We start from the raw sequence: 144,179 nt of genomic DNA on the forward strand, positions 1-144,179 counted from the left end.
ACACTGCGAGCAAAAACCCCACCCTTGTCGTGGGCACACAAAGCTCACCAGTGTCCTCCTTGCCTCAGGGGTCGTGTGTCTCCTGTGGTGTGTCTTGTGTGTCTCTGGTGTGTGTCTCCTGTGGTGTGTCTTGTGTGTCTCTGGTGTGTGTCTCCTGTGGTGTGTCTTGTGTGTCTCTGGTGTGTGTCTGATTAAAAAGTCAACTGACCTTGTATATATCTCCAAGTGCTGAACACGAGCTGTCCATCACATAGTTCCACCTTTCAGTTTCCAAGGCAACTCACAGACTTTCTGTCTCCCTGCTGCTGATTTAGCACACAAGCTGTTCGCTCCCCCCTCTCTCTTTTAAAGGAACAGTCCACTTTACAATAATCTTTCGGATCTCGTCACAATCTAAACATAGCTACAAGATCTGTGATATATTCGCATATTTTTAAGAAAGCTTTATTGATTGAATCTCAGCTGATGGCGGAAATTTCAAAACCTTGCAACATTTCATGGACGTACATGCATGTGTAAGTCACGTGAACCTTTTCCCCGCTCCCATTTTACCGCAGATCTGCCTTGTTTCCGAGGCTCCGCCCCCAGCTCTGATGACATGAATTACAGTCCTGCCTTCCTTCAGTTCTGTGTTGAAGCGGGTCGGCGGCGGCGGCGGATCGTCTGTAGGATCCGGATTGGGAGACGACCATCACCCCCAGAGTCGGGAATCCGGGGGAGGGTTCACCGTCCGGGCGTGAAAACAAGTTCTCATCGGTGAGTCCCGAGTGTGGACGTCTGATGTAAGGTAATGCACCAGGTTAACTTCCCCGATCTGGTGGCCTCCCTGCGCTTGCTGGACAGAACCTGCCGGGGTCGGTCACAACGTACCGACTGAGATGATCCACCGCTCGGCCCCTCTTGCCCTGGTCCTAGGACCGTGATAGGGTGGTGATATCGAGGCTGTACTCATTCATTGAGGTTTATCCCGGGAGCTTTACCTTCATCACCCGGCCCCACATCGGGTCCAAACTTCACCTGGATCGATAGCCAGTGTCTACAATTGTTGTACATCATTCCAGGGCGCGGGAAGCGGCCCTTCCACCTGTTGTGTTCTTCCAGACATAGAAGTTAAACCGAGTAATCGCCCCTTCGGGACACTGCTCCATCTGTCTGAGTAGATCCATCTTTCGCCCATTCAGACAAGGCAGTGAGATCCAGATCTCTCACGGCCTCTCGTTTTGGGTGGCCATCGTTGTGTTTATCTTTGTTGAATCCATGCCACTGTTCCGACTTGCTGAAGCGCAGCCAATAATTCCGGTTTTATAACCCCAATAAATGCAAGAAATAAGCCTTTTCCTGTGATCTGGGTCTCTCAAACTTGTACAGCACATTACAACAGCACATTGAGGTGATAACATATTGTTACAAATCCTTATGGTTACTGATAGAGTGCAGTGTATATCGAGTTAGACTGGGAGATCAAGAGTCCAACTTATCACGTGGGGAACATTCAATGTGCTTACAACAGCAGCCTGGAAGGTTTCCTGGAGCATGGTGCTCTGTGTTTTCAATGTTATTTTAAATCTCCGACCCGGCTGAGAAGAGAGAATAGCGAGGGTTATGAGGATCTTTGATGCTGCCTGCTTTACTGATGCAATGGGAAGTGCAGTCACAGTCCAGGGAGGGGAGTCTGGTTTCTGTCATGTCCTCAGCTGTGCCCACAGTTTTCTGCAGTTCCTTGCAGTCAAGGGTAGAGCGGTAGCCTTATGAAGGCGTTATGTATCCGGATGGGATACTTTCTGTGGCGCTTTGATAAGGTTTGGGGTGGGGCAATGTGCCTAAGCCAAAGTTATTGTTGTTTGATCTAGGCTTGTCATTTTAGAATCTTTTTATAACGTTTTGTTCAGTGCCCGTGTATTGCTGAATGACCACCAGTGACTGTCCTTGATCCCTCACCCACATGGTTCCATCTCCTCATTCACTCACATCTTGTGCAACCTCTCTCCAGCCCGTGTGTACCCACCTCAATGATGTACAGTACATCAGTAAAGATTCCTTGTAACATTTGACATCATTGTGAGTTTTCCAGGAATCGTTTTTTTGTTTTTGTTAGTTAGAACTACCAGAGGTTTAGTTGAATGCAGCACCTGGTGAGGTAAGAGTTACAAGCTACGAGCCCAGGGTATGGCGGGAAAGATTCCAGCATGTATAGAGCAGTAGTTGGTGATGGAATGTATACCTGCTTATATACATTTTTTTATAACAGTGCACTTGATTGTATCCGCGGAAATTTGGTAAAATGAGGGGGAACTTCGATGAGACATAAAGTATGCCGCGGAGTTTGACAGTTGACAGTTTGATAGTTCCTGTTGTGTGAGGGTCTGAAACCAAGCACCGCCAGCTGAAGACAGCCGAGATGTTTTTCTCTCTCCCTCTCTGGGTCTAGTGTGTCATGGGAATGACCGTCCTCAATATTCAGCAGAAGGAGAGTCTTTCAGTTAATATTGCAATCCTGCAGTGTAGTGATACACAAATGAGTGAGATGTTACAGGTGAGATGCAGGAGTGATGAGCCGAGATCACAGTCAGATCTGCGTTGGGCACAGTGTATACGGGATGCCAATTAAATTAAATATCCGCGGATACAATCCAGTGCATTGTTATTTAAAAAAAAAACTGTACTGTATATAAGCAGGTCTCCCCTGTTGTCAAGATCACAACAGATTCCTCATAGAAAAACTTGCAGGGGCAGATATCTGTCTGGTAAACCTTCCTCTGGTTTCCCACCTACCCACTCTTATCTGACAGAAAGGAAACAACACTGCAGACGGTGATCCACAACAGGTCCCACCAACCAACTATATAATGGAACAATCAACTCCTTACACCACCTTCCCCCACGACCACCCCCCGCCCCGGCTGTAATCTCCAATGTGGGTGGTTCCATACTTCTGACCACCAACCGAAATGCCGTCTAGGATGGACAGATAGTATCAATCCCGCCAGTGAAGGAATAAACAAAGCGAATCCTCAGTTCCCTCGGTCGGGAATCGGTAAAGCCCCGAGTGTGGGCGGATCGGCTTCCTGTTACTGCATGCAGTAGCCCGGGGACAGTTCCGAGATGCGGGAAGCTCGCACCTCCCGAGCCTTTGCTGATGATTCGGAGCTGGGTTGAAAGTGCGGCGATTCCAATAGCACAATCAGCTGCCCCGGTTCCCCGCGGGACCTGCACAGGAAGTCGATGCGTTCAATTAGATGAAGGGAATTATTAATTCACTTAAAAGCGATTCGCTACAGTTCTAATGTCGATCAACGTTATCAATTCCATTCGTGTTCATAAAAGTGTCTGACTGCCTTTGTGATGTTTATATTTCAGTATATAGAGCTTCTTACCGTGTACCGCGGCTCCAGGTTCTGTTACCACCCTGTCCCAGTAAGGCTGTGTTACGGGTTCTGTAAGTAATGAACACACGCTGGTTAATGCTCAGTCAGCTCCTGGTGGTAATTATTAACTAAACCCACAGCGTTACCAGCGGGTCACTCCGTGACCTGTTCCTTAGCACAGGGTACGTTCTCTCTCCAAACAAACATCACCATGGAGATGAAATGTGATCTCAGTGATTTTGAGAGTGGAATGTTTGTCGGTGCCAGAGGGTGCAGTTTGAATATCGCAGGAACTGCTGAACTCCTGGGATTGTCAAGTTTAACAGTCTCAGTTTATGGAGAATTATGCTGTGATTAAAATCAGGTAGCGGCAATTCTGAGAGATAAAAATCGTCTTGGTAATGAGAGAGATCGGTGGGTAAAGGCGGACTGATTCAATCTGCCAGGAAGACGACAGTAACTCAAATAATCACGAACTACTGCACTGTGCAGAGAGGTATCACTGGACGCGAAACATGTCGAACATTGGACTGAATGGGCAACGGCAGTAGAAGACCACGGACATACAATCAGTGGCCGTATTAATAGGTACCGGAGGAGCATAACACAGTGCACATCGACATTTGTTATCAACAATGAGATTTAACTCAAAGTTTAATTTTCAATATCACTGACACATACTTGTTGTCTTTGCTAAAATAGCACACTCACTCCTGCAAAAAAAAAAAATCAGAGGGATCCGCAAAACCACACAATGTTAAAATCAGTATTGAAATGGTAGAAATGTCGTAAGGGGACATGGAATGGACCCAAATGCAGGACGCAGGCACTGAAGTACTAGGGGCAGGACAGGGACAACTAAAGGATAGAACAAGGTGGAGTGACCATGGCGGGAGGAACGTGGCATTCAAAGGTGCTCCAGGGGTTCAGAGATAGTTCAGACAAAGCAGGGTCTTGGAGTTCATGGCAAGGCAGGGTCTTGGAGTTCATGGCAAGGCAGGGTCCTCCGCCAGGTAACGGCAATCTGGCCTGACTTACCTGACGGAGGCGAGGGGTAGGAAAGGGGCAGAGACCTTCGGACGGGCCGCATGACTCCTTGGCACTTCCGCCTCCCAGGCGTGAACACAGAGGCCTGGGCAAGACGCGGTAAAACTGGGCAGGTGCGGGGTACCACCCGTCGGGAGCGAGGGGTAGGAAACAGGCAGAGTCCTCCGCCAGGTAACGGCAATCCGGCCTGACCCCGACGAGGGGTGGGAGGGGTAGGAAAAGGGGCAGAGCCCTCCGCCAGGTAACGGCAATCCGGCCTGACCCCGACGAGGGGTGGGAGGGGTAGGAAAAGGGGCAGAGCCCTCCGCCAGGTAACGGCAATCCGGCCTGACCCCGACGAGGGGTGGGAGGGGTAGGAAAAGGGGCAGAGCCCTCCGTCAGGTAACGGCAATCCGGCCTGACCCCGACGAGGGGTGGGAGGGGTAGGAAAAGGGGCAGAGCCCTCCGCCAGGTAACGGCAATCTGGCCTGACCTACCCGACGGAAGCAAGGGATAGGAAGGGGACTAAGTCCAGGATGACTCCGAGACTGACTCACAGAACTAGTTGATTAGCGGTGGGTACTCCAAGCCGGGGCGAACAGGAACGAAGATCGGCCGAACAGCACCAGCAGGACAAACATGGCGCACGGGTCTGCACAGGGAGAACAGGGCGACCAGCGCAACACAGGACGAGGAGGTCAATACGGAATGGACAGTCGGACAGCGCGACAGCGCCAGCTGGGCAAACTGGACGGAACCGCGGGACCAGCGCCTACCAGGGAAACAGGACAAAATAGGTTCAGAGCAGGACGACCCCCATCTAAACTCTCCCTCTCGCTCTCTCTCTCTGTCTTGTTTTACGCCGGTTGGCACCCAACTTAATGGTGCATTGCCGCCTCCTTCTGTTCCAGAGTATGCGATGGGTTCCCATTCTAAATCCCTTCACCCAATCGCACACATACACATACCCTAACCTACACTTTATCCTCCCCATCCTAGTACCCTATTTCTGTTTATCCATCATATCCTATAAAAAAAACCCTGTACCCCTTAAGCTAAAATTACCCTGACCTATGTTCTCTCACCCATGCCCAGCAACACTTTAATGTGAATTCCTGCACCCCCAATTCCCTTAGATTAATTCTCATCATCTCTCTCTGTATCCCACCCCAACTAAACTCAGTCTCACAGCCCCTTATATCCACCGACCAGCCGATGGGCATCAGGTGCGCCTCCTTGAGTCCAAACAAGCCACAATGATCCACAGGTGTGACTTATTGACTCAAAGGGTGAAAGGAAGGACGGCTACAAGACCCGGAGTCCGGAGTCCGCGGTCCAGATCAAGACCCGGAATGGGGGGCCCGGACCATAAGAAGAAACACTAGAAAACCTGCCGTCACAAATGGACGTATTAACTCATCATAACGTCGCCCACCCAGTACAGTCTCTGTGTTTACTCTGTGCTGAGCTCCTGATTCTGTTAGCAGCGAATCCGAGCACCGGAATTCCGTGGGACCAAACAGTAAGTGAACACAATCAGAGTAATGTTCAGTTGACAACACACACATAAGCCTGCACTCACACTCATCAGCCCGTAACTCCAGACCCTGCTCCACAGCGCAGGAACTAAACGACACAAAAACTCCTTCGAGCCAATGGTTCTGATGTGCTGTTCGATCCAGTCTTAGTATTGTACCTCAGTAGACGGTGACAATGATTACATACAGTATCTCACGACAAATCGATCTGCTCCAGGGAGCAACCGCGACCTGCATCCTGGTTCAGACCGTGTGATGTCATCGCATGAAATAATTTTTTACTTTGGGACCAATTTACTGTCAGACTATAAACTTCAGTGACAGCTGAGGGCAGAAATCGCTGTGGGCTTATAGGAAAGACACAGTAGCAGGATGGGACATGTGAACTCTGGTGAAAAGTTATGATTTTGGAATAATCTTTTCTTTTGAACACAGGACATTCCCTTTCGCCAGATTTAACTCCACACTGCAATCTTAAATATTTGTCCACAATTGGGCCATTACAATGAAGGACAACAACTATGTGGAGATTACAAACTGGACATAACCACGTCCAAAAGAGTACAACATATTTCACCATCAGATTCGTGTTGACTTATTGGAAATAAATAACCTTATCAATCAGATGACTTTCCTGACTAACGGGTCTATTCACGTTACTCCCGTCGGTGTGTTACTCCGCTATCACCTTTACTTTACAAATACCTGAGCTGTTTAAAGAAGAGGAAGTACTGGCTCTATTAAGGGTTATACAAGTAGATAAGTCTCCGGGAACTGACAGGATATTCGTTAGGACCTTAAGGGAAGTTAGTGTAGAAATAGCAGGGGCTCTGACAGAAATATTTCAAATATCATTAGAATAGGTGGTGGTGCCGGAGGATTGGCGTATATCTCATGTGGTTCCATTGTTGAAAAAAGGTTCTAAGAGTAAACCTAGAAATTATAGGCCTGTAATTGTAACGTCAGTGGTGGGTAAATTAATGGAAAGTAATCTTAGATATGGTATATATAATTATGTGGATAGACAGGGTCTGATTAGGAGCAGTCAACATGGACTTGTGCCTGGAAGCTCATGTTTGACAGAACATTGAATTTTTTGAAGAGGTTAAAGGGAATGTTGACGAGGGTAAAGCAGTGGATGTTGTCTATATGGACTTCAGTGAGGCCTTTGACAAGGTTCCACACGGAAGGTTAGTTAGGAAGGTTCAATCGTCAGGTATTAATATTGAATAGTAAAATGGATTCAACAGTGGCTAGATGGGAAATGCCAGAGTGTAGTGGTGGATAACTGTCAGGGTGGAGGCCGGTGACTAGTGGTGTGCCTCAGGGATCTGTACTTGGTCCAATATTGCTTGTCATATGCATCAATGATCTGGATGATGGGGTGGTAAATTGGATTAGTAAGCATGCAGATGATACGAAGGTAGGTGGTGTTGTGGATAATGAAGTAATGAAGTAGATTTTCAAAGCTTACAGAGAGATTTAGGCCAGTTAGAAGAGTGGGCTGAACGATGGCAGATGGAGTTTAATGCTGATAAGTGTGAGGTGCTACTTTTTGGTAGGACTAATCAAAATAGAACATACATGGTAAATGGTAGGGCATTGAAGAATGCAGTAGAACAGTGTGATCTAGGAATAATGGCGCATAGTTCTCTGACGGTGGAATCTCGTGGATATGGTGGTGAACAAAGCTTTTGGTTTGCTGGCCTTTATAAATCAGAGCATTGAGTATAGGAATTGGGATGTAATGTTTAAATTGTACAAGATATTGTTGAGGCCAAATTTGGAAGACCGTGTACTTTTCTGGTCACCGAATTTTAGGGAAGTTGTCAACAAAATAGAGAGGGTACAGATGAGATTTATTAGAATGTTCCCTGGGTTTCAGCTCCTAAGTTACAGAGAAAAGTTGAACAAGTTAGATTTTTATTCTTTGGAGCTTAGAAGCTTGAGTGGGGACTTAATTGAGGTATTTAAAATTACGAGGGGGATAGATAGGGTTGACGTGGATAGGCTTTTTCCATTGAGAGTATGGGAAATTCAAGGTAAAGGACATGAGTTTAGAGTTAGGGGGTAAAAGCTTAATGGTAGCAGGAGGGGGAACTTCTTTACTCGGAGAGTTGTAGCTGTGTGGAACAAGGTTCCAGTAGAAGTGGTAGAGACAGGTACAACGTTATCATTTAAAGTAAAATTGGATAGGTATATGGGCAGGAAAGGAATGGAGGGTTGTGGGCTGAGTGCGGGCCCGTGGGACTAGGTGAGAGCAAGCATTCGACACGGAGTAGAAGGGCTGAGATGGCCTGTTTCCGTGCTGTAATTGTTATATGGTGATATGTGGGATGACAGACATTCAAATGGAGTAGGATTTGTACAGTGAATGGCAAGGCACGAACAAATGCATAGTTCACTGAAAAGCAAGATGGTGAAAAAAGCGTTTAGCATGCTAGCCTTCATCAGTTATGGTGTAGAGTTTAAGGGCGGGGCATTATTTGCAGTTACATAAGTTTTTGTTGAGACCACTTTTGAAATATTATCTTCAATTTTGGTTACCCTGTTATAGGAAAGACGCCGCCAAGTTGGAGAGGGTGCAGACGGGATTTACGAGGATGTTTTTTGGACTAGAGGGCGTGAGTTACAGAGAGGCTGGCCATGCTGGACCTTTATTCCTTGGAGAATGAGAGGTGACCTCAGAAGTTTAAAATCATAAGGGGTATTGATAAGGTGGATTATCATTATTGGAAAGTTGGAGAGTCCAACATGAGAGGTCACAGATAGAAGAGAAGAGGGGAAAAATTGAAAACAGACCTTGGTGATAACTTCTGCACACAGAGGACAGTGAGTACCCGAAAATTGAAAAGAGACCAATGGGTTAACTTCAGTACACAGAGGATTGTGAATACCTGGAAGAAGCTACCAGTGGAAGTGGTTGAAGTGGGTTCAACTGCAACATTTAACAGGCATTTGGTCAGGTACATGGAAGGGAGAGGCTTGAAGAGTTGTGGGCCAAACTAGACAACTGGGACTAGCAGGGAGGATGCTGTGGTTGGTATGGACCAGTTGGGCCGAAGGGCCTGTTTAGATCGCATTACTCTAGGATTCCATAATTCTAAAGTGACACAAGTTGCATCCCAGTGCAAATAGTTTTACTTGTACACATCGTTCTGCTATCAGTCACTGGCGTCTTTTCAGGGCTCCTGGCATCCAAGGTTTTACTCATACACATTGTGGATCATGCTAACTATCTGCCCTGTTCTGCTATCAGTTATCTGTGCTTTCTCTGGGCTCCTGGAGTCCAAGGTTCACTGCTCTTCATGAAGCGTAATTTCCTGCCATCGGTGATGCTGGTGCCATTTTCCTTCAATAGATGTGGGCTTGCGATGGCTTCGCTGTCTTGTCACAATTGCTTACTACTGAATATCTGAGTGGAATTAGCCTTGCCTTTGGAACTAGTTATGCCTTAGTTGCAGCCTTTCATAAAGTGGCTTGACCAATGGATGGCAGGGTGGGTGGGCCACTGCTAATTTAACTTTGAAAACAATTCTCTGGTTAAAATAGAAGCAAAAAGCCAAGGTCCTTGAGTATACTTCACTTTGTTTCTCATATTGTAGGCATACATAGACCAGGTTGAAATGCCATGAAAATCAGATGTTTTCAGTAGCTATGCTAACACGTTACCTTCCCTGCACTGCCATACATTCAGTTACTAATCAATGGTCAATAATACATCATCTTCCATAGTATCAGTAACCTGTGAACTCAACCTGAATGGTGAGCGAGCTGGGACCTTCCTCTTTAGAGCAAAGTTGGGGGTGGGGAGGTGGGGAGAGGTGATTTGATAGAGGCGTATAAGCTGGTAAGAGGCTTAGGAAGAATGGAGAGCCAACAACATTTTCCCAGGGTAGAAATGACTAGTATGAGGGGGCATAATGTTAAGGTGATTAGAGAAAAGTATAGGGGTTTGTCAGAAGTAGTATTTTTTTAAAAAAAGAAAATGGTGGCTGTATGGAATGCACAGCCTGGGTAGAGATAAGGGTAGATGCATCAGTGAGATTTAAGAGGCCTTTAGATAGACACATGGATGAAAGAAAAATGGACAGCTATTTGAGAGAGTAGGAATCAATTGATCTTGGAGCAGGTTAAAAGTTCGGTGCTACATCATGGGCCAAAATGTCTGCATTGTGCTATATTGCTCTTTGTCTCAGTTCAGTTTAAGCCCCGAGAGGAGTGATGAGACCTGTGAAGCGAGGTGGAATAAACCCTTTGAAATCATATACCTTTAAGGCCCAGAAAGAAACTATGCGATTTTCAGTTTAATGACAGAGTTGGTATCCTATAGGTAAATTTGTCTTTCTGCTGGGATGGACTGCTTCAGGTCAATTAAAATTTCAGCAGGGCGACGGGCCCTGCCTATTCCTTACCTCACCACCATTTTGAGGTCAATATTACAAAGCATTAGTGAACCTCATTATAGCTTAACTTCTCATTCTTCTCAAGCATCATGTAAATGTAAAGTTTTCTCTGAATTAATCCATATCTTTCTCTACTTCAGGTGAAAGATGGGAGGACATCGGCGATTCTATGAGAAAGTAGTGCCGGGTGTTCTGATTACTCTGGGATTGTTCTTCATGTTCTGGGATAATGACAAACGTCGAGAGACTGATGATGTTGCAGAAACTGTTCATCGCAAAGATCTGCCCAAGGTTGTTACAGCTGATGCAACTAAATCAGTGCTCAAGCCAAAGTGCCACGCGAACAGGACATTGTTGCACCTGCCCTCATTTCATCAAGAGAAAGAGCACATAAAAAACTTCTTGATGTATAAACACTGTCGAGAATTTAACATGATTCAAAATGTGCCAGACAAATGCGGTGGTCGAGAAGGATCTCAGAATGTCTTCCTGCTCCTGGTGATCAAATCTCACCCTTTCCACCAGGATCGGCGGGAAATGGTAAGGAAGACCTGGGGCAGAGAACGCGAATTCAATGGGATCCTAATTAAGAGAGTCTTTATCTCTGGTGTCTCTCCTGACCAAAAAGAAAGTAGGAAATTGAATCAGCTGTTAGCCATGGAAAACAGAGAACACAGAGATGTCCTACAATGGGATTTCTTGGATACCTTTTTCAACCTCACCCTCAAACAATACAAGTTGCTGCAGTGGGTCAGTGAATTTTGCCCCAGTGCTAAATTCATCTTCAATGGAGATGATGATGTCTTTGCCAACACCGATAACATGGTTGATTACTTGCTAGGCATGAAGGTTCACCAACACCTGTTTGTGGGCCGTCTCATTTATGGGTTTGGGCCCAAACGCCAGAAGTCGAGCAAGTATTATGTGCCAGAAATAGTGACCACCATCAGGTCGTACCCACCATACATTGGTGGAGCGGGCATACTTATGTCTGTGTATACAGCTCATATCATTTACCACATAGCCCAAGACCTTGAACTATACCCCATTGATGATGTATTTTTGGGGATGTGCCTGGCCAAGGCTGGACTAGCCCCACACTCCCATAGCGGATTCAGGACAGCTGGAATCAGTGTTCCTTCAACCCAAGATGACTCTTTCAATCCTTGCTATTACCGTGAGTTGCTGCTAGTGCACCGTTTTCGGCCTTTCGAACTGCTATTGATGTGGGATGCAGTGCATGATGCCAATCTGAAGTGTGCTCGTGCTCCCCAGAAGTCTGCACCCACGAAAAGGACCACATGAGTCATGAGAGAATGTAGCAACTGTTGGCATGCAATGCAGTTTGTAAACATGTGTTAATCAGTTGTTTATGCAATGTAAGAAGCTCAATTCCTAAATTATATTGGAGGATACATTAATTCATAGAGTTGGTGCCTTTCTACCTTCCACAAATGTTTGCAAAGCTGTCAGGTGTCATCACTCAGCCTAATTCTTACTGCACCCATAATGACATTACAATATTGTCAGGAGCATCACAATTTAAGTCAATTGTAAAGTTATTCCAAGTGAGCAGTCCGTGTTGCATTGCGTGCAGATAGGTACAGCATGTTCACTTGGGGCATTTGTATAATAAGCCACCAATAAAATCTTTAGTAACAGTTATATCTGTGTATTTTCTTCTTGCCGTTGCTTACATGTCCCTTGCAAAATGTGGAAGAGACAAATGCATTTATGCGACTGGAACTGTGAGAACAACAAAGAATCTAGATCTAAAATTGTCTCAGGGTTGGAGGAATAGATAAACTTATGGTCATCACTTCTGTACTCAAATGTCAGCCTGCATTGTGTCTGTGTAACTACATATCAAATAGAAGCACACACGCAGGAGATGGCTTTAACTGGTGTATTCACATTGCAGAGAGGGAAAGAGATCAATGAACATGTGGGGACAACAGATCAATATGCATACATAGACGGCAGTCCATATGTAGTGCGAAGGGGAGTGGCATTAGATTTGGCAGGTGTCTTGTCTAAGACAATGTACTCGGTTGCCAGTGTCATGTTGCTGGTATTGACACGGTCATCACTGAGAGGTAAGTCCGGTAGCTTTGACTAGTGGCCAACCTGGACATCGGAGATCTGGAGAGGAGGGGACTTCAATAAGGCTCATTGTCCGAGGGGCAGCTCACGGCAGTGCAATAGAGCAATCGGTGACCAATCAACTAGTGGCCAATCGGCATTTGGGATTGATTAGTAAGAGCAAATTAAAGGAAGGTTGGACAAACCCAGTGGCCGTCTTCTGAGTAGAAACACAGAAACCCTACAGCACAATATGGGCCCCTCGGCCCACAGAGCTGTGCCGAACATGTCCCTACCTTAGAACTACCTAGGCTTTACCCATAGCCCTCTTTTTCTAAGCTCCATGTAACCATCCAGGAGTCTCTTAACAGACCATATCGTGTCCGCCTCCACCACCGCCGCCGGCAGCCCATTCCACGCACTGACATCACACTGCGTAAAAAAAAAAAAACTAGCCCTGACATCTCCTCTGTACTTACTTCCAAGCACCTTAAACTATGCCCTCTCATGCTAGCCATTTCAGCCCTGGGGAAAGCCTCTGACTGTCCACAAGATCAATGCCTCTCATTATCTTGTACACCTCTATCAGGCGACCTCTCATCCTCCATCGCTCCACGGAGAAGAAGGCCGAGGTCACTCAACCTATTTTCATAAGGCATGCTCCCCAATTCAGACAACATCCTTGTAAATGTCCTCTGCACCCTTTCTATGGTTTCCATGTCCTTCCTGTAGTGAGGCAACTATAACTGAGCACAGTACTCCAAGTGGGATCCGATCAGGGTCCTATATAGCTGCAACATTACCTCTCAGCTCTTAAACAATCCCACAATTGGTGAAGGCCCATGCACTATATGCCATCTTAACCACAGAGTCAACCTGTGTAGCAGCTTTGTGTGTTCTGGGGACTCGGACGCCAAGATCCCTCGGATCCTCCGCACTGCCAGAAGTTTTGCCTTTAATGCCATATTCTGCCATTATAGTGTAGGGACTGCGGTCTGCAGTCAGGTACTCAGGATCACTCAGCATAATGTTGCACGAACATTATTAGCAAAACACTCCGACACAAGACGGGTTTCATTTTGTTACAGACAGAAATGCCAGTTTGGTACTACAAGTAAACTGCATTTCCACATTGGTGGAGAAGTGTGCTGACACCCCTCGCTATCTGTAAAAACTGTGACGAGATGCTAAGGTGTATTCAATATGGACTGTGCCTTTAAAAAGAGAGAGAGTTGGTGTACAGCGATTCAGAGAGAGAGAGAGAGCACAGAGCAGCTCGTGAGTCGCCATGGTTACGGAAGGGCGGAGCTATAAATGGGCAGCTGGCGTTCAGCATGTTTGAGATATATTCAAGGTCAGCTGGCTTTTCAGACAGACACACAGACACGGACAGAAATGCAGAAGAAATAGACACTGGATGAACTTTCAGTGCCCACGAAAGGGTGGGTTTTGATCGCAGTGTGGGAAAGGGGTGACCGGTGGAATGTTATCGGTGTGTTTAACCTTTGATAGCTTTACTGCGTGAAGGCGGTACTCTTTTGTGTGATCACAAAACTTTAACAGGACTTCGGAAGGCAACGGAGAGATCGACGACATCAGCTTACTTGGAAAACAAATCACCTCTCTCTCTCTCTCTCTCTCTCTCTCTCTCTCTCTCTCTCTCTCTCTCTCTCTCTCTCTCTCTCTCTCTCTCTCTCTCTCTCTCTCTCTCTCTCTCTCTCTCTCTCTCCTCAATTCTACTCAACTTAATATCACGAACTGAACTGACGTCATTCCTATACCATCGTAAGACTGTATCATTTACCACCTAAGCTGAAGAAGTTTGGGGTTTTATATTTACACACTTACATATGCATAAACTCTGCTAACCTGTTTGATTTATCTGGTTTTATATTACGAGATTACGTGGATACTGATAAGTAGTGTTTTGTTTGTATCAATACCAGACTCCAGGTGTGTTCCATTTATGCTGATTCTTTTAACCCGTTACGGGGTACGTAACAAAACCGTTCCAACCTCTACATCACACCGCATTTCTGTAAACCCCTTCGACCCCTACAGCACACGGCATCTCTGCAAAACCTCCATCATCCACCCCTGTGCATTCAGACGACAGCAGACCCGAGAAAGATACCGTCGTGTCAGATTGAATGGCTCATAAAACGCTGTTGGCCAGAAGAAACTACAGACTGATCAAGGACAGGGGAAGCAGACAAACCCGTTCTCTCTGTTTTCCCCCATTTTGTGGACTATGAATTGATTCTTGCACTGGACAATTTAATCAGAGGAACTGAATGTGGACACAGGAAGCTTCAGGTAATGATCTGCTAAACCTGAGAACATTCTCAAACAAGTCGCCATTTGTCATGTGAAGGGCGTGGACTCTGAACTGATTCTTGACTCTGGGACAATCTAATCAGAGCAATAAACCTGAGACCATGCTCAGAGGAGCAGCTACTTGTTATGTAAAATGCCAGACATATCAAAGAAGCAATCTGTAGTCTCGTTAGACTCTGTCTGGGTTGCCTCATTTAACTGGTTTGGACCGGTCAGGGTGTAAAGATACGAATACTCAAGGCTAGGCTGGGCAGAGTCACGTACAATATGTTGGTTGTAGCTCTGTACAATGATCAGTAACCAGGTGACTCAGGTAGGTCAGGTGACCTTGAGCCAATGGTTCAGAGCTCCAATGGTTCAATTGATGAGGAACAATATAAGATTCCGGAGCTTCAGATATGCAGGGGTGATAACTCTCCAGCGGCCAGACGCCAACCATTGCCGAAAAGTAGGACCACACGGACACGTGGAGATTGGGAACATGAGGATCGGAAGATGTTGAGAGGCATTGATCGTGTGGATATTCAGAGGCTTTTTCCCAGGGCTGAAATGGTTTCCACAAGACGACACAGGCTGAAGGTTCTGGGGAGCCGGTACAGAGGAGATGTCAGAGGTAAGTTTGTTTTTAAACTCAGAGTGGTGAGGGCTTGGAACAGACTGCCGGCAACAGTGGTGGAGGCGGATACGATTGGGTTTTCGTAAGAGACCTTTGGATAGGTACATGGAGTTTAGAAAAATAGAGGGCTATGGGGAAGCCTAGTCATTTCTAAGGCAGGGACATGTTCGGCACAACTTTGTGGGCCGAAGGCCCTGTATTGTGCTGTAGATTTTCTGTGTTTTCTATGTTTCTATGGAATGTCTTGCCAGCGTAGACTCTTTTCCTGGGTAATACCTTTTCCCTTCATTGACTGTTCATGGAGTGTTAGTGTTTCCTGTAAGGTGCGCACAGGAGATAGCGTGTAAATCTACGTGGTTTTAGTATAAATAATAAAATATACTTGTTGGTAAATACAGATTATCTGTATCTCATTGTTCATTGTTACAATGGATGAATCTTGTCACAGTGGCGTCCATCATTAACATTGCCCACTAACAGGACGTGCCCTCTACACAGTGTTACCATCGGGAAGGAGATACAGAAGCCTGAAAGCTCAGGCTCAGCGATTCAGGAACAGTGTTTCCCCGCTGCCACCTGTATCTCAGTTTTGTTTTCTCTATATTTATTTATCCTGTATTTCATTGTACTGCTACCGTAAAGTTAACAATTTCACGACGTATGTCTGTGATATTAAATCTGGCTCTGATTCTTTAAATGCACCTTTGAAACCTTTGATTCTGATTCAGATGCAGGGGGGATGTGTTAGATCGAACTTCCATTAGTTGAAAGCCTGTCAGAACCTCGTGTACTGTGCTGTAATATTCTATGTTCTGTGCTCGGTCGAGTGTACCGTATCTTGCTATAGTTAAGTAAGTCGATTAATTATTTAAAGCTATCACGCCTTGCTTTTCCAGACGACTCTCAATGAGTCGGATAATAAAGTGCAGCAGAATTTTTTTAAAAGACCATAAATATCAGTACTGACCGCTAGATGATCTCGATATCTTTGATCGGAAGGGACTCGCCAAGTATTATGTAATGATGAATTGATCTCGGTGTTCAGACTACGCTGGTCATGGGGTATGAAAAGAAGTATCTGGACAAACAGGAACATTAGCGACAGTCAGTATGGGCCAGTGAGTAGTAGGTCATGTCTAACCAATCTCACAGAGCTTTACGAGGTAGTTACCAGGAATGGTGTGGAAGGCAAGGCAGTGGATGCCGTCTACAGGGACTTCAGCAAGGAATTTCTCAAGGTTCCGTAAGGGAGGATGTTCGAGAAGGTTCAGTCGGTTGGCTTTCACGATGAGGTAGTAAATTGGATTCGTCATTGGGTACGTTGCGGAAGCTAGAGTGTGGTAATGGATGGTTGTCTCTCTGACTGGGGACCTGTGATAAGTGGAGTGTCCCAGGGATCGTTGCTGTGCCCGTTGTTATTCGTAATTTATATCAACTATCTGGATAATAATGTCGTTAACTTTGGCGACGTATAATTTGCCGATGAGAACAACATTACGGGTGTAGTCGACAGCGAGGAAGAGTACCGGAGCATGAAGCGGAATCTGGATCAGCTGGAACAATGTGCTGAAAATATCTGATCGGATTTAACGCAGACAAGTGTTAGATAGATAGATAGATAGATAGAGAGATAGATACTTTATTCATCCCCATGGGGAAATTCAACATTTTTTCCAATGTCCCATACACTTGTTGTAGCAAAAACTCATTACATACAATACTTAACTCAGTAATAATATGATATGCATCTAAATCACTAACTCAAAAAGCATTAATAATAGCTTTTAAAAAGTTCTTAAGTCCTGGCAGTTGAATTGTAAAGCCTAATGGCATTGGGGAGTATTGACCTCTTCATCCTGTCTGAGGAGCATTGCATCGATAGTAACCTGTCGCTGAAACTGCTTCTCTGTCTCTGGATGGTGCTATGTAGAGGATGTTCAGGGTTTTCCATAATTGACCGTAGCCTACTCAGCGCCCTTCGCTCAGCTACCGATGTTAAACTCTCCAGTACTTTGCCCACGACAGAGCCCGCCTTCCTTATCAGCTTATTAAGACGTGAGGCGTCCTTCTTCTTAATGCTTCCTCCCCAACACGCCACCACAAAGAAGAGGGCGCTCTCAACAACTGACCTATAGTTGCCCTTTGGGCGGACCAGCCAGGGTTTGTCTGACACAATGAGAAATAGGGCACTGAGGAGTACGATAGAACAAGCGAATCTGGGAATGCAGGTCCATAATCCAATGAAAGTTGCGGCACAGTAAGACAGGGTCGTAAAAACAGCTTTTCGCACTTTGGCCTTCATAGAGGAAAGTACTGAGTACTGGAGTTGGGATGTTACGTTGATGCTATTTCCGACTTTATTCAGGCCTAATTTGGAAAACTAAATGTGTACGATTTTGCTCAACTACCGGCTATTGCCGAGACTGGGCGTTTTGAATAAGAAGGAAAGATGACATATGTCAGCCCTTTATTCCCGAGCGTGTAGGGGTCTGAGGGGAGATTTGATAGAGGTATACAACAATATAAGGGGGATGGCGAGTGTAAATGCAAGCAGGCTTTCTCCACTGCTGTTGGGCAAATACAACTAGAGATCTGGGCGAATGGTGAAATGTGAAATATTTAAGGGAGACATGAGGGAAAACATCTTCACTCAGAGAGTCGTCAGAGTGTAGACAGCGTTGCCAAGGCAAATAGCAATTGAGAACGTTTAAGAGATGATTGGATAATTACTTTGGAAAATGCTTTGGAAGGATAGATTACAGAGCTCCTCTAGGGAGGCTATTTGGGTGGAATTGAGGAATGGGAAAGGTGTAGTAACACTGATAGGAGTGTATTATAGGCCACCTAATGGGGAGCGTGAGTTGGAAGAGCAAATGTGTAAGGAGATAGCAGATATTTGTAGTAAACACAAGGTGGTGATTGTGGGAGATTTTAATTTTCCACACAAAGATTGGGAAGCTCATTCTGTAAAAGGGCTGGATGGTTTAGAGTTTGTGAAATGTGTGCAGGATAGTTTTTTGCAACAATACATAGAAGTACCGACTAGAGATGGGGCAGTGTTGGATCTCCTGTTAGGGAATGCGATAGGTCAGCTGACAGATGTATGTGTTGGGGAGCACTTCGGGTCCAGTGATCACAATAGCATTAGCTTCAATATAATTATGGAGAAGGACAGGACTGGACCTAGAGTTGAGATTTTTGATTGGAGAAAGGCTAGCTTTGAGGAGATGCCCAGGGATTTAGAGAGAGTGGATTGGGTCAAGTTGTTTTATGGGAAGGATGTAATAGAGAAATGGAGGTCATTTAAGGGTGAAATTATGAGGGTACAGAATCTTTATGTTCCTGTTCGGTTGAAGGGAAAGGTTAAAGGTTTGAAAGCGCCATGGTTTTCAAGGGATATTAAAAACTTGGTTCGAAAAAAGAGGGATGACTACAATAGATATAGGCAGCATGGAGTAAAGGAATTGCTCGAGGAATATAAAGAATGTAAAAGGAAACTTAAGAAAGAGATTAGAAAAGCTAAAAGAAGTTACGAGTTTGGTTTGGCAAATAAGGTGGAAGTAAATCCGAAAGGCTTCTACAGTTATATTAAAAGCAAGAGGATAGCGACGGATAAAATTGGTCCCTTAGAGAATCAGGGTGGTCAGCTATTTGTGGAGCCGAGGGAGATGGGAGAGATTTTGAACGATTTCTTCTCTTCGGTATTCACTAAGTAGAAGGATATTGAATGGTGTAAGGTGTGGGAAACAAGTAAGGAAGTTATGGAACCTATGACAATTAAAGAGGTGGAAGTACTGGCGCTTTTAAGAAATTTAAAAGTGGATAAATCTCCGGGTCCTGACCGGATATTCCCCAGGACATTGAGGGCAGTTTCTGTAGAGATAGCAGGAGCTCTGACGGAGATCTTTCAGATGTCATTAGAAACGGGGATTGTGCCGGAGGATTGGCGTATTGCTCATGTGGTTCCATTGTTTAAAAAGGGTTCTAGAAGTAAGCCTGGCAATTATAGACCTGTCAGTTTGACATCAGTGGTGGGTAAATTAATGGAAAGTATTCTTAGAGATAGTATTTATAATTATCTGGATAGACAGGATCTGATTAGGAGTAGCCAGCATGGATTTGTGCGTGGAAGGTCATGTTTGACAAACCTTATTGAATTTTTTGAAGTAGTTACGAGGAATGTTGACGAGGGTAAGGCAGTGGATTTAGTCTATATGGACTTCAGCAAGGCCTTTGACAAAGTTCCACATGGAAGGTTAGTTAAGAAGGTTCAGTCGTTAGGTATTAATGCTGGAGTAATAAAATGGATTCAACAGTGGCTAGATGGGAGATGCCAGAGAGTAGTGGTGGATAATTGTTTATCGGGATGGAGGCCGGTGACTAGCGGGGTGCCTCAGGGATCTGTTTTGGGCCCAATGTTGTTTGTAATATACATAAATGATCTGGATGATGGGGTGGTAAATTGGATTAGTAAGTATGCTGGTGATACTAAGGTAGGAGGTGTTGTGGATAATGAGGTAGGTTTTCAAAGCTTGCAGGGAGATTTATGCCGGTTAGAAGAATGGGCTGAACGTTGGCAGATGGAGTTTAATGGTGAGAAGTGTGAGGTTCTACATTTTGGCAGGAATAATCCAAATAGAACATACAGGGTAAATGGTAGGGCATTGAAGAATGCAGTGGAACAGAGAGATCTAGGAATAACAGTGCATAGTTCCCTGAAGGTGGAGTTTCATGCAGATAGGGTGGTGAAGAAGGCTTTTGGAACGCTGGCCTTTATAAATCAGAGCATTGAGTACAGAAGTTGGGATGTAATGTTAAAATTGTACAAGGCATTGGTAAGGCCAAATTTGGAATATTGTGTACAGTTCTGGTCACCGAATTATAGGAAAGATATCAATAAATTAGAGAGAGTGCAGAGACGATTTACTAGGATGTTGCCTGGGTTTCAGCACTTAAGTTACGGAGAAAGGTTGAACAAGTTAGGTCTCTATTCATTGGAGCGTAGAAGGTTGAGGAGGGATTTGATCGAGGTATTTAAAATGTTGAGAGGGATAGATAAAGTTGACGTGAATAGGCTGTTTCCATTGAGAGTAGGGGAGATTCAAACGAGAGGACATGATTTGAGAGTTAGGGGGCAAAAGTTTAAGGGAAACACGAGGGGGTATTTCTTTAGAGAGTGATAGCTGTGTGGAATGAGCTTCCTGTAGAAGTAGTAGAGGCCAGTTCAGTTGTGTCATTTAAGGTAAAATTGGATAGGTATATGGACAGGAAAGGAGTGGAGGGTTATGGGCTGAGTACGGGTAGGTGGGACTAGGTGAGATTAAGAGTTCGGCACGGACTAGGAGGGCCGGAATGGCCTGTTTCCGTGCTGTGATTGTTATATGGTTATTATATATGGATGAAGCGATCGAAGGTAATACTGACCGTGAACCAAACTGAACAGTCCCGCTTCACAGCCGCAAATGCAAGTGTCAGAGCGCATACAGGAGTGATGAGCAGGGATCTGGAATAAATGTAGATATTGTTGGTCTGTTCCACTGAAGCAAAAATGATAACCACCATCAGATCCGCTGTCGCCATTCCAACCAGGTAACGGGTGATGCATTTAGACAGTCCGCATTTTCCCCGAGAGAGGATCACAATCGCCGTGAAGTTAACTGGAAGAAATTTGAAAGCATAAAAGAAATATGGTCAGCAGCATCTCCGTGAATGCCCCCATTCTTTCGATGCTATGGAGGGTATGGTCTTTTTGGAAATGGAAAGCGGGAGTCCAGTGTGTGCGGTCTCCGTCGCTGCGCTCCAGCTGGACAGTTTAGAGCAAAGAATCTGAGTTCCACGACTCACGGACCGGTGATGGGAAGATCGGAAGCAACACCATTTCCATTATTAGGGGCGAAACGAAGGGATTGTTTGCAGCGGTGACAAAGTGGAATCAAAAGGTACAAAACAATTTATCATTTACTGACTTGTGTCAGAACAAATCTACATATCGAAAATAGACTGGACATTGATTTAAATAAGCTGTCACGTTGTTATAAGTCCGGACTGTCAGCACTGATAGAGACTCGGACCTAGAAAAGCAGGGACAAGCATCACTTCAGAAAGCCCAGCGTGGTGAAACTATGAAGCAACGACAATATCGGCACATACGTAATTGACAAAAGAATAATCACTTCGAGCAAAATACAAAAATGAAAAATCTGTGATTAGTAACAGTGCGGATACCGCAGCAGACTAACTACGGCAACATAAATAAAGTGACCAGCTCCGGCATCTTACCGGGGGCACCAACCACTTCAAGTGTGGGATAGAAAATGGCCGCGATGTAATAAATCGCCGCATATTCCATATTCCGTCAGAAGCAGCTTTCAGTTTTGCGGAGCGATTCAGCTGCTCAGATGGACTGGTGGTCAGTTTAGCAGACTTTTATTGAGGAGAGAGCAATTCCACTGAGGCAATTAGCGTGGCAATCACGTCAAGGACATTAGTGACATCCAACTACACAAACATTTAAAGTTAAAATATTTTTACTCACTCAATCCCCTTGTCATGAATTTGACTCCTCAAGGGATTTTGCAATGTAATTACTTTAAAACAAAATATGATGTGTTTTTTTTTCCCCATGTTATTTTACATGATACCAGGCTTCAGCTATTGAAATGAAGATATATTTTGTCATTGATGCTTTTAAATCAGGCATTCAGCTTGAAGTCGATTTCTTTGGAACATTTGACGGAGCACAGTCGCTTCTGAAATTGAGGAAAGGAATTTGTTCTGGCGGGTGAAACGGAGAACACTTCTTTATTAAAGGGGAACATTCATCATCTTTAAAAGATCCACAGCGATATTCCAGAGACCTGTCGTCAAAAACGAAGAGTGTCCTCGGGAGATTAGCGAGGGCTGTGGACAGTTTGAAGAACAATGTTTTCCAGCGCACACATGGGCCGTTTGGCAGGAACTTGACCTCTGCCAGTGAATGACTTGTCCGCCCCATACCCGTGACTTGCGATGCAGTCTGTTTAACTTTAAAGATATTCTCTGACCTGCCACAATTCTACCACTATTTCTCCATCCATTCTCTGTTTGAACAAATATAGTAAGCAAGATCTATGATCAATCAGCAGGTTCTCAGGCTGTTGTATCATTTGCCGCGAAGTTGTATTTTTTTCCTCTTGATTTACTGTCAGGTATATTGCCTTTCGAGCGTCACTATGAGCATGTGCAGAACAGCGGATGTGTTCAAGCTCACCTGTCAATCACACTTCCTTCTGCTCCTGCAGTGCACCGCTCCGTGCTGATTGTGATACTCGTACCGATAAGCGGCCCTCGGCTTATTGGAGAAAGTCTCACCACACTGTTTCCATTGTGGAACTCGTACTAATGTGCGGCCCTCTTTTGACTCAACAGAGTATCACCTCTGACTTCAAATGTATCCGTCCAAAGTGAATCACTTCGTACCTTTCAAGGTTGAGCACCATCTGTAACTTCTCAGCACTGCTCTGCGTCCTGTCACTGTCCTGTTGTAAACTCTGATTATCTTCTATACTATCCATAATTCCTCCAACTTCCACATCATTGCAAATACAATGAACCACTTATTTATTCCACTTCCACTTCCACTTATTTATTCACATCATTTTAAAGCACAAATATCCTGGGGTCTCAGAACAGATCTCTGCAGGACACCACTGGCACCAGCATCCGGGGAGAAATTTCTCCATCCACAACTATCCTCTGCCTCCTGGGGCGTCAGTCCTGAATCCACAAGCCAACATTCCCAGGATGCCAAACCTTCTGAAAGGTCCTGCCATGGTTAACCGTAAGTATAACCGTCACATCCTCACAGAATTGAACCAGGGTCGTGAGACATGATCTGCCCCTCACAAAGCCATACTGACTCTCCAAAAGTAGGTAATGTGTCTCCAAATTCTCGTAAATCCTGTTTCTAAGAAAGTTCTCTGATAATTTGCCCATCACTGAAGTAGGACTCACCGCTTCCCGCAGTCACTCAGGCTTTCTCCCGACCACACAAGAAGACGTATTTAAACTTCTGTTTTTTTTTCAAAAGTTCCAGTATATCCTCTCCCTTAACTTCGGTATGTTGTCGCACATCGGCCTGTTTAACGCTTTCCTCACAAATGTCCCTCTCACTGATGAATACTGAACTAAAGTCTTCATTCAGGACCTTCCTTTCTTCCACTGACCTCAGGGGCTTGGTTCATCTTCTATCCCCGACAGGTCCTACACTCATTCCAGTCATATTTTTTTCTTCACATACATCTCGAATGGCTTGGGGTTTTCCTGAAAGCCACTGCAGACCTTCTGCAGACGTTTCTAGCGAACCTAATTCCATTCTTCAGTTTGTCCCCGGCTACTTTGTAAATCTACAATCACGTCTGACCCTTGCTTTCTAATCCTGAGGTCAGCTTCCTGAAACTTCTTTCTTCCTCTTGAGCAGATGTTTCACATCTCTTGTCAACCATGGTTCCTTCACCCTACAGTCCTTCCCCTGTCTGAATGGGACAAAACTCTCCAGAACCCCGTGTAAGTGCAGCCTAAAATATATTCACATTTCCGATGTGCATTTTCCAGGACATATCCGTTCCTGATTTATGCTTTGATGTTCCAGCCTAATATCTCCATAATTTCACTTACATAGTTAATTACCTCGGGAAATGACACAGAGCTGTGGGACGAGAGCGGGTAGAGTGATTAACTTGAACCCTGACAAGGGGCAGTGGGCAGAGAGTGTGGCAATGGGATGGGTATGGGGAATGACACGAGGTTGTGGGGACACAGCGGGGCATTGAGATTACTTGGTGACTGACGCGGGCTTGTGTCATTAATGTATGTAACCGTTTTACGAAAGGAGGGTGCTGAACCCTTTATGATTTCCCTACCGACACAACCGATCGACAGACGGCACAATAGACACTGCTCTACACACCGTCCTTATACATCTGGAGAAGAAGAATGCTTATGTGGGAATGCTATTCTTGGACGACAGTTCGGCATTCAACACCATAATTCCCCCCAGGCCCGACAGGAAGCTTTGAGATCTCGTCCTTGACCCTGCCTCTCACATCGCCAGCAGGTTGTCAGAGTGGGTTCCCTCACCTCCACCCCTCTGACTTTCATCACAGAGGAGCCCCTCAGGACCATGTACTGAGTCCCCTCCCTTACTCCAGGCAATACCCATGACTGTATCGCCACCCACGGCTCTAATCTGTTAATTAAATCTGCCAACGATACTATGTTCATTGGACTAATCTCAAAAACTAACGAAGTGGCCTACAGGGAAGGAGTTATCTCTGTGACACAGTGCCGTCAAGTAAACAACCTCTCCCTCAGTGTCGCAAAAACAAAAGGGGCTGGTTGTTGATTACAGGAGGAATGGAGACGGGCTAACCCTGTTGACATCAATGGATCTGGGGATGAGAGGGTGAACAGCTTTAAGTTCCTATCATCCACATCACCGAGGACCTTACGTGGCCTGTACATACTGGCTGTGTGGTGAAAAAGGCACAAAAGCTCACTTAGAGATTATAAGCTGTTATAGGCCCCTTTTCTTAGAAAGGATGGGCTAACACTTGAGTGAGATTAACAGAGGTTTATGAAAATGATTCCAGGATTGAATACCATGTCATATAAAGGGATTTTGATAGGTAATACAATTTAAACTTATCGAATGTCCCTGATGGGCTGGATGTGGAGGGGCTGTGCCCTATGGGTGGGAGAGTCTAGGACCAGAGGAGACATTTTCTGAATAGCATGTCGTCCATTTGCAACGTTGATGAGTTTAGCCAGAGAGTGGTGAATCTGTGGAATCCGTTGCCACAGGCAGCTGTAGAGGCCACGACTTTGTGCTAATTTAAGACAAAGGTTGATAGATTCTTGACTTGTCAGGACATGAAGCGATACAGGGAGAAAGCTGGAGATTGGGTCTGAGAGGAAAGTTCGATCCGCCATGATGAAATGGCGGAGTAAACTCGATAACCTAACTCTGCTCCCATGTCTTTTGGTCTTATGTTTAATATCCATCTCTCAGTTACATTGTATCTGGCTGATCTGGTTCATACATTGCAACCTCTATTACAACGTTCATAATTTTGCTCTGCACTGATCCGGTCTAAAGTTCATGTCTTTTTCTTTAAAATATAGTTCTACTATTTATTTAATTAATTCTTCTACCTTTAATGATGAAGGAGTGAGCGACTCTCTATACAGGGTTAGTCAACCTCTAACAAGAGTTATTATATTTTACTTGTTTCTCAGCTCAAGCTGGTATAACTTGAGGTACAGCCATCGCGAAGCACACTCATGTCTCAGTTGGCTTGGAACTTGTGTGCTCAAGTTGCTGGGATGTCTTCTATGGACGGACATGAGTGGTTCACTTGATCTTCCATAGTGACCATTTCTTCATGTTTCCGGATTGTGCTCTCATTTGAGTTTAGTGGTGTGTATTTTGTATTAGTTTTACACATGCCGGCATGCAGTGCTCAATTCTGGTTTAGTTAAGAAAAACATATCCTCAGGAGGTTTTTTAATTAACACCCCTTCCCATCTCCCAGTTTCAAGGATGAAGTACCTCCTTGTTATTCTTCCTCCCCTGACCACTCCACTTCTTACTCTTACATATCATCTACTTTTTCAAAAATGCCGATAACTCAAGAGTATCGTGGAGAGAAGTGAGTATAAATGCCATTACTAATGAGAAGCTGGAACGCCTGCTTCTGTATGTAGATAAGACTCCTGGACCTGATGATGTACACCCCAGTGTTCAGAAAGAGGTAGTTGAAGAGTTTGTGAAGGTATTAGAGTCATGGAACATTACAACGCAGGGAATGCCATTCGGCCATTCTAGTCTGTGCCAAGCCATTAATCTGCCATGTTCCAGCATCATCTAACGGGACCATAGTCATCCATTCCTTCCCATCCGTATACCCATTGAAACTTCACTGAAATGTTGAAAATCGACCCTGCCACTTGCTTTGGCAGCATATTTCACATTCCCACCGCCTCTGAGTGAAGACCTTCCCCCACATGTTTCTCTTAAAGCATGAGTAATGATCTTTCAAGAGTGTCTCGATTTTGGAATGTTTCTGGCGAACTAGGAAGTTGCAAATGTCACCCCACTCTTTAAGAAGGAAGGGAGGCAGAAGAAAGGAAATTATAGAACAGTTAGTCTGTCCTCAGTGGTTGGATTCCATTAAGGATGATTTTTCGGGGTACTTGGCGCATGCTAAAGTGGGCCAAATTCAGCATGGTTTTCTTCAGGGTGTATATTGCCTGACAAATCTCTTGGAATTCTTTGACAAAATAACAAGCGGAATAGACAAAGGAGAGACGATGGATGTTTTTCTCTTGGATTTTCAGATGGTTTTAACGACTTGCTGCACATGAGGCTGCCAAACAAGATCACAACTCATGGTATTACAGGAAAGATACTGACACAGATCGAAGATTGGTTTACCGGCATGAGGCAAAGATTTAGAACAATGCGAACCTATTCTGTTTGCTACCAGTAACCAATGGCGTTCCTCTGGAGTCGGTAATGAGATTGCGTCTGTTCATGTTAAAATGAACGATTTGGATGATAGAGTTGGTGGCTTGGTGACAGACTTTGTAGTTGCTACGAAGGTCGATGCCGGATAGGCAACTTAGGGCAAAGTGGGTGTCTGCAGAAGGACTCAGACCGGTTTGAAGAACAGACAATGAAGTGTCAGATGGAATACAGTGTAGGGACTGCGGCCTGCAGTCAGGTACTCAGGTTCACTCAGCGTAATGATGCACGAACAATATTAGCAACCCACTCCGACACGATACGGGTTTCATTTTGTTACAGATAAACATGCCAGTTTGTTACTGCAAGTAAACTACATTTCCACATTGGTGGATAAGTGTGCTGACACCCCTAGCTATCTGTAAAAACTGTGATGGGATCCTAATGTATATTTAATATGGACTATGAATTTAAAATGAAAGAAAGTGGGTGTACACCGATTCAGAGAGAGAGCACGGAACAGCTCGTGAGTCTCCATGGTTACGGAAGGGCGGAGCTATATAATGTACAGCTGATGTTCTGCATGCTTGGGATATATACAAGGTCAGCCAGATTTTCAGACAGACACACAGACACACGGAAGACACGGACAGAAATACAGAAGAAATAAACACTGGTTGAGCTTTCAGTGCCCACGAAAAGGTGGGTTTTGCTCGCAGTGTGGTAAGGGGGTGACCGGCGGAAAGTTATCGGAGTGTTTAACCGTTGCCTGGGTTGACAGCTTTACCGCGTGAAAACGGAACTCTCTTTTGTGTGGTCACATTCGGTGACTTTAACGGAGACTTCGAAGAACAACGTGGGAAGAATCGACGGCATCGGCACCTGGAAGACAAAGCACCTCTCTCTCTCCCTCTCTATACACATATACTCTGCTAACCTGTTTGATTTACATGATTTTATATTCAGTATATTTCGTAGATACTAATAAAATAGAGTTTGTAGCAAAAGACTCAGACTCCAGGTGTGTTCCGTTTCTGATGGTCCTTTTAACCAGTTGCGGGGTACAGAACAAAATTAGGGCCTGCGTCCAGGATATGAACAAATTGTTGGGAGCTATTCTGAAAATTTGGGGGCTTGTTGATTGCCTGATTATCAATCTTATTGATCACTCTGCTTTGATTGGCTTGTGTGTGGAAAGCAGCTGAAATGGATGTTGAGCAATTTCTGGAAATTCAGACCCTGAGGCTTTGAAGAAAGCTACAGAGGATGAATTGTGGAAAGCTGTTAATGAATTGAAACTAAGGTAAAGAAGGGTATGACAAATGGAGAACTCCGAAGGTTAATAGCCGAGCACTATATTTCTACGACAGAATTTAGTGCGGAGGAGTTAAAGGTGTTTCCTTTAGGTAAAGAGGATATCCAGTTGCGACTGAAACAAATGAAGTTAGAGAGACTTAAATTAGATAGAGTTCGAGAGAGACAGAAATGGAAGCGACAGGATCAAACGCCAGGTAGGGGTAATGAGCTGGTGGTGCCGTTTAATGTCAGCCAATAAATTAAGTTAGTACCACCATTTGATGAAACTGACGTCGACAGGTAATTCCTACACTTTGAAAAGGTGGCCCGGAGTCGGAAATGGCCGAGGGATCAGTGGGCTGTCATGGTACAAAGTGTGTTGAAGGGGAAGGCTCAGCAGACCTATTCTACCCTGACTCTTGAACAGTCAGACGATTATGCCACAGTGAAAGATGCTGTGCTTAAGGTTTACGAGTTGCTTCCGGAGGCGCTTAGACAAAATTTCAGAGAATTGAGGAAGTCTTGGAATCAGGCCTATGTGCAGTTTGCCCATTAAATACGGGTGTACTTTGATCGTTGAACTACCTCAAAAAGGGCGAAAGAGAATATTGACAATTTAATAGAGTTGATATTGATCGCAGAATTTAAACCGGTGGAATGCTGTCAGAGTGTTTAACCCTTGCCTGGGTTGATAGCTTTACCACGCGCAGACGGTATCCATTTGTGTGGTCACAATCGGTAACTTTAACAGGACTTCGGAGGACAACGGAAAGATCGACGGCATCGGCTTACTTGGGAAACAAATCACCTCTCTCTCTCTGCTCTATTCTACTCAACTTAATATCACGAACTGAACTGACGTCATTGCTATATCATCGTAAGAATATTATTTTCCACCTAAGATTGAAGAAGTTTGGGGTTTTATATTTACACTCGTATATATGCATAAACTCTGCTAACCTGTTTGATTTATCTGGCTTTATATTACTATATTATATTGATTCTAATAAATAGAGTTTTGTTTGTAGCAATACCAGACTCCAGGTGTGTTCCATTTATGCTGGTTCTTTTAACCTATTACGGGGTACGTAAGAAAACCGTTCCAACCCCTACATCACACCGCATTTCTGTAAACCCCTTGGACCCATACAGCACTCGGCATCTCCGCAAAACCTCCATCATTCACCCTGGAGCATACAGACGACAGCAGACCCGAGAAAGATACCGTCGTGTCAAATTGCATGGCTCATAAAACACTGTTGGCCAGAAGAACCTACAGTCTGATCAAGGACAGGGGAAGCAGAAAAACGAGTTCTCTCTGTTTCCCGCTATTTTGTGGACTATGAACAGATTCTGGCACTGGAATAATTGAATCAGAGGAACTGAATGTGGACACAGGAAGCTTCAGGTCATGATCTGCTAAATCTGAGACCATTCTCAAACAAGTCGCCATTTGTCATGTGAAGGGCGTGGACTCTGAACTGATTCTTGACCCAGGGACAATCTAATCAGAGCAATAAACCTGAGACCATGCTCAGAGGAGTAGTTACTTGTTATGTAAAATGCCAGACATATCAAAGAAGCAATCTGTAGTCTCGTTAGACTCTGTCTGGATTGCCTCATTTAACTGGTTCGGACCAGTCAGGGTATAAAGATACGAATACACAAGGCTGGGGTGGGCAGAGCCACGTAAAATGTTTTGGTTGTAGCTCCGTACAATGATCAGTAACCAGGTGACCCAGGTCTGTCAGGTGACCTTGAGCCAATGGTTTGGGGATCCAATGGTTAAATTGATGAGGAAGAATATAAAATTCTGGAGCTTCAAACATGCCGGGGTGATAACTCTCCAGCGGCCAGAGACCAACCATTGCCGCAAAGTAGGACGACACGGACACGTGGAGATCGGGAACATGAGGATCGGAAGATGATGAGAGGCATTGATCGTGTGGATAGTCAAAGGCTTTTTCCCAGGGCTGAAATGGTTGCCACAAGAGGACACAGGTTGGAAGGTGCTGGGGAGTCGGTACAGAGGAGATGTCAGTGGTAGGATTTTCACTCAGAGAGTGGTGAGTGCGTGAAATAGGCTGCCGGTAACAGTGGTGGAGGCGGATACGATTGGGTCTTTTTAAGAGACTTTTGGATCGGTACATGGAGCTTAGAAAAATAGAGGGATATAGGTAAGCCTAGTCATTTCTAAGGTAGGGACAGGTTCGGCACAACTTTGTGGGCCGAAGGCCCTGTATTGTACTGTAGATTTTCTATGTTTTCTATGTTTCTATGGAATGCCTTGCCAGCGTAGACTCTTTTCCCGGATAATAACTTTTCTCTTCATTGACTGTTCATGGAGTGTCAGGGTTTCCAGTAGGGTGCACACAGGAAGATAGTGTGTAAATCTACGTGCTTTTAGTAGAAATAATAAAAAGATACTTGTTGGTAAATACAGATTCTCTGTATCTCATTGATCATTGTTACAAGGGATGATCCTTGTCACAGTGGCGTCCATCATTAACATTGCCCACTAACAGGACGTGCCCTCTACACAGTGTTACCATCGGGAAGGAGATACAGAAGCCTGAAAGCTCAGGCTCAGCGATTCAGGATCAGTGTTTCCCCGCTGCCACCTGTATCTCAGTTTTGTTTTCTCTATATTTATTTATCCTGTATTTCATTGTACTGCTACCGTAAAGTTAACAATTTCACGACGTACGTCTGTGATATTAACTCTGTTTCTCATTCTTTAAATGTACCTTTGAAAACTTTGATTCTGATTCAGGTGCAAGGGGGGTTATGTGTAAGATCGAACTTGAATTAGTTGAAAGCCTATCAGAACCTCGTGTACTGTGCTGTAATATTCTATGTTCTGTGTTCGACCGAGCGTACCGTGTCTTGCTATAATTAAGTAAGTCTATTAATCATTTAAAGCTACAACGCCTTTCTTTTCCAGACTACTCTCAATGCGTCTGATAATACTGCAGGAGAATTTAAAAAACAATAGGCCACAAATATCAGTGCCGACCGCTGGATGATCTCGATATCTTTGCTCGGAAGGGACTCGCCAAGTATTATAAGTAATGAATTGCCCTCGGTGTTCAGACTACGCCGGTCATGGGGTATGAAGGGAAATATCTGGACAAACAGGAACATTAGCGATAGTCAGTATGGGCCAGTGCGTAGTAGGTCATGTCAAACCTATCTCACAGAGCTTTACGAGGTAGTTACCAGGAATGGTGTAGAAGGCAAGTCAGTGGATGCCGTCTACAGGGACTTCAGCAAGGAATTTCTCAAGGTTCCGTAGGGGAGGATGCTCGAGAAGGTTCAGTCGCTTGGCTTTCATGATGAACTATTAAACCATTGGCTACGTTGGGGAAACTAGAGTGTGGTAATAAATGGTTGTCTCTCTGATTGGGGACCTGTGACGAGTGGAGTGCTGCACGGATCGTTGCTTTCATCATTGTTTGTTGTTTGTCATCTGTATTAACAATCTGGATAATGATGACGTTAACTGGATCAGCAAACTGCCGATGACAGCAGCAATAACTGTGTAGTTGTCAGCGAGGAAGAGTCCCAGAGCATGGTACCAGAAACGGGATCAGGACCAGCCGGAACAATGGGCTGAAAAAAAGCGGATCTGGTTTAACGCAGACAAGTGTTAGATGTTGCACTCCAGGAGGACCAGCCAGGGTTGGTCTGACACAATGAGAACAGGGCACCGAGAAGTACGATAGAACAAACGAATCTGAGAATGCAGGTCCGTAATTCAATGAAAGTTGCCGCTCAGTTAGATAGGGTCGTCAAAACAGCTTTTCGCACATTGGCCTTCCTAGATCAAAGTACTGAGTACAGGAGTTGGGATGTTACGTTGCTGTGGTTTCAGGCTTTATTGCGGCCCAATTTAAAATATTGTGTGCGGTTGGGCTCAACTATCTGCAGGAAAGATGCAAATAAGACTGAAAGAATGCAGATAAAGAATTACACAGCTATTGCCGGGACTGAATGTTTTTAATTAAAAAGAAAGATTACCTGTGTTAGCACTATTCCCGAGGAGGTAGAAGACTGAGTGAAGATTTGATAGAGGTATACAACAATATGAGGCGGATGGAGAGTGTAAATGCAAGCAGGCTTTCTCCACTGATGTCGGGCGAGAATACAACTGGAGATCATGGGCGAAGGGTGAAATGTGAAATGTTTAAGGGAATAATGAGAGGAAACTTCTTCACCCAGAGGGTGATCAGAGTGTAGACAGTGCTGCCAACACAAATGGTAATTGAGATTCCGATTTCAACTTTTAAGAGATGATTGGAGAAGTACACGGATGAGAGGGATACGGATGTCCACGGACCAGGTCCGGGTCGATGGGATTAGGCAGTGTAAATAATTCCTCCCTGACCTGACGGGCTGAAGGCCCTGTTTCTGTGCAGTGGCAGTTTCCTATGGCAGTCTGACTGTATGTCTGGGTTAGAACCTCAGTGTCTCACAGCACCGACCAATCTAGAAAGTCGTTGATACTGTTCGATCCCTCTGTCCTTGCACACACTGAAGCATGGAGACTGAGTGAAATGGATGGTTACAGCATGAGGAGATGGAAGCACAAATGTGAGATGATGAGGGGAGTATCACACCACAGGAATATGCCCTCACTCCTTCAGTTAGGCGGTAAAGACAATAGTTCCGGTCTGGAGGTGGGTGTGACAGTGGTCAAATCTGTTGCTTCATCGGTGGTACAGGGGATCATTAGCCCTGATACTACACAACAAAGGGTTCATTTAATCCGAATCCTGTCCTCGGTCAGAAATTGGAGGTGGGAAACCTCGGAAGTCGTTGGATGCTTGGAGTTGTGGAGACGCCATATTTTTATTGTGTTGAATATTAACTCCTGGACGATATATTACTTTCTGCGTCTCCATGTCTTGGAGTCGAAAGTCTTTACTAAATGTTGTATGATTGCACTTACAGATGTTTGTTAACTATTGAACAAATAAGGACATGTCATTTTCTGCGATATTTTGAAAATATGAATCCATTGCGGATTTAACATATAGCACGAGTTATGGACATAATTGAGTTCAATTGAAAGAGAAATAGAAAGATTACGGCCATGAATAACTTCATGGTAGTCATGTGTTTCTGTAGTTTGTGTGGGATGGATGATTGAAATAATCCTCTTTTTCACTATTCATGAGGCAGAACATTTGTGTCTCCTTGCGAGAAGTGTTTTCCAGGAACTAATGCGATATTCGGAGTCTGCATATCTTGCCGAAATTCTATGAAGTTTTAATGTATGTGAGACTCAGGTCTCCACATCTCACTCTCCTATGTTCTTTAGAATACGTGCTGAGGCCTTTTACTTTGGAAATTGTTTATTCTGTATTCTCCAATTGCCTGCGATGGTTTTGCAGGAAGACAAGTCTGAGTCCGGATGTTTGGTTTGCTTTCGCCGCGTATTTAGTTTGTGTAATTATGTATGATTCATTTATTATGGATTTCTGATGGAGACGCGGACTCCACACCGGCCGTGTGGATTCAGGGTTAAAGGGATCGCAATTTGACCGTTTCTACACCCGACACGATAAATTCACGATTCAGAGGAAATTTGCATTAGGATAAAATGATGTCTACTTGAATTGGCAATTTGGAATTGGCATTTTGGAAGGCTGGTCTTTTAATGAGCAGCAAAAGCTGCTGCTGAACACTTCGAAATGCTAGTTTTAAGTTGTAGGTCTCATTGGAAAAGATTGTTTTGAGGTCATTGTAGCATCTGCCCTGTAATATGTAAATGGAAGGTCAGTTTAGATAACGTGGCGGTGTAATCATTAGCTCAACGGTTTGCTTACATCATCAACCCTAATTCCATTAATTATCCAGCTGCTGCTGGGTGGTCAGATTAAATCGGTTATTTCCCTCTATAACTGCGAAGTCCAAATATAGTTGTAAAGTGTACCGAAATTTCGGCCCACTACTGACATAATACTCACCCGTTTGTAATTCGAAGGAGTCTCCCTATTATCTTTCGTCAACAAAGGAATAACACTTGCCAACCCACCGCCCCAACCCCCCAGTCTTCTTGTTCTACTTCCATGGCCAGCGAAGACACAAATATCCCGTCCAAAAGTACAGCAATATCTTCGCTCGCCTTCCACAATAACCTAGACTATATCCCTTCCGGCATAGGGGAATCATCTATCATAATGTTTTCCAAGTTTCCGGCGCATCCTCTTTCTTAGCGTCGGCATGTTCTAGCCTTTTGACTCTGTGTTCATATTCATCAATGTATTCAGTAAGGACCCTTCACCACTTCCTTGACTCCAAACACAATTTTCCTCTGATCTGCCCACACTCGATCTAGTCATCCTCCTGTTCTTCCCTTACTTCAGTGCAACTCGCTAAGGCATTCACAACTCCCCTTATACCTTTTCTAAGTCCATTGTTAAATTCTTTGTTGTCTGCATAGTGACTTGCCATAACCCTACCCGATCCTTTCTTCCTAAACCTAAACTATCTTTTTTCTTCTTCTTGATTCGTACATAATTCTGCTCAGCTTGGGTTACCTTACGCTGTCATCCTTTCCCTGTGTCAATGAGACAAGCCCTTACTGAACCCCATGTCGGTGCTCCCTGAACAATCTCCACAGATCTGCTGCGCATTACCCAGAGTGCATCATTTCCCAATGTACGTTCCCAAGTTCCTGCCAGGTAACACCATACATTGCAGACCTCAAATTCCAGGCTCCCTTCTCCTATCCCTGTGCAAGGTAAATGTTGGGGAGTTCTTCCTGTTGTTTTGAAATGCTGACCCGCAGAGAGATCTGTCACCGGACCGGTTTGTTTTTCTAATAGTTGATCCGGTATCGACTGTTTGCGAGTCCGCCTTTCTTCTTATAGTGGCATGAATCCATCCTGGACACAACTGAGAAATTATGCCATACCTGAACCTGTTACCCGACCCTGTCCATTTTGAAATATCTTAAACCAGGAAAGTCCTGAAGCCATCCCTGCCCTTGTGACAATCGAGTGTCTGTGATGACTTGAACCAATTTAACACTAACTCCAGCAGCATTGAACGTTTGCATTGCTACCTTTCAGAACTGTATGAAGTAATCAATATTCCGCCAATTCTGCAATTTCCGGAATATGATTGTTTGAATTAATGGCATATTTGGCAAAATATTTAATTGTAAAACGCCTTTAATTGAAAACTCCGCTGACTTACCATTAGACAGTTGCGTTATCTACACAGATGGCCATTTAATGTAAACACATACTTCATTCCATTCCTCAGCTCTTCTCTGAATTTCCTCTGTGTCAGTGTATAGATACAAGTATTGGTGCACATGCTGAGCATTTGCAACATGAACCCAAATTGCTGTAGGATGTATACCGGGGAACTCAAATATCTGTCCTCGTAGAAATAGTTTTCCAATCGCCATTTCAGGGAATGGGCTACATTGGGCATCCACAATAATATGAAATTAGCTGATATAGAAAATAACAAAATCATCGATTTTCTGCGATTTTCCACCTCGGCATCTTTCTGATTGTCGCTGCTATGCCGAAGCTTTCTGCGGACCCTATTTGCCACAATGATATGTCTTACGGTTAACCCGTTAAACACCAGGATTAAGCCGATTGGTAGCAATGGTGTTAAAATACAGTCCAGTATTGCGTATCCTCTCCACACGGGTGAAGTAGCGTATTCATATGTGCCGGTGCACCGCCACGGAATGTTGTCAATGATGTCATAAGGTTCAATGGCAAAATAAATCGGGACACATCTCCCGCAGCTCACTATAACCACGGTCACCATAACCACCGTTGCTGTTCTCTCGGTGCAGTATCGCTCCCGCAGCTTTCGGCAACATATTGCGATGAAGCGATCGAAGGTAAAACTGACCGTCAACCAAACAGAACAGTCCGTCGTTACAGTCACAAATACAATTGTCAGAGCGCATACAGGAGTGATGAGCAGGGATCTGGAATAAATGTAGATATTGTTGGTCTGTTCCACTAAAGCAACAACGATAACCACCATCAGATCCGCTGTCGCCATTTCAACCAGGTAACGGGTGATGCATTTGGAGAGTCCGCATTTTCCCCGAGATAGGATCACAATCGCCTTTAAATTAACTGCAAGAAATTGAAAAAAAAATAGAAATATAATTAGATTAAATGGAGATAAAGTTGGTCTGTTCCACTAAAGTAACATCGATAACCACCATCAGATCCGCTGTTGCCATTCCAACCAGGTAACGGGTGATGCATTTTCCCCGAGAGAGGATCACAGTCGCTGTTAAATTAACTACAAGATAATTGGAAATAAAATCGAAATATTGTTAGCAGCATCTCCGTGAATGCCCCCATTCTTCCGATGCTGTGCAGGGTTTGGTAGTTTGGAAGTGGAAAGCGGGAATCCAGTGTGTGCGGTCTCCGTCGCTGCACCCCGGCTGCAGGACAATGACGGATGTGAGTGTCAGTGGATTGGCGACATTCCCACACTTTAGAGCGAGGCATCTGAGTTCCCCGACTCACGTACCGGAGAGCAGTCGATCGCTCCTGTAAACAACATCATGTCCATTATTAGAGGTGAAATAGCTGAAGGGATTGTTTGTAGCCGTGACAAAGTGGAGTCAATGAGATATAAAGCACGAGTTCTCATTTACTGACTTACAGAGGAACAGACCTACGTGTCATTTAAATAAGCTGCCACGTTGTTATAAGGTCGAACTGTCTGCACTGATAGAGACTCGGGCTTGGAAAAGCAGTGACCAGCATCACTTCAGAAAGCTTAGCGATGTGAAATTGTGAAACAACGACAATATCGGCACCAACTTAATTGACAAAAGAAAGAAAACACTGCTATCAAAGTACGGATAATGAAAATAAAACCATTAGATGCCTGAATCCTCCGTTCCGGGAACACGTTTCAGCCGATGGTAGAATCTGTGCTCAGTAACAGTGCGGATACCGCAGTAGAGTAACGACGGCACCATACATAAAGTGAGCAACTCCAGCATCTTACCGGGGACGCCAACCGCTACGAGTGTGGGATAGAAAATGGCCGCGATGTAGTAAATCGCCGCATATCCCATATTCCGTCAGACGCAGCGTTCAGTTGCACGGAGCGTTTCAGCTGCTCAGATGGACTGGCGATCGGTTTAGCAGACTTTTATTGAGGAGAGAGCAATTCCACTGAGGCAATTAGCGTGGTTATCACGTCAGGGGCATTAGTGACAACCAACTGCACAAACACTTACGTTAAACTATTTTTACTCACTCTGTCACCGTGTCACGAATTTGACTCCTCAAGGGACATTGCAATCTTCTTACTTTAAACCAAAGTATAATGTGAATTTGCCAATTTATGTTCCATGACAACTGACCTCAGCTATTGAAACAGGACATTTTTGTATCAGTGTTTATGGAGGCGTTCATAATGAAGTCGATTTATTTTGTAGCATTCAACGGAGCACATTTTCTTCCAAAATTGAGGGAAGGAGTTTGTTCTGGCGGGTGAAATGGAGAACGCTTCTTCATTCTTTTCTTTCGTTCGTTCCAGTCATTCCGGGCGGTTTGAGTGTTGGAAATCACAGTGAGAGCTGACACGTGTTACAATAAAATACACTGCACATGTATTACACGACACAATTTAAAAGATCCACAGCGATATTCCAGAGATCTGTGATCAAAAAGGGAACGTGTTTTCGGGAGATTAGCGAGGGCTGCGGATAGTTTGAAGAACAATGTTTTCCAGCGCACACATGGGCCGTTTGGCAGGAACCTGACCTCTGCCAGTGAATGACTTGACCACCACATACCCGTGACCTGCGATGCAGTCTATTTAACTTTAAACATATTCTCAAACCTGCCACAATTTTACCACTATTTCTCCATCCATTCTCTCTTTGAACAAAAGTAGCAAGTGAAATCTGGGAATCTTCCGCAGGTTTCAAAGCTGTTCTATTATTTGTTACGAAGCTGTATTTCTTTTCTCCTGATTTACTGTCAGGTATATTGCACTTCGAGCGTCACTCTAAGTATGTGCAGAACAGCGGATGTGTTCAAGCTCACCTGTCAATCACACTTCCTTCTGCTCCTGCAGTGCAGCGCTACATGCCGATTGTGGTTCTCATACTGATGAGCGGCCCTCGGCTTATTGGAGAACGTATCATCACTCTGTTTCCATTGTGGAACTCGCACTAACGTGAGACCCTCGGTTGACTCGAGAAAGTATCACCTCTCTGACTTCAAATTCATCCTCTCAAAGTGAATCACTTCGTACTTTTCTGGGTTGAACTCCATCTGTAACTTCTCAGCGCTGCTCTGGGTCCTGTCACTGTCCTGTTGTAAACTCTGATTATCTTCTATACTCTCCGTAATTCCACCAAATTCCACATCATTGAAAATACAATAATTCACCGTTCCACTTCCTTATTCACATCATTTTTAAAGCACAGAAATCCGGGGTGTCTCAGAACAGATCTGTGCAGGGCACCACAGGCACCAGCATCCAAAGGGAAAACGCTCCATCCACAACTATTCTCTGCCTTCTTAGGCGTCAGTCCTGAATCCACAAGTCACCTTTACCAGGATGCCAAGTCTTCTAACGTTCTGAAAGGTCCTACCATGTTTAACCGAAGGCTGACCGCCTCATCCTCACAGAATTGAACCAGACCCGTGAGAGATGATCTGCCCCTCACAGAGCCATACCGATTCTCCCAAATCAGGTAATGCTTCTCCAAATTCTCCTAACTCCTGTGTCTAAGAATGTTCTCCAATAATTTGCCCGTCACTGAAGTAGGACTCACCGCTTCCAGCAGTCACCCAGGGATTTCCCTGACCACACAAGAGGACTTACCTATCCTAATGTTTTTTATTAAAGTTCCAGCACATCCTCTCTCTTAAATTCGATATGTTGTCACACATCACCCGTTTAACGCTCTCCTCACAAACGTTCCTGTGACTGATGAATACTGTACTGAAGACTTCATTCAGGACCTGCCTTTCTTCCCCCGACCTCAGGGGCCTGTTTCATCTTCTATCCCCAACAGGTCCTACACTCACTCCAGTTATCCTTTTCTTCACATACATCAAGAATGGCTTGGGATTTTCCTTAAATTTACTGCAGACTTTTTGTAGATGTTTCTAGTTATCATAATTCCATTCTTCGGTTTGTCCCCGGCAAATTTGTAAATCTACAGCCATGTCTGATCCTTGCTTTCAAATCCTGAGGTCAGTTTCCTGAAGCTTCTTTCTTCCTCTTGAACAGATGTTTCACATCTCTTGTCAACCATGGTTCCTTCACCCTACCGTCCTTCCCCTGTCTGAATGGGGCAAACCTATCCAGAACCCCCTTGTAAGTGCAGCCTAAAACACACTGACATTTCCGTTATGCATTTTCCAGGACATCTCCGTCCCCGACTGATACTTTGATGTTTCAGCCTAATATCATCATAATTCCACTTACAAGGTTAATTCCTTTGGGAACTGACACAGGGCTCTGGGACGTGAGCGGGTGGTGTGATTAATTTGGACCCTGACACGGGGCAGTGGACAATGGGATGGGTATGCGGAATGACACGAGGTTGTGGGGACACAGCGGGGCGTGGAGATTACTTGGTGACTGACGCGGGCCTGTGTCAGTAGTGTATGAAACCCTTTTACGAAAGGAGGGCGCTGGACCACTTATGATATGCCTACCACACCACCGACGCCTTACACATCTGGAGAAGAGGGATGCTTATGTGAAAATGCTATTATTGGACTACAGTTCAGTATTCAACACCATAATTGCCCCCAGGCTCGACAGGAAGCTCAGAGATCTCGTCCTTGACCCTGCCTCTCAGATCGCCAGCAGGTTGTAAGAGTGGGCTCCCTCACCTCCACGCCTCTGACCTTCAACTCAGGAACCCCTCAGGGCCATGTAATGAGTCACCTCCCTTACTCCCTGTATACCCAGTACTGTATCGCAATCCACAGCTCCAATCTGTTAATTACATTTGGCGACGATACTACATTGATTGGACTAATCTCAAAAAAATAACGAAGTGGCCTACAGGGAAAAAGTTATCTCTCTGACACAGTGACGTCAAGTAAAAGAAGCTACTCCCTCAATGTCGCAAATCAAAGGAGCTGGTTGTGGATTACAGGAGGAATGGAGACGTGCTAACCCCTATTGACATCAATGGATCTGGGGTTGAGACGGTGAACAGTTTTAAGTTCCTGCCATCCACATCACCGAGGACCTCACGTGGTCTGTACATCCCAGCCGTGAACTGAAAAAGCACAACAGCTCATTTCGAGAGTGTATGCTGTTTTGGGCAGCTGATCTTAGAAAGGATGGGCTAACACTTGAGCGAGTTTAACAGAGGTCTATGGAAATGATTCCAGAGCTGAATATCTTGTCATATGAAGAGAATGTGATGGGTGATTCAATTTAAATCTATTCAATGTCCCCGATGGGCTGGATGATGTCCGAATGCGTCCTATGGTGGGAGAGTCTAGGACCAGAGGAGGCAGTTTCTGAATAGAGGGTCATCCATTTGCAACGTTGATGAGATTAGCCAGAGTGTGGTGAATCTGTGGAATTCGTTGCCACAGGCAGATGTAGAGGCCAAGACTTTGTGCTTATTTAAGACAGAGACTGATAGACTCTTGACTAGATAGGACATGAAGGGATACAGGGAGAAAGCCGGCGATTGGGTCTGAGAGGAAAATTGGATCAGCCAGGATGAAATGGCGGAGCAGACTCGATATCCTAACTCTGCTCCCACGTCTTTTGGTCTTATGTTTAATATCCATCTCTCAGTTGTATTGTATCTGGCTGATCTGGTTCATACACTGCCAGCCCTATTGCAACTTTCATAATTTTGCTATGCACTTATCCTGTCTAATGTTCATGCTTATATCTTTAGAATACAGGTCTACTATTTAATTAATTCTTCTACCTTTGATGATGAAGGGACGATCGACTGTCTATAAAGGGTTTGTTAACCTAGAATAATAATTATTATGTTTTACTTGTTTCTTAGCTCCACCCAGTATAACTTGAGACACAGCGGTCGCGAAGCACACTCACTTCTCAGTTGGCTAAGAAACTGTGTGCTCAGATCGCTGGGATGTCTTCTGTGGACGGACATGAGTGGGTCACTTGATCTTCCACAGTGACCATTTCTTCATGTTTCTGGATTATGCTCTCATTTAAGTTTAGTGGTGTGTATTTTGCATTAGTTTTACACATGCCGGCATGCAGTGCTCAATTCTGGTTTCGTTAAGAAAAACACCTGAAGAGGATTTTTTAAAAAAATTAACACCCGTCCCCTTCTCCGAGTTTCACCGATGAAGAACCTCCTCGTTATTCTTCCTCTCCTGCACCACTACACTTCTTACTCTGACTTATCATCTTTTTTTTAAAAAAACAATAATTCAATAGTATCGTGGACAGAAGTGAGTATAGATGGCATTACTAATGAAAAAATGTGCTTTGGAAGTTGGAACGCCTGGAGGTAGATAAGACTCCTGGACCAGATGATGTACACCTCAGGGTTCAGAAAGAGGTAGTCGAAGAGTTTGTGAAGTCATTAGAGTCACGGAACATGACAACACAGGAAAATGCCATTCAGCCATTCTAGTCTGTGCCAAGCCATTAATCTACCTAGTTCCAGCAACCTCTAACGGGACCATAGTCATCCATTCCCTCCCATCCATATACTCATCCGAACTTCTCTGAAATATTGAAAATCGAGCCTGCCACTTGCTCTGGCGGCGCATTCCACATTCTCACCGCCTCCGAGTGAAGACCTTCCCACACATGTTTCTCTTAAAGAATGAGTAATGATCTTTCAAGAGTGTCTCGATTTTGAAGTGTTTCTGGCGAACTAGGAAGTTGCAAATGTCACCCCACTCTTTAAGAAGGAAGGGAGGCGGAAGAAAGGAAATTATAGAACAGTTAGTCAGTGGTTGGATTCCATTAAGGATGATTTTTCAGGGTACTTTGCGCATGCTAAAGTGGGGCAAATTAAGGTTTTCTTCAGGATGTATATTGCCTGACAAATCTCTTGGAATTCTTTGACAAAATAACAAGCAGAATAGACAAAGGAGAGGCAGTGGATGTTTTCCTCTTGGATTTTCAGATGGTTCTTAACGCCTTGTCGCACATGAGGCGGCCAAACAACATCCCAGGTCATGGTATCACAGCAAAGATACTGGCACGGATCGAAGATTGGTTTACTGCCATGAGGCAAATAGTTAGAACAATGCGAGCCTATTCTGTTTGCTACCGGTAACCAATGGCGTTCCTCTGGAGTCGGTAATGAGATTGCTTCTGTTCATGTTAGCGTCGACGATTTGGATGACAGAGTTGGTGGCTTGGTGACCGACTTTGTAGTTGCTACGAAGGTAGGTGCCGTATAGGCAGCTTAGAGCAAAGTGGGTGTCTGCAGAAGGATTCAGACAGGTTTGAAGAACACACAATGAAGTGGCAGATGGAATACAGTGTAGGGACTGCGGTCTGCAGTCAGGTACACAGGATCACTCAGTATAATGTTGCACGAAATTTTTTACCAAAACACTCCGACACAAGACGGGCTTCATTTTGTTACAGACAAAAATGCCAGTTTGGTACTACAAGTAAACTACATTTCCACATTGGTGACACCCTCGCTATCTGTAAAAACTGTGACGAGATCCTAAGGTGTATTCAATATGGATTGTGGAGAGAGAGAGAGGGAGAGGGAGAGGGGGAGGGGGAGTGGGGGAGAGGGGGAGAGGGGGAGAGGGGGAGAGGGGGAGAGGGGGAGAGGGGGAGAGGGGGAGAGGGAGAGGGAGAGGGAGAGGGGGAGAGGGAGAGGGAGAGGGAGAGGGAGAGGGAGAGGGAGAGGGAGAGGGAGAGGGAGAGGGAGAGGGAGAGGGAGAGGGAGAGGGAGAGGGAGAGGGAGAGGGAGAGGGAGAGGGAGAGGGAGAGGGAGAGAGAGAGAGAGAGAGAGAGAGAGAGAGAGAGAGAGAGAGAGAGAGAGAGAGAGAGAGAGAGAGAGAGAGAGAGCACCGAACAGCTCGTGAGTCGCCACGGTTACGGAAGGGCGGAGCTATATAATGGGCAGTTGGCGTTCAGCATATTTGGGATATATACAAGTTCAGCTGGATTTTCAGACAGACACACAGACTCACGGAGGACACGGACAGAAATACAGAAGAAATAGACACTGGATGAGCTTTCAGTGCCCACGAAAGGGTGGGTTTTGCTCGCAGTGTGGAAAAGGGGGGACCAGTGGAAGGCTATCGGTGTGTTTAACCATTGTTTTGAGGGTAGAGTGAAATCTTTCTAAAGCCCCTTGTAATTCCGGATGGTATGTAGACGATGTAATTTGTTTTGCTCCCAGTTCATAAAATACCTGTTGGAATAATCCAGATATAAAATTACTTCCTTGATCAGACGGGATTTCTTGAGGCAAATCGAATAAAGTAAAAAAAAACTCGGTAAGAGCCTTCGACACATTTTTAGCTTTAATATTTCTGAGAGGCATTGCCTCTGGGAATCTGGATGCAGTAACATAATAGTTAGCAGATACTGATGGCCAGCTTTAGTCTTTGGCAATGGGCCAACACAATTCACTATAACTTTGGAAAAGGTTTCACCGAATGCAGGTATAGGCCGGAGTGGGGTCACTGGGATGACCTGATTACGTTTAGCCAAAACTTGACAAGTGTGACAAATCCCAGCATTAATTTCTGGTTTACCCTGGTTATCCCTGCTACTGTTACGTACCCCGTAACTGGGTCACTTACAAGGAAAGATAGAGAGGTCCGTTGAGGTCTGATGGTACTATTTTTAACAGTATTTATTGATGAAATACACAAAAATAATATTAATGCAAACATACAGATAATACACGTCGTCAATACTAAATCTAAAAGCGCGGGTATAATAATAATCAATAAGAAATAGCTCTATTGTTGTCTAGGGGATAATGTATTGTCCGATGGAAATATAAAAGTCACTCAAGTTCATTCAAGCACCATCCAGAGACAGAGAAGCAGTTTCAGCGACAGGTTACTATCGATGCAATGCTCCTCAGACAGGATGAAGAGGTAAATACTCCCCAATGCCATTAGGCTTTACAATTCAACCGCCAGGACTTAAGAACTTTTTAAAAGCTATTATTAATGCTTTTTGAGATAGTGATTTAGATGCATATCATATTTTTTACTGAGTTAAGTATTGTATGTAATTAGTTTTGCTACAACAAGTGTATGGGACATTGGAAAAAAAGTTGAATTTCCCCATGGGGATGAATAAAGTATCTATCTATCTATCTATCTATCTAAAAGTCACTCAAGTTCATTCAAGCTGCAGCTTTTGGTTGGAGAGAGAGACGGAGGCTTAGAACTTGCGCGGTTTTCCGTTTTATGATGTCGATCCTTCGAAATGGCGTCGGTGGTGATCTCTTCCTTAGCTAAGCCGCCTTCCGTGGTAGGGCCTCAATCCCGGGGCAACGGGAAAGGACACACGTGGGCCCTCCACCGGCTATTGCTATTAAACGCTGTCACGGAACTTCTAGCGTTTCTCCTGGTGCGTGTGTGTCAAGGGCTGTTCCCCAGACCCTCTTTTATCCTGACTCACAGGGTCTCAGAAGTCAAACAGGTTGGGATGATGCAATCCCTCCACCAACCCCCTCTGTTCATTGACTGGGGCTTCGATGAATCGTACAGTATTCAATACACAATTCCGTCTCCAAGAGAAAATGGCCGTTATCCGTGGCTTTGTCTCTCGGAGGCCCAGGACACATTCCAAACATTGAGGAATCTAGTGCAGAACACTACTCTTTTCGAAACTCTTATTCAGGGTAAACATAACTTTGAGTTAAATCAAACTGATCTGCTAATCTAGCAGACTCTTGCATAGTGGCAGAGTCATTTCCATCTAAATACGTCTTTATGTCATCAGGGACGCACTTTTTGAATTCTGCAATTAAAACCAACTCTTTCAAGCTGTTAAAATCATCATTTACATTTTTATATGTGCACCAGCGGGCAATACACACAAATTTCTCATAAGCAAATTCCATATAAGTCTGGTTCACAGATTTCTTCAAATTTCTAAACTTTTGCCTGTATGCTTCTGGGAAAAACTCGTAAGCTTCGAGCACAGCCTGTTTCACTATGTCATAATGTGTGGTGCGTGGCCATGTGGTTAAGGTGTTGAACTAGCGATCTGAAGGTCATGATTTCGAGCCTCAGCCAAGGCAGCATGTGTGTCCTTGAGCAAAGCACTGAACCACACACAGCTCCTGCACATTTATAGCCCAGTGGTGCTGATTGGTGCAGTATAAATAATCAGCTGCTTCATTAACTGTCAAAGCAGAATAGGCTTGCTGAGCCTTCCCCTTTGTTATACTTTATGAGACAATTTTCTGTCTGTTTTTCTGCCTCTCCAGCCTCAATCTGCCTCTGCCTTTCCGCAGCCTCCATCTTTAATTTTTCTCACTTGTACTGGAGCTCAAGCTCACTAGGTTTACTTTCAGGAAACACCTCCAACTCCTCCACTTTAAACACACTCTCAGATACATAATGTTCAGCTATTATCCTCTGCATCAGTGCCCTCCTCATTGTCGATTTCACTTTAGCAAGTTTTAACCTTTCAGCAATACTCAACAACTCAACCCTTCTGGCGTCCCCTAATGTCTCAGAGGTTGGCACTTCCTGACATCGATCAACATCCATTGCTGCAAATTTTCCACACAGAAATAAATCAAAAGAGATTTCCCCAATGAAATCGATAATTAATCAATCCTCAAATTTGATCATATCCCAGATGCAGGCCCCATTTTGTTACGAACCGTAACGCTTCAGAAATGAACCAGCAGCAACAGACTACTACTGGAGTCTGTTTTTGATGTGAAAACCACAATGCTTATTAGTATCCACTTATAATATAGTAACTTAAACAAGTTAAACAAAGATTAACAGTGTTATGTGTATATATGTGTGTAAATATAACTCCCAAACTATTGAGCTCGGGGGAAACAAGGCTTGGAGTCTTCAGATGGTAAAGTATGAAAGTTCAGTTCATCCACAAAATAGGTGATGAGAGAGATATTTGAATTCAGGGTAAATGTCGAGAGAAGGCAGTTATGTCGAACAGCAAGGGAGATGAGGCTGAGTACAGAGCTATGGTGTAAATCTTTGTCACATGGTACGAGCAGAATCATCTGCAGCTTAATGTGAAAAAGACTAAGGAGCTGGTGGTGGACCTGAGGAGGGCTAAGGCACCGGTGACCCCTGTTTCCATCCAAGGGTCAGTGCGGACATGGTGGAAGATTACAAATACCTGGGGATACAAATTGACAATAAACTGGACTAGTCAAAGAACACTCAGGCTGTTTACAAGGGTCAGAGCCGTCTCTATTTCCTGAGGAGACTGAGGTCCTTTGACATCTACCAGACGATGGTGAGGATGTTCTATGAGGCTGTGGTGACCAGTGCTATCATGTTTGCTGTTGTGTGCTGGGGCAGCAGGCTGAGGGTAGCAGACACCAACAGAATCAACAAACTCATTCGTAATGACAGTGATGTTCTGGGGGTGGAACTGCACTCTCTGGTGGTGGTGTCTGAAAAGAGGATGCTGTCCAAGTTGCATGCCATCTTGGACAATGAATCCCATCCACTCCATAATGTACTGGTTAGGCACAGGAGTACATTCAGCCAGAGACTCATTCCACCGAGATGTAACACTAAGCGTCACAGGAAGTCACTCCTGCCTGTGGCCATCAAACTTTTCTAATCTTCCCTCAGAGTGTCAGACACCCTGAGCCAATAGGCTGGTCCTGGACCTACTTCCACTTGCAAAGATTAACTTATTATTATTTAATTATTGATGGTTTTATATTGCTATATTTCTACACTATTCTTGGTTGGTGCGGCTGTAACGAAACTCAATTTCCCTCAGGATCAATAAAGTACGTCTGTCTGTCTGTCTGTTCTACAGGTTACACAGTGTTAAAATGAGAGAACAGTAGCTGTAGATTTTATCCGTCATCTTTACAAATCTACATACGAATTATCACCAAAAGTGACTTGTCATGAGGGGTATCATCTTCAAATGAATGACCACATCACACCCAGGCAAGGGTTAACACATAAGTGGTCTCCACAGGATATCCCAAATCAGATCCACTCCTATGGATCAAATGAGGTGACAACCACACATTCGATGTACGGTGAATGGATAATTAACCCACCCTTGCGGGCATAGGAAAGTTCTAAACAGTGACCTTTGGCCACTAGTTCCCTGGTTTCAATCCTTCCATTTTTCATCCGTCTCCATCTGACTCTCAGTGTCTGTGTCCTCAGTTAAAACTAAACAAGCTGCGAGCGATGTAAACAAGCTGCAAGTCAGACTGATTCACCTTCTTAATCTCTCTTAAAATGACAGTCCATATCAAACGAAACCTTGGGATTCATAACAATGGCCACTCCCCACTATGAACTGACTTGTGTTCCAGTATTTGGGATGACTGAGTGAATCCTTTCCCACAGACTGAGCAGGTGAACGGCTTCTCCCCAGTGTGAACTTGCTGATGTCTCTGTAAGTTAGCTAACCGAGTGAATCTCTTCCCACAGACTGAGCAGGTGAACGGCTTCTCCCCAGTGTGAACTCGCTGATGACTATGTAGGTTGGATGAGTGAGCGAATCTCTTCCCACATTCTGAGCAGGTGAACGGCTTCTTCCCAATGTGAACTCGATGATGTCTCTGTAGATTGGATGACTGAGTGAATCTCATCCCACATTCTGAGCAGGTGAACGGCTTCTCCCCAGTGTGAACTCGCTGATGTACCAGTAAGGTGTATGACTCAGTGAATCCTTTCCCACATTCTGAGCAGGTGAAAGGCCACTCCCCAGTGTGAACTTGCTGGTGTGCCAGTAGTTGAGATGACCGAGTGAATCCCTTCCCACACTCTGAGCAGGTGAATGGCCTCTCTCCACTGTGAACTCGCTGATGACTATGTAGGTTGGATGAGTGAGCGAATCTCTTCCCACATTCTGAGCAGGTGAATGGCTTCTCCCCAGTGTGAACTCGCTGATGACTCTGTAGATGGGATATCTGTCTGAATCCCTTCCCACATTCTGAGCAGGTGAACGGCTTCTCCCCAGTGTGAACTCGCTGATGACTCTGTAAGGTGGATGACTCAGTGAATCTCTTCCCACAGACTGAGCAGGTGAACGGCTTCTCCCCAGTGTGAACTCGCTGATGTACCAGTAAGGTGGATGACTGAGTGAATCCCTTCCCACAGACTGAGCAGGTGAATGGCTTCTCCCCAGTGTGAACTCGCTGGTGAGCCATTAGGTCAGATGACAGAGTGAATCCTTTCCCAGATATTCAGCAGATGACAGCCACTGCCCGGTGTGAACTGACTGTTGTGTCCACAGGTGGGAAGACTGACTGAATCCTTTCTCACACACAGAACAGGTGAATGGCCTTGCCCAGTGTGAACTTGCTGATGTACCTTCAATTGTGATAACCGAGTGAATCCATTCCCACTGTTTGAGCAGGTGAACAGCCTTTCTCCTGTGTAAAATGACGGGTTGCCAGTTGGTCAAATGACTGAGTGAATCCCTCCCCACAGTCTGAGCAGGAAGGATGGTCGATTGAATCCCTCGCTCCACTTCTTAAATATCTGGACAGAGACAACCAAACTGGTGTGCCGTGTTTGAACTTCCTGGAGACAAATTCCTTCTTGTTTTTAACCTGTAAAAAGATTTACAAAATCCATCAATGGGTGTAGGACAACATTTCAGATGAGATTACTTGAGTTACCAAGGTTTGATCTGGTATCATACTGTTACAGTGAAGTTCTACCCAGGTTGGACAGAGAAATCATCTCCTGACTGGGCAGAGTGCTGGTATCTGGAATGACCATCAATTCCCTGATGCTGTTCCTGTTTCTATAAGAATGGGGCATTTCTGCCATCTCCAATTTGTACCTTGGCTGAGTTGGACTCTCTCCATTGGTATTATTCCCTGTTCCTGCTGAGCTGCATGGGTGCCTGGCCCCACAGTAACAAAAACAGTCTCACGCAATTCGCCTTTCTTGATGTGCATCTGGGATTTTCATTTATGTATTATTAACTTAAAGTGCCACAGTTTTAATGCCATATAAAAAATTCCTGTTGAGGTGAATGGTTGGTCCGCACAGCTGTTAAAAAGACAGAGTGAACTTTTGTAATATTTCACATTCTTGTAGAAAATTACAACACAGGAACATGCCCTTTGGGCCATCTGGTCTTGTGCTGAACTATTTAATCTGCCCACTCCCATACCCCTACCATGCAGGTACCTACATGAACCTCTGAAATGTTGAAATCGAGCTTGCATGCACCACTTGAGCTGGCTGCTCATTCCACACCCGGCTGACTGTCTGTGTGAAGAAGTTTCCCCTCATGTTCACCTTAACATTTCACCTTTCACCCTTAACTCATGGCCTCTGGTTGTAGTCCCACCCCATCTCAGTGGTAAAAGCGAGCTTGCATTTACACTATCTATGCCCCTCTATCACAATCAAATCTCCCCTCAATCTCCTACAGTCCAAGGAATAAAGTCCTGACCTGTTCAATCTTTCCTTTTAACCCAAGTACTCCAGACCTGGCAACATCCTTGTGAATTTTCTCTGAACTCTTTCAAAGTCCTTACATCTTTCCTGTAGGTTGGTGACCAAAACTGCACTCAGTACTCCAAATTAGGCCTCACCAATGTCTTCTACAAGTCAACATAACATCCATCTATTGTTGTCAGTACTTTTGTTCATGAAGGCCATTGGGCTAAAATCTTCCCTTCCGTCTCTATCTAACTGTGATACCACTTCCAGTAAATTAAGGACTTTCTTCTTCAAGAGGTCCCTTTCTTCTACAACACTCCTCTGTGCCCGACCAGTCACTGTGAAAGCCCTCCCTTGGTAGGTCAGACCAAAGTGCAACAACTCACACTCGTCTGCATTAAATTCCATTTTCCATTTCTCAAACCATTTTGCCAGCTGGTCCAGATCGCACTGCAAGTTTAAATGCTTTTTTGGCATTGACTTGATGGGACAAATAGCCTGTTTCTTTACTGAACTTCTCCATGTTTCTATGGCAGAGAAGCTGGCCAAACTTGTTTGGAAGGGGAAGGGTAGGAGTGACAATTGAGCAGCAGTGGCTGGAGTTTCTGGAGCAATTCGGGGCCTGAGTGATTCCACAGAAGTGGAAGCATTAGAAAGACAGGAGGACACAACTGTGGTTAAAATGAGAAGCCAAAGCCAACATAAATGTCAAAGAGAGGGTAAACAAAAGAACAAAAACTATTCGGAAGCTTTGAGAAACCAAAAGAAGACAACAAAAAAATTCAGATGAGCTCAGTGCGTGGAATCATGACTTGTAGTCATTAATGGGTCTCAGTAGCACCCAACAGTCTGAGGCATTTAGAGGAACAAAATATATGAGGCTTCAATTTCTCTTCAAAAGCAAGGTTCCCTGGACCAGTTCCCTTTCAACTTTCATTTTGGCAGGCACATACAAACTCTGCATCCTCAAAAATTCACATCTGAAGGCCTCCCACTTATATGTACTCCTTTGCCAGGAAACAACCTGTCCCAAACCACACTTGTCAGATCCTTTCTGATACCATCAAAATTGACCTTTCTCCAATTTAGAATCTCAACCCGTGTTCCAGACCTCTCTTTTTCCATATTTACTTTGAATCTCATGGCATTATGATCACTAATTTCTGTCACCAGCCCTGATCAATTCCTAACAGCTTATTGCACACTTCTACATAGGAATTCTACGTATTGATTAAGGGCACATTTGACAAAATCTACCTCATCTAGTCCTTTACAGTTTAGGAGTCCCAGTCAATAAATGGAAAGTTAAAATCATTTACTGAATCAACCTTTTTGTTTATTGGCATGGTCTGCAATCTCTCTACAAATTTGTTCCTCTAAATCCCTCAGGCTGTTGGCTGCAACCAAGTCCGAATATTGGTTACAATATCATAATTCCTTGTCTTGAGCTCATCAGGCTTTCCTACGATGCTTCTTGCATTGTGATATACACAGCTCAGCACATTCATTGCACCAGTCTCAACCATCTAACTGCTGAATCTATCTATGATCTGAACATCTGACTGGTGTCAAGGAAACAAACCCTCCATCATTGTCACAAAAACAAAGGAGCTGATTGTGGACGACAGGAGGAATGGAGACAGGATAACCCCTATTGACATCAATGGATCTGGGGTTAAGAAGGTGAACAGCTTTAAGTTCCTCGGCATAAACATCACCAAGCACCTTACATTGTCTGTACATACCGGCTGTGTTGTGAAAAGAGCACAGCAGTACCTCTGTCACCTCAGATAGTTGAAAAAGTTGGGGATGGGGACCAAAATCCTGAGGACTTTCTACAGGGACACAATTGAGAGCATCCTGACTGGCTGCATCACTGCCTGGTATGGGAATTGTACTTCCCTTAATTGCAGGAAACTGCAGAGAGTGTTGCGAACAGCCCAGCACATCCGTAGTGGTGAACTTTCCACTATTCAGTACATTTACACAGACAGGTGTATAAAAAGGGCCCAAAGGATATCATGGACCAAATTCACCACAACCACAAACTGTTCCTGCTGCCACCATCCAGGAAATGGTACCACAGCAAAAGGACCAACAGGCTCCGGGACATCATCTTCCACCAGGCCATCAGACTGATTAATTCATGCTGATACAATTGCATTTCAATGTTATATTGACTGTCCTATGTACAAACGATCTATTATAAATTACCATAAATTACACATTGTACATTTAGATGGAGACATAACATAAAGATTTCTACTCCTCATGTTTATGAAGTATGTATCTAATAAAGTCAATTCAATTCAATTCACCCTCTCCATTATCTGTTTGCTCATTCTGGCTCCCATTCCCCTTGCAGCTTATTTTAACCACATCACCCGTTCAACCCACGCTAGCACTAGCATGCCTTACCACTTGGATATCAGTCCCCTCTTGTTCTGTTCCCCTAACTAATGAATCCCCTATCACCCCTTTGACTTTTCTCTGTCAGATAATCCCCTTCACCACCAGTTTCTAAAGTGGTCTACCTTTTGTTATGTTTCATGGGCACAAGAGTACTCTGCAATGTCTATTTAACCTCATTCCCCTTCCTGACTCTCTCACAGTTTCCTGTGTCCTGCACCTTGGGTGTAACTCACCTCTCTTCATGTCATATCTATCACCCCCAACTCCTGAATGATCCGGAAATCATCCATTTCAGGTTCCAACTCCTTAACGTGCAGGGTGCACATCTTGTATGTGAGGACATCAGGGAAACTGGAGGTCTCACCACCTTCCCACCAATGTCCCCTCTAATTTGTAATGACCAGTGTGCACATAAATCATGTACTGTGCACTTTTTTGAACTCAGTGACATGTGCACAGTGAATTTTATACAGAGAGGTAATCGTTTTCACAGCTAGCAAATCACTGTTGATAAGTACTTTGATCTCCCCTGGGTTTGATCGAGTTCATCTGCACTCTCACACAACCTATGTAGCAGGCCTGTAACGGGTAATGAAGGATTTTCTCACCAAAGCTTTTTCATATTGTCCATATGTGGTGTGCTTGCTAAATTATGTTTTAAAAAGTCAGATTTGCAAATATTACTCCACTTCTTCCAACTTACAAATTCTCCAGCACCTCTTGCATTGCCACAATACACACAGGTAACACCAGTTTCTATATTGGGCATAAATATTTCCCCTGAACCCTCCTGACGAATTGAGGGTATACAAAAAATTCATTTTGAACCTGTGTAACCTCTGGCTAAAAGAATAATTGGGAGTGAATAGGAATTTTGAACTGAAGTGAACTCAGTCTTCAGCGTTTAGCTAAGACAGACTCATTACCAGTTCTCTGTGGCTTGCAGAGAGACACATTGAGAGCTGATAATATTATACATTGTATCCTCGTTTGAGTAAGGGGAGGAGGACTCACTGATAAGGACAGGAATGAACATCTGTTTGCAATTAAGTCAGGGCCTTGCAAAGGTAATAACTGATAAGGACTGGACAGTACATCCATCTATAATTAAAACCATTTAGCAAACTCTGTTATCTAAGTAATTAAGTTTTGCATCAACACACAGTTTTGCCAGTTCAAATAACATCTTGCAATATTAATGTATGGGATGTACTATGTATAAATATACGGCTGTAACCTAAGTCATTCGACTTGTCAGAAGGTGGCAGTGCTTATGTGCCTTCCCTTTGACAACTGGGTCTCAAACTCCTGCAGGCATTTGAATGCACAATAAACCGTGGTGTCGATAAGAAGCTGGTCTCCTGAGTTTTATTCAGATTCAACTTTAACATTTGGCATCACGGACATGATCCCAATATAGGGAGTGCCAAGCAGACGGGCTGAGTAAGCAGCTGGACCACTCTGGGGACTGCGGAGACCGAACGGGAGCCCAATATAGGGAGTGCCAAGCAGACAGGCTGAGTAAGCAGCTGGACCACTCTGGGGACTGCGGACACTGAACGGGAGTCCAATGGGTATTTTAAATTTGTCACTCACCGTTAAGTTCCTTTGGACGTATGGTGCCTCACCCAAGGCTGATCACATACCTTGACAGGATCGGGAAAGAATTTGTTGGGAGATTTGTATAAGGTAGGCAAAATTTTACTAAGTGGCCAGGAGGCAGACATGCCAGGTAAATTGATCAATTAAGCAGGAGGTGCCAGCCGGGTAAATTTATCTCATTGTTAATTGAGAAGGAGGCTTTGTGCCCAATAAATTACTTAGAGACCATTGGTCAATTGCAGTCAATTGATACGATTGGGCCAGCAGCAGCCCGACACAATTTGTGTGAGAGTTCTCCAGACAAGGAAAAATGTTTGTGAATGTTGACTGCAGTGCTGAATAAGAAATTGGGGAACAAAATGTGGCCACGGATGGGGGAGGGTGCAGGAGCCTGGGTTATTACCTCATGAGAACAAGCAGTAAATTTGATTTGGAAAAAGAACTGAGCAAAGAAGTGGAAATTGTTGTAAAGGGAATGGAAGGAAAAGGCAGATGTAAAGTGGAACTTTGCCGGCTATGCCACTGGTGGCCTAGTGGCTTCAGCGTTGGACTTCGAGGCGAGAGGTCCCAAGTTCGAATCCAGCTGACTCCCCTGCACACATTCATCCGTGCTGGGGTTAGAGCTGGTGAACAAAACAACTCACTCAACAGAAGGCAATGGCAAACTACTGCTGTAACTTGCCTTGTACATGATTTCACAACACCACACAGCAGCGTGGAAGGAAATCCTCGGCTGACTGGAAAAATTCCAGATGTGACATACCTTTAAAGTGGAACAGTATATTATCAGCAAGTTGGAGGAATAATGCATGAGATAAAGGGATAGAGTAGTGGTCACCAACCATTTTAAGCCCAAGAACCCCTACCTTGGCCTTAGTAAAATGCCCGCCCCCCTTGTAGGACCTATCAGCCGACAAAAGTTTGTTTCAGTAGATCACAGCACGGTAGCTGCTCTGATACCTATGAAACGCTGAGCCCGAATTAGGTCGTCTGCGAATATTTTAGCACCGGATTCCTCACGAACATTCAGTGTGCTAAACAGGTTTAGAGGCAGCACTCCAGGCCAGTAGTGACGGCACTTCCCACCGGCCGCCCGAGGCCAACTGGTGATCTCTGGCGTGAGGGTGTCACTGCGGTTAGGCGACTGATGACCTCGCGTGCACTCAAGTTCAACAGTGGGCTGACAGGGAATGAGGAAAGGTGCAGCTGACTCATGTTGTTTCCTCACGGCCCAGTGGTTGGGTGCACTGTGTAGTTACACGGATGTAGAAAGAATGGAACTAAAACCCCACAACCTGGAAACAATCTTTCAACAGTATTTGTGTATTTATTTTTCTTTTTTTTTCGGGATCTACTGGGAAAGTCTCAAAGATAGACTAGTCGATTGCAATCGACAGGTTGGCGACCACCAGGATAGAGGTAAGTACTGCAGAAGGAACACCAAAGGTTGGGAGACGTTAAAAACAGAGCGTGAGTGGATGGATGGGTGCCGAAAACAACAGCAGGAAAAACAACGTAAGCAAACCAAGGCCGGTCTACATTGGAGAGAAGGGCAGGAATGTCAGTCTAAAGTTAGAACTGATAGGGAAACACGGGATCCCGAACCCGTGTCTGGCATATCAACCCTGTATGAGTTTTGTGGCCTGCTACAGCACTTTCGCAGGAGACTAAGCCTTTAATGATGGGAATCTGTCCCCCCAATTTAATGCCCTACTGCTCCAATGCTTACCAACTAAGTTAGCCAACATCATTAACAAATAATATGGATTGGCCTGACAATGACCAAAATCGAATGCAACGAGCTTTGACATATCATTGGAACAGGGCTTTCAAATGCCAATCAACCCCGAAGGGAACTAATATTACAGGTGAATTTGAATGGAGACTCCCTCTGTCTGTCGATGGAGTAGCACTAATTCTGTGCTGCTCTTCATCTTCTCTCCCGCTCACAGCTTAAATTTTGAATTTCAAATTTTTAATTGCTGATTCTTGAAGGGGAGTGATATGTCTATGTCTACAAGAAGTGGGAAGAATCTGCATGAACCTACTGACAAAGGTAATGAAAAAGGAAAGACGCCGAAGGAAAGATCTGATGAAATGCCATCATGGCCTGAAGATATCGTTCGGACACTGAAATCAATTCAAGATCAGAATAAGGCAATTAAAGATCAACTGGAAAAGAATGTAATGAAATGAACTTATTTCTGGGAAAACTTAAAGATATGGAAACTCAAGTTACTAATTATGAAGAGGAATTGAAGTCAACTAAGCAAAAACTGTCTGAAACTACAACCCGTTTGGAAAAATATCGTTAATAAGATTATTGATTTGGAAACTAAGTCTCGCAGAAACAACATACGAATCGTTGGATTGCAGTAAGGAGCTGAAAATGGAGACTTAATGGTTTACTTTGGTAAGCTCTTTCATGATCTATTTCTGACTATTTCATCACAGCTACCTGCTATTGAAAGAGCAGACAGGCTGTCCACTTCGAAATTTAAAGACTCAACCAGACCAAGATTTATTTTGGCTTGTTTTCATCACTTTAAAATTAAAGATCAAATAATGCGACAGACAAGAAAACAGAGTTTTCAGATTCAATGAGTCTGAGCTCCGTTTTTATGAAGATTATCCAAAAGAAGTAATGGAACAAAGAGCAAGATTTGCTTTGGTAATGAAACAAGCATATGATAAGAAATGATTCCCCTCTTTGAGTTACCCGACAAGAATGAAAGTTTTTCCTCCTAATTCTTCCCCATGTACTTTCTTTGACCCAAAAGTCGAGCTGGATTTTGTCCAGGCAATACCTGTCACTGCCACTGACGTTACTACCGAATGAACTATCTGAAAATCTGTTTGATTATCTGTATATTACTCACACTACGAAAAGAAGATATATGAAGGCTATTTGGATATTTCATTGACAAATTAATAAAAGAAGAAAAGAAAACCTGCTCATCATTACATCCTATTGGATTTTTTTTTTGGAAAGAAGATTTACGGATCAAGTTTGACTGTTTAAATGGTTAATTACATATTTGACTGAGAAAAGAGGATAAAAGGATTTGTTCCTTTTATCTAATATTTGTTTTTTTTTGTTGTTTCTTAAATTACTAACTGGTAGTTGTTTTTTCTACCAACAGGGTTTCTTTTTATATATTTATTTTGGAGGGTTAAGTTACTATGATTTTACTAATTAATATTTCCATCAATTTAGTTCAGTTAAGTATACTATTAACTTTTTTAAATCTGTTTCATTATAGTGCCCTATAACTGATTTTAAAGTTTTCTTAGGGATTTAAAGCTAAACTTAAGATGGGGCTGGTTTTTCTCTCTAAGAGATTATATTATTTTGCTTCTTTTTCTGTTTAACACATGATAGAATGTAAACACTCTCCTTTGTTGAGACTTTACTGTCTTTCTTGCAAGGTCATTTTATTTATTTTATGTCGTGGCTGGGGGGAGGCAGAGACGAGACCAACAGAGTGGCCCATGTCTTCGCATCGATCTTAGTTCACTTGCCGTTTTTTCAGGCTTTTGGGAGGGTGGGTGGGTTTAGAGTTAGGAGTTTTTTCCCATTGGGTGGTTCTGGAGCATGCGTGTTTTCTATATGGCTTTATTCTTCATCACTGCCATCTTTGATAATCCCGTATTGGTATGTGTTCTGCGCATGTATAAAGTAAATTAGAATAAAATTATAGTATGGCAGTTAAATGGATTAATGTAATAATTTGGAATATACGTGGTTGGAATTATCCTATTAAACAAAAAAGACTTCAAATTATTAATCGATTCCAACCTGATATAATTTTTGCTCAGGAGACGCATATCAAGGCAGGAGATCAAAATAGATTTTTTTGGATGGTGGAATGGAAAACAACTCCATGCTACTTCTCAGAGCAAAACTAAGGGTGTGTCTATCTTTATTAAATCTAATATATTTACTCAAGAGGATATTGAGTCAGATTCTAATGGTAGATTTTTAATAGTTAAAGGAGTGATTTGTAATAGAAAGGTTGTTTTGGTTAATTTGTATGGTCCTAATTTAGATGATCCTGCTTTTTAAAAAAAATATTTGCTTTACTGCCAGATTTAAATGAGTATATGTTGTTAATGGGTGGGGATTTTAACTGTTGCTTAAATCCTATGATTGATAAGAGCTCAACTAATCAACAACTTCCAAATCATTTTGCATCAGTTATTAACTCTTTTTTGACCAATTTTGGGTTGATCAAATTATGGAGGCATTTACACCCTGATAACAGAGAATATTCTTTTTCTTTCCATGTTTATAAAATATATTCAAGGATTGATTATATTATAGTTGATCCCTGTCTTTTGCCTAATGTTAAAAACTGTGAATATGATGCTATTGCTATACCTGATCATGCGCCTTTGAGTTTGTCCTTTGAATTTGACGATGACATTTTTGGCCGTCCACCATGGCACATGTCTCAGACTTTATTGCAAAGCTCTGACTTTATCAGTTTTATTGAAAGCCAGAGAAAAGAATTTTTTTACTTTTTAATGATATAGGAGGATTGTCTAAATTAATTATATTGGATACATTCAAAGCATTTTTATGTGGTCAGATTATTTCTTATTCAACTAAACTTAAAAAACAGACTAAAGCAAAAATTAGATAAAATTTTTAAACAAATTAAAGACTTAGATAATGTCTATGTGACTTCCCCTAATATTGACATTTAAAAAAGGGTGGAACTTCAATCATAATATAACCTATTATTAACTCATTCAATTGAAGGTTATCTACTTAAGCTAAAGACCCAATTTTATATGTTTGGAGATAAAAATAATAAACTACTTGCATCTCAATTAATATCAGCTGGAGCCAAGAGGCAAATTTTGAAAATTCGTAGAAAAGATGGAACCCTGGCTCGGGATTATGAAGAAATTAATAAGATTTTTCCAGACTTTTATACTGAACTTTATAAATCTCAATGTCCAGTAGACTCTTCTGAAATGAATGTTGTTGCTTTTTTTTTACAAACGATTGCTTTTCCTAAAATTTCTGTTGAGGATCAAAAAACTCTGGATGCCTAAATTACTGAATCCAAAATTCATAAAGCTATTTTCTCAATGCAATCTGGTAAGGCCTCGAGACTTGCTGGTTATCCTGTATAATTTTATTAAAAAATTGGAAAATTGCTTTCTCCATATATGTTGGAGATGTTTAAAGAATCTTTTGTGAAAAGTGATTTACCCTCTACTTTTTATGAAGCTTCTATTTCATTAATTCTGAAAAAGGATAAAGATCCTTCTGATTGTGCCTGATACAGACCTATTTCATTATTGAATGTTGATGCTAAGATTCACTTAAAGATAATGGCCAATCTGTTGGAGAGTATTTTGGGTAAAATCATTTTTAAAGTTCAAACAGGCTTTATAAAGGGTCATTGTTCTTTCTCAAATGTTCGGAGATTATTTAACATTATATATTCACCTTCTTCTAAAACTCCACAAAATGCCTTATATCTTTGGATGCTGAAAACGTATTTGATTGAATCGAATGGAAATATTTATTTAATACTTTAGAAAAATTTGGTTTTGGTATTAATTTTAATAATTGGATTAAAATGATATATAAAGCTCCTATTGCTGCTGTTGTCACTAATAACTGTAGGTCTCCTTTTTTCAGCTATCACGGGGGACAAGCCAAGGTTGTCCATTAAGTCCTTTGTTATGTGACTTAAGACTAGAGCCCCTTGCTATTGCTCTTTGTGAAACCGAAAATATTCATGGAATTTTTGTGAATGAGATCATGCACAAGATCTCTCTTTACACTGATGATTTATTGGTATATATATCCAAGCCTGAATAATCTATTCCTGCTTTGCTAAAATTAAATGACAAATTTGGAGACCTTTCAGGATATAAAATAAATTTTAGTAAAAGTGAATTACTTCCTTTAAATGAATCTGACTCTATATATGATAATATTCCTTTTAAAGTTATGGATTCTTTTAGATATTTAGGTGTTATAATTACTAAAAAATATCAGGATCTTTATAAAGCCAATTTTACTCCTTCAGTGGACTTCTTTAGATTTGTTTTTACAAGACTGTTTAATGTCTTTTACACAGTTAATGGACAAATATGATATCTCTAATACACATTTTTCAGATATTTACAGGTTGGGAATTTTTTACGTGATTTTTTACCAATTTACCCCTCGGCCTGCTCTTTAAATTTGGCTTATGCTATTTTTCAGTTTAAACCTTTTCAAAAACAATTAATAGCAATCCTTTATAAACAGTTAATGAATGCTTGCATGTCGCCTAATGATAGGGTTCAACGCACCTGGGAAGTACAACTTCAACATTCACTTTCAGATAATCAGTGGAGTAAAATTTATTATTTAGTCAATAATTCACCTATCTGCACACGCCATATCTAAATTCAGTTTAAGATAGTACACAGGGCCCATATATCCAAAGATAAATTGACGCATATTTTTACTAATATAAGCCCTATTTGTGACAGATGTAACACAGAAATGGCTACTTTAACTCATATGTTTTGGTCATGTGTAAGTTTAAACAATTTTTGGAGGGATGTGTTTGGAATATTATCTAAAGTTATAGATGTAGATGTTCAACCTAATCCATTTACAGCAATTTTTGGGATTATTCCAGAAGAAGTAAGCAAAATGCCTGCTTCCGCCCAACAAAATTTTTATATTTATTTCAGAATATTCCTGTTTTTTGTTTACTAAGAAGTTTTTTGATTGGATTGATTCTATTATTCTAGCTTTTATTTGGGATAATAAAAGACCAAGAATTGGTAAATGTCATTTGCAAAAGTTGAAAAAGGATGGTGGTCTCACTTTGCCTAATCTATGAATGTATTATTGGGCTGTTAACGCAGTGTATGTCCTTCTGGTTATATTGGGTTGATAGGAATGAACAGCCAATCTGGGTAGACCAGGAACTGAGAGCTGTGAAACAGTTTTATTTTACTTCCTTATTAGGAGTTACTCTACCTATACAATTAGCTAAAGTTCCTAATTTAAACCTATATCCTGTGGTTAAGCACTCTTTACAAATTTGGATCCAGTTCCGCAATTTTTTTAATCTTAAAAAAATTAAACTTTGTAGTATAATTTATCATAATTACTTTTTTAAACCTTCTTGGAGTGTTCCACTTTTTTTTACTTTGGAAAAATAAAGGTATTAATTCTTTTTTGGATTTATTTAAAGAAGGCAGATTGATGTCTTTTGAACAATTTGTCGATAAGTATTCTCTCTTATATTCACATTTTTTACAATATCTTCAAGTTAGACATTGTTTACAAAAATATTTAAGTAACTTTCCTTACATATTGGAGGCTGATTTGTTAGATACTATTATGAATATGAACCCCTCATTGAAAGGTTCTATGGAAGAATTTATAATTTATTATTACAAAGGGATAAGCGTCCTTTACTTAAGATTAAACAGGATTGGGAGAAGGAACTCAATTTCCCTTTTATATGGGAGGATTGGACATGGATTCTGAAGCTGGTTAACTCTTCTTCGATCTGTGCTAGTCATTCACTGATTCAATTTAAAATTGTACATTATTACCATTTGATGAAGGAGAGACTTCCAAAAATATTTCCCAATGTTGACAAGTATTGTGACAGATGTAAAAATGAGATAGCCACACTGACACATGTGTTCTGGTCATGTTCTATATTAAAACAGTTTTGGAAGTCAATCTTTTCGACAATTTCTAAAGCACAGAATCAATTTACAACCTAATAAATTGACTATGCTTTTTGGAATAATTCCTCAAAATATCCATGGTATCCATCATTCCCGTTAAGCAACCCTCCATGACTAAAGCAGAACGGGTTTGCCGGACATCTGAGAGGTACATAATTTTCGGGGGACGCCTCTGAGGAGGAGCACAAACTGTGGTCCCCGATGGGGTGCCAGAAAGACCCTGACCTTGGTTTTTGGATCACCCCAGCGGGACAGGTTTGTGTTCCTACACAGTTTTTACCAATATTGGCCGATTATATACATAATTGTACACCCCTGGGAAAGGAGGGAATGGTTGGTAACCTGAACCCTGCACACCGGATACGACTCCCTTGACAGGTGGATCCTTTTCTGTGTCTACAAGTTGATTTTATTGAATTGCCTAGAGTACATTGCTATAGATTCTGCTTAGTTATTATAGATGCGTTTAGTAGATGGATTGAAGCTGTTCCAACTACCATTAATACTGCTGTGACTGTTGTGAAGGTATTATTATGGGATATAATTCCCAGGTACGGCCTGCCAGAGATGCTGAGCTCTGACAATGGCCCACACTTTGTGGTGAAAGTAAATGAAGGGGTATGTAACGAACTAGCTATCCAGCAACAATTCCACTGTGTACACCACCCACAGGCCGCTGGCAGAGTGGAAAGAGCCAATGGCACTCTGAAGAGTAAACTGGCCAGACTAACAGCGGAGACTGGACTCACTTGGTTGAAGGTCCTACCGTTAGCCCTATTCCACGAAGGTTACCCCATAGGGGAAAGCGGGGTTGTCACCAGTTTAAAACATTTATGGATGGCCCATGAGAATACCCTGGCGACCAAGACCTTGTGCACCGTTGCTCCCAGAAAGCCTACCAGCAAAATTAGATATTGGAAGAGATGGGGAAATAAATATGCCAACTAACCAAAATTTTCCAAGCGTTACATTCATAGGTATGACAGGCTTACAAGGAAGAGAACTACCCTGCAGAGAGGAGTGACTATCCCACCATAGAACCTGGGAATTTATCCTGATCAGGAACTGGGATTGAGGGAAACTCAGACCTCGGTGGAGAGGACCATATCAGGTGTTACTGACCACTCCGACGGCTGTGAAACTGAAAGGGCAATCTCGGTGAATACATCAAACAGACTACAAACGTGTTACTGAGTAGAAGGACTCTCTCGGACTAAAGGAAATTGTATTGGTTGATAGTAGAGAGTGATGAACCTCTAGGTTTCTTGCCGTGGACTGTCATTTTAAGAGATAGTGCCTGAGTGAGGTCAGCCACCAGCTTTCTCGGCTCCTGTTTGATTCTTACAAAGAGAGAGAGAGAGAGGGCTGGAACTATTTGACCATGGAGCATGTTTATACTTGCTGGCAGCTTGTGTTCACATAGCTCAAAGTTTGTTTTATTTAAGCAAGGACACACAGTCAGCCGAAGAGAAAGAAAGAAGATGGAAGGTTCGAAACAAAGGACCTAGTGGCCAAAGGTCACTGTTTGGACTCTCCTATGCCCACAAGGGTGGGTTGACTATTGATCCAGCCTATACCGAATGTGTGATTGTCACTTTGTTTGATCCATTGGAGTGGATCTGTTGGTTTGGGAATATCCTGTGAGGACCACTTGTGCTAACCCTTGCCTAGGGGTGGTAATTCACTTGAAGAGGTACCCCTGTGACCAATCACTGTTGGTGATAATTCGTATAATCCATATGGGGATATGTTGGAGTATCTCATGGCTACCACTTTTGTTAACTTTTAGCCGGATTCGGGTGTGTTATATGGTAAACACTTGTGAGAAGGGATACTCTGTGGAAATCACTGTCAGTAATACTTTGTGTGTTGGATCTGGATTGGGAATACCTTGCAGAATCTACCTGTGTGTTAACCCTTGCCTGGGTGGTAGTTCCTTCTGAAGACAGTACTCCTGTGATAAGCTACTTCTGGTGATAATTCGTATGTGGATTTAGAACAACGACGGATAAGACCTACGGCGACTGTTATCCCGTTTTACCACCGTGGAATTTGTGGAATTCAACGTAATTGTCTTCTCTCGACATTCACCTTGGATTACAAATATCTCTCTTGTCATTTATTCCATGGCTGAACTGAATTTTCATACTTCACCATCTCAAGACTTTAAGCTCGGTATTCCCTGAGCTCAGTGGTTTGGGAGTTATATTTACACATATGTGTACTCATAACACCTTTAACTTTAGATTATTTTGCTTAAGTTGTTATACAAGTAGATACTAATAAAGACAGTACTTTTAATATCAAAACCAGACTCCAGGTGTGGTCTATTGCTGCTGGTTCATTTAAACCATTACAGTGGTGTTTGTGTTTATGTCTTTGAGAGGGCTCACCCCAGCATCCAGTTACGATCTTTCTGTCTCTGTCACACTTATGCCAAACGGGTAGAACTAGGGGCCCTGACAGACACAGTGTTTTGACAGATGTATCTCAGGCCCCCACCAAACGGAACTTCCTACACTGGGAAACATGCATCGTGGCCATACTTGCAGGTGCCCAGCAGCGGAGAGGAATAACTGTGACTGAGCGATCTTTGATGATAGTTTTTCTCTCCTATGGAGTAGCCGGGAATTCACGAGAGATAATCAATTTGGCTACAGCACTTGAGGAGCTGGCCACAATACTGCAGGGGCCCTGACAGAAACACAGGCCCAAGTAACAGAAAAATCCACTGAAATGATTGCAATCTGGCAAACAGTCCTATAGAATCTTACGGCTTTATATTTTATCCTAGCTGAGAAGGGGGAACCTGTGCTATTATTGACACAGAATGCTGCACCTATATCCCTGATGAGTCCACTAACGTTACATCCCTCTCCGAGCACACTGCCAGGGATATTGACAGCATCAAGAAAGTAGGGCAGGATTTACACGGGTTCACCAAAGGGTCGAAATGGTGATCTTCGAAGGCCTGTTTGGTAATATGTGGGGCTTGATATTGTATTATGTCCTAATAGTTGTACATATCATTGTTATAGTTACTGTTGTATGCCGTTTTTGCCCACTGATAGGTCAAAGCTGTACTCGATTGCTTTCTCTGTAAAAAAATACTGTTTTGTTGCTCATGTAACAATCAAAAAGCAGGGAATGATGAAGTATGGTTTAACACTTCGTTAAATAATAGCTGCCTGTTTTTCTGAAAGAAACTGATGATGATCAATAGATGTACTAAGCCATGCTGAGCCATATTTCTTCTTGAGGGTAGCTAGCTAGGGTTTCAGGACGCTCATTGCCTTGTGTGTTCATGCATACAGATAGGACAGCTTCAGTCTGTTCTGTGTGTGTAAGCCATTATGACTATTTTGTAATTTGTCTTTAGGGGCTCCAGCCTGTCATGTAGTAAATATCTTTGGCTCCAGCCTGTCTTGTGTGGGGGTATCTGGACTGATATATCTGTGGTGAAGGGGAATTGTTAGTCAGTTAGTGGATTGGGTGGGAACAATCATTGACTGTTCCTGTTTGAGCGACTAACTGAGTAAGCCCCGGGTGCTTGGAATACAGAGTTTGTACCGTACGGTCTCTGAGTGACTTTATCCAGATTCGACTTCCACAGAATGGGAGTGGTTTTAAAGGGCTGGGCTGCTGGAAGCACAGTACCAGACCTGGACTGATTGCAACTGGGTCTGACAGAGGCATAACTGGTTCTTCTGGGCACATTCAGTCTCACTCGAGCTGTTTCCTACCAGTGTTTGTGTAAATGAGACTCACCAAACTTTCTCCTGACTGAATCAATGGAATCTCCGAGTCAGAAGGGTTCGCTCCAGTTGATGCTTTCAATCCTCGGGCTGGTTCACTTGTTGCTGTTCCCTCGTCTTCAGTCGCGCTTTGCTTCCAGTTGTGGTTTTTCTTCCAATAAATCTCCCACCACAGGTCTAACTTTAACATGAAAGATAATGAAGCACATTAACAATAAAAAGGAGAACCAAACATTTCTGCTTAATGTCACTAAGAACAAAACTCACTGAAATTTAAACGTTGAAGGCAGATATAATGATCTCAGTGAACATCTTTTATTGTCTCTAACATGACACAAAAGAATATGGGAGCCATCATTCAGTCATGGTAAGACATAAGGAACAGAATTAGGTGATTTGATCCATCTGATCTGCTCCACCATACAAACATGGCTGATTTTTATTCCAACACCATATTCCTGCCTTCCTCCTGTAACCCTGAAGCTACTTAGCAATTAGTATATTAATCTCTGCCATAAATATACCCAAATGGCAGCCTCAACCAACCTCTGTCGCAACAAATTCCACAGATCAGCCATCTTTTAGCTGAAGAAATTTCTCTCATCTCAGTTTTAAAGGGAAGCATTCTAAGACAGTGCTGTCAGATCACAGACTCCCTGTCTAATGGAAACATCCCCTCCACGTCCACTGCATTCAAGCTTTTCAGCATTCGGTAGGTTTACTTAACCACCCCGTCCCCTTTCACCCCCATCTGAACTCCATTGAGCACAGCCCCATAACCATCAAATGTTCCTCATACATAAAGCCGATCATTCCTGAGATTATTCACGTGAACCTTGTTACTAATCCCTCCACCACCCCCACCGTCCCTCTGAACTCCATTGAGCACAGCCCCAGAACCATCAAATGCTCCTCATACATAAAGCCGATCATCCCTGAGATTATTCACGTGAACCTTGTTACTAATCCCTCCACCACCCCCACCGTCCCTCTGAACTCCATTGAGCACAGCCCCATGACCATCAAATGCTCCTCATACATAAAGCCGATCATTCCTGAGATTATTCACGTGAACCTTGTTACTAATCCCTCCACCACCCCCACCGTCCCTCTGAACTCCATTGAGCACAGCCCCATAACCATCAAATGCTCCTCATACATAAAGCCGATCATCCCTGAGATTATTCATGTGAACCTTGTTACTAATCCCTCCACCACCCCCACCGTCCCTCTGAACTCCATTGAGCACAGCCCCAGAACCATCAAATGCTCCTCATACATAAAGCCGATCATTCCTGAGATTATTCATGTGAACCTTGTTACTAATCCCTCCACCACCCCCACCGTCCCTCTGAACTCCATTGAGCACAGCCCCAGAACCATCAAATACTCCTCATACATAAAGCCGATCATTCCTGAGATTATTCACGTGAACCTTGCTACTAATCCCTCCACCACCCCCACCGTCCCTCTGAACTCCATTGAGCACAGCCCCATAACCATCAAATGCTCCTCATACATAAAGCCGATCATTCCTGAGATTATTCATGTGAACCTTGTTACTAATCCCTCCACCACCCCCACCGTCCCTCTGAACTCCATTGAGCACAGCCCCATAACCATCAAATGCTCCTCATACATAAAGCCGATCATCCCTGAGATTATTCATGTGAACCTTGTTACTAATCCCTCCACCACCCCCACCGTCCCTCTGAACTCCATTGAGCACAGCCCCATAACCATCAAATGCTCCTCATACATAAAGCCGATCATTCCTGAGATTATTCACGTGAACCTTGTTACTAATCCCTCCACCACCCCCACCGTCCCTCTGAACTCCATTGAGCACAGCCCCAGAACCATCAAATGCTCCTCATACATAAAGCCGATCATTCCTGAGATTATTCATGTGAACCTTGTTACTAATCCCTCCACCACCCCCACCGTCCCTCTGAACTCCATTGAGCACAGCCCCATAACCATCAAATACTCCTCAAACATAAAGCCGATCATTCCTGAGATTATTCATGTGAACCTTGTTACTAATCCCTCCACCACCCCCACCGTCCCTCTGAACTCCATTGAGCACAGCCCCATAACCATCAAATACTCCTCAAACATAAAGCCGATCATTCCTGAGATTATTCACGTGAACCTTGTTACTAATCCCTCCACCACCCCCACCGTCCCTCTGAACTCCATTGAGCACAGCCCCAGAACCATCAAATGCTCCTCATACATAAAGCCGATCATTCCTGAGATTATTCACGTGAACCTTGTTACTAATCCCTCCACCACCCCCACCGTCCCTCTGAACTCCATTGAGCACAGCCCCATAACCATCAAATGCTCCTCATACATAAAGCCGATCATTCCTGAGATTATTCACGTGAACCTTGTTACTAATCCCTCCACCACCCCCACCGTCCCTCTGAACTCCATTGAGCACAGCCCCAGAACCATCAAATGCTCCTCATACATAAAGCCGATCATCCCTGAGATTATTCACGTGAACCTTGTTACTAATCCCTCCACCACCCCCACCGTCCCTCTGAACTCCATTGAGCACAGGTCCATAACCATCAAATACTCCTCATACATAAAGCCGATCACTCCTGAGATTATTCATGTGAACCTTGTTAGCAACAACTGCACTGAACACATTCCCAAGTATAACAGACCATCAGGAAATTTAAACCATTCCAGAGTGAATGTGATAAAAAGAAACTGGAATCACCAGATTCGCTCAACAGGTAAGGAACTGCTGTGGGGAGAGCAACAAATTTAAGGATTCAGGTTCACAACCTTTTGTCAGAATGGATTCAGAATTTCTCATTTTTAGTGCAGATCTCCAGCCACTTGAGTTTCTGTTTGATTTCCACTGTCTGACAGACAGGTGACAGTGAGGAGGAATTTCCAAACACAGTCCGAACACTGAACACCCACCCCCCCCAGGTTTATTTCTACTGGTTCAAACACAGAACAGCCCATTTACTCACAGCCTCTCCCTGTGAGGGATGGAATGGGAACTAATTCTCTCCTCAGACTGGCAGTCATTGCTTCCAAAGGAACTCCAGAAACAAACATCTGATCCCAAACCAGAAATACTCACTCAACACTTCATACACCTGGGCAGCTTGATCCCCGGGTCCATTTTACTTGGATCTAACAGGGGTGCAGTGCTGCCGGTGCTCACCGGAACGCCACTCCAGCACCTCCGTAAAAAACAGTCAAAATAAACAAGCGGGGAATTTAACAGCGGCCGCATATTAAATAGAGGGAAACTTACAGAAGTGGGGGTTGGGGAGAGGGGTTGGTGGCTGGTGGGGAAAATACCACTAATAACATTAGGATATTTGATTGTTTTTGGTGAAATCCAGGAGCTGTGACTGTGGTGATCCGTGGATTACTTGCTAATACAAAACTAAATTTATCTCACAAACAACCCTATGGCTTCTAAGCAAACAACGTTAACTTGCTTGATAATTATATTTTGTGATAATTAGTGAATGTAACCATGTGCTACTTTGTCATATTATTAAATTAAGTATTATATGTTTTATTGTACCAGTTATATACTTAAATGTTGTGATTGGCTATAATCTTAACTTATGTCTTAACTATCACTATATTTCTGTGGAGCTCTGGAAATCATATATATTTCTTTCATCTTGGTATAGTGCTCGATATTATAAAAAGGCATATTCTCATATATTTGTATATATACACACACACATATACGTGTGTGTGTGCGTGCGTGACACCCAATTTGTGTACCTGCTCATTACATATATGTTACGTGAATGGGGCAAGGAAGTTGTTCAGTACATGAAATGAGCAGGTACAAAAATTGGGTGTGACATACAAGGAGTGATTGATAAGTTCGTGGCCGAAGGTGGAAGAGGTCAATTTTACAAAACCTTTCCAGCATCTGCAGATTTCCTCGTGTTTACAAAACCTAGCTATTTTCAATTATCTGAAACAGAAAGACCACAAAAGTTATTAATTTCAAACTTTCTGCATAATCACTCAAAGAGTTGAACTACACGTGCAGCTACCGAGAGCTGTGTAACTTCAGGCCGTCTAACTTAGGCCACGAACTTATCAATCACCCCTCGTACAGTTCCAGCAGCAAAAAATCACCCCTCGTACAGCTCCAGCCGTAGGGCTCAATGCAACCGGCCCAGATTCACACAATCTCGGGATCAACTACGACTCACCCCCGCTCGAATCGGAGAAACGCCAACAACAGATGCAGTGAGCAAACCGCATGCCTTTAGCAGGAGGGTCTCCCCAGCACCACCGGTGTCCGGAGGTCTTCACATCGTCGCCGGTGGCCGGAGGTACGCACAGCGCCACCGGTGCCCGGAGGTACATGCAGCGCCACCAGTCTCTGGAGGCCCATGCAGCGCCACCACTGGTCGGAGGCGGGAGGGACAACGGAGAGGTAAATCACAAACACGACGAAGTCCGCAGATAGATAGATAGATAGATAGATAGATAAATAGATAGATAGATAGATAGATAGATAGATAGATACTTTATTCATCCCCATGGGGAAATTCAACATTTTTTTTCCAATGTCCCATACACTTGTTGTAGCAAAACTAATTACATACAATAATTAACTCAGTAAAAGTATGATATGCATCTAAATCACTCTCTCAAAAAGCATTAATAATAGCTTTTAAAAAGTTCTTAAGTAGTTTACTTAAATACATTAAATACAATCAACCCCGGCACTTTAACATATCTTACTCCTGGCGGTTGAATTGTAAAGCCTAATGGCATTGGGGAGTATTGACCTCTTCATCCTGTCTGAGGAGCATTGCATCGATAGCAACCTGTCGCTGAAACTGCTTCTCTGTCTCTGGATGCTGCTATGTAGAGGATGTTCGGGGTTTTCCATAATTGACCGTAGCCTACTCAGCGCCCTTCGCTCAGCTACCGATGTTAAACTCTCCAGTCCTTTGCCCACGACAGAGCCCGCCTTCTTTACCAGCTTATTAAGACGTGAGGCATCCCTCTTCTTAATGCTGCCTCCCCAACACGCCACCACAAAGAAGAGGGCGCTCTCCACAACTGACCTATAGAACATCTTCAGCATCTCACTACAGACATTGAATGACGCCAACCTTCTAAGGAAGTACAGTCGACTCTGTGCCTTCCTGCACAAGGCATCTGTGTTGGCAGTCCAGTCTAACTTCTCGTCTAACTGTACTCCCAGATACTTGTAGGTCTTAACCTGCTCCACACATTCTCCATTAATGATCACTGGCTCCATATGAGGTCCTAAAGTCCACCACCATCTCCTTGGTCTTGGTGATATTGAGACGCAGGTAGCTTGAGTTGCACCATATCACAAAGTCCTGTATCAGTTTCCTATACTCTTCCTCCTGTCCATTCCTGACACACCCCACTAAGGCCGTGTCATCAGCGAACTTCTGCACATGGCAGGACTCCGAGTTATATTGGAAGTCTGATGTGTACAGGGTGAACAGGACCGGAGAGAGCACGGAAATTCAGAGCAATACAAACAAAATGCTGGCGGAACTCAGCAGGCCGGGCAGCATCTATCGGAAAGAATCAACAGTCGACGTTTCCAGTTGAACCCTGCTTCAGGATTGAGATGGAATGGGGGGAAAATCTGAATTAAATCGGGCAGGGCGTGAAATGTCTCGCTGGAAGGTGATAGGTGAAACCAGGTAGGTGGGAAAGCTCAAGAGCAGAAGAAAATAGAGTCTAATAGGAGAGGGGAGTGGAGAATAGGAGAAAGGGATGGAGCACTGGACCCAGAGAGAAGTGATACGCAGGTGAGAGGACGTGAAAAGTCACAGAGGGAGTGAGAGGGAGGGGTGTGAGGGAAATTTGTTCACAGGAAGGAGAAATAGATAGATAGATAGATAGATAGATAGATAGATAGATAGATAGATAGATAGATATATAGATAGATAGATACTTTATTCATCCCCATGGGGAAATTCAACTTTTTTTCCAATGTCCCATACACTTGTTGTAGCAAAACTAATTACATACAATACTTAACTCAGTAAAAAATATGATATGCATCTAAATCACTATCTCAAAAAGCATTAATAATAGCTTTTAAAAAGTTCTTAAGTCCTGGCGGTTGAATTGTAAAGCCTAATGGCATTGGGGAGTATTGACCTCTTCATCCTGTCTGAGGAGCATTGCATCGATAGTAACCTGTCGCTGAAACTGCTTCTCTGTCTCTGGATGGTGCTATGTAGAGGATGTTCAGAGTTTTCCATAATTGACCGTAGCCTACTCAGCGCCCTTCGCTCAGCTACCGATGTTAAACTCTCCAATTTAATCGATACTTATGCTATCAAGTTGAGGAAGGGTGTACCCAGACGGAATATGAGGTGCTGATCCTGGACCCTGAGGGTGGCCTCATCTTGGCACAAGAGGACGCGATGGGTTGACATGTCAGAACTGGAATGGGCATCGGAATGAAAATGCTTGGACACCGGGAAGTCCTGCTCGGAGCGGAGAGTTCAACGGTTAATTTATTATCAAATCAGGTATCCATAAACAACTGCAAGTTTTTTTTCTTCTCCAGAGTGCCACGAAAGAAATAAAAAGAATGAAAGTCGTTCAGAGAAAATAATCAAACTCTCACCTTACCCCCCGCATCAAGAAGAACAGCATCCCAATCATCAACCCCCAAAAAACACTCCTACCCCGCACAACTGCGGAGGAGCCGGTGTCACCAGTGTAGAGGCGGCCGCATCGGGAGCAGCGGACACAACATGCGACCCCGGAAGATTCACAGGTGAAGTGTCGCCTCACCTGGAAGGATGTTTGGACAACGGAGAGAGTTCGGCCGTCCCACCCTTTCACTGTGACACCCCGAACTCCACATCAAATCCGTCCAAACGAATCTGGGTGAACTTTAATGACCAATAAATATAATTCCTCTCAGCGATCAGCTGTCTGAATGATTCCCTGACTCTGAGAGGAAGGGGTATCTATGGTCCACACTGTCAGGGTGTTGAGTTGACCAGGAGACAAAGACTGCAGGGACGAGAGGTTTTCTGTTGACTAATACACTGTGTGTGGACCCCGCTGGCAATTCTGGTGTTGTGACCCGAATCGAGACAATCACCACGCTGCCCACTCCACCAACAACACGCCACAGCCGGACACATAACAGGGGACTTTACATCCCACAACACTGGATTCAGTGATGAAACCCGTCATTAATGTTGTTGTCCCACTGAAAAGTCCATTAAGGTGCTTTTAAATGCCAGCGCTCTCCCACAGGTGACGTCAGACACAGCTCCTCCCCCCACGCGCGACTGAAGTCACACATGGGCTCCCGACACCGGGATCTGCCCTCACGTGCGCGGTGTCTTACGTCACCCACGCGCTGCTGTGCTCGAGCTTTATCAGTTTAACGGCTGGGCTAATAATCACGTGACCAGCCCCTCCCCCACCGCTGTCAACACAGGATTCGGGAGCTGCGCTATTCCCATTGGTGCGAAGCGATGCCAATCACCGGTTACAACCAGTCGCGGAGGCGGACAAGCCGAGTGGGCGTTACCCCGCTGAGTCCGTCTCCCGCTCAAGCGCCGACCGCCTCCTCAGAGCGGAGAAAACCTCAAAGTAAATGTCCGCTTTCTGATTTATTTCCATTTCCCTCCGAGGGAAGTTGGGGCGTTTGTGAAGCGTCTCCTGCGGCCGGAGTCTGATGTATCGCTGAGAGGTGGGAGGAGACCGCTCGGCCCGTCGGTTTGATGCCGGTTCCCTGGGGAGGGGGGATTTTATTGAAAGGATGAAGATGGTGAGAGAGGGGGCGGACAGGATGTTTGTCCCGGTGGGGACAGGAGGGGCTCATCTGTGGAAATGTCTGGGCCCACGGTGGTGTCCAGCAGAGGGATTCACCACATTGGGGGGCAAACACCGGCAGTCTGTTGCCCTGCAAGCGGGGCCAGTGGTCCGGGCAAAGTGACCATTATTTGTGCTTTGTTGAGATTGTACCTGGAATATGGTGTAAAATCCCGCTCCCCATACTAACACGGGTTATACAGACCAAAGAACAAACTGCCGGAGGAACTCAGTGGGTCGGGCAGCATCTGTGGAGGGAAATGGACCGTCAACATTTCGGGCTGAGACCCTCCCTCTGGACTGAGAGTGGACGGGAAATAGTCAGAGAAAAGAGGTGAGGGGTGGGGATGGGGCAAGAGCTGGGGAGTGAGAGGTGGATCCAGGTGAGAGGGGAGGTGGGAGGGTGGAAATAGTGATAGGAGTGGGAGGTGAGTGGTTGGGGCAACACGGGGCTGCAGAAGATGGAAATTAATTGCATAGAGGATTAACAAAGAGGTTAGAGAGTATTTGTTATAGAGAGTGTAATGAAGATTCACCAGACTGATCCCTGGAGTGGTGGGGTCATCATATGAAGAAAGATCAAATGCGATAACCCTTTCATTTAGAGAATCGAGGACTGAGAGGTGAACACATTGAAATGCAGAACATCATTACCGGTTGAACCAGGGATCCCAGTCTCTGAAACAGGGATGGACTGTCCGGGACTTAGATGAGGGTTAATGTCTCCATTCCGAGGGTGGTGAATGTCTTTAAATCCCCACCACAGAGGGCGGTGAAGACTCGGTGATCGTCCTCACGTAAAACAGAGGGCGGCAGATGTGTGGAGACCGAAGGGATCGAGGAAATGAGGATCGGGCAGAAACATGTGGCTGAGATGGGAGAGCATCCGCCACCTTGCTGATGGTTAGAGGGGCTGAATGGCCTCCTGCTGTTTCTCACTTGATGTTTCAGTGTTCCTGTCCAGCAAGGCTCCGGAGGAATGTGAATAGAAATGAGTGTTTATAAACACAGAACTGATTTAAATGAAATGAGAACATTTCCTGTTTGGGTCTGAATTATGTTTTGGACCGGGATGGGAATTAAGCCGGTGACTCTGTGACCTGGAGGTGGAGTGAAAGGGATCGGGGAAGATATGGTGTGGAAAAATAAACATGTATCTGGGGTAAATATGGAATAATGTGGGGAATGCGGTGGATGGGTCGGGCAGCGTGTGAGGGGCAAGGAGCAGAGTCACCGGTTCAGGAGGGAAACCCTCCACCCGTCACCTGATCCCGTTTCCCATTCATGTTATTTTGCAGATCTGCAGCATCTGCGGGTCACTGCTCTCCGTGTACGTGTAGCTTCATCTTTCGCCCGTTCAGACAAGTCAGTGAGATCCGGATCTGTCACATCCTGTCGTTGTGGGTGGACAATTTTTTTTTCTCTGCAATACTTTCTGCATGTTTCACTCCACTGTTTTGAGGTGCTGAAGTGCAGCCGATGTTTCTGGGTGTCTGACCCGTTCATGTGAGAATTTAGCCATTTGTATTTATCTGAGCTTCTCATAAATGTGTAAAGTTCAATTCAGCTTCACCTCAGAATTTCCAAAGCAACAACCCAGTCAGTCAAATTGCTCCACACAATTAAAATAGCTTATTACATTTTTTTTTCTATTTTTGTACTATATATATGTATATTGTTATTTTAAATCACAATTGTTAATAACTATTGTTATGAATTGGGTTCTACTGCTACCGCAGGGACAACGAATTTCATGACATATGCCGGTGCTATTAAACCTGATTCTGATATTGATATGGGAGACCCACCACCGGTCACCTGATCCCAGTTACCGCAGACCGTAATGTGAGATTGAAGCATTTTCCATATATTTGCTTTCCACAGAAATGACAACAGTTCAGTTTCCTTCTGAGCTTCTGGAGCAGAAGCTCAGTCTGTCTAATATTTCCACACAATTAAAATGGGAAATTTGTTTATTATCATCATGTACTGAGCTACAGTGAAAATCTTGCCTGATGTACCATCCACACAGATGGATACATTTCAACAGTGCATTGAGCTGATATACAACAAAATAATCACTGTAACAAAGCATTATGGCTGCAGAGAAAGTGCAGTGCAGTTAGACATATGGTGCAGGGTCACGTCGAGTTACATTGTGAGGTTGAGTCCATTTTATCATTCATTTGGCTTATAACTGCAGACAGGAAGCCATCCTTTAGCCTGGTGTTACGCACTTTAAGGCTTTTGTATCTCTTCCCCGATGGGGGAGCGGGTTTGCAGCAAGAATGTCTAGGTAATGAGGTTCTTTGGCCAGCTTTTCCAAGGGAGGGGAAGTGTAGGAAGAGTCCATGGAGTGGAGGCTTGTTTCTCTGATGTTCTCTGCTCTCCAAAGTTACCTGCAGTTCCTTGCAGTCATGGGCAGAGAAGTAGCCATACAAAGGCGTGAAGTATCGACAAGGAGCTCAGAGACCTCGGCCTTCACCCTGCCTTGTGTAGCTGGATCCTGGACTTCCTATCAGATCGCCAGCAGGAAGTAAGAGTGGGCTCCATCTCCTCTGTCTCTCTGACCCTCAGCACACATACCCCACAGGGTTGTCACTTTGGCCCCCTTCTTTACTCTCTGTGCACCCATGACTTGTGTTGCCACCCATAGCTCCAATCTGCTAATTAAATTTTGCTGACAGCACTACATTGATTGGCCTAATCTCAAATACTGATAACAATCAATCAAATGCCTTCTGACCAGGCTCGGTCCAAACAAACTTTTCACCCTTCTTCAGGAGATTGGTCAGAGGAAGAGTGATAGCAGCAAAGTTCTTACAGAACTTACGATAAGGCTTCCCAGAAACCTTCTAAGAGCCTTCTTAGCAGTCAGAATAGGAACTTGAGAAATTGCCTGGACTTTTGCCCGAACAGAAGCTAACTTGCTTTGACCTACAACATAGCCAAGACAGGTCACACTGGCATGGCCAAATTCACTCTTAGCCAAGTTAACTGTAAGGTTGTCCTAGGATAGCCTGCCAAATAGCTTTTCTACTGCAGAGTTATGCTCTTCCCAAGTGCCACTCCCTGTAACTAAGTCATCAATATAGGTATCTGTGTGTTCTAACCCTCGAATTACAAAATCAATCATTCTCTGGGATGTTCCTGGAGCATTTTTCCTTCCAAAAGGCAAAACATTGTATTCATACAACCCAGATGGTGTCACAAATGCAGAAATTTCTCTACCTCTGTCCGTCAATGGAACACACCAATACCCTTTCAACAGATCAATCTTTGTAAGAAATTAGCTTATCCAGCCTTATCGATGCAATCATCCACCCTAGGGATAGGTTAGGCATCTGTTTTTGTTACTGCATTTATCTTTCTATAATCAGTGCAAAATCTAACACTACAATCAGGTTTGGGCACAATAATGCAGGGTGACTCCAATCTCATTTTGAAGGCCTAATAATACCATTCTCCAGCATATACTCAATTCCCTGGTCAGCCAATTTACACTTTTCTACATTAATGCGCTTTGGGAGTTGTTTAATCGGTTTGGCTTGACCAACATCTACATCATGTTCTGCGACCGTGGTTTGCTTGGGAACATCAGGAAATAAATCTTTAAACTTCAGAATTAATTCCTTCAGCTGTTGTTGTTGCTTTGGCTGCAGATGAGACAACTTGTTAGCAATGTTTTCTGGAACAACCGAGTTCATTAGCCGAACTGGGACCATGTTTGGCTTGTGAAAAGTCTCAGACGAGTCAATTGTTTCATTCTCAGGGTTGACAGTTTCATTTGTTTTGATAACAACACACACAGATGGTACCTGCTTGCCAAAAAAGGTTTTATCATATTTATGTGTACCACTTGTGTTAGTTCAAGTCAGTTGGGTGTTTTAATAACATAATTCACATCATTAATTTGGGAGACTACTTCATATGGTCTATTGAATTTCGCCTGAAGTGGATTCGTCAACGTAAGGCAAGCACCTTATCTCACACCTGGTATTTTCTTTCGCGAGCCCTGTTATCAAACCAACACTTCATTTTGTTTTGAGAAATCTCGCTAGACTACAGGCTTGGTGTAGTTTATTTTTGAACTTTAAAACAGTCTAACGAGTTAACATGTACATCCCCATCAATCCACCGTTCCTTTTAACAAGGTGAAAGGTCACTCTGTGACCAAATACAAGTTCAAATGGAGTAAAGCCCAGTGATTCCTGTACTGACACTCTTTCTGTGGACAAAAGCAAATGTATTCCTTCATCCCAGTCTTTTCCATTTTCAACACAATATGTCTTAATCATTGTTTTGAGGGTAGAATGAAATCTATCTAAAGCCCCTTGTGATTCTGTATGGTACACAGATGATGCAATTTGTTTGGCTCCCAGTTCAGAAACTACCTGCTGGAATAATCCAGATGTAAAATTACATCCTTGATCAGACTGGATTTCTTAAGGCAAATCGAATAAAGTGAAAATCTTGGTAAGAGCCTTCGCCACAGTTTTAGCTTTAATATTTCTGAGAGGTATTGCCTCTGGGAATCTGGATGCAGTACACATAATAGTTAGCAGATACCGATGGCCAGCTTTAGTCTTTGGCAATGGGCCAACACAATCCACTATAACTTTGGAAAAGGGTTCACCGAATGCAGGTACAGGCCACTGGGGTGAGCTCGTTAGGTTTACCCACAACTTGACAAGTGCCTTTTGGAAACTCTTATTCAGGGTAAACATAACTTTATGAGTTAAAGCAAACTGATCTGCTAATCCAGCAGATTCCTGCATAGTGGCAGCATCATTTCCATCTAAATACGTCTTTATGTCATCAGGGACGCACCTTCTGAATTCTTCAATTAAAACCAACTCTTTCAAGCTGTTAAAATCATCATTTACATGTTCAGATGTGCACCAGCGGTCAATGCACACAAATTTCTCATAAGCAAATTCCGTATGTCTGGTTCACAGATTTCTTCAAATTTCTAAACTCTTGCCTGTCTGCTTCTGGGACCAACTCGTAAGCTTTGAGCACAGCCTGTTTCACTATGTCATAATGTGTGGTGCGTGGCCATGTGGTTAAGGTGTTGAACATGCAATCTGAAAGTCATGAGTTCGAGCCTCAGCCGAGGCAGCGTGTGTGTCCTTGAGCAAAGCACTGAACCACACACAGCTCCTGCACATTTATAGCCCAGTGGCGATGATTGAGGCAGCATAAATAAATAAATAATAAGCTGCTTCAGCAACTGTCAAAGCAGAATAGGCTTGCTAAGCCTTCCCCTTAATTACAGATTGTAAGAGAATTTTCTTTCTGCTTTTCTGCCTCTCCAGCCTGAAACTGCCTCTGCCTTTCCAGAGCCTCCATCTTTAATTTTTCTAACTTGTACTGGAGCTCAAGCTCACTAGGTTTACTTTCAGGAAACACCTCCAATTCCTCCACTTTAAATACACCCTCAGATACATAATGTTCATCTATTATCCTCTGCATCTGTGCCCTCCTCATCGTCAATTTCACCTTAGCAAGTATTAACGTTTTAGCAATACTCAATAACTCAATCCTTCTGGTGTCCTCTAATGCCTGAGAGGTTCACACTTCCAGATATTTATCAACATCCATTGCTGCTGGTTTTCCACACACAAATAAATCAAAAGGGATTTCCCCAATGAAATGGATAATAAATCAATCCTTAAATTTGTTCATATCCCAGACGCAGGCCCCATTTTGCTACAAACCGTAACGCTTTAGAAACGAACCAGCAACAACAGACTACTCCCAGTGGCCACACATTTTAATTCCACGTCCCATTCCCATTCTGATATGTCTATCCATGGCCTCTTCTACTGTCAAAATTAATCCAAACTCAGGTTGGAGGAACAACACCTTATATACCGGCTGGGTAGCCTCCGACCTGATGGGATGAACATTGACTTCACCAACTTCCGTTAATGCCCCTCTTCCCCTTCTTATCCCATCACCAACATATTTAATTGTTTGCTTGTTTTCCATGTCTCTCTGGTGCTTCCCCCCGCCACCTTTCTTTCTCCTGAGGCCTCCTGTCCCATGATCCTTTCCCTTCTCCAGCTCTGTATCACTTTCACCAATCACCTTTCCAGCTCTTAGCTTCATCCCACCTCCTCCGGTCTTCTCCTATCATTTCACATTTCCCCCTTCCCCCCACTACTTTCAAATCTCTTAGTATCTTTCCTTTCAGTTAGTCCTGACGAAGGGTCTCAGCCTGAAACATCAGCAGTTCTTCTCCTTATAGATGCTGCCTGGCTTGCTGTGTTCCACAAGCATTTTGTGTGTGTTGTTTGAATTTCCAGCATCTGCAGATTTCCTCGTGAGTGTTATGTGTATAAATATAACTCCCAAACTATTGAGCTCGGGGGAAACAAGGCTTGGAGTCTTGAGATGGTAAAGTATGAAAGTTCAGTTCAACCACAGAATAGGTGATGAGAGAGATAATTGTAATCCAGGGTAAATGTTGAGAGGTTCCATGGTGGTAAAACGAGACAACAGTCACTGTAGATTTTATCTGTCATACTTCCAAATCCACATACTAATTATCACCCGAAGTGACTTGTCATAAGGGGTATCATCTTAAAATGAATTACCACACCACAGCCAGGCAAGGGTTAACACATAAGTGGCCTCCGCAGGATACCCCAAATCAGATCCACTCCTATGGGTCAAATGAGGTGACAACCACACATTTGATGTACGGTGAATCGATAATTAGCCCACCCTTGTGGGCAAAGGAAAGTACCAAACAGTGACCCTTGGCCAATAGTTCCCTAGTTTCAAAGCTTCCATTTTTCCTCCTTTGTCTCCGTCTTACTCTGAGTGTCTGTGTCCTCGGTTAAAACTAAACAAGCTGCACGTGATGTAAACAAGCTGCAAGTCAGACTGATTTGCCTTCTTAATCTCTCTCTCACTCTCTTAAAATGACAGTCCACAGCAAACAAAACCTAGGGATTCATAACAATGGCAACTCCACATTGTGAGCTGACAGGTGTGCCAGTAGGTGGGATGACTGAGTGAATCCTTTCCCACATTCTCAGCAGGTGAACAGCCTCTCTCTAGTGTGAACTCGTTGATGTCTCTGTAGGGTGAATGACTGAGTGAATCTCTTCCCACAGACTGAGCAGGTGAACAGCTTCTTCCCAGTGTGAACTCGCAGATGACTCTGGAGGTTGGATGACTGAGTGAATCCCTTACCACAGACTGAGCAGGTGAATGGCTTCTCCCCAGTGTGAACACGCAGATGACTCTGGAGGTTGGATGACTGAGTGAATCCCTTCCCACAGACTGAGCAGGTGAATGGCTTCTCCCCAGTGTGAACTCGCAAATGACTCTGGAGGTTGGATGACTGAGTGAATCCCTTCCCACATTCTGAGCAGGTGAACAGTTTCTCCCCAGTGTGAACTCGCTGATGACTCTGTAGGGTGGATGACTGAGTGAATCCTTTCCCACAGACTGAGCAGGTGAATGGCTTCTCCCCAGTGTGAACTCGCTGATGTCTCAGTAGGTGGGATGAATGAGTGAATCTCTTTCCACATTCTGAACAGCTGAACGGCCTCTCCCCAGTGTGAACTCGCTGATGATTCTGTAGGTGGTATGAATGAGTGAATCTCTTCCCACAGACTGAGCAGGTGAAAGGCTTCTCCCCAGTGTGAACTCGTTGATGTCTCTGTAGGGTGGAAGAGTCTGTGAATCTCTTCCCACATTCTGAGCAGGTGAACAGTTTCTCTCCAGTGTGAACTCACTGATGACTCTGTAGGTGGGATGACCGAGTGAATCCTTTCCGACAGACTGAGCAGGTGAATGGCTTCTCCCCAGTGTGAACTCTCTGATGATTCTGTAGGTGGTATGAATGAGTGAATCTCTTCCCACAGACTGAGCAGGTGAACGGCTTCTCCCCAGTGTGAACTCGCTGATGTACCAATAGGGTAGATGACAGAGTGAATCCTTTCCCACATTCTGAGCAGGTGAACGTCCTCTCCCCAGTGTGAACTCGCTGATGATTCTGTAGGTGGTATGAATGAGTGAATCTCTTCCCACAGACTGAGCAGGTGAACGGCTTCTCCCCAGTGTGAACTCGCTGGTGCCTCTGTAGGTTGGATGACTGAGTGAATCCTTTCCCACATTCTGAGCAGGTGAACGGCTTCTCCCCAGTGTGAACTCGCTGATGACTCTGTAATTGGGATGACCGAGTGAATCCCTTCCCACAGACTGAGCAGGTGAACGGCTTCTCCCCAGTGTGAACTCGCTGATGTCTCTGTAGGGTGGAAGATTCAGTGTATCTCTTCCCACATTCTGAGCAGGTGAACAGCTTCTCCCCAGTGTGAACTCGCTGATGTCTCTGTAGGGTGGAAGATTCAGTGTATCTCTTCCCACATTCTGAGCAGGTGAACGGCTTCTCCCCAGTGTGAACTCGCTGATGTCTCTGTAGGTGGGATGAATCAGTGAATCTCTTTCCACAGACTGAGCAGGTGAACGGCTTCTCCCCAGTGTGAACTCGCTGATGTACCAGCAGGCGGGATGACAGTGTGAATCCCTTCCCACAGACTGAGCAGGTGAATGGCTTCTCCCCAGTGTGAACTTGCTGATGTACCAGTAGGTGGGATGACAGTGTGAATCCCTTCCCACAGACTGAGCAGGTGAATGGCTTCTCCCCAGTGTGAACTCGCTGATGTACCAGTAGGGTAGATGACTGAGTGAATCCTTTCCCACAGACTGAGCAGGTGAATGGCTTTTCCCCAGTGTGAACTCGCTGATGTACCAGTAGGGTAGTTGACTGAGTGAATCCTTTCCGACAGACTGAGCAGGTGAATGGCTTCTCCCCAGTGTGAACTCGCTGGTGAGCCATTAGGTCAGATGACTGAGTGAATCCTTTCCCAGAAATTCAGCAGATGACAAGCCTCTGCCCGGTGTGGTGTGAACTGATTGGTGTGTCCACAGGTGGGAAGACCGACTGAACCCCTTCTCACACACAGAACAGATGAATGGCCTTGCCCAGTATGAACTTGCTGATGTACCTTCAATTGTAATAAGCGAGTGAATCCATTCCCACTGTTTGAGCAGGCAAAAGGCCTTTCTCCTGTGTAAATTACAGGCATGCCAGTTGGTCAAATGAGCGAGTGAATTCCTCCCCACTGTCTGTGCACGAAGGGTGGTCAATTGGATCCCTTGTTCCACTTCTTAAATATCTAGACAGAGACAACAAAACTGCTGTGCCGTGTTTGAGCTTCCTGGAGACGAATTCCTTCTCATTTTTAACCTGTAAAAAGATTTACAAAATCCATCAATGGGTGTAGGACAACATTTCAGATGAGATTACTTGAGTTGCCAAGGTTTGATCTGGTATCACACTGTTACAGTGAGGTTCAACGAAAGTTGGACAGAGAAATCATCTCCTGACTGGGCAGAGTGCTGGTATCTGGAATGACCATCAATTCCCTGATGCTCTTCCTGTCTCTATAAGAATGGGGCATTTCTGTCATCTCCAATCTGTGCCTTGGCTCAGTCTGACTCTCTCCATTGGTATTATTCCCTGTTCCTGCTGAGCTGCATGGGTGCCTGGCCTCAAAGTAAGTGAAACACTCTCACGCAAATAGTCTTTCTTGACGTGCAGCTGGGATCTTCTTTTATGTATTATTAACTTAAAGTGCCACAGTTTTAATGCCATATAAAACATTCCTGCTGAAATGACTGGTTGGTTCGCACAGCTGTCAAAAGGGGTTAGAGTGAATTTTTGTATTATTTCAGGTTCTTGTCACGATCAAAGAAAATTTCAACACAGAAACAGGCCCTTTGGGCCATCTAGTTTGTGCTGAACTATTTAAACAGCCCACTCCCATACCTCCATCATCCAGGTACCTACACAAACCTCTTAAATGTTGAAATCGAGCTCACATGCACCACTTGCTCTGGCTGCTCATTCCACACCCAGATGACCATCTGTGTGAAGAAGTTTCCCCTCATGTTCCCCTTAACATTTCACCTTTCACCCTTAACCCATGGCCTCTGGTTGTCCCCCCCCCCCCCCCCAATCTTCGTGGAAAAAGCCAGCTTGCATTAACACTATCTGTGCCTCTCTATCACAATCAAATCTCCCCTCAATCTTCTACATTCTAAGGAATAAAGTCCTGATTTGTTCAATCTTTCCTTCTAACCCAAGTCCTCCAGACCTGGCAACATCATTGTGAATTTTCTCTGAACTCTCTGAACTTCTTTTACAGCTTTCCTGTAGGCAGGTGACCACAACTGCACAGAATTCTCCAAATTAGGCCTCACCAATGTCTTCTAGAAGTCAGCATAACATCCATCTATTGTCAGTATATGGTTCATGAAGGCCAATGAACTAAAATCTTTCCTTCCATCTCTATCTAACTGTGAGACCACTTTCAGTGAACTAAGGACTTGTATTCCCAGGTCCCTTTCTTCTACAACACTCCTCCGTGCCCGACCAGTCACTGTGAAGCACCTCCCTTGGTAGGTCATACCAAAGTGCAACAACTCACACTGGTCTGCATTAAATTCCATTTTCCATTTCTAAAACCATTTTCCCAGTGGGTCCAGATCGCACTGCAAGCCATGATAGTTTTCCTCACTGTCCACTACCCCCAGTCTTGCTGTCACCCACAAATTTGCTGATCCAGTTAACCACACTATCATCCAGATTACTGATATAGACGACAAATAACAGCAGATCCAGCACTGATCCCTGTGGCAACCACTAGTCACAGGCTTCCAGTCAGAGAGGCAACCATCTGCTACCACACTGGCTTCTCCCAAAGACAGTATCTCATCCAATTTACTATCTCATCTTGAATGCTGAGTGACTGAACCTTCTTGACCAACCTCCCATATGAGACTTTGTCAAGTGCCTTGCTAAAGTCCATGTAGACAACATCCACTGCCTTGCCTTCATCCACTTCCCTGATAACTTCCTCGAGAGACTCTCTAAGATTGGTGAGAGCCATGCTGTCTATCCTTTATCAGTCCACACCTATCCAAATACATACAGTATATACTTGGTTCCTGCACACACATTCCAATAACTTTCCCAGTACTGATGTCAAGCTCACCAACGTATAATTTCCTAGTTTATTTTTACAGCCTTTCTTGAACAGCAGAACAACATTGTCTGTCCTCCAATCCTCCAGTACCTCACCTGTCACTAAGGATGATTTAAATATCTGTGCTAAGGCCCCAATAATTTCTGCCCTTGTCTTCCGCAGGGTCCTAGTGAACAACTTGTCAGGCCCTGGGGATTGGTCCACACTAATTTGCCTCAAGACAGCAAATCCCTCCACCTCTGTAATCTGTACAGGGTCCATGAAGTTGATGTGGCTTTGCCTCACTTCTATAGACTCTGTGTCCATCTCCTGAGTAAATTCGGATGCAAAAAAAATCTCCCCAAGTCTCTATTATACCTTCATATAGATTACCATTCTGATCTTCCAGAGAATTAATTTTTTCCCTTACAATCGTTTTGCTCTTAACATATCTGCACAATCCCTGAGGATTCTCCTTCACCTTGTCTGCTGGGGCAACCTCATGCCTTCTTTTATTTCTTTCATCAGTGTTCACTTGAATTTCCTGTATTTCATAACTACCCCATTTATTCCTATCTGCCTGCACCTGGTATGCACCTCCTTTTTATTGATCTGGGAGAGGAAAGCCAAAGGGGTGATAGATCTGCATGGTGGGAGGTGGGGGTAAGGGGGGGGGGGGGGTTAAACTAAAGTTGCAGGGGGAATGGGAGCCTGAATAACAGAACAGGTAGTGGAGAGATTGTGGAGACAGATGTTATTCAGTCCTCAGACAGTCAGGAATGAAAAAGTTGAGCATGGTGCAGTGAATATGCTGAGCCCTGTATATTTCAATACAAGGAGCAGCATAGGAAAGGTGGATGTGTTCAGGACATGGATCAACACCTGGAATCAACACTAGGATCTGGCAACTGTGGACTGGGACAGGCTGCTTTATGGCAAAGGTGTGCTTGGTAAATGGGAGGCCTTCAAAGCGAAATTTTGAAAGTAGTAAGCGGAAATGTCCGAATAAAAGATAGAAAGATAGAAAGATAGAAACTGTAGGGAAACTTGGATTGCCAGAGATATTGAGACCCTGGTAAAGCACAAAATGGAATTGTGTAACAGGGATAGGCAGTCAGTTTCTTATGGAGTATAAGAAATGCAAGAGAACACATAAGAAATCAATCAGGATGGCTAAAAGATGGCATGAGGTTGCTGTCACAGAAAAGGTGAAGGATAATCCTCAGGGATTCTAGTGATAGATTAAGAGCAAAAGGATTGCAAGGCACAAAGTTGGTCCTCTGGAAGACCGGAATGGCAATCCACGTGTGGAAACAAAGCAGATGGGGGAGATCTTAAATATTTTTCCATCTCTGTTTACTCAGGAGATGGACAAAGGGTCTATGGGAGTGTGGAAAAGCGGCATTAACCATTTCAACCCTGGGAAAAAAAAAAACACTCCTCTGGCCACTCACACGCTCAATACCACTCATCATTTTATACACCAAAAAATGTCTCTAAATATAAACAAGGGAATTAAACATTGCACAATCTACTTTCCACGATTCAGTACGTTTACACAGACAGGTGTGTAAAAAGGGCCCAAAGAATATCAGGGACAAACAGGCCCAATTCACCACAACCACAAACTGTTCCTGCTGCTACCATCCAGGAAATGGTACCACAGCAAAAGGGCCAACAGGCTCCTGGACATCATCTTCTACCAGGCCATCAGAATGATTAATTCATCCTGATACAATTGCATTTCGATGTTATATTGACTGTCCTATGTACAGACTATCTATTATAAATTACTATAAATTACACATTGCACATTTAGATGATGTAAGTGCAGGGTTACAAGCTGCAGCTGGATGCACATCTTGTAGGTGAGGGCATCAGGGATACTGGAGGTCTGCCCTCCTTCCCTACAATACCCCTCTAATTTGTAATAACCAGTGTGCAGATAAATCTTGTACTGTGTATTTTTTACCCAGTGACAAGATGTGCACAGTGGATTTTATATAGAGAGGTATTCATTTTCACAGCTAGCAAATCACTGTCAATAGGAACTTTCATCTCCTCTGGGTTTGATCGAGTTCATCTGCACTCTCACACAACCTATGTAGCAGGCCTGTAACAGGAAATGGGGGATTTTCTCACCAAAGCTTTTGCACATTGTCCATATGTGGTTTGCTTGCTAAATTATGCTTTAAAATGTCAGATTTCCAAATATCACTCCACTTCTTCTCACTTGCAAATTCTCCAGCAACTCTTGCATCACCAAAATGCAAACAGGCATCACTAGTTTCTGTATTCTACATAAATATTTCCTCTGAACCCTCCCCCAATGACTGACAGTGGTGAACTCAGTGAATGCAATCCCAATGAATATGAAGGGAAGGGCAGTAGTCTGTTTCACTGGAGTCTGGCACATTTGTGATGTGAAAGCTACTTGTTGCCCAGGTCAAAGGTGTTTGATATCATTACGTACCCAGAGAGAATGGGACAAAACATGTTCTCACCGGTAGAAAAGTCCAGAGCAAGAGGAGGTAGAGGAAGCAACACACACAAAATACTGGAGGAGCTCAGCAGGCCAGGCAGCATCTACGGAAAAGAGTACTAATGCTGATTTTCTCAACTGCTGATGTAAAAGATTTTGTTCCCTTCCTCTGGGTTCCTAATCCTTGCATTTAGATAGCTGGAGCTCAGCTCTGTCTGAGAGATCCATCGGTTCCCATTCCCTCATCTGCCGTAAGCTCCCCGGAGGCCATGTACGGATCGTGGGGCTGAGAGACAGGGACGAGAGCAGGACTGTCTTGGGATTGCTGGTCACGGTGACCAGGTTTCACAGGAATCAGCCTGAAGTCGGTGAATAAGATAAAAACACAGAGAATCGCTCTTTCCTGCAGCCGACATTTTCAAGGCCTTCTGGGTACTGCGCGCATGCGTGAAACTCAGGGACGTCCTCAGCCTGACGCCTGCGCATTTCGTTGGCGCTTCAGTGCCGGCGAAATTCTTAACGCATGGCCCTATGGGTAATCACGGTGCCATTAAACATTTCTGCAAGCACCAGTCCAATGTCCATACCTCATTTTTTTTTATAGTGTGTATAGAAAATCTGCAGCTGCTTTAACGCAGAAAGCGGCTCCCATAAACAGTATACTCAATACCAACGTGTATCTAACGCCAAAGTAAAATGTAGATATAAAACACAGGAGATTCTGCAGTTGCTGGAAATACAGAGACGCACACACACAAAAAGCTGGAGGAACTCTGCAATTCAGAGAGCAACTAAGCAGAGGAGTACACAGGCTAGGCACACCGAAGGGGCTCGGCCTAAACGTTTTCTATTTATTCCTCTCTCCACAATTGCTGCCTGAAATTAACCTTTTTTTCCGGTCAACCAGTTTACAAATGTTTCTGATCTTTCTTTTGTAGCCACATCCTGCTGGTCTGATTCCTCCTCCTCCTGGTAAACTCTAGACCCCATCTCTCTCTGGAGCCCCAAAGCCCTGACTCAGGCTGGCAACTCTTCAGTTTCTGACTCTGCACCATCGAAGATTCAGTCGCTAGTCTGCTGTCAGACTTTAGATGCGCATTGTGTTACGAGACCGCAGGTTCATTTACTGTGAGTGTCACTTTAAGTGCCTGAGTGAGGCGGGACTGTGACGTCAGACACAAGGAGAGAGAGAGAGAACGTCAAAACCACAGTGAGCTCATCGCCTTATTCACCCTGGAGAAATTCATGCAGGTGTATAGGATGATGAGAGGCATTGGTCGTGTGGATAGCCAGAGGCTTTTTCCCCAGGGCTGAAACAGCTAACATGAGGGGGAATAGGTTTAAGCTGCTTGGAAGTAGGTACAGAGGAGATGTCAGAGCTAAGTTTTTTAAGCAAAGAGTGGTGAGTGTGTGGAATGCACCGCCAGCGACGGTGGTAGAGGTGGATACAATAGGGTCTTTTAAGAGACTCTCAGATAGGTACAGGGAGCTTAGGAAAATAGGTGGCTATGTGGTAGAGTAATTCTAAGCAGCTTCTAGAGTAAGATACATGGTTGGCACAGCAATGTGGGACAAAGCATCTGTAATGAGTTGTGAATTTATATGTTTCCATGAAATTCACGGGAAATCTCCTATCCCACGGAGTGGTGACTAGTTGCAACCTGTCATCTCAGGGAGAGTGAGAGGGGAATGGCAGGGATAGATTTTGATATACTGTTATGGAACAGAAACATGGGCAGGGACCAGATGGGCCGAGTGGCCTTTCTAGTGTACATTGTGAGTGTGGTAGAGACAGTGAGTACCTGAGACATGGGATTTGATACAGAACTGATTTATCGTTCACAGATACACAATATTAAACACCAGTCCAGATTAAGACTAACATCAGCAGAACGGACTCCTCCAGTGCTCAGTGACCAGGGTTCAGTCCTGGGTGCGATGAGCAGCCACAAGAGCTGCAGAATCTGACAGTAACAGTCCCTCATGAACCTGCAGCTGCCTCCAGTCACCTTGATGGCTGAACTTTTAACACAGAGATCATTTGAACTTCCTCCCTGATGTAGGAGCACTCAGACCGAAGATGTAGGGGAGAAGTGAAAAAAAGAGATAATAAAGTTGTTTGCACCGTTCGGGATAAACAGAGAGGAAGAGGTGGAAAGTTTCTTGAATGCATCTATTTTAATGCTAGGAGCATTTTAAGAAAGGTGGATGAGCTTAGAGTATGGATTGATAATTGGAAATATGATGTTGTATCTATTAGTGAAACATGGTTGCAGGAGGGGTGTGATTGGCAACTAAATATTCCTGTATTTTGTTGCTTCTGGTGTGATAGAATCAGAAGGGCAAGAGGGGGAGGTATTGCAATGCTTGTCCGAGAAAATATTACAGCAGTGCTTTGACAGGATAGATTACAGGGCTCATTTCGGGAGCCTATTTGGGTGGAATTGAGGAATGGGAAAGGTATAGTAACACTTATAGGGGTGTATTATAAACCACCTAATTGGGAGCGAGAATTGGAGGAGCAAATTTGTAAGGAGATAGCCGATATTTGTAGTAAGCACAATGTTGTGATTGTGGGAGATTTTAATTTTCCACACATAGAAACATAGAAAATAGGTGCAGGAGTAGGCCATTAGGCCCTTCAAGCCTGCACCGCCATTCAGTATGATCATGCCTGATCATCCAACTCAGAACCCTGTACCTGCTTTCTCTCCATACCTCTGATCCCTTTAGCCACAAGGGCCATATCTAACTCCCTCTTAAATGTAGCCAATCAACTGGCCTCAACTGTTTCCTGTAGCAGAGAATTCCACAGATTCACCACTCTGTGTGTGAAGAAGCTTTTCCTCATCTTGGTCCTAAAAGGCTTCCATTTTATCCTAAAACTGTGACCCCTCGTTCTGGACTCCCCCAACATCGGAAACAATCTTCCTGCATCTAGTCTGTCCAATCCCTTTAGAAATTTACACATTTCAATAAGATCCCCCCTCAATCTTCTAAATTCCAGCGAGTGTAAACCTAGTCAACCTTCGTCTCAATATCACCAAGACCAAGGAGATGGTGGTGGACTTTAGGAGATCTGGGCCTCATATGGAGCCAGTGATCATTAATGGAGAATGTGTGGAGCAGGTTAAGACCTACAAGTATCTGGGAGTACAGTTAGACGAAAAGCTAGACTGGACTGCCAACACAGATGCCTTGTGCAGGAAGGCACAGAGTCGACTGTACTTCCTTAGAAGGTTGGCATCATTCAATGTCTGTAGTGAGATGCTGAAGATGTTCTATAGGTCAGTTGTGGAGAGCGCCCTCTTCTTTGTGGTGGCGTGTTGGGGAGGAAGCATTAAGAAGAGGGACGCCTCACGTCTTAATAAGCTGGTAAGGAAGGCGGGCTCTGTTGTGGGCAAAGTACTGGAGAGTTTAACATCTGTAGCTGAGCGAAGGGCGCTGAGTAGGCTACGGTCAATTATGGATAACTCTGAACATCCTCTACATAGCACAATCCAGAGACAGAGAAGCAGTTTCAGCGACAGGTTACTATCGATGCAATGCTCCTCAGACAGGATGAAGAGGTCAATACTCCCCAATGCCATTAGGCTTTACAATTCTACCACCAAGACTTAAGAACTTTTTAAAAGCTATTATTAATGCTTTTTGAGATAGTGATTTAGATGCATATCATATTTTTTTTTACTGAGTTAAGTATTGTATGTAATTAGTTTTGCTACAACAAGTGTATGGGACATTGGAAAAAAGTTGAATTTCCCCATGGGGATGAATAAAGTATCTATCTATCTATATGAAAGTCCTGCCATCCCAGGAATCAATCTGTTGAACCTTCTTTGTACTCCCTCTATGGCAAGAATGTCTTTACTCAGATTAGGGGACCAAAACTGCATACAGTACTCCGGCTGTGGTCTCACCAGGGCCTTGTACAACAGCAGTAGAACCTCCCTGCTCCCGTACTCAAATCCTCTTGCTACGAATGCCAACATACCATTTGCCTTTTTCACCGCCTGCTGTACCTGCATGCCCACTTTCAATGACTGGTGTACAATGTCTCCCAGGTCTCATTGCACCTCCCCTTTTCCTAATCGGCCATTCAGATAATAATCTGTTTTCCTGTTCTTGCAACCAAACCTCATATTTATCCACATTAAATTGCATCTGCCATGAACTTGCCTACTCACCTAAACTATCCAAGTCACTCTGCATCCTCTTAGCATCCTCAAAGCTAACACTGCCGCCCAGCTTCGTGTCATCCGCAAACTTGGAGATGCTGCATTTAATTCCCTCGTCTAAATCATTAATATATATTGTAAACAACTGGGGCCCCAGCACTGAGCCTTGGAGTACCCCACTAGTGACTGCCTGTCAATCTGAAAAGGTCCCGTTTATTCCCACTCTTTGCTTCCTGTTTACCAACCAATTCTCTATCCACATCAATAACATACCCCCAATACTGTGTGCTTTAAGTTTCCACACTAATCTCCTGTGTGGGACCTTGTCAAAAGAGTTTTGAAAATCCAAATATACCACATCCACTTGTTCTTCCCTATCCATTCTACAAGTTACATCCTCAAAAAATTCTATAAGATTCGCCAGACATGATTTTCCTTTCACAAATCCATGCTGACGTTGTCCGATTATTTCACCTCTTTCCAAATGTGTTGTTATCACATTTTCACAACCAACTCTTGCAGTTTCCCCACCACCGATGTCAGGCAAACTTTCCCGGTTTCTCTCTCCCTCATTTTTAAAAAAACTGAGGTCACATTAGCCACCCTCCAATCCTCAGGAACTAATCCAGAATCTAAGGAGTTTTGAAAAATTATCACTAATGCATCCACTATTTCTTGGGCTAATTTCTTAAGCACTTTGGGATGCAGACCATCTTGCCCTGGGGATTTATCTGCCTTTAATCCCTTCAATTTACCTAACACCACTTCCCTACTAACATGTATTTCCCTCAGTTCCTCCATCGCACTAGACCCTCGGTCCTCTACTATTTCCAGATTATTTATGTCCTCCTTAGTGAAGACAGAACTAAAGTAGTTATTGAATTGGTCTGCCATGTCCTTGTTCCCTATGACCAATTCACCTGTTTCTAACTGTAAGGGACCTACATTTGTCTTAACCAATCTTTTTCTTTTCACTTATCTATAAAAGCTTTTACAGTCAGTTTTTATGTCCCCTGCCAGCTTTCTCTCATAACCTTTTTTCCCTTTCCTAATTAATCCCATTGTCCTCCTCTGCTGGACTCTGAATTTCTCCCAGTCCTCAGGTGTGCCACTTTTTCTGGCTAATTTGTATGTTTCTTCTTTGGACTTGATACTATCCCTAGTTTCCCCTGTCAGCCACGGGTGCACTACCTTCCCTGGTTTATTCTTTTGCCAAACTGGGATGAACACTTGTTGTAGTTCATCCATGCAATCTGTAAATGCTTGCCATTGCATATGAATGTTGAGGAACCAGCTAGAGAGCAGGCCATTCCACATTGGGTATTGAGCAAAGAGGAAGGGTTAGTTAGCAATCTGGTCATGCGAGGCCCCTTGTGTAAGAGTGACCATAATATGGTGGAATTCTTCATTAAGATGGAGAGTGACATAGTTAATTCAGAAACAAAGGTTCTGAACTTAAAGAAGGGTAACTTTGAAAGTATGAGACGTGAATTAGCTAAGATAGACTGGCAAATGATACTTAAAGGGTTGACGGTGGATATGCAATGGCAAGCATTTAAAGATCGCATGGATGAACTACAACAATTGTTCATCCCAGTTTGGCAAAAGAATAAACCAGGGAAGGTAGTGCACCTGTGGCTGACAAGGGAAATTAGGGATAGTATCAAGTCCAAAGAAGAAACATATAAATTAGCAAAAAAAAAAGCGGCACACCTGAGGACTGGGAGAAATTCAGAGACCAGCAGAGGAGGACAAAGGGCTGAATTAGGAAAGGGAAAAAAGATTATGAGAGAAAGCTGGCAGGGAACATAAAAACTGACTCTAAGAGCTTTTACAGACATGTGTAAAGAAAAAGATTGGTCAAGACAAATGTAAGGACCTTTACAGCCAGAAACAGGTGAATTGATCATAGGGAACAAAGACATGGCAGACCAATTGAATAACTACTTTGGTTCTGTCTTCACGAAGGAGGACATAAATAACCCTCCAGAAATAGTAAGGGACTGAGGGTCTAGTGCAGGCATGGGCAAACTACAGCCCGTTAAGCTTTTTAATCCGGCCCGCAGAACTTGATGAAATTATATTAATATACCTTGTTAACACCTCAGATCCATCTTGAGAATCGCCACAACAAAACTAAATCCAGACTTTGATGCGCTGGCTAAAAAGGGAGACCAACAACACTGTTCCCACTGAAATTAAAAATAAGTTTCTTCGTTGTGTTATGTAAAAAATGCATTTGAATTTTTTTTTTCAATAAGCCTTACATGTTACATGTCATTTCTGTTAAGTGATGGACATGCCTTTATAAATCAGAGCATTGAGTACAGAAGTTGGGATGTAATGTTAAAATTGTACAAGGCATTGGTAAGGCCAAATTTGGAATATTGTGTACAGTTCTGGTCACCGAATTATAGGAAGATATCAATAAATTAGGGAGAGTGCAGAGACGATTTACTAGGATGTTACCTGGGTTTCAGCACTTAAGTTACAGAGAAAGGTTGAACAAGATAGGTCTCTATTCATTGGAGCGTAGAAGGTTGAGGGGGGATTTGATCGAGGTATTTAAAATGTTGAGAGGGATAGATAGAGTTGACGTGAATAGGCTGTTTCCATTGAGAGTAGGGGAGATTCAAACGAGAGGACATGATTTGAGAGTTAGGGGGCAAAAGTTTAAGGGAAACACGAGGGGGTATTTCTTTACTCAGAGAGTGATAGCTGTGTGGAATGAGCTTCCTGTAGAAGTAGTAGAGGCCAGTTCAGTTGTGTCATTTAACGTAAAATTGGATAGGTATATGGACAGGAAAGGAGTGGAGGGTTATGGGCTGAGTGCGGGTAGGTGGGACTAGGTGAGATTAAGAGTTCGGCACGGACTAGGAGGGCCGGAATGGCCTGTTTCCGTGCTGTGATTGTTATATGGTTATATGGTTATATGAGTAGTGCGCAGGTGCACGTACGTTCTCAAAATAAAAAATGCGCTCCAGATCAAATAACGCGCTCCGCATACTGGCGCGCTGTCACTGTTCTGTCCTTCTGCTGGTCGTCGTTGAGTTTTGGCACAGGGGACAATTGAATAAGAAGGAGCAGGACAAGTAGACCTGCATCTCCTACCGTTTTTGAAATAAAGACAGTCAGGAGGAGAGTGATGATGATAATATCTTGAAGGATAACAGAATTTTCAGTGCTTTAAAATATTAACTGTTACTATTAAAAAAAAGCTGTATTTTATTCATTTAATTTTCAGTGTTTTATAAGTCATTTCAATAAATAGCTAAATACCATGGGACTTCAAAGACAGATATTTTGTTGTAATGCATTTGTTCATTTTTAATTGAAATTAAAGCACATGTTTTCTACATAACCCATGATATTTTATTTTCTCTTATGAGGTGTATTACCAAAACACTCCGTCCATCTGCTCCTGATCCAGCCCCACTGTCAAATTTTAGAACCCTTTGTGGCCTACAAGTCAAAAAGTTTGCCCACCCCTGGTCTAGTGAGATGGAGGAACTGAGGGTAATACATGTTAGTAGGGAAGTGGTGTTAGGTAAATTGAAGGGATTAAAGGCAGATAAATCCCCAGGGCCAGATGTTCTGCATCTCAGAGTAGCCCAAGAAATAGTGGATGCATTAGTGATAATTTTTCAAAGCTCCTTAGATTTTGGATTAGTTCCTGAGGATTGGAGGGTGGCTAATGTAACCCCACTTTTTAAAAAAGGAGGGAGAGAAAAACCGGGGAGTTATAGACCGGTTAGTCTGTCGTCAGTGGTGGGGAAAATGCGAGAGTCGGTTATCAAAGATGTGATAACAGCACATTTGGAAAGAGGTGAAATCATCGGACAAAGTCAGCATGGATTTGTGAAAGGAAAGTCATGTCTGACGAATCTTATAGAATTTTTTGAAGATGTAACCAGTAGAGTGGATAGGGGAGAGCCAGTAGATGTGGTATATTTAGATTTTCAAAAGGCTTTTGACAAGGTCCCACACAGGAGATTAGTGTGTAAACTTAAAGCACACAGTATTGGGGGTATGGTATTGATGTGGATAGAGAATTGTTGGCAGACAGGAAGCAAAGAGTGGGAGAAAATGGGACCTTTTCAGAATGGCAGGCAGTGACTAGTGGGGTACCGCAAGACTCAGTGCTGGGACCCCAGTTGTTTACAATATATATTAATGATTTAGATGAGGGAATTAAATGCAGCATCTCCAAGTTTGCGGATGACACGAAGCTGGGCGGCGGTGTTAGCTGTGAGGAGGATGCTAAGAGGATGCAGGGTGACTTGGATAGGTTAGGTGAGTGGGCAAATTCATGGCAGATGCAATTTAATGTGGATAAATATGAGGTTATTCATTTTGGTTGCAAGAACAGGAAGACAGATTATTATCTGAACGGTGGCCGATTAGGAAAAGGGGAGGTGCAATGAGACCTGGGTGTCATTGTACACCAGTCATTGAAGGGAGGCATGCAGTTACAGCAGGCGGTGAAAAAGGCGAAAGGTATGCCAGCATTCATAGCAAAAGGGTTTGAGTACAGGAGCAGGGAGGTTCTACTGCAGTTTGTTAGGGTTAATTCGAGACTGCCACTACAGGTCAGGAGTGGCTCACGTGATATTAGGAGACAGGAATGCAAGGGAGGGGGGAAGCGAAACTGGGGATTCCGCTACACTGAAACTGCTAGTGTCACGCGATTCAGTAAACAAAAGAAACAGGTAACTCGTGAGTGAATGGCATCGGGCCAATAAGGAGGACACAAGTGCCCGATATTACCTAATTTGTACAACAAAGTTCGGCCTTACCAAATATGTGTAGTGAGGGGATGGAATGGGGAAAAGGTGTATAAATAAGCGTAGAATGTAAGGGGAGGGCAGAACGCGCCTTCTCCAGCGACTCCGTGTATTCGCTGTGCCAGTTACGATTCTCCATTAAAGCCAAGTTTTGTAATATTCCGGTGTTGGTTGTCTCTCTTCCTAAACGAACACAGGGCAGAATTTCAAGCCCAACAAGTTGTACAAGGCCTTGGTGAGACCGCACCTAGAGTATTGTGTGCAGTTTTGGTCCCCTAATCTGAGGAAAGACATTCTTGCCATAGAGGGAGTACAAAGAAGGTTCAACAGATTGATTCCTGGGATGGCAGGACTTTCATATGAAGAAAGACTGGATCGACTAGGCTTATACTCACTGGAATTTAGAAGATTGATGGGGGATCTTATTGAAACGTATAACATTCTAAAGGGATTGGACAAGCTCGATGCAGGAAGATTGTTTCCGATGTTGGGAGAGTCCAGAATGAGGGGTCACAGTTTAAGGATAAAGGGGAAGACTTTTAGGACCAAGATGAGGAAAAACTTCTTCACACAGAGAGTGGAGAATCTGTGGAATTCTCTGCCACAGGAAACAGTTGAGGCCAGTTCACTGGCTATATTTAAGAGGGAGTTAGTTATGGCCCTTGTGGCTAACGGGATCGGGGGTATGGAGAGAAAGCAGGTACAGGGTTCTGAGTTGGATGATCAGCTATGATCATACTGAATGGCGGTGCAGGCTCGAAGGACCGAGTCGCCTACTCCTGCACCTATTTTCTATGTTTCTATGTTTTTGTCCACCGTCAACCCTTTAAATATCATTTGCCAGTCTGTCTTAGCTAATTCACGTCTCATATCTTCAAAGTTGCCCTTCTTTAAGTTCAGAACGTTTGGTTCTGAATTAACTATGTCACTCTCCATCTTAATGAAGAATTCCACCATATTATGGTCACTCTTACACAAGGGGCCTTGCATGACAAGATTGATAGATAGATAGATAGACAATTTATTCATCCCCATGGGGAAATTCAACCTTTTTTCCAATGTCCCATACACTTATTGTAGCAAAACTAATTACATACAATACTTAACTCAGTAAAAATATGATATGCATCTAAAATCACCCTCTCAAAGAGCATTAATAATAGCTTTTAAAAAGTTCTTAAGTAGTTTACTTAAATACATTAAATACAATCAACCCCGGCACTTTAACATATCTTACTCCTGGCGGTTGAATTGTAAAGCCGAATGGCATTGGGGAGTATTGATCTCTTCATCCTGTCTGAGGAGCATTGTATCGATAGCAACCTGTCACTGAAACTGCTTCTCTGTCTCTGGATGGTGCTATGTAGAGGATGTTCAGGGTTTTCCATAATTGACCGTAGCCTACTCAGCGCCCTTCACTCTGCTACCGATGTTATACTCTCCAGTACTTTGCCCACGACAGAGCCCGCCTTCCTTACCAGCTTATTAAGACGTGAGGCGTCCCTCTTCTTAATGCTGCCTCCCCAACACGCCACCACAAAGAAGAGGGCGCTCTCCACAACTGACCTATAGAACATCTTCAGCATCTCACTAACCCTTCCTCATTGCTCAATACCCGGTCTAAAATGGCCTGCTCTCTAGTTGGTTCCTCGACATGTTGGTTCAGAAAACCATCCCGCACACATTCTAAGAAATCCTCTTCCTCAGCACCCTTACCAATTTGGTTCACCCAATCTATATGTAGATTGAAATCACCCATTATAACTGCTGTTCCTTTTTTGCACGCATTTCTAATTTCCTGTTTAATGCCATCCCCAACTTCACTACTACTGTTAGGTGGCCTGTACACAAATCCCACCAGCATTTTATGCCCCTTAGTGTTACACAGCTCTACCCGTATCGATTCCACATCTTCCAGGCTAATGTCCTTCCTTTCTATTGCGTTAATCTCTTCTCTAACCACCAACGCTACCCCACCTTCTTTTCTTTCCTGTCTGTCCCTCCTGAATAATGAATATCCCTGGATGTTGAGCTCCTATCCTTGGTCACCCTGGAGCCATGTCTGTGTGATTCCAACTATATCATATTCATTAATAATTATCTGCACATTCAATTCATCCACCTTATTACGAATGCTCCTTGCATTGACACAAAGCCTTCAGGCTTGTTTTTACAACACTCTTAGCCCTTATGCAATTATGTTGAAAAGTGGCCCTTTTTGATTTTTGCTCTGGATTTGACAGCCTGCCACTTTTACTTTTCACCTTACTACTTTTTGCTTCTACTCTCATTTTACACCCCTCTGTCTCTCTGCACTTGTTCCTATCCCCCTGCCACATTAGTTTAAATCCTCCTGAACAGCAGTAGCAAATGCTCCCCCTAGGACTAGGAGGAGGGACAGCCCTCAGTGATTCCTGTGTTTGCACCCTGGAAGCCTCAAGAAATGATAATGATCATGAATGAGGCCCCAGATAGAAAGGAAAAACGAGCACAGTTTACTCAGTGTGTCCATAGTACTACACAAATGTTTAATGTGACTCCGCAAGTTTTATTCGGTCTCTGCTGCATGATTCTCTCAGCTGATGAGGGGTGGAAATGGAAGGCAGAATTGAGATACCAAACCTATCAGCAGTCACAGGCGAGAAAACATAATGAGAATGAACAGATGGACCAGATCATTCAAGCTTTGGAAAGGACTCTCCAGCAACCTGTAAACATCACTAAAGTACCTGAATGCAAACATAAGGCTGGGAAATCAGGACCAGACTATTGAGAGCAATTTGTGGCCTGCTACGGCACCTTTGCAGGAGACCAAGACTTTAATGATGGGAATCTGTCCTCCCAGTTCAATGCCCTACTGCTCCAATGCTTACCAACTAAGTTAGCCAACATGATTAAAACAAATAATATGGATTGGACTGACAATGACCGAAATCAAATGTGACGAGCTTTGACATATCATTAGGACCCAACTTTCGAATCTCGATCAACCCAGAAGGGAACTAATATTAAAGCTGAATATGCTCAGCGGGAAGAAGGACGCGAGCGGGCTATATCTGAGGAACAGAAATGGGAGAAAAAACCTAGCACGGGACAGGTAGGGACAACAACCCGTTTAGAAACTGACAAGAAGATGCTTCCAACCATGAGTGCCAACCCTCAGGAAGAGCCCAATGTAATATTGCAATTTGCTGGAAATCCAGTTCCGTTTATGATTGATATGAGGCAACCACAACCACTCTCGATCAGGAAATAGTATTGGAAAAGGGATTCCAGCTATCAGACATTATCATCACTCTGTCAGGGTTTGAAGGCACGGAACGTACATATTCACGTACCCAGCCACTGCAGGTGGAATTCCAGGGGAGCCAGTGTGAGGTTTCATTTACAGCCACCACCAGATGGGGGGGTGTAATCTAGCAGGGAGAGACTTGCTCTGTCTGTTAGAAGTCGAGATTCTTTGCACAGACAATGCTGTCACCCTTGACAGGTGAACAACCGGCAGCTTCCCCAGTTTCCGACCCCCAAGTGGAGGGCACTTAATTTGGACTCCACTCCTTCTGCCAGCAGCCGACCCTCATGTGACTCTGTGCTTTGACCCTACAGGGTGCGCCACTGAGGAAAGCCAATATTATGCACCCCTTGATGGACAGAAGTTCCCAGTCACGGTGATTAGACAGGTTAAAGGAAGAGACGGTATTGCATTACTGGCCGAATTTCCAGATTTCCTTTGGCGACAGACAGAACTGGTAGTTCCCCATACCACCACTAGGGTTTGCACTGGGTTCAAGGCAAAGAGCCCAGGGTTCCTGGCCTACACCCTAACGAAACAAGCCTCCAGCACCGAGGGAGACTGGCAAGACTTGGCCGCGGGTCTAGTCCAATACGGGAAGGAGTCTGAGGTGAAGACGGGATATCTGGTAAGACAACCTTTTAATAGTGTCCAATCCCAAGATGCTGTATCCCATCTCTGTGTAATTTCAGGCCAAGAAATCTGTCGCACCAACTGTCCCCCTGTCTGGATCACCATGAAAGAAGGACAGACTCTCCCATCCATTTAGCAATATCCCCTCAATCCCGAGGCAATGTTTTATGAGGATGGAAGCTCTTTTGTGGATCCAGCAGGATAACAATATTCTGACTATGCAATAGTGACAGACAGTGAAGTAATTGAACAGCCCTCTTTTGAAGCAGCTATCTCCGCCTAGAAGGCTGAACTGTTTGTTCTGACTCATGCCTGTATCCCAGCAACAGACTAACGTGGGAACGTTTGTACACAGACTCCCGTTATGCATTTGGAATTGTACATGACTACAGGGATCTCTGGGAACATGGGGATTCCTGACTTCCTCTGGCCACCCCATTAGTAATGCCACCTTTGTAAACAACTTACTCACCGCTCTACAGCTACCTCGAGTTTTGTTCTTCTCAGGGGGACGCCTCTGAGGAGGAGTGAAAACTGTGGTCCCAGATGGGGTGCCAGAAAGACCCCGACCTAGGTTTTTGGATCACCCCAGTGGGACAGATTTGTGTTCCTACAGAGTTTTTACCAATATTGGTCGATTATATACATAATTGTACACACCTGGGAAAGGAGGGAATAGTTGGTAACCTGTACCCTGCACACCGGGTACGAGTCCCTTGCCAGGTGGACCTTTTTGTGTATACAAATTGATTTTATTGAATTGCCTAGAGTACATTGCTATAGATACTGCTTAGATATTATAGATGTGTTTAGTAGATGGGTTGAAGCTGTTCCAACTACCAATAATACTGCTGTGACTGTTGTGAAGGTATTATTACGGGAAATACTTCCCAGGTACGGCCTGGCAGAGATGCTGAGCTCTGACAATGACCCACACTTCGTGATGAAAGTAAACAAAGGCATACGTAATGAACTAGCTATCAAGCAACAATTCCACTGTGTACACCACCCATGGGCCGCTGGCACAGTGGAGAGAGCCAATGGCACTCTGAAGAGTAAACTGGCCAGACTAACAGTGGAGACTGGACTCACTTGGTTGAAGGTCCTACCGTTATCCAGTTCCACATGAGGGTTACCCCACAGGGGAAAACAGGGTTGTCACCAGCTGAAATCATTTATGGATGGCCCATGAAGACACCCTGGGGACTAAGGCCTTGTGTACCATTGCTCCCAGAAAGTCTACCAGCAAAATTGGATATTCATCCATGAGGGGAAGACATGGGGAAATATATATACCAACTAACCAAAATTTTCCAAGCATACATTCACAGGTATGACAGGCTTACAAGGAAGAGAACTACTCCGCACCATGGAACCTGGGATTTTTTTTCCTGATGAAGAACTGGGATTAAGGGAATTTCGGACCTTGGTGGAGAGGACCATATCAGGTGTTGCCGACCACTCCCACAGCTGTGAAACTGAAGGGGCAATCTCGGTGGATACATCATTAGGTGCCAAACATGTTACTGAAGGAACTGAGTAGAAGGTCTCTCTCGGACTAATGGAAAATGTATTGGTTGTTAGTGGTGTTCATGTTTATGTCTTTGAGAGGGCTCACCCCAGCATCCGGGGGCCCCCATGTTAACACATTTCCGTCTTTCTGTCATACCTATGCCAAACAGGTAGAACTAGGGGCCTGCTGGGTTTGTGCTGAAATTCCACAGCATGGTAAAACTAAGGTTCCAATGTCAGTAATCCTGCTCAACCAGAGTGAGGAACTCTCAGCCTGGGCTTTCTCAAATAACATCCGGGGAAGTGAGATGAGGACCTGTGGTCCAGACAGAGATGACTGTGGCTGTCAGTGTTTTGAGGGATGGTGTCTCAGGCGCCCATCAAACGGAACTTCCTGTACTGGGAAACATGCATCCTAGCCAGAACCGCAGGTGCCCAGCAGCCGAGAGGAACAACTGAGACTGATTGATTTTGGATGATTACTTTTCTCTCCTATGGAGTAGCCAGGAATTCACGAGAGATCATCAATTTGGCTACAGCACTTGAGGAGCTGGCCACAACACTGCAAGGGCCCAGGGTTCACCGAAGGGTCAAAATGGTGATCTTTGAAGGCCTGTTTGGTAATATGTGGGGCATGATACTGCATTATGTCCTGATAGTTGTACATATCTTTGTTACAATTACTGTTGTACACTGTCTTTACCCACTGATAAGTCAAAAGTAAAAAGTTACTGCGCTGTTGATAATGTAATTATCAAAAGGAGGGAAGGATAAAGTCTGTAAAATGGTTAACACTTCGTTAAACAATAGCAGCCTGCTTTTCTGAAAGAAACTGCTGATGATCAACCGATGTGCTGAGCCATGTTTCTTCTTGCGGGTAGCTAGCTAGGGTTTCAAGATGCCTATCTCGTTGCGCATTCACATGTAGAGATAGGACAGCTTCAGTCTGTTCTGTTTGTGTAAACCATTATGACTATTTTGTAGTTTGTCTTTAGGGGCTCCAGCCTGTCATGTAGTAAATATCTTTGGCTCCAGCCTGTCTTGTGTGGGGGTGTCTGGATGGATATATCTGTGGTGCAAGGGGAATTGTTAGTCAGTTAGTGGATTGGGTGGGAACAGTCACAGACTGGTCCTGTTTGAGCAACTAACTAAATAAGCCCCGGGTGCTTGAAATAAAGAGTTTGTACTGTACAGTCTCTGAGTAACTTTATCCAGATTCGACTTCCACAGAATGGGAGTGGTTTTAAAGGGCTGGGTTGCTGGAAGCTCATTACCAGACCTGGAGTGATTGCAACTGGGTCTGACAGAGGCATAACTGGTTGTTCTAGGCACATTCAGTCTCACTGCAACTATATCCCACCTTCCCTTATACAGGTATGTAATGTCTAAAGGACCAATGTTTGAGTAAATGAGACTCACCAAACTTTCTCCTGACTGAATCAATGGAATCTCCGAGTCTCTTGAGGCAGAGCTGTTCTCTCCAGTTAATGCTCTCAGTCCTCAGGCTGGTTCAATTGTTGCTGTTCCCTCGTCTTCAGCCGTGGTTTGCTTCTAGTTGGGGTTTTTCTTCCAATAAACCTCTAACTTTAACCAGAGAGACAATGAAGCACAATAACAATAAAAAGGAGAACCAAACATTTCTAGTTAATGTTACTACGAACAAAACATTAAAGGCTGATATAATGATCTCAGTAAACATTTTTTTATTGTCACTCACACATCAGAAAACAATATGGGATAAGGAGGAGCCATCATTCAGTCAGGAACAGAATTAGGTGATTCGATCCAGCTGGTCTGCACCACCATTTAACCACAGCTGATTTTCATTCCAACACCATATTCCTGCCTTCCTCCTGTAACCCTGAACTACTCAGCAATCAGGAATATGTTAATCTCTGTCATAAATATACCCAAATGGCTGCTTCAACCAACCTCTGTGGCAACAAATTCCACAGATCAGACATCTTCTGGCCAAATTTTTTTCTCCACTCAGTTTTAAAGGGAAACTTCTTTATTCTGAGACTGTGCTGTCAGATCACAGTCTAATGGAAACATCCTCTCCATGTCCACTGCATCCAGGCTTTTCAGCATTTGGTAGGTTTACTTAACCAAACATCCCCCACCACCCCCACCGTCCCTCTGAACTCCATTGAGCACAGGTCCAAAACACCGAACATTCCTGAGATTATTCTTGTAAACCTTGTTCACAACAACTGTACTGAACACATTTCTAGGAATAACAAACTAATTGGCACCAGGGTAATTTTCAGGGAAAAGTTGTGGTTACTTTATTGTTCAACTATCACAGAGTGAGCCATTTCCACTTCCACATTAAAACCGGTACATTTCAGGAAACATAAACCAATCCAGAGTGAATGTAATAAAAAGAAATTGGAATTACCAAACTGCTCAGCATGTAAGGAACAGCTGTGGGGAGAGGAACAATCTGTACAATTCAGGTTAATAACATTTTGTCAGGATGACTTCAAACATTTTCAGTTTTTAGTGCAGATCTCCAGCAACTTGAGATTCTGCCCGATTTCCACCACTTTATCCAGATTTGACTTCCACAAAATGCAAGTGATTTTAAAGGGCTGGGCTGCTGGAAGCACATTACCAGACCTGGAGTACTTGCAACTGTGCCTGACAGAGGCATAAATGGTTCTTCTGGGCACATTCAGTCTCACCAACTATTTCCCACCTTCTATTGTACAGGTATGTAATGTATAAACGACCAGTGTTTGAGTAAATGAGACTCACCAAACTTCCTCCTCACTGACTCACTGGGAACTCCAAGTCAGCTAATTCAGAGTTCTTCTCTCCAGTTGATGCTCTCAGTCCTCGGGCCAGTTCACTTCTTGCTGTTCCCACATCTTAAGTCATGGTTTGCTTCCAGTTGGGGTTTTTCTTTCAATAAACCTCTCACCACAGGTCTAACATTAACCAGAGAGATAATGAAGCACATTAACAATGAAAAGGAGAACCAAACATTTCTGCTTAATGTTACTAAGAACAAAACTCACTGAAATTTAATCGTTGAAGCCAAATATAATAATCTCAGTGAACAATCTTTTATTGTCCCTCACACATCACAAAACAATATGGGATAAGAAGGAGCCATCATTCTGTCATGGTAATACATAAGACACAGGAACAGGATTAGGTGATTTGATCCATCTGGGCTTAAAACGTGCAGGAGCAATGTGTGGTTAAGTGCCATGCTCAAGGCTACAACAGACTGCCTGGCCTGAGGCTCAAACTCATGACCTTCAGATTGCTTAACCACTCGGCCACATGCACATCACAGAAACCAGTCTCCCCCCTGGACTTCCCAGTCCCTCGGTAAAGCAGGCAGTGAAATCAAAGATCCCCAAAACCTGGGATGTTCTCATTACTCACCCACCCCAATCCGGGAGAAGACACAACAGCCAGAAAGCTCAACTGCAAATGTGAGCAGCCTCAGGAAACGAGGCGAGTTGCGGGAAGTTAACGAGACTCAGTGACCAACATCAGATTCCCCAACACAACATAGAGGAAGCATCCTGACCCAGCCAGGGACTCTGAGCACACACCACGTCATCTTGCATCACAAAGTGAAGGGTAGGGAAGATTGACAGTAAACTGCCTCACGTGATCTGTTGGTGGGTCTCCCATTTCAACTCTGCAGAAATAGACAGCCCAGGCTCCAGGTTTGGATCATTCAATGCAGATTAAGTGAAGTCTACACATTTTTGACCAGCCCGGATAATCGGAAAATAAATGAGTAATTGGTTCTCAGTTCGGGGCTCATGGCCAACATCGGATCTCCCCGCTGGGGATCGGTCTCAATACTCACCGATGGGAAAGCAATATCTTCAGCCTACAGAGAGTGATCCTGACCCCTGGCTCCCCCACCCAGGAGGTGAGGACCCTTCCCTCGATCCCACGGATGATGCACTTCAGCACTGAGCGGAAAAGAAAACACCGCCCGGCCGGAGACAGTGAACATGCGCAAAGTGAGTGTCACATCATCCGGAGAGCAGGGCCTCGGAAACAGATGCACAGGTGCTGCCCATCTGCTGTTAAATGGGAGGGGCAAACGGGATCACGTGACCAGTGGGGTCTCCCACACCAGGCAGAGCTTTCCAGCTACCCACCACTCTGTGTAAAGAAACAAACTTCCTGCTTACATCTCCTCTCACCTTAAATATATTAGACATTTCAACCCCCAGGAAAAATAGATTGTCTGCCCACTCAGAATCAGAATCAGGTTTATTATCACCGGTGTGTGTCATGAAATTTGAAAACCATGCAGCAGCAGTTCAATGCAATACATATTATAAAAGGGAAAAAAACCAAAATAAAATAATAAAAATAAACAACTAAATCATTTACAGTATATCTGAGACCCTTACTCTTTGTGATTTTGATAAATGACCTCGATGAGGAAGTGGAGGGATGGGTTAGCAAGTTTGCTGATGACACAAAGGTTGGGGGAGTTGTGGATAGTGTGGAGGGCTGTCAGAGGTTACAGTGGGACATTGATAGGATGCAAAAATGGGCTGAAAAGTGGCAGATGGAGTTCAACCAAGATAAGTGTGAAGTGGTTCATTTTGTTAGGTCAAACATGATGGCAGAATATAACATTAATGGTAAGACTCTTGGCAGTGTGGAGGATCAGAGGGATCCTGGGGTCCCAATCCATAGGACACTCAAAGTTGCTACGCAGGTTGATTCTGTGGTTAAGAAGGCATATGATACATTGACCTTCATCAATCGTAGGATTGAATTTAGGAGCCGAGAGGTAATGTTGCAGCTATATGTGACGCTGGTCACACCCCACTGTGCTCAATTCTGGTTGCCTCACTACACGAAGCATGTGGAAACCATAGAAATGGTGCAGAGGATATTTACACAGATGTTGCCTGGATTGGGGAGCATGCCTTATTAGAATAGCTTGAGTGAACTCAGCCTTTTCTACTTGGAGCAACGGAGGATGAGAGGTGACCTGATAGAGGTGTATAAGATGATGAGAGGCATTGATCGTGTGGATAGTCAGAGACTTTTTCCCAGGTCTGAAATGGTTATGAAAAGACAGCACAGGTTTAAGGTGCTGGAGAGTAGTTGCAGAGGAAATGTTATGGATAAGTTTTTTTACTCAGAGAGTGGTGAGTGTGTGGAATTGGCTACCGGCAACAGTGGTGAAGGTGGGTAGAATATGGTCTTTTGGATAGGTACCTGGAGACACTGGAGAAAAATAAAGAAATACTAGCTTAGAAAAATAGAGGGCTATGGGTAACCATAGTAATTCCTAAGGTAGGGACATGTTGGCACAACTTTGTGGGCTGAAGGGCTTGTATTGTGCTGTAGGTTTTCTATGTTTCTGTGAATAAATTAAAAATCGTGCAACAAACAGAAATACTATATATTTTAAATGTGAGGTAGTGTTCAAGGGTTCAATATCCATTTAGCAATCGGATGGCAGAGGGGAAGAAACTGTTCCTGAATCACTGAGTGTGACCGCAGGCTCGTAACAGCCGCAACGCAACTTCCCGACTTTTGAACTCAATGCTACAACTAATAAAGACAACCATGCCATTTGCCTTCTTAACCACCCGATCAATCTGTGCAGTCTCTTTCAGGGAGCGATAAACTTGGAGTCTATGATCCCTCTGATTATCAACACTGTTCAGGGTTTTGCATTTAACAGTGTACTGTCTCATACAATCGACCTACCGAGCTGCCAAGATGATCATCACTAATCAAATCTCACTGAGATTTCTCAGGTCCTGTTGAATTTATTGCCAAGTGCACAAGTACGGGAAGGTACAGGTACAGAGAAACACTGACTTGTGGCAGCATCACAGGCAAGTACATTCAGATAACACACGGAACACAAATTATACGATTCTCCGTCAGTAACAAGATAGAAACATGTTTTACTTCATCCTGCTAATAGGACCAGAACAACAGGGGCTGAGCAACGGCTCATCTCAGACGGTTCGGTGTGAAGGTCTCACAACCCGGACCGACCCCGGCAGATCCTGTGAAGGAAGCGAGGCGAGGCCGCCAGTTGGGGAAAGTTCATCCCCTCCCCCTTCAGGATTCACCGATCATCTTGTGTTTCTCTCTCCCTCCCCACCCCCACCTATTATTCTCCAGTCCTGCCGAAGGGTTTCGGCCGGTAATGTCGACTGTATCCTTCCCCTAGATTCTGCCCGGACTGCTGAGTTCCTCCAGCATTTTGTGCGCGTTGCTCGCATTTCCAGCAGCTGCAGATTTTCTCTTGTTTGAGTTCGGGAAAGTTAACTCACCACTCAACGTCAGACCTCCCCGCTCGCGACCGGCTTCAATACTCACCGAAGGAAATTGTTGATGTTGCCCCGCAGAGAATAATCCGTCTCCGGCTCCCCGTCCAAGGGGGTGAGGACCCCCTCCCGATCCCGATCCCGAACCCGGACCCGCCGCTGACCCACTTCCATAAAGAACGAAAAAAAACATCACTGCCTTGCTCGGGCCTGTGAGCATGCGCAATGTGCTTCTTTTTTGCGTCACAGGCGGTGGGCGGGGCCACGGAAACAACCCCGCAAATGCTGCCGATCTGCGGTAAAACATGATCACGTTTCGCTGGAGGGTCTCCCATGTGACCGGTGACTGTTCCTCGCTCTTCACATACTGCCCTACCCACCGCCGCATTTCCCACATTATTTCATTATTTCCCTATATCATTTCCATACGTATTTAGATTTTCCGTCCATATCTTCCCCGATCCCTTTCCCTCCAGCCCCAGGTCACAGAGTTCTCAGAGTTATAGTTTTGATTCACATCCCATCCCGAGACACAATTCAGACCCACACAGAAAATGAGCTGGTTTCTTTTAAATCAGTCAACACACACAAAATGTTGGTGGAACGCAGCAGGTCAGACAGCATCTATAGGGAGAAGCACTGTCGACGCTTCGGGCCGAGACCCTTGGTCAGTCCTGAACCGTTCCGAAACGTGGACAGCGCTTCTCCCTATAGATGCTGCCTAACCTGCTGCGTTCCACCGGCATTTTGTGTGTGTTGCTTGAATTTCCAGCATCTGCAAATTTCCTCGTGTTTGTCATTTAAATCAGTCTATGTTTATAAACACTCATTTCTATTCACATTCCTCTGGCTTCACTAGACAGGAACACTGAAGCATTAAGTGAGAAACAACAGGAGGAGGCCATTCTGCCCCTTTAACCATCAGCAAGATGGAGGCTACTCTCCCATCTCAGCCACATGCTTCTACCGATCCTCATTTTCTCGATCCCTTCGGTCTCCACAAATCTGCCAGCCTTCGTTTTATGTGAGGACGATCACCGAGTCTTCAACACCCTCTGTGGTGTGGATTTACAGACATTCACCACCCTCGGCGTGGAGACATTTCCCCTCATCTCAGTCCCGACATTTTCACTGTCATCATATTTGACCTACTAAAATGAACCACTTCACACTTACCTGGGCTGAACTCCATCTGCCACTTGTCAGCCCTGTTCTGCATCCTATCAATGTCCCGCTGTAAACTCTGACAGCCATCCACACTATCCACAAAACATCCAACCTTTGTGTCATCAGCAAACTTACCAACCCATCCCTCCACTTCCTCATCCAGGTCATTTATAAAAAAACACCAAGAGTAAGGGTCCCAGAACAGATCCCTGAGGCACTCCACTAGTCACTGGCCTCCATGCAGAATATGACTCATCTACAACCACTCTTTGCCTTCAGTGGGCAAGCCAGTTCTGGATCCACAAAGCAATGTCCCCTTGGATCCCATGCCTCCTTACTTTCGCAATAAGGCTTACATGGGTTACCTCATCAAATGCCTCGCTAAAATCCATATACAGCACATCTACTGCTCTTTCTTCATCAATGTGTTTAGTCACATCATCAAAAAATTCAACCGGGCTCGTAAGGCACGACCTGCCCTTCACAAAGTCATGCTGACTATTACTAATCATATTATACCTCTCCAAATGTTCAGATCCATAGCGACTTATCCAACTTGATGCTTTCCAAAAGCTGCAACACATCCTCTTTCTTAATATCTACATGCTCAAGCTTTTCAGTCTGCTGCAAGTCATCAGTACAACCAGTAAGATCCTTTTCCATAGTGAATACTGAAGTAAAGTATTCATTAAGTACCTCTGCTGTTTCCTCCGGTTCAATACACACTTTCCCACTGTCACACTTGATATCTCAGGGTGAAAGGTGAAATATTTTTGGGGAATCTGAAGGGGGATTCTTCACTCAGAGGTTGGTGCGAGTGTGGAATGAGCTGCCAGTGGAAGTGGTGGATGTGGGTTCGAGTTAGACACTAAAGAGAAATTTGGGTAAGGACATGGATGGGAGGTGTATGCAGGTAGTTGGCAGTAAAAACAAAAACGGGTCTGTATTGACTAGAAGGGCCGAAAAGTCTGTTCCACTGCTGCTGGGCTCTGTGACTCTAATAATATTCTGATTTGTAATTTCCGCAGTCATGTGCTTTGCTGCTAATTTCCGAACCCAGTAATTTACAGAATGGGTGTAGAGGCTGCCCAGTGACTGTTCCTGTGATCAAAGTCACTGAGACGTTTCATCACTGAGCAGATAATGTCTTCTCCATTCTCTTTCACTCAGTCCGTCACTCAACACCTTCCATGTTTGCAGGAAATCACAGAACTCACAGAAAAGGAAACCGTGACAGAGGATTCCCCGCTCTTCCTCAGACCTGGTGATGGGGAAAGGCTCCCCGTCCCAGAGAGTGATGTGGGAATCAGGAATGAGTTTGCAAAGTTGGACAAAAGGCTGAAAGGATTTCTGCAGCTCGGTATGGTAAAACAATGCACCGAACTGAAAATAACATTGAAATATTGCTGACGTAACAAAGAACGTCAACAAAGTTCGGCCCATAATGTTGAGCTCAACCAAATAAATTAGCAACCAAATGGCCACTAAACTGATTCCTTGTGCCTGCACAATGTCCATCTCCCTCCATGTTCTTCACATTTATGTGCCTGTCTCAGCGTCTCTTAAAAGTCTCTAATATATCTGCCTCTACCATCAGCCCAGGCATTCCAGACACCCACCAATCTCTGTGTGAATGAACTTGCCTCTCACATCTCCTTTGAACTTACCCCCTCTCAGATTAACTGAGAAAAAGAATCACAATAAACATGCGATTGTACTGGAGTGAGTGTCATGGTCCGGTCGGTGAAATCCGTATTCCGGGATTTCCTGTTTTCCCTGGGTCCAGAGGCTGCCTTAATTGAAGCACCTGATTCTCGTTTTGTGCTGGCTCCATAAATAGCTACGGGATTCATCTTTAGTCTGCTGGACTGTTCTCTCCTTTCTTCCTGTCCCTGCACTTCTGAATCCCTGGCAGTTAGTTCGGCATCTTATCTCAACAGTTATTTTGGCACTAACCTTCGTCAGTTTCCTTCGCCTGCTACCTTGCCTGTATCGCCGTCAAGTTCAACCGCCGGAATGAGACTGGAGCCTTGCCATGCCATGCCAAGATATGGAGGTATCTATTGCTGAGTTTGGATCTGTCTCTTTGTGTCCCTGTGTTTAGTGTCCGTCAAGGAAAGAGTCCCGGCCTTAGGAGGGGTCCTGACTCTGTATAGATCCCTGGCCCTAAGTCCTGTTCCCAAGGAGGGGTTCCGGTTCTGTGTAGAACCCCGGCTCTTAGTCCTGTTTCCAAGGAGTGGACCCGGCTCTGTGTTCTGTGTAGAACCCCGGCTCTCAGGCCTGTTCCCAAGGAGGGGTCCCGGCTCTGTGACCCTGTACTCCAACACCAAGGCTCTGTGTTCCAAGATCAAGTCAGGGCGCCGTGTTCCAGCCCCGTCCAAGTCTGAGCTTCGTGTCCTCATCCAGTTCTGGTGCCTCACTGAGCCCAGGAGTACCTCGCACAGCCTGGTGCTGGAGATTCCTCGTCCAGCCCTAGCCACGTCCAAGATCCTGGTCTCGTCCAGCCCTAGCCACGTCCAAGATCCTGGTCTCGTCCAAGCCACGTCCCTGTGTTCCCAGTGTTATCTTGTGTCTAGTCTGTTCCTAGTCCCGAGTCCTCGACTGGATCCGGGTTCCGAGCCCGAGTCAAGACCCATGTTCCGGGTCCCTGTCCAGACTCTGGCTCGGAGTCCTAGTCCAGACATCTAGTTCCAAGTTCCTCATCCAGGTCCCGCTTTCACAGTCTGAGTCCTAGACCCGGCTCGGTGTGCTTGTCTCGTCCAGGGCCTGTATCCATGACCAGCGTCCTTTCCTCCTGACTTCCCTTGCATTCTGGGTAATCTTAGCCCTGCTCCAAGTACTTCAGTGTCTGTGTCTTGCATTTGGGTCCGCTACCAGCGCCCCCCCCCCCCTCCCCCCGCTGGCAACATACATAAACCAGCCCTAACTGTTCCTAACTGTGATTTCCTCAATATAACGGACATTACCGAGAATCTGGAATCTGCAGCGTTCGCGGTTACAGAGCTACTGACTTGTTAAGTGATCTTTATATGAGGGTGGAGGTAGAGGTAGAACGCTACCTCCCTCTATTGCTGAGGAATGGGAGGAGAGTGAGGTGTTGAGAAAGTTGTGTATGGAAAGTGGAGAGCGGGTAGCTGCAGATGAAAGTGAGTGTGTGGAGAGATGGTGGGGAAAAGAGAGGAGGAGAAAGAGAGACCATAAGACATGGGAGCAGAATGAGGCCATCTGGCCAATCGAGTCTGCTCCGCCATTTAATCATGACTAAACCTTTCCCCTCCTCCTCAATCCCAGTTCCCGCTCTTCTCCCCGTAATGTTCATTGCCATGTCTAATCAAGAACTTGTCAATCTCTGCCTTAAACATACCCAATGATCTGGCCACCACCGCTGCATGTGGCAACGAATTCCACACACTCAACATACTTTAGCTCGGGAAATTTTTCTGGATCTGTTTTGAAAGGGCGCCCCTCTATCCTGAGGCTGTGCTCTCTTGTCCTAGACTGTCCCACGATGGAAAACATCCTTTCTACACCCACTCTGTCCAGGCCTTTCGACATTCGAAAGGTTTCAATGAGATTCCCCCTCATCCTTCTGAATTCCAGCGAGTACAGACCCAGAGCCATGTAACGCTCCTTGTGTGATAACCCTTTCATTCCTGGAATCATCCTTGTGAACCTCCTCTGGACCCTCTCCAATGGCAGCAGATCTTTTCTAAGATGATGGGCTCGAAGCTGTTCAAAATACTCAAGGTGAGGCCGCACCTGTGCCTTATAAGGCCTCAGCATCTGATCCTTCCTCTTGTATGCTGGACCTCTTGAAATGAATGCTAACATGGCATTTGCCTTCCTCACCACCGAATGAGCCTGTAAGATAACCTTCATGGTGTTCTGCACAAGGACTCCCATCTCCCCCTGCATCTTAGATTCCTGGAATTTCTCACAGTTTAAAAAATAGTCCGCACATTTGTTTCTGCTACCAAATTGCATGACCCTGCATTTTCCCACATTGTACTTCATTTGCCACTTTCTTCCCCATTCTCCTAAACTAAATCATTCTTCATCCTTCCTGTTTCCTCAACACTATTGCCCCTTCACCAACCTTCGCATCATCTGAAAACTTGGCAGCAAAACAATCTATTTCATCATCTAAATCATTTATATAAAGCATAAAAAGAAGCGGTCCCATTACTGACCCCTGCGGAACTAGTGACTGGCAAACAACCAGAAAAGGGTCCTGTTTATTTTAACTCCCTGCGTCCTGCCAATCAGCCAATGCTCTAACCACTTTAGTGAATTTCCTGTAATACCATGGACTCTTCACTTGGTAAGCAGTTAATGTGTGTGCACCTGGTCAAAGGGCTTCTGGAGTTCCAAATGTACAGCATCCAATTCATCACCTTTATCTAATCTACTTGTAATCTCCTTCGAGAATTCCGAAAGAGTCGTCAGGCAGGATTGTCCCTGAAGGAAACCATGCTGACTTTGTATTATCTTGTCCTGTGTCACCAGATACTGCATCACCTCACTCTTAACAATTGATTCTAACATCTTCCCAACAACTGAGGTCAGGCTAACTGGTCTATAGTTGCCTTTCTGCTGCCTTCCTCCTGTCTTAAAGAGTGGAGTGGCATCTGCAGTTTTCCAGTCCTCCGACACCTTGCTTGAGCCTAATGATTATCGCAAGATAATTTCTAACGCCAGCAGAATCTCTAACGCTACCTCTTTCAGCACCCCAGGGTGCAGTTCTTCTGGTCACGGTGACTTGTGTACCTTTAGGTCTTTCAGTATTTTGAGCACCTTCTCTCTTGTCATAGTAACTGCACCCACTTCTCTTCCTTCCCACACCACAACGTCAGGCGTGTTGTTAGTGTCTTCCACAGTGAAGAATGATGCAAAATACTCAATTAGTTTCATCAGCCATCTCATTGCACCCGGTTATTATTTCTCCTGCCTCGTTTTCTAGCGGTCCTTGATCCACTCCAATTTCTCTTTTATTTTTAATATACACTTGGTGAAAAACTTTTATATTCCACTTTGATATTATTTGTTAGCTTGCTTTCATATTTCATCTTTTCCCTTCTAATGATTTTAGTTGCTCGCACTCGTGTTGTGATCACATTTTCCAAAGGTTCTTCTACTTTAAGCTCCCTAATCGCCTCCCGTTCATTATATAGCACCCAATCCAGTACAGCTGATTCCGTAGTAGGCTCAACGACAAACTGCTCTGAAAGGCTATCCCTCGGGCATTCAACAAACTCATTCCCTTGAGATCCATTACTGACTTGATTTTCCCAGTTGACCTTCATGTTAACATGTCCCATGACTGCCATAACATTGCCCTTTTGACTCGCCTTTTCTATTGCCTGTTGTAACCTGTGGTCCACCTCCCAGCCACTGTTAGAGGCCTCTATATAACTGCCATCAGCGTCTTTTTACATTTGCTGTTTCTTAACTCAATCCACAAGGATTCAACATCTTCCGGTCCTATGTAACATCTTCCTACCTTTACCAGTAGAGCCGCACTACCCACTCTGCCGGCCTTCCTATCCTTCTTGTATAACATGTACCTTGGGCATTCAGCTCCCAACTGCAATCATCCTTCAGCCACGATTCAGTGATGGCCGCATCATCACACCTGGCAATGTATGATGTTGAGAGTGGACAGTCACTGGGGATATAGAGAGGGGGATTTAGAGATGGTTGGAGCGAGGGGAGAGAGCTGGAGAGTGAGGAGAGCAAGGTAGAGAGAAAGGGATAGAGGGCTAAAAGAAAGGGAGTGGGAGGGTTTTTTTTTACGGAGACTGGGATGGAAAGGTGGAATTGGTGGGGGGGGGGCGAGGCGGCGTGGTGGGCTACAGAAAGGGGTGAGGAAGGATGGGTGTGCAGGATACCGAGGTGGTGCGGGTGAGCCATAGGGGTGGCGAGGAAGGTGAGGTGAGTGAAAATGGCGTCAAGAGAAAGGAGAGGGGGAGACGAGTTTGCAGCGTAAATGAGTGCAGTGTGGAAGGTGTGGTAAACTGACCGGGTTCATAGAAAGGAGGTTCAGTGTTTTGGGTGGCGAGGAGAGTGGAGCGATTTGGAAGGGAAGAGGGAGAGGCTGGAAGAAGAGTCCACTGTGAAGGGGAGCGGCAGTGAGGAGTCATGGATGAGTGAGAGGCGGTGCGTCTGGTCAGAATGATTAAACTAACCAGTTATTTATCCACAGTGGCGAATATGTTAGTCGTGGTTGAGATTGTGGCCCTCGTCTCGGGATCCCACAACGACAGTTTTACCGTACGTGGCCCCGGTTCTGCAACCCGACGCTGGGGTGGGGTAGGGGGTGTTGTGGGTTGAGGCGGGGGTTGGGGGTATTGCGATTTCCACGCACTGCTCCCGATCACTGTGTCGAACTGTAAATCCGTCAGATCATGCCCTCCCGTCCATGTACTTAACCAAGTTTCTGTATGTACACCAAGTGAGTGCATATTGGACAGCGAAGGAGGCTATCATATCTTGCAGAGGGATTTGGATCAGCTGGATAAATAGCAAATGGACCTTCGGTAGGAACCAGGAGGCTAGGGTTTACAGATTAAAAGTAGGACACTGATGAGTGTGTACAACAATGGGTTCGGGGAATACAAGGTCACAATACGTTGGAAATGGCGTCCTATGTGGATAGGGTCGTAAGGAAATGTTTTGACGCATTGGACTTCATGTACTGGGTGCAGGAGATGGGATGTTATGTTGAAGTTGGTGAGGCCTAATGTAGAGTATTGTCTGCAGTTTTGGTCACTTAACTGCATGAAATATGTAAATAGGTTTGTAAGAATACATTGAAAATTTACAAGGATGATGCCGCGATTGGAGGACCTACGATATAAGGAAAGATTGAATAGGTTAGGACTTTATTCCTTGGAATGTAGATTTCCGGGACATTTGATAGAGATTATACAAATTATGAGGATTACAGGTAGGGTTAATGGAGCGGAGGGATGGGAAGAGAGGGATAGACTGGGGGAAAGGGGAATGAAGGACAAAGGATGTGCAGAGGAGAGTACAGTGGTGGTGAGGGGGGTGCTGACGGAGCGGTGCAGAGCTAGAGGCGAGAGTGTGGGCGGAGAGCGAGGGGGTTGAGAGAGTGCAGAGTGGGTGGAAAGACTGGTGGAGAGAGGGACAGAAATGTCAAGGGTAAGTGGAGATGGAGCACACAGGGGTGATGATGGTTTCACTCATCTTTCCTCCTCTTCTACACTTCGCTTTCCCCACTCTCTTCCCCAATCTCTTCCCATCACCCTCTCCCGCTCTCCATGTCCCCTGTAGAAGATGGTCTTGATTGACGCTAACCAACTCGCACCTTTAAACCTCGCTTCCAGTTGGCACAGAAATCCATTGAAGACACCTTCCCCGGTCTACAGCCTGAAGAGGTCAGTGCATTTCATCACAGGTGGCCATTTTCAATCCGCGGCTCACTCCTTCGCTGATTGTCAATCAGGTCGTCATACCCTCCCTTCGGGCATTTTAACACAGGTGAAAATTTTCAGTGAGTGCATCTCTCCCTCCCAGACGACATTCTGACAACAATTTTTTACTGAAGTTCGTGCCTCACTCCCTCCATGGTTCCCATTTTGGATCAGCCCATCACTCTTTCCCGTGTTAAATCATTTGGCCCTTTGGAATAAGCGACATTCCAAGAGGATATCGAAAGTTTCTTTCGAAACATACAGTCGGATGCAAAATGTGAGACTAGGTGTCGGACGCTGGGAAAAGACGCTGGGGAGATAGTGATGGGGAAAGGAAATGGCGGACGAACTGATTGAGTATTTTGCATCAGTCTTCACTGTGGACGACACGAGCAATATGGTGGAATTTCCCGGTGTCATGGTTCATGAAGTGTGTGAAGTTACCATCATTAGAGCGAAGGTTGTTGGGGAACTAAAAGGTCTGAAGGAAGATAAGCCACCTGGACCAGATGGTGAGATCCCAGGATTCTGAAAGAGGTGTCTGAAGAGATTGTGGAAGCATTAGTAATGATCATCCAAGAAGCACTGGGTTCTGGAAAGGTTCCGGAACACTGGAAGTTTGCGTGTGTCACTCCACTCTTCCAGAAGGGAAAGAGTCAGAAGAAAGGAAATTGTCGGCCAGTTAGGCTGACCTCGGGTTGGAAAGGTGTTGGAGTCTATTATTAAGTAACTCTGAGGGTACTTGGAATCACATGATAAGATAAGCCGTCGTCAGCATGGTTTCCTCAAAGGACAATCTCGACTGATAAATCTGTTGGAATTATCTGAAGAAATAACAAGCAGGAGAGGTAAAGGAGAATCGATCGAAACTGTGTACTCGGATTTTCAGAAGGCCTTTGACAAGATTCCATACATAAAACATAGAATAGTACAGCACATTACAGGCCTTTCGGCCCAGAATGTTGTGCTGACCCTCAAACCCTGCCTCCCATATAACACCCCACCTTAAATTCCTCCATACACCTGTCTAGTAGTCTTTTAAACTTCACTAGTGGATCTGCCTCCACCACTGACTCAGGCAGTGCATTCCACGCACCAACCACTCTCTGAGTGAAAAACCTTCCTCTAATATCCCCCATGAACTTCCCTCCCCTTACCTTAAAGCCATGTCCTCTTGTACTGAGCAGTGCTGCTCTGGGGGAGAGGCGCTGGCTATCCACTCTATCTATTCCTCTTAATATCTTGTAGATAGATAGATACTTTATTCATCCCCATGGGGAAATTCAACATTTTTTTCCAATGTCCCATACACTTATTGTAGCAAAACTAATTATATACAATACTTAAGTCAGTAAAAATATGATATGCATCTAAAATCACTCTCTCAAAAAGCATTAATAATAGTTTTAAAAAGTTCTTAAGTAGTTTACTTAAATACATGGAGTCCTAACCCCGGCACTTTAACATGTCTTACTCCTGGCGGTTGAATTGTAAAGCCGAATGGCATTGGGGAGTATTGATCTCTTCATCTATCATGTCTCCTCTCATCCTCCTTCTCTCCAAAGAGTAAAGCACTAGCTCCCTTAATCTCTGATCATCATCCATACGCTCTAAAACAGGCAGCATCCTGGTAAATCTCCTCTGTACTCTTTTGAATGCTTCGACATCCTTCCTATAGTGAGGCTGCTTAACGAGTTACGAACTCGTGGTATTACAGCAAAGATTCTGGCATAGATAAATCAGTGGCTGATTGGCAGGCGGCAAAGAGCGGGAATAAATCGAGCCTGTTCTGGTTAGCTGGCGAGGGCTAGTGATGTTCCACAGGGACAGGTGTTGGGACTGCTTCTTTTTGCGTTGTACGCCAGAATTTGGATGATGTAACTGATTACCTTGTTGAAAAGTTTCAGGTGAGATGAAGAAGGGTGGAGGGACAGATAGTTTTGAGGAAGTTGAGGAGGTACGGGGGGACGGATAGCCAGATTAGGAGAATGGACAAAGAAGTGGCTGTTGGAATGCAGTGTCCACAAATGTACTGCACTTTGGTTGAAGAAGTGGAAGGATTGAGTTTTTCGAAACGGAGGGAAATTACGAAAAAACACGAAGGCGCCAATGCACTTGGGAGTCCTTGTGTAGGATTCCCTAAAGGTGAGTTTTCCGGGTGAGTCCGTGGTGAGGAACGCAGGTGCAATATTAGCATTCATTTCAAGAGGAATAGAATATAAAAGCAAAGATGTCCTGTTGAGACTTTGTAAAGCACTGGTGAGGCCGCACTGTCAGCAGTTCAGACCATTACCTTAGAAAAAGTGCTGTGAACCTGGAAAGAGTTCAGACGAAGTTGACGACAACGATTCGGCGATTGAACGGCTTGTCATATGAAAAGTGTTTGACTCTGGGCCTGTATTCACTGGATTTCAGAAGGATAAGAGGTGACGTCATTGAAGCCTGACTGAAGAGTTTGACGGAGTGGATGTGGAGAGGATGTTCTCTCTGGTGGGAGAGTCTGAGACCAGAGAACGCAACCTCACAATGGAGAGGCGTCCTTTCAGAAGGCACTTATTTTGCCAGGAAGTGGTGAATGTGTAGAATTCTTTGTTACAGGCTGCTGTGGAGGCTAAATCTTTATGTATATTTAAGGAAGGGTTTGATTGATTCTTGATTGGTCAGGGCATGAATGGATGCACGGAGAAGGCAGGAGACTGGGTCTCAGACGGAAACAGAATCAGTCATGATGAAATGGCGGCGCAGACTCGATGGATCTGATGGGCTGATTCTGCACCGATGTCTTATGGTCATTTTGTCTTGTGGACTTTCAGGGAGTCAAATTCCACAAATCATTCCGGTTGGGTGGGGGCAACAACCCCTGCTTGTGAAATAAAACACGCTGTTTACCGTGGAGGAGGGGGTTTCTTGCGACAGCAGTTGTCCGGATGGTATGGCTATAATCGCTTAATGTTTGTGTTAAATAATGAACGTGAATAAACTCCTTTAGTTCTAGAATCACTGAGAAAATAATTGCCAACATTTGTTCCTGTTGAGTGGGAGTTAATTGTCGAACGTGTTTTCTCTAATTTCAGCAGAGATTCTAACTCCCCATCTTCCCGATTTATTAATCTAATACCAAATACACATGGACGGGAGGGATATGAAGGACTCTCCATATTCCAGTTCTAGTTCCAGAGGACCATAAGATCAGAAGACGAAATGTCAGAATTGGGCCATTCAGCCCATCGAGTCTGCTCTGCCAGTTCATGGCTGATCCCGAATTCCACACAACCCCGTACACCTGTCTTCACACTATATCCTTTGATGCCCTGACCGGTCAGGAAACGATAGACTTGCGCTTGAGATGTAAGCAAGACTTTTCCTCCACCGCAGACTGTAGCAGAGCGTTCCACAGACTCTCATGCTCCATGATAGGTAATTGTAGTATGGCAAGCGGCTGCGGATTGTAACATTAACTCCGTGGTCACACTGGCGCTGCTCAGAATTCTGCATTCTGAGAGGCATAACTACCTCTCAAAACTTCAGGAGCTTCACCGCACAGTCGGCGGTGACGTCACATGAAGCGGCTGCTGTGCAGAACGACTTTGAGTAACCTGCTTACAATCATGGGCACAGTATATCCCTCGGTTACTGACATAGGTAAACAGACAGGGCTCTCCATTACTTTAATCTCAGTAACACCTGCTCTCTATGCTCCGGCAAACATGGAACATTATTCACTGCATTACTAAAATGGATATTTTAAATATCTGGCAAATTGACTTATAAATAAATAACTTCAGACCGCCGTTATATCTGTTTCTGTGCTCCATATTCACTGTCCCTGACGACACTGAAACATTCTTTAATCTGACCGAAGAGCACATCGCGGGAATTGCAAAACTTCGACGTTTAAACGGTCGATTGAAGTAGAATATGGACAGAAACTTCACAGAAAGGCCCTGTCCTGTGTTCACATAATCTGTCGCATTGCGCTGTCTATAGTCAGCACTTAGAATTGATTGGGCAGAAATAGTTTCTGATTGTAACAATATCTGGCACCAATAGAATCTGCTGCTGAACCTAGGTATTGTCTGAAATCGAGTTGGTATGTTGTTTCTGTAATCGGTACTATTGAATGGAAACTAATGCAAAGAGCTACCTGCACAATCACAGTTAATTTGCAGGTAGATCCCTGCGCTGTCGCGGTTGTAGCCATTGCTCACGGTCCATTTGTATTGTTCCTGTCATTTTTGTACAGATGTACATCTACAACCTGGCTCGGTTCCGTCACCCAGCTTACAGCATCGCGTCCTCCCTCCCTCATCCCCTCGGGCCGACTCCCCAAAAGCCCGCCAAAACTAGCTTACAGACCCAGAAGAGAGAATAACATTAATCCCAATTGGTTAACAAATGAATGCAATTCTCGTTATCAGTAAATTTTAACCTAAACAAGCTTCCAGCACTCTTTTATAACAAAGAAGCATTCTTACATTTAACAAGACTAAGAAGCCATTTTGATTAACAGACGGAGTAACAAAGAAGAAACGCCCTTTACACTCTCCCCCCACCAAAAATAACTCCCCAACTCTTCCTGCCAATGCACACCCTAACCCAGGCACAAACAGTGACATTGCTCCCCAAACAGTAGACCTCACACCCTGTTCCTCAGGCGCTACATAGGTCAACTTATCTGGGAGTTCCTTAACCCTCCGAGACCTCCGTACCCCTTCAGCAAAACCCTCCAGGCCCGGACACAACCGGGGATACCTCGGGTCCGCTTGCCAACTCCTCTCTCAATCTCTCACTCATAACCCCTTGCAACTCTGAGCCCCCTGCTGTCCACGGCTAACCTTCCCCACTACACCGGACTCAGTGGTAGAAGGGCTAAAGTTCTCTTCCTCAATCGAGAGGAAGTTAGCAAAAGGCAGCATGTACCACACATCCAGCGCATCATCCTTCGAATCCGTATTCTTCCTCACTTCTGCGATCGGTAGCTGCTGTTTGATCTTCTCCAAATGGAAGCACGTGGCCTGCACTGCTCCCCCAGCCTCTTCAGCCTCCCGCAATCGAGATATCAGCTTCCTCTCTGGCTCCTCCAACTCCCGCCACAGTCTCAACAATTCTGTATTCACTGCACTTATCTCCAGCTTTTCTTTCCTGATGACTTCTTCAAGGTCAACCTTCAGGGTTTCCACTTCATTTGGACTGTCGATGGTCATCTTCAGGTTCCCTTCAAACTTCCGATTCCCTCTTCCAAGATCTGTCCGCAATTGCTTCACCTCCTCAAACTCCCCTCTCCGCTCTCTCGGTTTGCTGTTACTCTTAATCAGATAACTTTCTTGGTCTTCCAACTGATTCCGGATCACTTTCTCCGGTCTCTGCTGAGAATTTGTCCTCTGCATCTCCACATCAAACTTGATTCCGTAGAGACAGTCACTCACGAGCTGCGACCTTCGCCAGATCTGTCACGTGACCAGAGAAAGCTTTAGCTCTTTATTTCTCAGTCGCTCCTGCAACAGTCTCGCTTCAGATTCTCCCGAGGCAAATCCAAATACCAGGAGAACATCCACATACGCCAAAACTCCAGACACCTCCACATCCCCCATGGTCTTCCACATGCCCCGCGGGAAGGTTGCAAGGGCTCCGGATATGCCCTGTGGCATCTTTCCGGACGGGAAGAATCCTAGGGGATCTATAAAGGCCGTATTCTCCTTGTCGGCCTCGCTCATCGGGATCTGGCAAAATCCACTCCACAGATCCAGCACCTTAAACCACTTCGCACCACTCAGACAGGCCATCGCCTCTTCGGCCCTCAGGGCCGTATTCTGATCACTGACATTGCGCCTCTTCAGCGCACTATACTCCACACTCACACTGCCTACGTCTCCCACGGCTTCAGGGCCCAGTCGCCGCGACCTCTCTCACCGAGGTGTCTTCAGCGGTCAACTCCCCTCCCTCGTGGTATTTCGGAGCGTCCACTAAGAGCGTCTCACCCTCAGATACTTCCCCCAGGCCGTACCACCACCGGCTCTCGTTTGAAGTCGGTACCGGCCCAATGCTATTACACAAGTCCTCACAAGCAGCTCGAAACTCTGGGTGCATCGACAATGCCTCCAAACAGCACTCACACGCCTCCTCCGGGCAGGCCCCCAGGCGCCTCCACACCAGCAGGGTGTTGGACCCCTCCAGAATCGAAACGCTGCCCGTCTCAACAATGTCCGGATACATCAGCATTAACGATTCACGAACCTCAGTCACCCCGCATTGGCCTCTAAGAACTCCATTTTCACTGACCAATAATCGTCGCCTGGATAATCACCGGCACTGGTACCCCAAATCTCCAGTGCCCTCATTGTCGTCAAGGGTAAATACTTCCAACACCGGTTGTAAAACAAACTGTACAGCAAATTGACCGCCCCGGTGTCGAGGATGGCTTTAACGTGGCTTCCATCCATCCGTAACGACACCTGAGTGCGTGGTCCCTCTAAGCCTTCAGGAATAGGGTCTGTTCCTTTCGGAAGTTCCGTGGTACATTGCTGGGAACGTGCTCCCACAGAGACCCCAAGCCGTTCCCCCACTGGGCCTCCTCTAATTTTCCCGACACCTCTCGGATCTACTGAACAACTGAGGGAGGAGCTGATCCCCTTCACAGATCCCCCTGGCACCGCAAGCAATTTATCTGCCCCCCCCCCCCAGTCAAAGACGGTACCCTGGAAACTTTCCACCATTTTCCTGCCACAGATATGGTAAGCCCCCCAGCTGTGGCATTTGAATTCCAGTCGAACCAAACGCATTTTCTCCCGCTTTCCCATAACTGGCAGCTGTCACCTCCAGGTAATTGGAACAGACAGGTCTAACAACGTCACCAGCCTGCCTACTCAAACTCTCAACCAATCCCTGTCGATTTCCTTCAGCCAAGCACTGCCACTCGCCTAACATCTGAGAGGTCCGCTCCGTCCACGCCTCCGCCCCTTTAGGGCTGGACATTATTCCTACAACCGTGTTCCTACAATCAGAGTTGAAACATCCCGACCTGTCGTTCTTTACTCTCCTAACAGTATGGACAGCCCATGTTCCCACCACCATTTCGTCAGCGCTAGTCTGAACTCAAACAACGACCTCCGGGCTAACAACAGCCACCCCACCGAACACGCGTGCAGTGATAACCAGCAATCGCACACCAGCAGAGGCAGAACAGCATTCCATCACTGCAGCATGCATAAGTTGAAGAGGGGGATCACATAGCTCCCGCTAAATTTCAATCCCGGACAAGCCCCCACAATGTAGCCCCTGGCAGGCCTTAGGCTCGTTCAGCTCGCTTCCGTCTAGGGGGAGCAGCCTTCGGCCCCGCCAAACTGGGTAGCCAGCTTGTGTGGATGCTGTGTGATGTCCCCCAACCCGCCAAATAACAGACAGTACACCATATGCGATTAAATGATTACACTTTATAAATATTACTAGAACTAAGTGATTAATAATGATACAGTATATATGAAGGAAAAGAAAATAAAGAAAAGGCGCCAAACTTATCAAAGTCCAAACCACTTCGTGCACAACCGTTGGAGCTCAATTAACAGTCTTCTGGCCACCATTTGATCCCCTTCGAACTCCTCGACTCGTAGCTCAGGACCACTCGAAGTGATCAACCAAGCACATCTATTTTCGTCTTCTCTCCTCGCCGAACATCCTGGCCTCGGACCTCCACTCGGGGTCCGTTCCTCACCCAGTTTACAGCATCGCGTCCTCTCTCTCTCTCTCTCACCCCCTCGCGGCGATCTCCCCAAAAGCCCGCCAACAATAGCTTACAGACCCAGAAGAGAGAGAATAACATTAATCCCAATTGGTTTACAAAGGGATACAATTCTCGTTATCAGTAAATTTAACCCAAACAAGCTTCCAGCACTCTCTCGCAGCAAAGAAGCATTCCTACTTTTAACAAAACAAAGAACCCATTTGATTAACATACGCAGTAACAAAAAAGAAAAAAATACCCTCACAAAGAAGAAACCCCCTCTACGCAACATTTCCATGGATGCTGCCCGACCTGCTGAGTTCCTCCAGTGTGTTGTACGTGTTGCCTTTACGAGCGTTTGAATGCCACCAATCCTTGAATGTGGAGTTGGAGATGCGGGAGAAAACAGTGCCCCACTCGCTACAAGGAGAGCCCGAACACGTGTCCATATCCTTGATCTGACTGCATACGTTGTCATGTGGTTGATAGCAGTGAGATGTCATTCACTGGCTCTCAGTTTGGAAGGGATTCAGTCGGCCATCGCAGATACACCAACAGCTTCGCACTGGGAAGTGGCCGTTCACCTGCTCCGTGTGTGCGAAGAGACTCATTCAGTTAACCCACCTTGTGATGCTCCGGTGAGTTCACAATAAATAGAGGCCACATTTCTGTCCGGAGTGAGCAAAGAGTTTTACTCCATCATCCCAGCTGCTGCAACACCAGCAACTTCACATCAGGGAGGAAGTTCAAATCAGCTCCGTGTTAAATGTTTAACCATCACGGTGACTGAAGGCAGCTGCAGGTTCATGAGGGACTGTTACTGTCAGATTCTGCAGTTCTTGCGGCTGCTCGTCGCAACCAGGACTGAACCCTGGTCACTGAGCCTTGGAGGAGTCCGTTCTGCTGATATTAGCCTTAAACTAGACTGGTGTTTAATATTGTGGATCTGTGAAAGATAAATCAGTTCTGTATCAAATCCCGTGTCTCAGGTACTTACAGTCTCTGTCACACTCACAATGTACACTAGAGAGGCCACTCGATCTATCTGCTCCCTGCCCAGGTTTCTGTTCCATATCAGTATTTTAAAATCTATCTCTCACTCTCCCTGTTGCAACTTGTCACCACTCCGTGGGAGAAGAGATTTCCCTTGAATTTCTTAGAATCAGAGTAATCTGCAGCAAATTACAGGCCCTTCGGCCCACAATTTTGTTCCGACCATGTAACCGACTCTAGAAAATGCCTGGAATTACCCTACCACAGAACCCTCTATTTTCCTAAGCTCCAAGTACCTCTCTAAGATTCTATTAAAAGACTCTATTGTACCCGTCTGTACCACCGTCGCTGGCAGTGCATTTCACACACCCACCACTATCTGTATAAAAACTGTATCTCTGACATCTCCCTTGAGCTACTTCCAAGCACCTTAACTATGCCCTCCCCCCTTTTCAGGCTTATCCCCTCCCCCTTTAACTTTCCACTGATTGGTTTTCCACCTGGCACCTCTAGCCCTTCCCCCTCCCCATCTCTATTACTGGGCCTCGGCCCTCTCTTCCCCCCCCACTCCTCATGAAGGGTCTCGGCCCAAAACGTTGGCTACTCCTTTCTCACGGATGCTGCCTCACCGGCTGAGTTCTTCCAGCGTTGTGTATGTAACTATGCCCCCCACGTGTTAGCCATCTCAGCCCTGGGGGAAAAAAAGCCTCTGACTTTTCACACGATCAATGCCTCTCATCATCTGATACACCTGCATGAATTTCCTGCATGATTTTCCCCAGGCTAATTAACACGATGATCTCGCTGAGTATTTGACCTTCCCCAGGGCTCTGGACGAAGGTGGTTAAACTCCTTTTTCCCTGCTCTTTTCAAATTTTGGGTCATTTTCACCAATTTCAAAGGAGTGTGCCTCAGGCAGCTGGGTTGCTGCAATGCACCTCTTAAGCCTGACAGCAGACTAGCGAGTGAATCTTCGATGGAGCAGAGACAGAAACCAAAGAGTTGCCAGCCTGAGTCAGGGCTTTGGGGTTCCAGAGAGAGATGGGGTCTGGAGGTTACAAGCAGGAGGAGGAAGAGGAACCAGATCAGCAGGATGTGGCTATGAATGAAAGATGAGAAACATTTGGAGACTGCTTAATTGAAAAACAAAATGGTTAATTTCTACAAAACATTGCAGGTAATCAGCAGATCAGGCAGCAAATGTGGAGAGGAATAAATGGGCAGCATTTAAGCCGAGCCCCTTCAGCATGTCTAGACTGTTTACTCCTCTACTTAGTTGCTGCCTGAACTGCAGAGCTCCTCCAGCATTGATAGATAGATAGATAGATAGATAGATAGATAGATAGATAGATACTTTATTCATCCCCATGGGGAAATTCAACTTTTTTCCAATGTCCCATACACTTGTTGTAGCAAAACTAATTACATACAATACTTAACTCAGTAAAAGTAAAATAAAATATGATATACATCTAAATCACTATCTCAAAAAGCATTAATAATAGCTTTTAAAAAGTTCTTAAGTCCTGGCGGTAGAATTGTAAAGCCTAATGGCATTGGGGAGTATTGACCTCTTCATCCTGTCTGAGGAGCATTGCATCGATAGTAACCTGTCGCTGAAACTGCTTCTCTGTCTCTGGATGGTGCTATGTAGAGGATGTTCAGAGTTATCCATAATTGACCGTAGCCTACTCAGCGCCCTTCGCTCAGCTACCGATGTTAAACTCTCCAGTACTTTGCCCACGACAGAGCCCGCCTTCCTTACCAGCTTATTAAGACGTGAGGCGTCCCTCTTCTTAATGCTTCCTCCCCAACACGCCACCACAAAGAAGAGGGCGCTCTCCACAACTGACCTATAGAACATCTTCAGCATCTCACTACAGACATTGAATGACGCCAACCTTCTTAGGAAGTACAGTTGACTCTGTGCCTTCCTGCACAAGGCATCTGTGTTGGCAGTCCAGTCTAGCTTCTCATCTAACTGTACTCCCATATACTTGTAGGTCTTAACCTGCTCCACACATTCTCCATTAATGATCACTGGCTCCATATGAGGCCTAGATCTCCTAAAGTCCACCACCATCTCCTTGGTCTTGGTGATATTGAGACGCAGGTAGTTTGAGTTGCACCATATCACAAAGTCCTGTATCAGTTTCCTATACTCCTCCTCCTGTCCATTCCTGACACACCCCACTATGGCCGTGTCATCAGCAAACTTCTGCACATGGCAGTTATATTGGAAGTCTGATGTGTACAGGGTGAACAGGACCGGAGAGAGTGTGTGTGCGTCTCTGTATGTCCAGCAAAAGCAGAATCTCTTTTGTTTCACATCTGCATTTGTAAGAGGATTGTACTTTGGCATCAGATACACGAAATGCCTGTTGATATTGAGTGTATCGTTTATGGGAGCCGCTTTCTGCGTTAAGAAAGCTGCTGAGTTTTCTACACACAAAAAAATTGAGATATGGACGTGGAACCGGTGCTTGCATAAATTTTGAATGGTACCATGATTACCCATAAAGTCGCGCGTTTAAAATTTCGCTGTCGTTTGAAGCACCGATCAAATGCGCAGGCGCAGAGTTGCGGCCGTCTCCGATAACTACGCATGCGCGCAGTATACAAAATGTCGGGAGGAGCGGAAAGGTAAGGGCTTTTTCGACTCTAATTGAGTGACAATTGCTGTGAGAACCGGAGACTGTGGCCCGCAAACTCGGCACAGGCCAGGTCTTTTTCCTCTCTCTCAGCCCCACGATCCGTACAAGGGCCCCGGGGAGCTTCCGGCTAATCAGGGAATGGGAGCAGATGGATCTCACAGACAGAGCTGAGCTCGAGCAATCTGAATGCAAGGATTAGGAACTCGGAAAAAGAGAACACAATCTTTCTATCAGTTGTTGAGAAAATCACCTTTGTTCTGCCTCCAACCACAGCAAGAGAAAACCTGCAGCTGCTGGAAATCCAAGCAACACACAAAATGCCGGAGGAACTCAGCATTAGTACTCTTTCCCATAGATGCTGCCCGGCCTGCTGAGTTCCTCCAGCATTTTGTGTGTGTTGCTTGTTCTGGAGTTTTCTACACGTGAGGATAAGTTTTGACCTATTCTGTCTGGGTACATAATGACATCAAACAACTTTGCCCTGGGCAACAAGTAGCTTTCACATCACAAATGTGCCAGACTCCAATGAGACAGACTACTGCCCTTCCCTTCATATTCATTGGCATCACCAAGTTCATCACCGTCAGTCACCTGAGGGAGGGTACAGGGGAAATATTTATGTCCAATACAGAAACTGGTGTTACCTGTGTGTATTGTGGTGATGCAAAAATTGCTGGAGAATTTGCAAGTGGGAAAAAGGGGAGTGATATTTGGAAGCCCGACTTTTTAAAGCATCATTTAGCAAGAAAATTGCATACAGTGTCATGCAAAAATTTGGGCACCTTTCTGTTCCTGTGAATAGCTAAGCGAGTAAAACAATGACCTGATTTCCAAAAGGCATAAAGTTAAAGATGACACACTCTTTAATATGTTAAGCAAGATTACTCTTTTGTATCCATCATTTACAGTTTCAAAATAATAAAAAAGGAAAAGGGCCTGAAGTGGAAGTTTGGGCACCCTGCATGGTCAGTACTTAGTAGCAACCCCTTTGGCAAGTATCACAGCTTCTAAATGCTTTCGGTAGCCAGCTAAGAATCTTTCAATTCTTGTTTGGGGATTTTTGCCCATTCTTCCTTGCAAAAGGCTTCTAGTTCTGTGAGATTCTTGGGCCGTCTTGCATGCACTGCTCTTTTGAGGTCTATCCACAGATTTTTGATGATGTTTCGGTCGGGGGACTGTGAGGTCCATGGCAAAATGTTCAGCTTGCGCTTCCTGAGGTAGTCCATTGTGGATTTTGAAGTGCGTTTAGGATCATTATCCTGTTGCAGAAGCCATCCTCTTTTAATTTTCAGCTTTTTTACAGACGGTGTGATGTTTGCTTCCAGAATTTGCAGGTATTGAATGGAATTCAGTATTCCCTCTACCAGTGAAATGTTCCCTGTGCCAATTGGCTGCAACACAAGCCCGAAGCATGATCAATCCACTCCCATGCTTAACAGGTGGAGAGGTGTTCTTTTCATGAAATTCTGCACCCTTTTATCTCCAAACATACCTTTGCTTATTACAGCCAAACAGTTCTTTTTTAACTTCATCAGTCCAGAGGACTTGTTTCCAAAATGCATAAGGCTTGTTTAGATGTTCCTTTGCAAACACCTGATGCTGAATTTTGTGGCGAGGGCACAGGAAAGGTTTTCTTCTGATGTTTCTTCCATGAAAGTCATATTTGTGTAGGTGTCCCTGCGCAGTAGAACAGTGCACCACCACTTCAGAGTTGGCTAAATATTCCTGAAGGTCTTTTACAGTCAAACGGGGGTTTTGATTTGCCTTTCTGGTAATCCTACGAGCAGTTCTGTCGGAAGGATTTCTTGGTCTTCCAGACCTCAACTTGACCTCCACCATTCCTGTTAACTGCTATTTCTTAATTACGTTACGAACTAAGGAAATGGCTACCTGAAAACGCTTTGCTGTCTTCTTATAGCCTTCTGCTGCTTCGTGGGCATCATGTATTTTAATTTTCAGAGTGCTAGGCAGGGACTTAGAGGAGCCCATGGCTCTGATTGTTGGGACGAGGTTTGTGGCATCAGGGTATTTATAGAGCTTTGAAATTTGCAACACCTGGCTTTTCCTAATGAAGACTGTGAACAAGCCATTGCTCTAACAAGCTACTTAAGGTCTGAGACCTTGGTAAAAGTTATCTGAGAGCTCAAATCTCTTGGGGTTCCCAAACTTTTGCATGGTGCTCCTTTCCTTTTTTTTCCACTCTGAAATTGTAAAAAAAAATAATACTCTAATCTTGCTTAAAATGTTGAAAAGAATGTTTCATCTTTAACTTCATGACTTTTGGAGATCAGTTCATCTTCTCAGGACTTTATTCCTTGGAATATCAAAGATTTGAGGGGAGATTTGATTGTGAAAAATTCATTTTTCAATCTTTTTTATTGATTTCCAAATAAAGAATATACAAATCGGAAGAGGAGTTTAACAAGTAGATAATTTAAAAGACATATAGACAGCAATAGTAAAAACAAAAAGTATATAATATCAAAATCAAATAAGTAAAATATTATGCTGTTATTTATACAATGGTCAAAAAAAGAACTACAATTCCTCATAATAATCATAAAAAAAGATTGGAGATTTTATTGATAAGGGAAAAAATACACTAACTAAACTGAAATAAAAAACAAAAAAAAAGAAAGAGAAAAAAAGGAAAGACAAAGAAAGATTGGGCAGTCTAATTGAGGATAGAATTAAAGAAAGCAGAGAGAGAGAGAGGGAGAGAGAGAAAAACACATCCTTCCAGTCATCTCCAAACCTTCATGGATAAGGATTTTCCCCAAAGAGAATTTAAAAAATAAATAAATAAAAATAAATTAAATCATGTGAAAATATTGAATAAAAGGTCGCCAGACTTGTTCAAAATTAAAGGATGTATCAAATATCCTACTTCTAATTTTCTCCAAGCTTGGACATGACATAATGGAGGAGAGCCAATAAAAAACAGTAGTCGGGTTAGATTCTTTCCAGTGTAGCAAAATAGCTGTCCTCGCCAGTAAAGTTGAAAAAGCTATCACATGTTGGGTGGAAGCAGACACTTTGCTTGCTTCCTCTGGAATAATCCCAAAAATTGCTGTAAGTGGATTAGATTGAACATCTATATCTATAACTTTAGATAATATTCCAAACACATCCCTCCAAAAATTATTTAAACTTACACATGACCAAAACATATGAGTTAAAGTAGCCATTTCTGTGTTACATCTGTCACAAATAGGGCTTATATTCAGAAATATATGCGCCAATTTATCTTTGGACATATGGGCCCTATGTACTATCTTAAACTGAATTCAGATATGTTGTGTGCAGATAGATGAACTATTGACTAAATAATAAATTTTACTCCATTGATTATTTGAAAGTGAATGTTAAAGTTCTACTTCCCAGGTACGTTGAACCCTATCATTAGGTGACATGTGAGCATTCATTAACTGTTTATAAATGATAGCTATTAATCATTTTTGAAAAGGTTTAAACTGAAAAATAACATAAGCCAAATTTGAAGAGCAGGCCAAGGGGTAATTCGGTAAAAAATCGCGTAAGAAATTCCTAACCTGTAAATACCTGAAAAAATGTGTATTAGAGATATCCATATTTATCCATTAACTGTGAGAAAGACATTAAACAGTCTTGTAAAAACAAATCTAAAAAAGTTTTAATTCCCTTAATCTTCCATGTTAAAAAAGCCTTACCTAAAGTTGATGGTATAAAAAAGAAATTAGAATAAATATTACTAGGAAGTAAAGAATCATTTAATTTAAAAAATCTACAAAATTGAAACCAAATTTTTAAAGTATGTTTAACAATAGGGTTAAGAGCTTGTCTACCTATTCTGGAGAACGAAAACGGAAGAGGAGCTCCTAATAAAGAAGCTAACGAAAACCCCATTACTGAATTTTCCTCCAACTGTAGCCATGAAGGGCGATCGTGGTCGTCTATATCATAAATCCAAAAAGTAATATAACGAATATTAATTGCTCAATAATAAAATCTAAAGTTTGGTAAAGCCAGTCCTCCATCTTTTTTGATTTTTGTAATGAAAGTTTATTTACTCTAGAGATTTTATTATTCCAAACCTAAGATAAAATCAAAGAATCTATTTTATCAAAAAATGTTTTTGGTACAAAAGAGGGAACTGCTTGAAATATATATAAAAATTTTGGTAGAATAACCATTTTTATAGCATTTATTCGACCTATCAATGACATCGACATAGGTGACCATTTAGAAAGCGCCTGTTGAGTATTTTCGACTAAAGTGAAGGTCTAAATTCAAGCTGGCTTTTACCACTGATTGATGTGGGACTACAACCAGTGGCCATGGGTTAAGCGTGAAAGGTGAAATGTTAAGGGGAACATGAGGGGAAACTTCTTCACACAGACGGTCATCCGGGTGTGGAATGAACAGCCATCATGAGTGGTGAATGTGAGCTCAATTTCAACATTTAAGAGGTTCGTATAGGTACCTGGATGGTAGGGATATGGGAGTGGGCAATTTAAATAGTTCAGCACAAACTAGATGGCCCAAAGGGCCTGTTTCTGTGTTGTACTTTTCTACAGAAACCTGAAATATTACAAAAATTTACTCTAAGATCTTTTAACAGCTGTGTGGACCAACCATTCATTTCAGCAAGAATTTTTTATATTGCTTTAAAATTGTGGCACTTTAAGTTAATAATACATAAAAGAAGGTCCCAGCTGCACGTCAAGAAAGATTGTTTGCGTGAGACTGTTTCAGATACTGTGGGGCCAGGCACCCATGCTGCTCAGCAGGAACAAGGAATAATACCAATGGAGAGAGTCAAACTGAGCCAAAACACAAATTGGAGATGGCAGAAATGCCCCATTCTTTTAGAGACAGGAAGAGCATCAGCGAATTGATGGTCATTCCAGATACCAGCACTCTGCCCAGTCAGGAGATGATTTCTCTGTCCAACTTGGGTAGAACCTCACTGTATCAGTGTGATACAGATCAAACCTTGGCAACTCAAGTAATCTCATCTGTAATGTTGTCCTAACCCCATTGATGGATTTTGTAAATCTTTTTACAGGTTAAAAATGAGAAGGAATTTGTCTCTAGGAAGCTCAAACAAGGCACGCCAGTTTTGTTGTCTCTGTCCAGATATTTAAGAAGTGGAGCAAGGGATTCAATCGACCATTCGTCATTTGACCAACCGTCATTTTACACAGGAGAAAGGCTGTTCACCTGCTCAGACAGTGGGAGTGGATTCACTCAGTTAACACAATTGAAGGTACATCAACAAGTTCACATTGGCCAAGGCCATTCATCTGTTCTGTGTGTGAGAAAGGATTCAGTTGGACTTCCCACCTGTGGACACACCAATCAGTTCACACCACACCGGGCAGAAGCTGGTCATCTGTTGAATTTCTGGGAAAGGATTCACTCAGTCATCTGACCTAATGGCTCACCAGCGACTTCACATCAGAGAGCGGCCGTACACCTGCTCAGTCTGTGAGAAGAGATTCACTCACTCTTCCACCCTATGGAAACATCAGCGAGTTCACACTGGGGAGAAGCCGTACACCTGCTTAGTCTGTGGGAAGGGATTCACTGAGTCATCCACCCTACTGGTACATCAGCGAGTTCACACTGGGGAGAGGCCATTCACTTGCTCAGTCTGTGAGAAGAGATTCACTCGGTTATCCCACCTCCAGAGTCATCAGCGAGTTCACACTGGGGAGAGGCCGTTCACCTGCTCAGAATGTGGGAAGGGATTCACTGAGTTATCCAACCTACAGAGTCATCAGCGAGTTCACACTAGGGAGAGGCCGTTCACCTGCTCAGAATGTGGGAAGAGATTCACTGAGTTATCCAACCTACAAAGTCATCAACGAGTTCACACTGGGGAGAGGCCGTTCTCCTGCTCAGAATGTGGGAAAGGATTCACTGAGTTATCCACCCTACAGAGACATCAGCAACTTCACACTGGGGAGAAGCCATTCACCTGCTCAGTCTGTGGGAAGAGATTCACTCAGTTATCCACCCTACAGAGTCACCAGCGAGTTCACACTGGGGAGAAACCGTTCACCTGCTCAGAATGTGGGAAGAGATTCACTCAGTCATCCACCCTACAGAGACACCAGCGAGTTCACACTGGGGAGAGGCCATTCACCTGCTCACTCTGTGGGAAGAGATTCACTGATTCATCCACCCTACAGAGACACCAGCAAATTCACACTGGGGAGAAGCCGTTCACCTGCTCAGTCTGTGGGAATGGATTCACTCAGTCATCCACCCTACAGAATCACCAGCGAGTTCACACTGGGGAGAGGCCGTTCACCTGCTCAGTCTGTAGGAAAAGATTCACTCATTTATCCAGCCTACAGAGACATCTGCAAATTCACACCGGGGAGAAGCCGTTCTGCTGCTCAGTCTGTGGGAAGGGATTCACTCAGTCATCTACCCTACAGAGTCACCAGCGAGTACACACTGGGGAGAAGCCGTTCACCTGCTCAGACTGTGGGAAGGGATTCATTTATTTATCCAGCCTACAGAGACATCAGCGCGTTCACACCGAGGAGAAGCCATTCACCTGCTCAGAATGTGGGATAGCATTCACTCAGGCATCCCAACTACTGGCACACCAGTCAGTTCACAATGTGGAGTGGCCGTTGTTATGAATCGCTGGGTTTCGTTTGCTGTAGACTGTCATTTTAAGAGAGAGAGATTAAGGTGATTCAGTCTGATTTGCAGCTTGTTTTGGTTTTAAGCGAGGACACAGACACTCAGAGTCAGACGGAGATGAAAGAGGTAAAATAGAAGGATCAAAACCAGGGAACTAATGGCCAAGGGTCACTGTCTGTAACTTTCCTATGCCCACAAGGGTATCATCGATTCACCGTACATCGAATGTGTGGTGGTCACCTCGTTTGATCCATAGGAATGGATCTGATTTGGGGTATCCTCTGAAGACCACTGATGTGTTAACCCTTGCCTGGGTGTGGTGCGGTAAGTCACTTGAAGATGATACCCCTTGTGACAAGTCACTTTTGGTGATAATTAGTATGTGAGATTTTGGAATGATGACAGATAAAAGCTACAGCGACTGTACTCTCATTTTACCAGCGTGGAACCTGAGGAATTTGACATAATTGCCTTCTCTCAACATTTACCCTGGATTACAAATATCTCTCTCATCACCTATTCTGTGGATAATCTGAACTTGCCTACTTTACCATCTCAAGACTCTAAGCCTTGATTCCCCCGAGCTCAATAGTTTGGGCAACACACACAAAATGCTGGTGGAACACAGCAGGCCAGGCAGCATCTATAAGGAGAAGCACTGTCGACGTTTCGGGCCGAGACCCTTCGTCAGGACTAACTGAAAGGAAAGATAGTAAGAGATTTGAAAGTAGGAGGGGAAGGGGGAAATGTGAAAGATAGAAGACCGGAGGGGGTGGGGTGAAGCTGAGAGCCGGAAAGGTGATTGGCAAAAGGGATACAAAACTGGAGAAGGGACAGCATCATAGGACGGGAGGCCTAGGGAGAAAGAAAGGGGGAGGGGGGCACCAGAGGGAGATGGAGAACAGGCAGAGTGATGGGCAGAGAAAGAGGGAACAAAAAATCTAAATATATCACGGATGGAGTGAGAAGGTGAGGAGTGGTGTTAACGGAAGTTAGAAAAGTCAATGTTCACGCCATCAGGTTGGAGGCTACCCAGCCGGTAGATAAGGTGTTGTTCCTCCAACCTGAGTGTGGCTTCATCTTGACAGTAGAGGAGGCCATGGCCTATTCTGCTTTGATAGTTGATGAAGCAGCTGATTATGACATAGTGAAACAGGCTGTGCTCAAAGCTTACGAGTTGGTCCCAGAATCACACAGGAAAAAATTTGGAAATTTGTGAATCAGACTTATCTGGCATTTGCTTCTCAGAAGTCTGTGTGTTTTGACCACTGGTGCACGTATAAAAATATAAATGATGATTTTACAGATAGAAAGAGTTGGTTTTAATTGAAGAATTCGAAAGGTGTGTCCCTGATGACATAAAGACATATTTAAATGAGAAGGATGCTGCCACTTTGCAGGAGTCTGCTAGATTAGCAGATGAGTTTGCTTTAAATCCTAAGGTTAAGTTTATCCCGAATAAGAGCTTCCAAAAGAGTAGCAGAGATAACCAGGGCAAACCAGAAATTAAAGTTTGGACTAGTGATAAGAGTAAGGATGAAGGGAAGCAGTTGAAGGAGAAATATTCTGGTCTTACTTGTTACTGTTGTAGGAAAGCTGGTTATGTGATGGCTAATTGTTCTGTCCTGAAGAAGAAAAAGTAATAGGAGGCAGTCCCGAATGCCTGTGTTCAGTATGTTGAAGCACCTATAAACCCACAGGGTTCTGAACATTCTGTTGAGGCTCAGTTAAGGTCTGAGTTAAGAAAGGATTCGAACATTTTATGTCAGATGGGATTGTATTAGTAAATGAATGGTCAACCCCGGTACCAGTGAAAATTCTTCGAGTTACTGGGGCTCCTCAGTCACTCGTTCTAGGAGGCTGTGGTGGCCAGTGCTATAATATTTGCTGTTGTGTGCTGGGGCAGCAGGCTAGGGTAGCAGTATCAACAAACTCATAAGGCCAGTGATGTTGTGGGGGTGGAACTGGACTCTCTGACGGTGGTGTCTGAAAAGAGGATGCTGTCCAATTTGCATGCCATCTTGGACAATGACTCCCATCCACTCCATAATGTCCTGATTAGACACAGGAGTACATTCAGCCAGAGACTCATTCCACCGAGATGTAACACTGAGCATCATAGGAAGTCAATCCTACCTGTGGCCATCAAACTTTACAACTCCTCCCTCGGAGTGTCAGTCACCCAGAGCCAATAGGCTGGTCCTGGACTTATTTCCACTTGCATGATTAACTTATTATTATTTAATTATTTATGGTTTTATATTGCTGTATTTCTTCACTATTCTTGGTTGGTGCGGCTGTAACGAAACCCAATTTCCCTCGGGATCAATAAAGTATGTCTGTCTGTCTGTACGTTAGACAGCGTTCTAAAGTTTGGTGATGAGACTGACACTGCTGAGGTAAATCTTATTAAAGGCATTGGGGGCGGCATGGTTTCCGTGCAATTGCACAAGGTAACTTTACTGTCAGGATTGGTTTCGGGACCTGTTAAGATCAGATTATGCTCCAGTTTACCAGTGGGAGATATTACTTTGCTGTTAGGGAATGACCTGGCAGATGGTAAAGTTGTTCCTGCAGTGCAGTTGACAACTAACCCAACCACTGACGACCCACAGATGGATTTTAACATTTATCCTTCCTGCACAGTAACTTGAAGTATGGCTAAACAGTCTGCTGACGCAGACGGTTCTGTGCAGCATGATTCTGATACCCATGATAGCCAAAATCGGGATGCAGGTTATGAAGACCAGTCAAGGACTTTTCTGCCTTCACTGTTTCAACAGGATTCAGGTAGTATGTCTGATGAGAAAGATTTATCCCTGTCTAGGAAGGAGTTTATAGCAGAACAGAACGAAGACCCTGATATTGAAGCTTTAAAAGAAACAGCTCTCTCAGATGATGAGATTAAGAAAGTGCCATTAGGGTATTATCTCAAGGATGGAGTGCTAATGAGGAAGTGGAGGCCACCTGCTGTACCTTCGAGTGAGGAATGGGCAATTGTTCACCAAGTTGTAGTTCCTAAAGTTTATAGGACTGAAATTTTAACTTTGGCCCACAGTATACCCTTACGTCGACATTTTGGAGTGAATAAAACTAAACTGGATTATCAAAAAAATGTTACTGGCCTAATTTGAGGACAGATGTTGTGACCTTTCGCAGAACCTATCACACTTGTTAAGTTGTGGGTAAACCTAATCAGGTCACCCCAGTGGCCCCACTGCAGTCTAAACCTGCATTTGGTGAGTCCTCTTCAAAATTTATAGTGGATTGTGCTGGCCCTTTGCCAAAGACTAAAGCTGGCCATCAGTATCTGCTAACTATTATGTGTACTGCATCCAGATTCCCAGAGGCAATACCTCTCAGAAATAATAAAGGTAAAACTGCCGAAGGCTATTACCAAGTTTTTTTTTTACTTTATTTGGTTTGCCGAATGAAATCCAGTCTGATCAAGGAAGTAATTTTACATCTGGGTTATTCCAGCAGGTAGTTTATGAACTGGGAACTAAACAAATTACAACATTTGCATACCATCCAGAATCACAAGGGGCTTTGGAAAGATTTCATTCTGCCCTCAAAACAATGATTAAGACATATTGTGTTGAAAATGGAAAAGACTGGAATGAAGGAATACATTTGCTTTTGTTCACAGTAAGAGAGTTGGTACAATAATCACTGGGATTTACTCCATTTGAACTTGTATTTGGTTGTAGAGTGAGGGGACCTTTGTCCTTGTTAAAGGAACAATGGATTGATGCGGATGTACCTGTTAAATTGTTAGACTATGTTTAGATCTGGATCTGTTGTTGTTTGTCATCTATATCTGTAATCTGGATGATAGTGTGGTTAACTGGATCAGCAAATTTGAGGATGACAACAAGCCTGGGGGTTTAGCGGACTCCGAGAAGACTATCATGGCTTGCAGTGTGATCTGGACCAGATGGGAAAATGGTTTTAGAAATGGAAAATGGAATTTAATGCAGACCAGTGTGAGTTGTTGCACTTTGGTATGACCTACCAAGGGAGGTCTTTCACAGTGATTGGTCGGGCACGGAGGAGTGTTGTGGAAGAAAGGGACCTGGGAATACAAGTCCTTAATTCACTGAAAGTGGTAGATAGGGATGGAAAGAATGATTTCAGCCCATTGCCTTTAATGAACCAAAGTACTGATAACAATAGATGGATGTTATGTTGACTTCTAGAAGACATTGGTGAGGCCTAATTTGAGGTATTGTGTGCAGTTTTGGTCACCTACCTACAGGAAAAATGTAAAAGAAGTTCAGAGATTTCAGAGAAAATTCACAAGGATGTTGCCATGTCTGGAGGACTTGGGTTATAAGGAAAGATTGAACAAATCAGGACTTTATTCCTTGGAATGCAGAAGATTGAGGGGAGATTTGATTGTGATATGGAGGCACAGATAGTGTTAATGCAAACTGGCTTTTTCCACGAAGATTGGGTGGGATGACAACCAGAGGCCATGGGTTAAGGGTGAAATGTTAAGGGGAACATGAGGGGAAACTTCTTCACACAGACGGTTATCCGGCTGTGGAATGAGCAGCCAGCACAAGTGGTGCATACAAGCTCGATTTCAACATTTAAGAGGTTTGTGTTGGTACCTGGATGGTAGAGGTGTGGGAGTGGGCTGTTTAAATAGTTCAGCACAAACTAGATGGCCCAAAGGGCCTGTTTCTGTGTTGAAATTTTCTATGATTGTGACAAGAACCTGAAATAATACAAACATTCACTCTAACCCCTTTTGACAGCTGTGTGAACCAACCAGTCATTTCAGCAGGAATTTTTCATATGGCGTTAAAACTATGGCACTTAAATTAAATACGGAAGAACAGAAGGGATTAGGTATGCCTTTTACAGTGAAGGAGGTTGAAGAAGCTCTGGGATCACTTCAAAGTAATAAATCTCCAGGAGAAGATGGTTTTCCACCTGAATTTTATAAAAAGTTTAAAGATTTATTAATTTCTCCCTTTATGGAGTTAATACATCAAGTGGAAAGAACGCATAGACTTCCAGAATCTTTTTCAACAGCTATTTTAATAGTATTGCCAAAAAAAGATAGAGACCTTTTAAAGCCAGCATCATATAGACCTATTTCTTTATTAAATACTGATTATAAAATTTGAAAACAATAAAAAAAGTTTAAAAAAAAATCTTATCTAATAGATTATCTAAATGCTTATCAAAATTAGTGCATATGGATCAAACAGGATTTATCAAAAATAGACAATTGGCAGATAATGTAACCCGGTTAATTAGTATAATTCATTTAGCGCAAAAGAGGGAGGAAACGAGTGTGGCAGTTGCTTTAGATGCAGAAAAAGCATTTGAAAGATTGGAATGGGATTTTTTATTTAAGATATTGGAAAAATATGGATTAGGAACATCATTTATAAAATGGATTAAAACCTTAAATACTAATCCCAAAGCTAAAGTAGTGACAAATGGTCAAATTTCGACACCATTTCAGTTAACAAGATCAACTAGGCAAGGTTGACCATTATCACCTGCTTTGTTTGTGTTGGCAATAGAGCTATTAGCTGAATTAATTAGAATGGACCCAGATATTAAGGGTTTCAGAGTTAATCAGGAAGAATACAAGATTAATTTATTTGCTGATGATGTTCTACTTTATTTAACAGATCCATTACATTCATTATGTAAATTATCTTATAGATTAGAAGTATATGGGAAAATATCAGGTTATAAAGTAAATTGGGATGAAAGTGAAATTTTACCTCTTACTAATGGAGATTATAGTCAATGTCGATTAATAACTCAATTTAGATGGCCGGCAAATGGTATAAAATATTTAGGTATAAGAGTTGATAATGATATAAAAAACTTATACAAATTAAATTATTCACCACTTTTGAAAAAAATTCAGGAAGATCTTGATAAATGGATGGCATTACCAATAACATTAGTAGGTAGAGTAAATACTATAAAAATGAATATATTCCCGAGACTACAATATTTATTTCAATCATTACCAATACAATTACCCCAGAAGTTTTTTCAAGAGTTAAACAAATATGTGAGGAGGTTTCTCTGGAAAGGTAAGATGTCAAGAATATTGTTGGAAAAATTGACATGGAAATTTGATCTAGGAGGGTTACAACTTCCAAATTTTAAGAATTATTATAAAGCAAATCAACTTAAATTTATTGCATCTTTTTTTGAGAAAGATAAACCGGCATGGATTAGAATAGAACTAGATAAAATAGGAGAAAACGTACCAGAAGATTTTATATATAAATGGGAATCTAAATGGATACGGGAAAAGAAAGAAGCTTCTATATTAAAACATTTGATTAATTTATGGAATAAGATAAATGTTGATGATGAGACAAAAAAATCTTTATAAGCAAAGAGATCTTTAATTCAAAATAGACTTATTCCTTTTCCAATGGACAATCAACTTTTATATAATTGGTTTCAAAAAGGGATTAGATACATAGGAGATTGTTTTGAAGGAGGTATATTAATGTCATTCGATCAATTAAAGAATAAATATAAAGTATCAAGAAACACTTTATTTTGTTACTTTCAACTAAGGGCTTATATAAGAGAAAATCTAGGTTAAACAATGTTATTGCCGAAATCTAATGAAATAGAAATTTTAATTCAAAAAGGAAATATTAAAAAATTTATATCTTGTATGTATAATTTGATTCAAAACCAGGCAATTAAACAAGGAGTCTATAAGTCAAGACAAAAATGGGAAAGTGATTTGAATATTAAAATTGAAGAAACAAATTGGTCAAGAATATGTCTTGATAGTATGACAAATACAAAAAATTTTCGGTTAAGATTAGTGCAATATAACTTTCTACATCAATTATATATTACACCACAAAAAATAAATAAATTAAATCCAAGTTTATCTGATCAGTGTTTCAGATGTAACCAAGAAACTGGTACATTTTTACATTCTACATGGTCTTGTTCTAAAATTCAACATTTTTGGACAAATTTAAGAATTTTACTGGAACAAATTACGGGAATACAACTTCCTCATAATCCAATATTACTTTTATGAGGTGATATTGAAGGGATAAAACCGAAACTCAAACTAAATAAATATCAGAAAGAATTCATAAAAATTGCACTGGCAGTAGCCAAAAAGGCTATTGCAGTTACTTGGAAATCAGATACATATTTAAGTATAGATTGTTGGAAGAAAGAAATCTATGGCTGTATTCCATTAGAGAAAATTACTTATAATGTAAGAGATAAATATGAAACATTTTTGACAATTTGGTGCCCTTATTTACAAAAGACAGGACTAAATATATAGGTGCTCTGAAGATGAAACAATTGGTTACTTGGGGAAAGAAATAAATATACATACTAAAGTTATTAAGAACTCCATGGAGCATGTGGAGATCTTCCAACAACCAGGCACTTTCTTTTTCTTTCTTTCTAACTTTCTCTTCTTTTGATATAGGGAAGTTAGAGGGGAGGGGGGAAGGGATATATATTCATTTTTTTCCACACTTGTAATTACTTAAAAACACAGTTAAATATATTTTTTTTAAAAACTGTGGCACTTTAAGTTAATAATACATAAAAAGATCCCAGCTGCACGTCAAGAAAAACTATTTGTGTGAGAGTGTTTCAGTTACTGTGGGGCGAGGAACCCATGCAGCTCAGTGGGAACAGGGAATAATACCAATGGAGAGAGTGAAACTGAGCCAGGAGACGGCAGAAATGCCCCATTCTTATAGAGACAGGAAGAGCATCAGGGATTTGATGGTCATTCCAGATACCAGCACTCTGCCCAGTCAGGAGATGATTTCTCTGTCCAACTTTCGTTGAACCTCACTGTAACAGTGTGATACCAGATCACACCTTGACAACTCAAGTGATCTCATCTGAAATGTTGAACTACACCCATTGATGGATTTTGTAAATCTTTTTACAGGTTAAAAATGAGAAGGAATTTGTCTCCAGGAAGCTCAAACATGGCACGCCAGTTTTGTTGTCTCTGTCGAGATATTTAAGAAGTGGAGCAAGGGATCCAATTGACCATCCTTCCTGCTGAGACTGTGGGGAAGGATTCACTCGGTCATTTGACCAACTGGCACGCCTGTAATTTACACAGGAGAAATTACACACCTGGACACAGGTGGACACACCAATCAGTTCACACCACACTGGGCAGAGGCTGGTCATCTGCTGAATTTCTGGGAAAGGATTCACTCAGTCATCTGACCTAATGGCTCACCAGCGGGTTCACATTGGGGAGAAGCCATTCACCTGCTCAGTCTGTGGGAAGGGATTCACTCATTTATCCCAACTACAGAGTCACCAGCGAGTTCACACTGGGGAGAGGCCATTCACCTGCTCAGAATGTGGAAAGGGATTCACTCAGTTATCCCACCTACAGAGTCACCAGCAAGTTCACACCGGGGAGAAAGCGTTCACCTGCTCAGAATGTGGGAAGAGATTCACTCGCTCATCCACCCTACAGAGACACCGGCGAGTTCACACTGGGGAGAAGCTATTCACCTGCTCAGTCTGTGGGAAAGGATTCACTCAGTCATCTGCCCTACTGGTACATCAGCGAGTTCACACTGGGGAGAAGCCGTTCACCTGCTCAGTCTGTGGGAAGAGATTCACTAATTTATCCAGCCTACAGAGACATCAGCGAGATCACACTGGGGAGAAGCCATTCACCTGCTCAGTCTGTGGGAAAAGATTCACTAATTTATCCAGCCTACAGAGACATCAGCGAGTTCACACTGGGGAGAAGCCATTCACTTGCTCAGAATGTGGGAAGAGATACGCTGACTCTTCCGCCCTAAAGAGTCATCAGCGAGTTCACACTGGGGAGAGGCCGTTCACCTGCTCAGTCTGTGGGAAGCGATTCACTCATTCATCTCACCTACAGAGTCATCAGCGAGTTCACACTGGGGAGAGGCCATTCACTTGCTCAGTCTGTGGGAAGGGATTCACTCGGTTAGCTAACCTACAGAGACACCAGCGAGTTTACACTGGGGAGAAGCCGTTCACCTGCTCAGTCTGTGGGAAGGGATTCACTCATACATCCCACCTACAGAATCACCTGCGAGTTCACACTGGGGAGAGGCCGTTCACCTGCTCAGTCTGTGGGAAGAGATTCACTCATTTATCCCAATTACAGAGTCACCAGCGAGTTCACACTGGGGAGAAAGCATTCACCTGCTCAGAATGTGGGAAGAGATTCCCTCGCTCATCCACCCTACAGAGACACCAGCGAGTTCACATTGGGGAGAAGCCATTCACCTGCTCAGTCTGTGGGAAAGGATTCACTCAGTCATCTACCCTATTGGTACATCAGCGAGTTCACACTGGGCAGAGGCCGTTCACCTGCTCAGTCTGTGGGAAAGGATTCACTCAGTCATCTACCCTACTGGTACATCAGCGAGTTCACACTGGGGAGAAGCCGTTCACCTGCTCATTCTGTGGGAAGGGATTCACTCAGTCATCTACCCTACTGGTACATCAGCGAGTTCATACTGGGGAGAGGCCGTTCACCTGCTCAGTCTGTGGGAAGGGATTCACTCAGTCATTCACCCTACGGAGACACCAGCGAGTTCACACTAGAGAGAGTCCGTTCACCTGCTGAGAATGTGGGAAAGGATTCACTCAGTCATCCCACCTACTGGCACACCTGTCAGCACACAATGGGGAGTGGCCATTGTTATGAATCCCTAGGTTTTGTTTGCTGTGGATTGTCATTTTAAGAGAGAGAGATTAAGAAGGTGAATCAGTCTGACTTGCAGCTTGTTTACATCGTGTGCAGCTTGTTTAGTTTTAACCGAGGACACAGACACTCAGAGTCAAACGGAGACAAAGGAGGAAAAATGGAAGAATCGAAACCAGGGAACTAGTGGCCAAGGGTCATTGTTTGGAACTTTCCTTTGCCCACAAGGGTGGCCTAATTATCGATTCACCGTACATCGAATGTGTGGTTGTCACCTCATTTGATCCATAGGAGTGGATCTGATTTGGGGTATCCTGTGGAGACCACTTATGTGTTAACCATTGCCTGGCTGTGGTGTGGTAATTCATTAAGATGATACCAATTATGACAAGTCACTTCGGGTGATAATTAGTATGTGGATTTGGAAGGATGACAGATAAACTCTACAGCGACTGTTGGTCTCATTTTACCACCATGGAACCTGTGGAATACGACATAATTGCCTTCTCTCAACATTTACCCTGGATTACAAATATCTCTCTCTCATCACCTA

At 44.0% G+C, this 144,179-nt stretch overlaps 2 protein-coding genes and 1 pseudogene across 2 annotated transcripts; 2 read left to right on the forward strand and 1 right to left on the reverse strand.

The window, feature by feature from the left end:
* The first annotated feature begins 348 nt into the window (after positions 1 to 348).
* On the forward strand, positions 349 to 11,982 carry LOC140720849 (N-acetyllactosaminide beta-1,3-N-acetylglucosaminyltransferase 3 pseudogene; annotated as a pseudogene).
* Positions 11,983 to 46,268: 34,286 nt separating this feature from the next.
* On the reverse strand, positions 46,269 to 107,481 carry LOC140720800 (uncharacterized). Its single transcript, XM_073035646.1, is given in 5 exon segments — positions 46,269 to 48,486; positions 80,165 to 82,366; positions 102,447 to 102,611; positions 103,788 to 103,960; positions 107,367 to 107,481. Coding segments are annotated over 2 exon segments (2,664 nt in total). The 5' UTR covers positions 81,956 to 82,366; positions 102,447 to 102,611; positions 103,788 to 103,960; positions 107,367 to 107,481; the 3' UTR covers positions 46,269 to 47,613.
* Positions 107,482 to 127,217: 19,736 nt separating this feature from the next.
* On the forward strand, positions 127,218 to 143,548 carry LOC140720801 (uncharacterized). The gene is made up of 3 exons (XM_073035647.1): positions 127,218 to 127,270; positions 132,329 to 133,758; positions 142,206 to 143,548. The coding sequence occupies exons 2-3, from the start codon at positions 132,699 to 132,701 to the stop codon at positions 143,546 to 143,548; spliced, it is 2,403 nt and encodes an 800-aa protein (XP_072891748.1). The 5' UTR covers positions 127,218 to 127,270; positions 132,329 to 132,698.
* The last annotated feature ends 631 nt before the right edge of the window (positions 143,549 to 144,179 follow it).

This window comes from Hemitrygon akajei, unplaced genomic scaffold (assembly GCF_048418815.1).
Source record: "Hemitrygon akajei unplaced genomic scaffold, sHemAka1.3 Scf000047, whole genome shotgun sequence".
In the NCBI taxonomy this organism is placed as follows: domain Eukaryota; kingdom Metazoa; phylum Chordata; class Chondrichthyes; order Myliobatiformes; family Dasyatidae; genus Hemitrygon; species Hemitrygon akajei.

What these genes read in the sequence shown, in the direction of transcription:
- LOC140720801 (XM_073035647.1), top strand. Translation starts at nt 132,699, where the DNA reads ATGGCTCACCAGCGACTTCACATCAGAGAGCGGCCGTACACCTGCTCA. An exon ending in GCCGTTCACCTGCTCAGACT is followed by an intron (nt 133,759 to 142,205) that starts GTGGGAAGGGAT and finishes TCACCTGCTCAG; the next exon opens with TCTGTGGGAAGGGATTCACT.